Source organism: Clytia hemisphaerica, unplaced genomic scaffold (genome assembly GCF_902728285.1).
Source record: "Clytia hemisphaerica strain Z4C2 unplaced genomic scaffold, Clytia hemisphaerica genome assembly, whole genome shotgun sequence".
In the NCBI taxonomy this organism is placed as follows: Eukaryota; Metazoa; Cnidaria; class Hydrozoa; order Leptothecata; family Clytiidae; genus Clytia; species Clytia hemisphaerica.
Genome location: NW_027104384.1, coordinates 133181 through 248343, shown reverse-complemented (window position 1 = coordinate 248343; position 115163 = coordinate 133181). Strand labels below are relative to the sequence as shown.

Sequence of the window (115163 nt, the reverse complement as noted above, 5' to 3'; positions counted from 1 at the left end):
AGGAGAATTACAGACTTGAAGTCTCTTCCACGCCTTATTTTTCTTCAGCTAAAATCATAAGCTCAGACATACAGATTTCTGTATGTCAGGTGCGTACGTGTTTGCGTTTATTTTTCTTTCTTTTTATTGCGTTTTAACAATTGTTCTTTTATTTCTATGTTCCTAAGTTCAATGTTACTACGAAATAGCATTTAGTCAAAAAAGTTGGATGGTTTCTCAAAAATCTAAAAAAAGTTGAAAAATTAAACAACGTTTTTTGAGGGAAGAAGCTTCTAGTCGTTGAAATTAAAAAAAGACACGAAACATCACTTTTTCGATGCTTTTTCTTTTGAGAGGGCGGTCAATGAAAAATCTCGTATAGTAAAGATTACATCATTAATAGCATAATTAGTATAATTATGCTATTGTTTGGGTCTCCAACCCTAACCCTAACTGGAAAGATCGCTATTCTTATAAAAAGTGTTTCTTATAAAACATCAACATTTATAAGAAGTGTTTCTTATAAAACATCGATATTCCTATAAAAAAATGTTTCTTATAAGGAACCACCACTTCCCCGACCTTTAAGAGTGACCACCCCATAATCTTCATTTCGACCTATATAATCGCGTGTAATAATGGCTTGTGGTTGTAATTTACGCATGCGCATTATATGTGATGTAGAACAATTATATAACATTACGCAATGGTTTCTTCCAAATATGGTAATACGAGATTTTGCATTGAACTGACTGATAGTCAGAAAATTGATTTTAGTATTTGAACAAAAAAGTTATATTTCAGGTTCTTTAACACTTTTAACAAAGAATATAAATTGATTTTTAATCAAACCCCTTAAAAGAGTAATTAAGAATTTAATTGCAATTAAAAATTACGTCATGAACTTTAAAAAGACGTTAATAATATGCTGCATCGCCTTCTTTTATAAAAAGTGCTAAGTTTTAATGGTTAATTAACCTTTTTGTTTCGAAATTTTTTCAAACTGTCCGCAAAGAATTGAACTGTTTAAAAATATTCGGAAAAATTTTCTAAATTAAAGCATCAAAAGTTATGGCTGTTTTTTTATGAAAAACTGGGATGAAAAATTGGTCAAAAAGTATTATTTTCAAGATTTTGAAGCAAAAGCTTTTAGCAAAATTTTCCAAAACAATAATTTTAGTTCGGTAAAAGATACACCATCTAACGCAAAAAAATTTTCAAAATGTTTTTTCTTCAGCGAAAGTAAGCTCTTCAAGTTGAAATACTCTTCTTCGCAAAAGTCTTCATTTTCTTCTTCATCAAATTTTTTCATTGCGATTCTTAAATTTTCAGACTCACGGATAATTGGCCTAACAAAATATGCATAACATGCCACAGTTTTGTGGGCTACATCAAGTAGAACTTTATATTTTGTAAGTGGCAGATATTAAAAATTCACTATGGTCAGAGCCCTTAAACTCAATGCAAAAAACTTCACTTCTAGGATGTTAAAGCAAAAACTTCCGCCAACTGGGTTATCACGCCAACTGGGTAGAGCACTCTACCGGAAAAAAACCGTCAAAAAGCGAGAGAGGAGAGGATAGATAGCCTAAGATTTAATCACGGGTTTCCGGTATTAGCTCGCCCACTATACTTTAAATCAAATGTGAGATTGCCGTTCGTATTATGAAAGAAGGTTACTAAAATACGATCTCAACGATATCAACCCAGCTGGCATATAACGTCGTTTCAACGTTCATCTAACGTTATATGGACGTTGTGAACATTAGATTAACGTTGGAATAACGTTGTGTGTCAGCTGGGAAATGGCAAAATATCTGAAATTGAAATTTCATTTCGCTTATAATCTTCTTTGTTTTTCACTGTTTGATCGTCAGATAAGATATCCTTTGGCGCTTTTTGCGTAGTAATTTTGAGGGTTGAGACACAGAAAGGGGAATTCTAAAATATTAATGAGGTATTTCTCAAGTCTTGCTTTGGTTCCGTTTTGGTTGACTTTTTTAGAAGTTGTATAAAAGAGAAGGTTAAGTTTGTGGATACTTCATTCACGTCTTTTTCAATTTTATGGTTGGTTGTGCTTTGGGTTGTTTTGTTGACTGACTCTTATGGAGTAGGGTAGACTGGCCCGTCAGTCGGGCTGGAACGGTATCACGCGGTAAAAATGAATGTAGGAGTTAGGTAAGCGTAAGAAGAAACTTTGCCGGTGGCAAGGCCTGAAAGCTAATCTGTTAATCAACAGCCTCTCGCCAGCTTTTGCTCGTTCTCCTACGCAGTTACTATGGCGTAAATTCATTTCACCATGGATATTCTTAATTTTTAAAGGAAAATCATCCTAAAATATTCTTACAGCATTCTTAGGTTAGGATCCAAAGACGTTTCCTTCCTATATTTGGAGATGTGAGATATATGATATGAGAAATCAGAGGGATGTAAAGAGAAAACAGCTTTTCTGATTACTCAAAGTTCAATGATCACTTCTATTGAAAATTCTATTGTAAAAACGTTGATTAGGCCATTAAATGAAAGTCCTGAAAAGACGGCTTCACCATACAAATCGGACGGTTTCTACATGATTTGACGATAAAAATGAAAATTAGTTTTTCCTTTTTTGCCGATTACTAGTTCAATTTTTAAGAATAAGGAGCAATATTTTTACCAATGTATAGCAAAAGAAATTCTTAACGCAATGATATTAAATTGGTTCTTGTGAAACTGTCAGAAGTCGAGTAAAATCAAGATGAACTTATAATTTTCTCGAGCTTTAGCTTTCCATATTATGGTGCGGTCATGATGCAGTTATATCAGTCGAATCACAAGGAAATTCTGAGCAAGAAGATATAGGTACCTTTTCGTATAGGAGAGGTGTACCCAAAATATAAGCCCCAAAAGTTTGCGCATAATCAGGCTTAAAACAAAAGAATTTTGTCACAACACAATAATTAAGCAGATTTTTTATAGCGACAACAAAAGAAACCTATTTACTCGACATAAACTCCCTTAAGGGCAAGAGACCTGGTATATGATGAGCCGTTTTTCCATTGTTTTCAAGAAGCTGTTTTTCCATCTTTTTACATTCCTCCGGAGAAATCTATTTCGATTGTATCATCAGACATACTTTGGCAAATAAGCCGTGGTAAACTACCTTAAATGGTCATTATCACAAGATTGAATGACATCTTTCTTCTTTTTGTTGTACCATGACTCAAGCTAATGTATTCTCGCAAGTATTCTTGTACTATACTATACTGTGTCTTTAGATTTCTTTCGTAATATTTAACAGACACCCTTGTCTCAGTGACCCAGCGTTTTATATAAAGTAAAGACACCCTCTTCTAACGAAGTTACTAGGACCACTGGAAAAATTGGCCAAAATAGCGTCCCCAGTGGAAAAGTTTTGGAATCTAATTTTTGTCCCCACTAAAAATAATCAAATAAACCAATCCACATTGCAAAATATTCACTATTTTCCCCATCCCCACTGAGTTTTCTGACTTGAAAGCAAAATAATTGAAATCCACAGCCATAAAAGATATGGGAATATCAATCTCCATTGAGTTTCAGTCCGTTATTTTACCCCCACTGGCGGAAAAAATCCTACCGGGTCTGTGAGAAGGGGTGTAAAGAGGGACAGAATTAATAAGGTCCTAATATCCCGAGGATTACTTTCATCTAAAACTTACAATTTGGGATGTGAGACTAGTAGGAGACGAAATTTCTGTTATTTTTTCCACCGAGATGATTTTTTGCTCCTTCTCCCAGTTGGAAAATCCCAACCGTGTCTGTGACAGAGTGTTGCTAGTCTTAACTCCTATTTCAATGGCATCCTTTCTAATGGCTGTCAATTTACAAATCTTGCATCACATTCCTTGGTTTATACATTCCTTCCATCAGTCTATTATCAACTTTTTCTATTTACTTATGACGTTTGTAGATTTCGATACTATATCAAATAGTCACTAATCCGCTAATTGAACTAATGTACGTGGTGTAGATTAAGTCATTGATAAAAGATACACTCAACTTTTGAATATTTCAGTTTCAGTTGGGAGAATGTGTAGGTTGTACGTACAAAACAGCTGAGTATGCTTTAATAGTTACATTTTATTCGGATCGTCACGGAGCTTTAATTCACAGCTTCTTTAGAGGCTAAATGCAACATCAGTTTTTATATTTAGGAGCCTTCCAGAGTGACGTCGTCAACCCTAAAATCAATTGAGTTGATCTAAATGCAAATAGACATGTTTTACTAAATGTTCGTAAAAAATCGACAGAAGTTTATTTTTCAAGTCATTAACAGATTTGATAAAACAAATCTCATTTCTTATCTAAGCGCTCTAATTTCTTATATCGCGTTTTTTGGGACATTTTGATAAAACAGACTTTGTTGGTTGGCTTTGACGGCTTTGATTGTTAGTTGTTGTCTTGGAAGGTCTGGTAAAAGTGGCGAAATTATGAAGCACATCTTACACCCCCTTTCTCACAGACCTGGTAGGATTTTGTCAAACAAAGGGCTGCAGTAAAAATATCAGACTTAAACACGATGGGGATTGATATTCCCATGTTTTTAATGGTTTTATGGATTTGAATGACATGTTTTTCAAGTCAGAAGATTCAGTGGGGATGGAAAAAGTAGCATGTTGGAACATTTTGATAAAACACAAGTTTTGTTGGTTGACTGTTGGATGTTGTCTAGTTAGGTTACTCCTAGTAGGTTACAAATAAACGGAGGGGGATTTAAAAATTTTTTTCGAGATTAATAAAAAACGGGGGGAGGGCCTAATTACCGCGAGGGGCTGGAAATTGTACTTCTGAAAACCCAAAAAAAGGTGAATGTTCTTTAAAAAAACGTGTAATCGGGATAGCTGAAACTCTTTTTGTCTATTTGGGATTGATTGGGATGCCCAATTAGTTTTTCCTGTTTGCTACTCGAGTATTCATTGAGCTTATTGCCTTTCTTTCTCAGCAATTTTTCAATTTTCTAAATATCTTTCAGTTCGTCAATCTTCCAACGTCAGTTCCTTTAGGCGTGTCATCAAGAAATATGCTGTAACAACGGAAAAAAAGCTTTTTTCACTCATTCATTTCATCAAAACATCGTTTATAGTGTGAGTGCCCACGTTCGTTCTTTTGTTATGAAATATCTTTTATAAAACATTTTCACTATTCCTTCTTTTTCAAAATGATAAAAATTTCATTGAGACGGAACAGTTTGAAAATCCCCCTCGTAGAATGTGCAACAATGGAAAATATTCTCAATCTTATTTTTAATTCGCTTCTTTGCTCAGTAATGACGGCTGCCAAAACAGCACAAGGGTATGGTTTGACTAAAATATGAGAGGGCCCTGAGAGTCACTTTCAATGAAGAGCTAGAATAGTTTTGGGCATATTTCATATTCCGATGTCATCCTGTACATGGATATGCACCTTTATCTTTGATTGTAGAGATCTGGGATTGGATATCCAAACTTTTTTCGATATACTAAAGTGACGGTAACTGAAGTTTTAATATTTTTGAAATATTTTTTGAAATTTCAAGCAAATTAACATTCCTCAATTCCTACGCTTTGAGCGGGGAGTAAACATATTAGACTCAGAGTTCTGATTTTGATTTTTTTGTTTGTATTATAGTCACGTCATTGACTTCAATATGACTCAACTTTTGAATGATGTTGAATGACTATTCATTTCTTTGTTTAAAGTAGACAACTTCTGCGGCTGAACTTTGCTTTCTGATGACTTTGATGGAGCTGAGTCTACCTTAGGCCATCCAGTCTATCAGAAAGCTATTAGTGGCCCGGTAGGTACTCAGTACTGGCGATTTTATGTGTTTGAACTCTTGAGGACGATGAAGTTACTAAAGTGCTTTGTAATAACCTGCAGTTCTGACCTGCAAAATGGCAGTAAAACTTCTTTTTTCTTGTCGTCCCCCATTTCATCATGATCTAAACTAATCAGAACCTTACCGTCTCCGTCGCAGAAAAACACATATACGTAAACTTCCTAGTAACATAAAACACCCGTACTTTACCGTTTGTCATTTAATGTATGTTTCGATCAGTATTTCGTTACATGACGGAATCATATCAAAAGGCGAAGATAAAAAAAATTGACTTAAATTATAAAACATTTTCTTTTTAGATCAGTATATAAAGTATCAAGATAAACAATCAATAAACGATGGTAGCTATGGATAAACTAAGATCTCTTGGTGCTTTATCAATATTGCTGGTATCGTTGTTCATCACAAACACATATGAAGCCTCAATAAGAAATGATCTGCTCTTGGCAAGCATGCCAAACAAAAGAAGTGATGATTGCCGAAGCTCCTGCACTAATGATAAATATCTATGCCTCAATAATCCTGCTATTCAAAATTTCAGTGATAAGTTTATCTGCTTGGAACAACATCGTATATGCAGCAAGAAATGTAATCTGGGTAAACGAGACATGTTACCACTATCATCCATGCAAAACAAAATGGCTGCAGATTCTAAACAAATTTCTATGGATGAAGCATCATTGGATAAAATAATTATGAACAATGACGTAACAAGGCCAAATAACCGGAATACGTTTTTGAGACAGGCTTATGAGAGAATGCCTAAAGAACTACTGGTTGATTTGTTGATGAATAACGAACGCCAAAGACAGGCTTGATAATATGATGGTTTAGGAATCCATAGCTGTCAAAAACAGTGTAAACCCACGGATATAAAAAAGTAGCCCTGCTGACAGACAACGTTGTTTCAACGTTCATCTAACGTTATATGGACGTTGTGAAGGTTAAATAAACGTTGAAACAACGTTGTGTGCCAGCTGGGCTGGAATTCTTACCGAGGAAGACTGCTTTTTACACCTCGTTGTACTAGGGATTAATTTATTTCAAACTGGGTACACTTGAGCCAGTTTGAGTCAGCTCAAAACCTTAAAGTTGCATTTCGCTGAATTTTATGCCAATTTTATTTCCCCCTTAATTGTTGAAGTTAACATTACCAAAAGATATTTTGCATCAAATTTTAACATAAATTCTTTTTGATGAAAATTACTGTTTTTAAATCAATATAGTCTATGCAATATTAATATAATATTAAGTAAAATTTCGAGTTTGAATGTAAAAATTTATTGAATATCGTATCAACCATTTTAGCAGTACTTTTAGATATAACTACTATATTTCAAGGATCTATAAATTACTGAATTAGGAAATAAAAAGCATTCGTGTTTAAAAAAATTCAGGAATAAAGTATAGAATATTTTCCTATTCAGCGCTATCTATTTCTTTGCAAATTGTGGCAAAAAATATGAAAATATTTTACCCTTAAAACTCAGCGGCACACTCAGAAGTAACATATTTTATAACCTTTAACATTTGAGAAATCAAAAGATCTTTTCCAAGATAGGGGTTTCATAAAACTTTGTACACACTGTTAAAAAACGTGTGCTTTAACAAGTTAAAACCTATTCTTGTTTATATCTCAGTTACTGGTTTCTAAAATGGGTAAAACATGTTACAAAACGTCTCTATTTGATACAGTGCTAATAGCTTAGTGCTAATAACACCCCTGTGTCACAGACCCGGTGGACCCCCCACCCCGGTGGAAAAATAGGCCAAAAAATCGTCCCCGGTGAAAAAAATATCCTACAATTTCAACCCCACTGCGAAATTGCTCTATGATTTTATCCCCATTGAAAACTGAATGTAAAAAATTGCACTCCAAAACCATCCCCACTGGAATTTTCGAGCTGGAAACAATAGATTTTCTATCCCCATTGGCTTTTTTATAGAAATTTTCATCCCCACTATGGGAAAAAAGTTCTACCGGGGCACTGAGACAGGGGTGTCTAATATTTAGTCCTTACTTATTTTTTATGCTCAAAACGAAGGAAGATATGACGTAGCCTAAGAGAAACCTAGCGTTCCAAATTAATGAACCGATTTTGACTGCGTGTTGACCAGTTCATCAAATGCAGCTTAAGGGTGACTGAATTTTCTTTTTTCGTACACACTTGTCTTGCAGCCACAGTGGAACTTTCTCCGTCATCGGGGATGATTAATTCTATCGAAATCCCAATGGATATAGAAAATTTATTTTTTCTCATTCAATCTCTAATGGAGATAGAATCATTAGGTAATTTCTCAGTGGGTTGTGGTGTTTGGGTATTTTTTCCAATGGGGTCGATTTTTTTAGCCAATGGGCTCCCGCCCTTAATTCAATTGTTCCAAAGTAAAAGCATCAAATTTCTTACATTGGCTTTCAAATAGGGGACGAAAAAAAAATTATAAGAAATTATAGGGTATTCTTCCCACTAGAGACGAAATCTTGGCCAAATTCTTCATAGGGGCTGGAGGGCCTTCAAAGGTATAAGGGCAGTATTTTAAAAATATATCTTAATATCATTTAGTATTAGAAATGATCTCAAAATATATTTTCCCATCATTTTTTTCAAAAAATCGTTAAAGAATTCTAGGAAGGATGTAAAAGAGACAAGAAGGTTTTCTAGCGATTTGTTTTTCGAAACCATTGACGAAAGCTAGCATAAATCTTAATTCTATTTTACTGTAAAATACAATAAGAATTTTTACCATAGATGAAATAAATTCTTTTTATTTTTCATTCGTACTCCATATGGCGCATTCTCTTAGTCGATTTTCATTATCTTAAAAATCATTGTTGAAATTGAATTATCAGGATCTGTAAAGGAGAAGAATCTGGTTTTTATACCCCTCTACTTCCCTAAAAACCCTTTATTTTCATATTTTCTATGAAACCGTTCCTCCCGCCCTAACTTTAAAAGTTTTCCTCAAAAATTATTTATTACCGTATTTGGAATTCGGTATTTATGAAAAAAAATATTCATTCACTCAATAAGACCAATAAGGTCTAAATTGGATGCTATATATAAAGGAGATGACTTTTTCAGAGAAATAGCTCTCATTTTACATAAATTAAGAGTTAAATACTGTTTTCAACTTCTAAATCTACAAGAGTCTTGTACAGTCAAGAGGGACGAGATGATATCATTTGAGAAGGAAGTAACAAAAAATATAATTTTTCAACTCGGGGTTCTATTTACTATTCTCGCAGTTTATATTCATGCTCAACCTCATCGAAATACGCGCTTAAATGACGTCATTATGGTTGCCAAGCGACAAGCAGTATTATCATGCCAAGATTGTAAGATAAACAAGTTACAGTGTTTACAAAATGAAAACATGAAATCACCGAAAGATAAATTTCGTTGCCTTCAAATGTGTAATGGGAGATGCAAGCTGTTGGACCAAGCCACACGATCCTTGAAAAGACAAATTCGAAAAAACTTTCTCCCTAGAAGAAATTTTATGTAAACGATAAACTTTCTGGATATGTGACAAATGATAGTTGAATTTTAGATAAATCCAATTAAAATACCTTATCAGCCCTTTTTACGCCGGCCCTAATTTGCCTCCTTTTACGCCGGTCCTTATTACGACAAAGCTCAATTTTTTCCCAATTTTAAACCCAGCCATAGTTTAACTTACTTTGCCACGGAAAAGAATAACTCTGAGTATTGACTTAAGAATTTTGACCTTAGGATCTACTATAAAGGATCTAAACCTTTAAAATTGGTTCAACAAGGCTTAAGATAAGTAGTAGTAAAATAATCCTGACAAGAAAAATGCTTTTGATGCAAAATCTGTCGAAATTAGTCAAATATGGTCAAATGAGAAAGGGAGAAGGCAGTTGCTGGGAATGCTCGGATGCTTCATTATTTCTTGATTGTGATTTATCAAGCATACACCCCTTTCTCAGTGAGTAACATGGTAAAGTTTTAAAATCGGGCTGACTATATGAAAATTAATTTTCATCGGGTTTAAATTTGAGTTATCAAAAACTCACTTGGTTCAGAGCTTTTAACTCTTTCACTGATATAATAGGGTTAGCGAGTTTGATTTCGGCAGGTTTTCTTAGAGTTCATTAATTTGTTTTTTTTCGACTTTTACCGGATTGACCTAATTGATATGATTGTTGACTAGGGCAAGACCATAAATTACTCACTTCTGATAGGGATAAAGAATCTCAATTAAATTTTGACCGAGTTAAGTCATTATCCTATCGGACTATTTTTGGCATTAATTTTCACTTGGTTATCCAACGGGGTGGATTTGACTGGGTCACTGATACAGAAGTGTAACCAGATACTAGGATACTTGACTAATGGTTTTATCAATTTGAATAATTTTTTTATACGTTATACATTAGCTTCATTTTTAATTCAGCATATATTTTTCATTAAACTTAATACAATGAAATAACGATAAAAAAACAAACAAACGAGGTGTTTATTTAATATTGAATACATTTTTTAATTAAAACAGCCATTGCCAAAAGCCCAGTCGTTAGGCTCAATATAAACCAACATAACTTGTTTTATTGATTCTTGTATTGATTGCCTGTTTTCTTCATAATTTCGACACAGTCACATCGTCGAAAAGATAATTCAGAAACAGGATTTTGTCCGCTTTTCAGCAATGATTTACAACTAATTCGAACGCGAAACTGGTAATCATATTTTTTTCAAATTACAGAGAGATTCGAATCATAAAAAGTATATAGACGGTTTCTATTTGACAGGGACTGGAAATAAGTTCACATTATAGAAAGATCTGAATATAAGTACTGTACTTTCGAGAACTTAAAAATATCTTAAAAACCCATCAAAAAAGCATCGTGCGAAAGTTCTTCTGTTATTTAATTCAGTACTTTAGGTGCAGAACAAAACATCTTTTTCAAGATGAAGCCACTAATGACAACAATTGTTCCACCCATTCCAGCTACAACTGCAATACCTTTTGATGTTGTCAAAAAACCCCTTTGTTGTGAGTCTGGTTCTGGAAAAGAAATAAATGATTATTTTTTAAGTTGAAGTACACAGGAGAACTCAATAGTTTTAAGTTGAAGTAAGACTGACTGAAGAAAAAGAGAATCCTTACAGTGCAATAAATCAGAGACTTCGTTGGTAAAAACTCGACATTACTACCTAAACGTTTTTTTATGAGAATAGATTAAACAAGAACATATGGCCTCGATGGCCAAAATATTAAGAACAAGTTAAAAACTTTTAAACGCTTCGTTAAAGCACCCTTTTTTAGGAAATTGCACAAAACTGCTTACAAAAGGCTTAAAACTAAGTGATCTAAGAACATCTGAAAAATTCAAAGATTATGATTGTTCTTATAAAAAATAAAGTATACTTTCTTAAAAATGACACATCCAAAAATTGTTATGAAGGCAGAGTGATGCTTACCCGGCTGTTCTTGTCTCTTATTGATTATGAAGAACGGTTTTGAAATAACCTCTTTTTTCTCAATGACATCACCATCAATGTTTCTTCGTTTTCTTCTGTTGGACGTTTGACCACACCTTCTGCATTCATCACTTAATTCCAAGAAAGGTTCATTTTTGCAGACCAAAACTTCACACACAATGACTACAGCATTTGATTCTCCGAAATATCGGAAAGCTAGCAACTCCCATGAGAAGGAATGAAGTTCGTTACTTGGAGATGTGATGACAGCAGTGGCTTCATCTGCGCCTGCGCATCTAGGAGTAAAATAAGTATGAATTAGAATTCAAAATTCTGTAAGAGGACTGGATACTTTTAGCTAAGGCTGTCTGATTAGTTTTTTCAGGCTGCCAATTTCAAATAGCGAGGTTAAGCATGAAGTTATATGTATCTACGAGCACTGAATCTATGACGTGAGTTTTTGGCGAGCTATATGTGTTGTGGGTTAAAAGGCACGAAATCTATGACGAATTGCCGAAAATCACCCAGTAGGTATCGAAAAGCTGTCAGTAGAATTACGTATGTGCAATTGTAATTGACAGCTAATTTTGAGCAGAAAGTGTTTTCTCCAACAAAAATTTAGCTTATCAATCAGACCGTAAATCAAAACTTAAGTCCTAAATTTAAAATGTCGTTAATATCTTCATGTTTAACTTCCCTGATATTGGTAGTTTATAAAACTTCATCTAGGTCTTTTCATTACCTATCTGCAATCAAGTTATATCTGCCAGTTCCGTCAGTCTTTGTAGCATAACAGTTCTGTGGTGAAGTTTTGACTTGATTTGGAGCATTCTCAAGATTTAAGACGAATTTCAATGGTTCACCAATGTTAGCTAGTTGAACCTCATTTTCATCGTCAGAGGTGTCCATAATTTTCAAATCAAATTCGAAGTCAGATGTGCCATCTTAAAAAAATATAAATGAATGCTTTAGTTTACTCTTTTCATTTGGTTTCCTTCTATGAGACATAGAAAGGGCCCATGCCACCGGGGGTCATTGAGCAATACCTGACTTCTTTGTAGACTTTTACACTCTTATGGAAGGTTATTACACGGAAGAACGCCCATACTACTCTGTTTACATCTCTGTATCAAAGATCGAGTGCCTTCTCCTTCCTACTTAAAAATTAGTCCCTGTTAGAGAAAATATCCTTGAATTTCAACTGCAAAAAAAACCTACAAAAAACTGAAACTTGGGCAATCTTCTTCCAGCGCAGACAATAGAATCTAAAGAACAGACTTACCATAGCCTTACTTCGCGTTAATTTTCTTAACTTTGATTTACTTTGGATTACTAGGAAAGGGGTTCTATTTTGGTTTCCTGCTGGTCAAAGGTGCTCTAGAAAATGCACATTTCTTGATTTTTTGAGACAAGAAACAGGGCTAGAGATCAAGGAACTGGGAACTGGGTACCACAATGGCTGATCGCAAGGGGATCGCAAGTCGTATAAGACCTAGGTTCCATCGGAGGTGGATAATTATAAGAGTATACTTACTGACAGAAGGAGCTTCTTCTTGAACGTCCTGAACATTGATGTTCAATTTCTGAGTGATTTTTCGATCAAGGAAACACTTGACCACGTGTGAGGATGTCAGATATCGGTACACTACAGACGAAAGACTTTTAGACCCATATTCAATCACAATGGTTTGTTCAAATGCAATATTATCACCAATATAATAAGCTTTGATTCCACAATCAGTGAAATTCGATTCCATCCAAATTCTTCCATCGCTGATATGATCTTCTGATGTTTTGTTGATGGAACCACATGTGTTGTTACCGGAGAAACTGATGGAGTATGGTAGACTTTTAGATTCTAGTTTGGGTAAACTGAAGCCTGCTTTGAACCCAGAAGAATGACATTCAAGCTCCAACATTCGTTCTAAACAAAAAAGGATCACTTTATAAAACCAACATCATGGTATACAGAGGAGTTTCTAACCTCTACAACTCGAATATCTCCTAAACTCAAACAAGTTTTTTTGTCCCTTCAGTTAACCAGGGATTTATTATACACTGGATATACAAGTAACAGATTTTTGCCAATTTCTCATGTTCTAGCTATGTCCGCAGTAATGATATTATTGTTCACTCTCCTTCCCTCATTAAATGATTTTTCGAAGCATTTTTTTTGCATTTCTTATCGAAAATAACTCATCCAATTCCCATAAGAGAATTAAAACTTTCCTGTGAGAGTCAGATTCTTCTACATAATTGCTAATTATAAGTCGTTATGACGTTTCAAGCTGTGAAAAAGATGCAAAAGACGTGTTGTGTATAAGAAATTGAATGTTGACACCGGAAATTTTCAAACTTAAACCTAAAAAAAACCACCTTGCCACCACGTGCCTCCAAAAGATTTTCATACCACAGTGGAGCCAAGACACTTAAGTCTTATGTATGTTAATTCCAGCTCTTCTGGAAACAGTTTTGGAAAGATATTTTGTGTCACTATAAGCATTTTGTCTAAATTTCCTGTCTAATGATGATTTTCTCACACCAGATTTCACAAATGTATCCAGATTGATATGCTAGCCTTACTTTCAAACGTTTTTTCTGCAAATGTACAAAAAGAAAGAGCTAGAGAAGTTTTTTTAAATAAGACTAATAAATATTTTTTCAAATCAGACACCTTCGAGCCGCCATGACACTTGTCCTTTGCGGACAAAGCTAGAACATCTATTGTTTTCTGAAACAATGGAAATACAATGATCGCTCTCAACCGTTTTATGAGTCGTTTATCCAGTGTATAATAAATCTTTGAGTTAACAATGCCTCACAAACCATCTCTATATCACGAAATTTCTATTATTTGAACATTTGGGCTTATTTACTGTAAATTTACAATACATGGATACATGGAGATCTTAGAGGGTTTTAACTGATATGATCTAAAAAGATCGAAGTTTATTATGGATAGTGATTGTTAAAATCGGTACAAAAGTATAGAAAATCGGAAAAACCTTTTGAATGATGATACCAATAATTATAGAAACACATTAATAATAAAAGAAGGACTAAGTCAATTCTTTTTACCGTCACAAGTGCTCAAAATGATATTCTCGATGAGCTCATTCAAGCTGTCGGCATCGGAAACACTGAACACATTCATCGAGTTCCCTGCAATGATATTCAATTCATCTTCCCATACTTTATCTCCAACACCGACTGCTAAGATTTTAACACCTGATTCTCGAAGTGAACTTGCCACTGATATAAGTTCTTCCCTTTTTGCATTTCGCTCATCAGTAAGAAGAATAATCAGCACCTAAGTGTATAAATAATATTGTTAAAAAAATTGATTAAGTAAAGAATTCTTTCCAACAAATTTTCTGCAATTGCTGTGTCACACACCCCTGTCCCATTTACCTGAGGAAATTTTTTTGACCAGTGATGATTGCTCGAGTCATTGTATAAATTGACGGAGCTAATTAAAATCTAATATCTATCGTAAATGCTTATTTCTCGAAATAAACGCTGGTCACTGATTTTATGAGCTTTGTTGCTTTCTAGTTAATGCTCTCTAATTCGATATTCGAATAAGAGACTACCCTGAGTACCAGAGGTTAAGTTATCAAAGGATATATTAACCTCTGAAGACCAACAATAGAAATTTTATCGCGCATGTGTCAATCTAATCACTGTAGAAAGAATCAAAGATGAAGAGCAAATATTACCATATTAATATCTAGCAGATTGTATCAGTATACATGTTCACAATTGACAAATTCCACAGAAACTTCCAAGTGTAATTGAAATGAGTTTTTCTCAAAAGAAATCTTCTACATGATTCCCAAATGTATAACAGTAATTACTAGATTATTAATTATGGTAACATTACTTCAATGGAATCGCGAAATAATAGAGAAATCTTGTGATATGATTCTCTATCACTGACTCTTTTAAATAAGCGTTGGTGACATTCTGAGTTGTGTTTTCAACGACGGGAATAAAAATATCGACTATGAGCCTCATCCAAGATCTTGGATGGTTGTCTTGGTTACTTTTCTCTGCGTTGATTGCGCGCTGAATAGAATCTCGATTGGTCGGCACAGGTCAATATATGATTTTGGCCTGTGCTTTTCACGGTAATAAGAGAGCGTATTGAATAGTAGAGCGTCGTTTACGAGTGTTTCTAGTTGACGCTGGCTTTCAATATGATCTAATAATGGAGCTTGTTGAATAGTGAAAGTTGAATTAGAGAGCATCAATTATATCTTATTAGGATCTAAAGACATACATCCTTTTTGTCTGGCCGATCACCACTTTTGGAGTTGAACATTTCATTTCTTGCCATGTTCAGTGCAGCATATGTATTGTTCCCATAACCTTAAAATGAAATTGCAATGATATTGCTTTAGAAATGATAAGAAAAGAACTGCGAAGATTTTGGGATGAGCTGGAGTTTTTACAAGATACTTCACTAATTGGTCATTTAAAGTGATAGAGATGACGCGTTCTTTAGAAAAAGTAATGAGATTCTTTTATTACATCTTAACGACAAACCAAATCAAATAAGAGCTTGTAAAAACTCCAGATTTTCCATGGTGAATATAAAAGAACCTGTTCATTAATAATTTCTGCGATTCTGACTTAACGATTGCCAGTTATCAATTATATTGACAAGAAAAAAACTTTTTTTTACTTAATTAACACATTCACTGACAACTACGAGTAAACTCAAAGAGCCACCATAACTTTTAATACAGAAACTTATTCTTTTAATTTTAAGGCATATTTCAGAATCTACATCAATTGGTTATCAATTTGAAGGTATGCGAATCTAAAGTAAGGCCACTGGAGTCTCTGAAAGCCAAACTTTCGACGAAATTCCTAGAGATTTAAACTTCAATTCCTGAAAAGGGCACGGCTGTGAACATGCTAAATATGTTATACCTTTCCTCACTATTTCAGATAAGTAACCATTGAAAAACCGTTTGTCGTGGCCAGCTTGTTCGTTAAACTTGAATTGTAAAACAGCCTCGTTTGAGTAAGTAATCAATGACGTTCTTGTTCGGTCGAGTGACAGTGAAAAGTGTTGGGCAATATTTTTGACGAAATTCATAGATTTACTAAAGGTTCCCATGTTGACTGGTTCAGATTCGGCAACAACAAATCCAAGATCTATATCACATGTACTTTGTTTTGACGGTGTTGTTTTGGCCGGCCCAGGTGTGGTTTTGATTGATGATGTCATCTCTGGTAAAGTTGTCGATGGGGAAGGATTAATGTTTTCTGATTGGTCAATTGATGTTGAGCTGTAAAAACTAGTTGACAGGTTTTCTGAAATTTCCATTGTTGAAATTATAGATGATTCAAGATTAATTGGTTGTGATGAAGATGTTATTGATTCAGAAGGAGCAATGGTTATCAAGGTCGATGAGGTTGTATCTGTCGCATTCGTTGTATCTGTCACAACTGTTGTCTCCATTGTTGTGTCATCTGTTGTCCCAATTGTTGTGTCTGTTGCATCTGTTGATGAGGGTTCTGTCGTTTCGTTTTCTGTTGTCGTTGTTGTCGTTGTTGTTGTGTCTGTTGCATCTGTTGATGAGGGTTCTGTCGTTTCGTTTTCTGTTGTCGTTGTTGTCGTTGTTGTTGTGTCTGTTGCATCTGTTGATGAGGGTTCTGTCGTTTCGTTTTCTGTTGTCGTTGTTGTCGTTGTTGTTGTGTCTGTTGCGTCTGTTGATGAGGGTTCTGTCGTTTCGTTTTCTGTTGTTGTGGTTGTCGTGGTTGTCGTTGTTGTTTGAGTATCTACATTTTAAGGGTTGTCAGAGAAGAAATTAGCACCACTATTAATATTCAAACACCTGTCTCAGTTCCCCACCTAATAAACTTCTAGGAAAAAAGGGGTCGAAAAAGGAGCAAACTTTTCCATCAAAAAAATTTCTTTCTGTTGATACCATAAATTCCGGTAGAGGAAGCAACTTTATAACAGTTTTTTCTTAAATTACTGAGTTCGGATTAGAGTCTAGCTCCCTAAATTTTCAGACGGAACTAGAAGAGGGGAAAAGAAAGAAAAGTTCATCAAGTTATTGACATATGAATTTAGACACAAAATTTAACCAAAAACCTGTTCAGCCAATCTCATATGACGCTCGTTAACTCAATTTCAAGGGGAATGAATTTTCATTGAAAGGAAAATGTATCGAATGAAAGAGTGTTGTTTATGAGAGTTTCTTGTTGACTGTGCCTTTCAATACAATCGAATAATGGAGTGTATATCAAATAATGGAACGTCGAATCAGAGAGCTTCAACTACAATCCCCTTTTCACTTTAAAAATTGTTGAAAAGTATGTATATACCTTGACAACTCAAAAGGCCAATGTCATTAGCAATCGAACTCAATTGTGACGAATCAGAAACTTGGAAAACATTCTCAGGTTTGTTGCCAGCCATGACTTCTAATTCAGTTCGACTAGTACCACCATTTACACCAACTGCAATGACGTTAATATCTTCTTGGGAAGGACTGGAGAGAAAATCTGTTGCATATCTGACATAACTCATGTCGCGAATCGCTCGGTTCATAAGAATAATCAGCACCTGTATGAGAACAGGGTAAAAATACCTCAGTGGAGTCTTTTTCTGTCTTTAAGCACGGGGTATACTTGTTAGAATAGACCTTTTCATAAGTTACGTCATGAACATCACTTGCCTCGTATTCAAAGAATTACCATGGTGATTATGTCTCTTGAGACATGAAACGATTTTTTTATGAATAGGAAGTAGTTTTAATAAAATCTGCTGGAAGTTAATCACCATGGCAATAATTTCAAAGCAAGGCAAGTGATTCTCGTAACGTAATTTATGAAATGGTCTATTATGGAAGTTTCGAGTCATGAATATTGGTTCATGACACATTTTTAACTGAAGGGACGAGAAAACTTGTTATAATTAAGGAGACATTCGAGTTATAGAGGTTCGAGTTACTCTATTGTTCTTCAATCATTCTATAACATTGATTATGTTTTTATTCGTTCCATTTCATTTTGAAAAAAGGGACAAACTTTATAGGAAGAGACACCCTCGTAATCTTGGCCAATTTAATGCCCTAATTAACAACAATCCGTGCCATAATATATTGGCACTTTTTGGCTAATTTACAATTTTTCAAAAACTGAAGTTCGAGCGAGAATGTCAATTTCAGGCCCTCAACTTGATTTCATCGATTATTTCGATTTGGGAGGGATTCATGGGTTTCTAGGCTATAATTCAAGTTAAAACTCAGAGTTAAAACTCTACCCTTCCAACGTACTTTAGAGCACTTACAAATCGATTGTGGTTTCAAAACACCCCGGTGAGTTTCCCTTTTGTGCCAAGTATTTTTTCACTGATTGAAGTAAGGAACAACTTTAACATTTATAAAAAATTCTGTTCCGCCTTTTTCCGGACACACTGAAAGTCCGACTTTTTTAATCACTTTTCTCTCTAAACAAATTTGAATATCCTCGTGGTGGCATCAACTTACATTGCGCTTTTCTCTGCGGTCTCCATAACGCTGGTCAAATATTTTCCTCCTTGCATCCCTAAATGCTGGAGCTATTGCCAAACGAAAGTTTGACGAGTTTCCTAGAGAGAAGAATTGGTAAATGAATGTCTAAAATGTATGCCTTTCTTTGAATTCACAAACTCTTAAATTCATAATCTCAACATTTTAATTACTTTGGTTTGCACAAAATTTGATAACGAGGGCCTGGTACCGCTAGTTCATAATAATTCTCAATTCTCAATACTTTAACATTTATTCGGTGGGTTTCTACAAAATTTGATAGCTTTTATCTGACACCTGCTATACCATCGTTTCGTTAGTAAAAACGGTGACTAAAATCAGACATCGACCATCCTTCCATTAGAGTTCAATGAATCAGTCTTCTTCAATTTATTAGAACATTAGAAATTTATCATGATACTGGTGTTGAAAAAGCTCGGTTTTCTTATCTTTTCGTGATATTCAGTCTAAAATATTGATGGCTTCCTTTACTGTATTGGCTTCTTGGCCTTAAAGTGAACTCGAAATCAGCATTTTCCTGGAAGATGAAAAAAAAAGCATGTAGGCGTAGAAAAAATTTCACCTTTCTCCTGTAACATTCGTGTGAGTGTATTATCAAAAAGCACTTGATCTTTACTTGTGCCATCCCCCAAATCAAATTCAACTCGGTTTGTTGAATAACACGATGCTATCAAGGCAACTCGAGTACGATCAAAACCAATGGTGAAACTTTTCGTAACAGATCTCATGAATTCGATAGATTCGTTGAAATCAGTAGCTTCACTCGGCAAACCTTGACATGCATGGATGATAAAACCCAAATCCAAATCACAGCTTTGTCCATTTGTTTGAACTGCTGCTAAAGCTAGAGCTGAAAAAAAGTTACGGGAAAAAATCGAAGTGAGAAATTCGAAGAAGATGATGGCAAACTCTACCGACTGTGGACTCTTTTCGGCTCTTTTCGCCTTTTGCTATTTTTTTTCGGCTTTGAGCTTATTTCTTTTGTCTTAGACTATAGCCTCTCCAACCATTTAGTTTAGTAACATATCTTTTTGGAAGTTTTCTCACATCATCCATGTTATTTTGCTAATTAATGGGGCACCTAAGCATGTGAATGGTACGGGTGTGTGTCGCGCTTAAGGGTACCTTTATGGCACCTAAAAGTCGCTTTAAGAGTTTAAAGAAAATCAGAAAATTCAACCTGCGTCCTCCTGCTAATGGTCAGTAAATAGGGAAATTTCAATTTTAAGCACCAAAAAGATCAAAATTTCGCTAAAATAATCCAAATAAGGATCGCCTCCTTTTTAGTCCCATTAAGGGTCAGGGGTTGAAAATCGGCCGGAGTATGCCTGTTTACTCGAAACCCTTGTACCCCCGCTGGGAATCTCAGTAAGATGATTTTTCATCACCACTTTATCTCAATTGCGTTGAAAAGATATTTAAGGTAATTTAGAATATTTAAATGTTAAAGTTAGGAAAATAATATAATTTCAAGCTTTTATCTGAAACCTACAGAAAAAATAGTCTTGGACCAAGATTAAATACTATTTTTCTAAGAATGTAAGATTTTACTAACCTGTGATGAACACAAATGCTCTTAGATGAGCCGTCATTTTTACAGATTGGTTCTGTCTGAACAGCTTTCGATATTCTTTGTAATACCTCTACTCGACAATGGAGGTAGAATATCCACATAAATGATCTTAATATTTCAAACACAATAGATCGAGTAGCGAAAAGTTTTACAAAGGATATTGTCAGCAAAATTCGAAAGACGTTTAATTTCCTGAATTCAAAGTGAGCCAAAGCTAAGCTGCTAACTGTTCACTCTGTATGAAGCAGGAAATTGCCAAACTGATTTTAATTATTTGTCACCCAGCAGGAGGTTAAATTTATAAATATTTGTCTCTTTTTGCGAATTGTATCAAACCTTGATGAAATATCTGCAGTTTGAAAATGTTTTTGTTTTGCAATCAAATTTTGTTCTCATACGTCACGGGGAAGTCAAACTATTTGAAAGGCGTGCCAGAAACTGTAAAAAAAAGGTGCCTCAAACTTGGAGATAAAGCAGGTGATCAGATAATCAAAATGATGAAAGTTAATCAAATCAGCTAGTCTCTCACTGTCACTGGATATGGTCATCGGATTGATAATCTACCAATCACATTTAGTTTTCACAGTTGACAACGACGACGTTGTCTTGATGTTTATCTAACGTCCATAACTTCACGTTGATGGATGAATCCCAGCAATCCCAGCCAACGTTCGTTTAACGTTATATGGACATTGTGAACGTTAGATAAACGTTGAAACAACGTTGTTTGCCAGCTGGGAATGTTGAAACAGCCAATATCTAGCTAGCACCAGAGGGTTGAAGAAGTACAGTGAAAATCACAAACCGGAATAATGTTCGACCTGTAAATTTCTACACTTGGTCGTCAGAGGTTGATATTTTCTTTGAAAACTTGACCTCTGATACTCAAGGTATTCAAAAGCTCACAAAGTTAGACACCCCTGTCTCACAGCCTCGGTCGATACTTCTTTCCACAACGAAGACGGTTTTGGGGTGCAATTCTTTATACTGAATATCAATTGGGGATGAAATGATACTCAATTTCCCAGTTGGGCTGAAATTGTATGTAGGGTATATTCTTCCCAGCCGGGGAAGAAATGTCGGGGAAGAAATGTTGAACGAATTTTCCGATGGGTAGGGCAAGCAGGTCTCTGTGACACAGGGATGTAGAGTTAGGTTCCCAGAGGTTTTTGAGCTGGGAACAATAGAATTTCTTGGGATTTCTTTCGTAGGGATTTCAAAAGAAATTTTCATCCATATTGTGGAAAAAAGTTTTATATATGTATGGATTTATTTATCATTTTACTTTTCTTCAATGGAAAAATACAATTGACACCGAAATATATTGCCAATTTTGGGAACTTTAACGTTTTTCAGATCGGGTGAGAATTGCAGTTTCAGTACCTCCACCTAGTTTCATTGAATTTTTCGATTTGGGAGGGGTTTTAAGTTTTAATATTCTCAGCGGTCTTATTAGAACATTTTTGAGCTTTTAGATCCTGTGATCCTAAGGTCCTTAAGTGTTAAGTCTAATGTTAAAACTCAGAGCTAAAACTCTTCTTTTAAACCGTACTTCAAAGCACAGGGAATTCCCCTTTTGTGCCAAATATTTCGGCGCCGATTGTAGTAACAGACAAGACAAGGGTAGCTTTGGATTCACTTTCATATTCATTTTACTCATTAAGAAATAATAGATAGCATTATAGTAAAATTCACAAATTAAACATATATAAAATTGGTCGGATAAGATACATAAAGGAATATTCTCAGTCAGAGATTCAGAAGATTTAACACCGAGAAAGTCATGCGAAACTTGTAACGAAGATTCCCTATGTTAGTGTCGATAACTGTATTTCTTTACGGCTGTATTCTCAGAGAGGGAAAATTAAATACTAACCATACAGTAGTCATTATAAAAACACTGGTCTGGAAGGCTTTTGTCTCTTTTTATTGTTAAAAGATGGAGTTTACGTACCAGAATCGATTTATTTTGCAAACTTTTTGATCATGTGATTAGAAAATAGACCAATCTCAAGAGGAGATTTTGGTAAAGTGATTAAAAAGTATACAAATTGAAACTTGTGTTTTGTTTGTAACAAAAGAAAATTTAACAAAAAGCTAAAACAATGCATTGCCAGACCGGTTTTTTTTTCAAATGACTATGTACAAACTTAAAAGTAAGATAAATTCATTGCGACGAAAAAATCAAGAATCCGTAACGTAATTTTTAAATCACTTTTTACAAATTGCAAAAGATAATATTTTAAGAATATAATAGCTTTGACAGTATATTGTGCACTTTATAAATCAATAGTAGTCCTTTGTCGTTGACATGATTACATTGTTGGAATTAGTTGAGTTTCGATTTATCCAATCTATTTATGCCATTTTTGATGGTGCTACAGTAGAAAAGAAGACCTTTTTGACGAGAAGACCACCCATGAGGGTTATCACAGCACCCAAGGCAACGACAGTTGTTAATCCCTCTGGTTTGTCGAAGAAGCCATCTTGTTGGGCTTGGTTTTGGGCTGAAAAAGAAAAAAAAATATTAGTTCGGTTTATTAAAGGGACATAAAGTACTTTGAAATTTGCACAAATCGTATGCAGCATGTTACAAAATAAAAACAAATATCACATGTCAAAATAAAAAATAGAAAGAAATATGGCTGATTTTGATCGTTTCAATTGTTTTACAAGTTTGTTTTGGACACGTGATTTTACTTGTTCTTTTATATCCCTTTAAGAACAACAATTATATTATATCCATTGATATTCCTATCAAGGAATTGCCCTGAAATCAGATAGTTGTTTTTTGCCCACCACCCTCTAAAGTGATGATTGATAACAATTACCCTGAAGCTAAAGGGATGACTGAAAGCAAACGATCTGACGAAGAGTCAATCTAAATTAGGTCAGTTGTGTACCCAATTTGGCACCCAAATTTGGCTACCTATTTGTGTACTAAAAATGGAGATTCAGGTGCCAAATTTGGAACAAACTAGGAACATAATGCTTCGACGGACAAAATGTTAAAAACAAGTAAGAACATTTTAAGACTTTCTGGACTCAAAAACACTGGATTTCTTAGGAAATGGGTAAAAATGATCAAAAATTGGTTAAAATAAGAACATGTTAAGGAAAATTCTAGGCTCGAAACCCAAAAAGTTAAAAACATCTGAAGGCTTCAAAATTTTTCGAAGTTCCTTATGATAAAAAACGCTGTACATGATACTTACTTGGCTGTGCTTCTCGTTTATCAATGATGAAAAACGGTTTTGAAAGAACAGTCTTCTTCTCTATGACAACATCATCTTCCACATCACCAACATCTCTTCTTTTTCTTCTGTTGGACGTTTGACCACACCTTCTGCATTCATCACTTAATTCCAAGAAAGGTTCATTTTTGCAGACCAAAACTTCACACACAATGACTACAGCATTTGATTCTCCGAAATATCGGAAAGCTAGCAACTCCCATGAGAAGGAATGAAGTTCGTTACTTTGAGATGTGATAACAGCAGTGGCTTCATCTGCGCCTGCGCATCTAGGAGTGGAAATCAAAGAAGATGGATAGCTTAGTAAAGAACACAAGATCGTGGATTTTGCTTTGTTTTTGTTAGGCTAGTGAATGCAAGATTATCTCCGGCGAATTCTAGATTCTAGGCCGGCGAGTTCTTTAGCAAGTCAAGTGTATTGATTAGCATTTTTAGACCACCGGATTGTTATATTTCGGTACCTTGAATCAGTGGAACTTTCTTTCTGTACAAGGTCTGAATAACCCTGCAAGAATTTGTTATTAATTAAATTGACTGTCCAGGAGTTTCTTGAAAATTGAAAACCACTTAAGGTGAAGAAAACAAACAGCGCAACTGACACTAAAAAGATTTTATGAACTTACTTTATTTTAAACTGCATGTACCTTTGATTTAAAACTAAATTGGTTTAATTTGGGATTGACTTGTGAAAAGTCTTCAATAAATTTCAATCTTTACCTATCCGCAATCAAATTGTATCTGCCAGTTCCGTCAGTCTTTGTAGCATAACAGTTCTGTGGTGAAGTTTTGACTTGATCTGGAGCACTCTCAAGATTTAAGACGAATTTCAATGGTTCACCAATGTTAGCTAGTTGAACCTCATTTTTATCATCAGAGGTGTCCATAATTTTCAAATCAAATTCGAAGTCGGATGTGCCATCTAAAAGGAGAAACATACATTACGGTCAATCATATTTTATATGGACACCTTTTTTAAAGTTTTAAGTGGAAAATCCAGGAAAATGTTTTAAATGATTGACAAGTACAAGTACAAACTAGTTTCATCCCTGGGCCGTTCGAGGCACGAAACAAACGTTGGAATCAAATATTCTTGCAAAAAGTATTAAATGGGGGAGAGGCTTAAGGTCTAGGAACACCAAGATGTATAAATCCGTACATGAATCATGTATACTTAAAGTCAATCGAAGATCTGAATTTTTTTTTCAGTAGACAAAATTTCGCAAATCAGTCTACTTTTCACTTAGTTTTTTCATTTTCCTTGGGGTTTTTGCAAAAAAATTCTGATTTCAAGACTTTCGCTAGGACTAAATTTTGTTAAAAAAGGCAAAAATTTGCAAAAATTGCGAAAGTTAATGCACGCGAAATTTAATGCACTCAGGGTAACAACACTTACTGACAGATGGTGCAACCTCTTGAACATCCTGGACATTGATGTTCAATGTCTGTGTGATTCTACGATCAAAGAAGCATTTCACAGTATGTGACGAAGTCAGATATCGGTACACTACCGACGAGAGACTTTTGGACCCATAGTCAATAACGATTGTTTGTTCAAAGGCAATGCTATCACCAATATAATAAGCTTTGATTCCACAATCAGTGAAATTCGATTCCATCCAAATTCTTCCATCACTGATATGATCTTCTGATGTTTTGTTGATGGAACCACATGTGTTGTTACCGGAGAAACGGATTGAGTATGGCAAATTCCTATCTTCCAATCCTGTTAAGCTAAAGCCTGCTTTAAATCCTGATGGATAGCATTCGAGAAGGAGCATTTGTTCTGAAAATCAAAAATTAAAAAGGTTGTATAATCTGGTACCCAGAGCCATTTGTATCACTCTTTTTATTTTACTGATGGACGTGATACAATCGTAAACACTATTAGAATCACCAAAAAAGCCAACCCAGCTGACACACAACGTTGATTCGACGTTCATTTAACGTTATAACGTTATAAACACTAGGTAAATATCGATACAACGTTATGTGCCAGCTGGGAAGGGGCTTGGTATCGCGCTTTGATGGCTGTATTAAAAAGGTAGAAAGGTATGACGAAGTAAGAAATTTCTAATGAAATGATCTCAACGGAATGATGAGGATCCATAGAATAAATAAGTGATTTCGACGGTAGAGGATCCAGAAGGGCTTCTAAAGAAAGGATCTTGATGACAGAAGAGAATTGATAGTTTACATTCTTGCAACGATGGAAAGATATATTATATTGACAAAATGTATTCCATTAATTTAAACCCCTATACTTTCATACGTAATGAATGTGAAAAAGCAAGCCAGAAAGTCGATTGTTTAGAATTCCACGCTTTACACCAATTTACAAAATCAAACACTTCCATTGATCAAGAATTAGCCAGTAGAATGGAAAAACATTTACCATCACAACTTGTTTTGACCATGTTCTTCACATACTTGTTCAAGCTGTCTGCATCAGAAACACTGAACACATTCATCGAGTTTCCAGCAATGATGTTCAATTCGTCTTCCCCTACTTTGTCTCCAACACCGACTGCTAAGATTTTGACACCTGATTCTCGAAGTGAGCTGGCTTCTGAGATAAGTTTTTCCCTTCTTAAACTTTGCCCATCAGTAAGTACAATTAGCACCTAAATGAAAAGCGTTTTAGTATTTAAAAGCCCTCCGTAAGCTTGCAAAGAACATGGGAATAAACATCGTCCTTCCCCTCGTAATATCGGCTTTTTTTACGCTTACTAATTGCACCAGTGTATTTTCTTGCGTCTATCAGTAACATAAATAAAGCCTGGGATACACGGCAACGAGGTTTGGGAATCAAAATTCAAAAGTGAAGCGGCTGAAAAAGGTTGAAAGTGCAATAATAATGATTTGTCGTTACAATTTAAAGGTTTCTTTTGAAATGTAGAACCGGTGCTAGTAAATATTTACTTAAAATGTTCACTTTAGAAATGTTTTTGATGTCCTTTCTACTCATACTTCATTTTATAAGACTCAGCGTTGTTGGTTCAACCAATTATCCAATCAACGACCAGTTAAAGATACCTCGTTCCCTGCGTATTATCAGCTATTTGATGCTTACTGATTAGTGCCAGATACTACTCTTTCGTAAATAAAGCCTGGGATACACGTGGAACGAGGTTTAAAAAAAAACTTGACCACTTACATTCATGTTATCTACACGATCACCATTTTCTGGGTTAAACATTTCTGATCTGCTCATGTTCAAAGCTGCGTAGGTGTTTGTACCTCCACCTGTAGCAAGATAAAGAAAAACAATAGGATCCATTAGTTAGCTTACTAGTGTAGATCCCCAGGGGGGGGCACTGACCTTGACGGCTGACGGGGACGTGACACTGGACTTCCAAAAGTTGAACCTGTCAGATATGAATTTTTGGTAAAACGGTGACCCTGTCAGAACGAAAAATTGAAAATTTTTTAAATTTCCACCCTAACAAGTGGCAAAACTGACTAAAACTAGACGAAAAACTGAATGCTTTTCTGATTTCTACCCTGAAAAATTGTCCAAATAACCAAAAGTGGACCCTGTCAGATACACATCTTGAAAATTAGTAGATTTGGGGACCCTGTCAGATATCTTCAGAGCTTAAAAAAGGGACCCTGACCAGCGGCACGTCTCGTACCTAATTTTGCCTTAGTGCCTCCCCCCCCCCCCGGTTTTGGAGGCTCCATTTCTCTTTCCCCTTATTCCTCTACGCCTTTTCCTGGAAACCTCAACTTTCTTTGAACTTAAAGAAGACCCTTAAGAATTACGATATATTCTGCAATCTTGATGGTAAATTATAGTAAAATATTCTCGTTTGCTAGAAGATTTGTATTCTTAAGATTACCATATTGGCGCTGTGTAGGATGTGTTTACGCGAATTTGAAAGAAAACTGTTATCTGTTTTTGCCCTTTCAAACATTAATGAAATTGAATGAAGTTATACCTCTTCTCTCCAATTCAGACATATGATCTCTAAAAAAGGCTGGAACGTAGCCAGATCTGTCGTTGAATTTGAAGTGAAAAACAGCATCAGTCGAATAAGTGATTACTGAAACCCTCGTCTTATCAAACGACATATCATAGTTGCCAGCAATTTCTTTAACAAAATTGATGGAGGTTGCAAAATCTTCTCTGGTTACTGAACCTGACTCATCTATGATAAAGCCTAAATCCAAATCACATGCTCCTGGTTTGGATGGACCTCCTGGAGCTCCTGGGCCTCCTGGAGCACCTGGTTGCTCTGGTGTTGTTTCTGGTTGTGATGTAGTTTGAGCAATCGACGATGAAACATCTGGGAACCTAGTGAATATGGTTGGATTGATATTTTCTGATTGACTAACGGAAGACTCAAGACCAGTGGTTGATTGTGAGACACTTTGGGAAGGGTTGACTGAAGCTGACATCGATGACTCGGTTGACATCGACGAATATGTAGATGAAGGAACGTTACTTTGTGTTTGAGAAGCATCTAATGATTGGGAAGATTTGATGGCTGATGTTACTGTTAATGAATCTCCAGCTGAATTAACTGTTGATTTAACAGTGGAAGAGGATGAGTCAGATGGGTTTATTGAAGACGACGATGATGTTATCCCATTTATTGAAGACGTCATTGTTTCGTGAATGGCTGCAGTTGAGATTGTTTTGGTTACAGAACCACTAACTGTTGATTGAGAAGGATGAATTGCGGAGGATCCTGATTCATTTACTGAACTGGTTATTGGAAGAGCAGTTGATTTTGTTGGAGTTCCAGGACCAGTTGTTGATTGAGAGGAATCAATTGATTGAGTTGCTGATTCCTCTGATGAACTGGTTATTGGAATTGAAGATTCGAGACCAGCTGTTGACTGAGAAAGCTTGATTGATTGATTTGACGATTCCTCTGATGAGCTTGTTACTGGGATTGAAGATTCAGTGTCTTCTATTGACTGCGAAGGCTTGATCGAGGAAGTTGCTGATTCATCTACTGAGCTTGTTATTGGGAATGAAGATTCGAGACCAGCCGTTGACTGGGATGGCTTGATTGAGGATGTTAATGATTCATCTGCTGAGCTTGTTTTTTCCTCTGATGAACTTGATACTGGGATTGTAAATTCGGCACCAGTTGTTGATTGAGATGGGCTGATTGAGGATGGAGCTGATTCATCTACTGAGCTTGTTATTGGGATTGAAGATTCGAAACCAGCCGTTGACTGGGATGGCTTGATTGAGGATGTTAATGATTCATCTGCTGAACTTGTTTTTTCCTCTGATGAACTTGATACTGGGATTGAAAATTCGGCACCAGTTGTTGATTGAGATGGGCTGATTGAGGATGGAGCTGATTCATCTACTGAGCTTGTTATTGGGATTGAAGATTCGAGACCAGCCGTTGACTGGGATGGCTTGATTGAGGATGTTAATGATTCATCTGCTGAACTTGTTTTTTCCTCTGATGAACTTGATACTGGGATTGAAAATTCGGCACCAGTTGTTGATTGAGATGGGCTGATTGAGGATGGAGCTGATTTATATAGATCAACAGTATTTGCAGTTTCCACATGGTCCTTGAACGATAAAGCTACAGAGAAAAGAAAAAATAATTACCGATTGTTTTTGTCTCTAGATTGGCACGCCAGTCGGGCTGGAACTATAAACGTGGGGAAAAGTGAGCTTATGAGCTAGGTAAGCGTAAGAAGAAAAGTTGTTGACGGGAAGAGCAGAAAGCTGTTCATCAGCATCATCTCGCCAACTATTTTAACCTTTTATTTTAACCTTGGCAAGATCATTGTCAAATGTTCTTAAAGTATATCTCTAAAACGTTAGGCAAATCACTAACTTTCGGTAATTTTATATAAAATGAGATTTTATGTTTTAAGTACATTCAGATCTGGTACGGTCTAAACAAACAAACTGTACAAACTGTAAAATTTTCAAGATTTACGTTTAAAAGCCTACAAGAAGAAGAGTAATATTTATCTGACCGCTAACACTGCTAACTACTTATTCAATGATGATTTTGTTATCCGGGCTTTTTAAAAGTATTCAACCATTGAAAAACAAAACTATATCTTACCTGCGAGACACACACAAATGAAGACTTTTGATATGCCCATTGTCGTATTGAAAATGTTACAACCTTAACCGCTCTTCATGCAACCTTTGTGTCAACTAAACTTAAATTTCATCCAGTTTTAACTTCGAAAGGAAGGGAGTTAACCTTTTTCAAAAAGAAATACTCCGAATATTTGGTTTATAACTCATTCAAACATAAATATCAGACAATATGTTAAAAACATAAAATTTATACCCGCGAATATTAATTTCCGGAGTCGATGCAGAGTTGGAGCTACTTCACAAACGTTCACTGTAGGATATAAGGAAATGGTATCCAGTCGACATTTTTACCATTCAAGCAGCTCAAAATCAGCACCATCATAACATATTTTTTACTGATTTATTCACCTGTTTAAAAATAACAACGATAATGATAAGATATAAATAATTGCATTTTTAATCTACAGTAATCAAGCCATAAGAAGAAGCATAAACCAAAAATAAACATTTCCTTGGATTTTGAAATAAAAAACAACAAGAAAATAGAGTCGATGTTGTAGGAATATTTCGACGATCTTTATGTCATCATTTTCAACCACTTAAAATCCAAGGATTCTAGCAGTTTAAAATAATTATCAAAGAGTTTATTTTGAAATAAACAAGCAAACGTAACCTCCAGTGACAATGACCAGGAAATTTCTTGCTTTGAGTCTTAACGAATTATATTCTAATCTGAACGGAGATATATCACTGCAGAAAATGTTGATTATGGATGCATTCATGATAGCAAGAATATCATACCATCTCAAAATATTGCTTCATACTACTTTTACTTTCCAGAAACAACTTGAATCTGGCGAGTCTTGAGAATCCAAGCAAAAGCTTAAAATCAAGAGCTACCATATAATAGTGGGTCACTTAATTGCGTTAATCGCATAATCCAGTCTACAGTACTGGGGAGACTTCAGCCTCCCCACTTTTATTAGCAAATGGCGAATTTCATCTTATTATGAGCCTTCAGCATCCCCACTTTTACGGTTGTTCCGCTGGGCCTGGTCTATAGGACTATCAAAGGGCCACTATTTGGACACAAGGCTGAGCCCTAACCTAAATAAAATGAATTCAAAAGAAATAAGTTTATTTTCTTATCTCCGAAACGAAAATAACTTTATTTATTTACTATTTTTCCGAAAATGAGAACACGAATAAGTCAAAGGGAAAAGAAATTGAAACATATGTAGTTTAACTCGAGACAGCTTTCACACTTTATCTTATAGTAAATGTCGAAGGAGAAGCCCTCAAACGAAAAACAAAATACACCATACTTTCGATACTCCTATAATAAACTATAATAAAGTATAAATTATTTTCAAGTAACGTAACACTTTTCATAAAAGTCGGTCAGTGACAGATAAAGCATCTTCCACACTTCTCTTTAAATAAATATTGTTTTCATTCTTCTGACCATCAGTAATAGGTTTCAATTAATTAAAAACGAGTAAACCACTTTCTTTGAACCTCTTTCTTTATGATAAAACACTTCGAATTTCGTTCTCCCCCGGACAAAAACTTTCAAACCCCGGTGGTCAAAATTGGGTGCCCAGACTGCCTCTGAAAACTGAGCTGTTTGAAAGAAACCGTAAGGAGTGGAATTTCGAAAATCAGATTAATCACATCTTGTATGCGCCCTCGCAATCTTGGAAATCAAATAAATTGCAATTTGTAAATACTGTATCATGTTTGACGACTGTGCACCCTGGCACGTTCAACATCAGAATAAACTAAATTTGTGAATGAAGTGTTTTAAAGACTGTGCGCCCTCGCACGAACATGTGATTTCATCACTTTACTTGATACATAGAATAATCAACGTAACTATTATCGAATTATGACCTGTAACCTTTACGAGGAAAGTTGCTAGAAGTTACTTGTTTGAGGCTAAGTTCGACGTGTGATTAAAACTATTTTTGGCTACCCTTTTGATTAGCACGCGAAACTCTTGAGATCTGAATAGTTTACGGAACGCTCATTTGGGTCAAAGTCTACATTTCTCAAAACGCCTCAACTAATTTACGGAACGCCAACTCTTTCGGCAAAATAATTTTCTCTCAAACCGTAAATAAATTCATATCTAGGATGAAAAAAATTTGCTGTTTTTTTCATGCATAAACATGGGTGTTATTTGATAATTATGATAGTTTTACGGGATTATATCAGATCATCAGATGGTACAAACTACAATTAGTCGATACCATTATTATTTGCTTAGTTTCTACAATGCCTGAATTTGAAGCTTTGAGATTAAAGAAATGAATTACTTTGTATCGTTAAAAACTGAGTGACTGCGATCCAGGGAGCTTTTATATCATAACTGAAAATAAGATAAAAACTATAAACAGCATGAGCTAACCGCATTTATCAAAGAAGAAAAAATATTTATATCAAGCAATGCACTCTGAGGGAAACTCTAGTCTTCTATAAACACATATTTGCTTTTACTTTTTACTTTTAATCCATTGTCTGCCCATTTTAGACTAAAAAATGTCAGACAAATGCAGTGAGCGTGAACTTTAGCGTATTTTATAAAATCCTAAGCCAGGCTCGGCGGAAAAACCATAAAAGTGGGGAGGCTGGAGGCTCAAAATGAGATACATTCGCTAGAAATGTTTCCCCACTTCTGCCGGGCCCGTAAACGCCAAACGAACCCTTGTGAAGCTGAAAAAATACGACAATTTAAGAATTGGAAGTTTATCAATTTTTATCAAGGTTAAACTGAACCAGCAGACATAATAATCTGTACAAATCAGACTGAATACCCTGCAATTACGGAAAAAATAACATAATATACCGCAAAAGCAGGATGATTATTTTCTATTCTAAAGCTTTGTTATTTACAACATTTATAGCCCTAAAATTTGAGATTTAAAAAAAATGTTTAAACAAGTTTTAAGCATCCTTTACAATTAGCCTTTTGTTTGCATCGTAATAATTTCATATAATTGTCAATTTTAGCATGGTTATCACACATGTGTCGTGCGGCTTCACACGTAAGCGCACAACCACGTTTGCTTCGTGTTGATGAGAATTGTGTGTCTTCCATTTGTTGCGTGCTATCGAGAAGGTCTTCCAAAACATCATTTGAATCTTGTCCAGCATCGTTAGCTAAATGATTGCTCTCGGTCATCTGGTGCATATCAGCTGACTCAGCACTTTTGGTGTCTTGCTCAGAGATGAGATATGGTAACAAACATTGGTGACATTCAGTTTTCAGTTGTGAACACATCATTTCCGTACGTGCATTATTACGAAAAACACGTTGATATTGGCACACATTGATATGAGCTCTACAACTTCGACACATTTCAGCCAGAAGATCTTGACCATCATCTAAAACTTCAAACTTCTGCGCATGCGTACTTTGATTGAAGGTCAGTGCGAGTAGAACCACAAGCAAAGCGATGTCGTTAGCTCTATACATGTCGATGAGTTTAATGTGAAAATAGCGTTAGTAGATTTTGTGATATTCTGTATTTTCGTTCAGTCTTTTTCAGATTCTTGCAGTATTTTTCAAAAATTCCCCTCTTTATACTAGAGGGAAGAGTCAACATCTTAATTATTAAAAGAGTCCGTCTTAATTTATTTTAAAGTTAAAAACTAAACAATATAGATAAACATCGCAAAAATTCTAATACAATATTTAAATTTCCCATATTTTATTGTGTAGGAATTTAAAAAAAGAAAACTGAGATGGGGGATTTAATTCGGTGTCATATTTGTAAATCCTTGAATGATTTTGAAATTTTCGTAAATTATCTATAATAGTGACATACAAAAGTCTTGTAATTTGAAATAAATGTACATTTTTGGGAAAGAAGTGGGCTGACCAAGGCCTCATTTTTATTTCAAGCATTAGAGACATCCACCATCTAAATTATTTAACACGACGTCACTTTTTATGACGACAAGGGCGATAGAAAACGGGCGATAGAAAACTCTCAGCGTCATAAAATAAGAAAAGCTCAGCAAAATATACAAAAAATTGTACGCATGAGCGAGTAACAATTTACGTAGCTAGGTTAGTAGTTGTGCAAGGGGTTTTTATTTATGCCATCTCATCCTTTCTACAGACGAATGCTTTAAAATAAGTAAGAAATTGGTTTAAATAATTTATGTGAAAAGTCTCATGGACAAGTAAAGAGTCTCCGGATCACCATCAATATATGAAATATTAAAAAAAACACCCCCTTCTCACAGACCCACTGAGAACTCTTCCCACTCGAAAAATTGTCCAAAAGATCATCCCAGTGGAATATTATCCTTCATTTTTTTATCCCCATTGAAAGTAACAAAATTAAAAATAAATCAATCATCACTCCAAAATATTATGCTATTTTCCCATCCCCACTGAATTTTCTGACTTGAAAACAAAAGAATTGAAATCACCCAGATCACCCACCATAAGAAATAAAGGAATTTTAATCGAGTTTCAGTTCGTTATTTTTATCCCCACTGGCTGAAAGATTCTACTGGGTCTGTGAGAAGGGGGTGTAAAACGGAGAGCTAACAATTTTATTCATGCTCTGGTCTACATACTAGTACTTTGACCAAAAGGATTAACCCCAGGTTGAAAGCTGGCGAGCGGACCAGGGCCAGATGATCTATGTACTAGCTATTTATTTTAAAAGATTGATCCCATCCCAGTTTGAAAGCTGGTGAAAAGACCTATGAAAAGAAACCCAACAAGTTAATAGGAAGAAAACATCAGTTTTCCATAAGAAATTACTTAATGTTTGGGTTAAATGGGCTAATTAAGTTAATCCTAATCCCAATTAGTTTCGAGAAAATATTTTCTTTACTATCTATGAGAACATAGGCATACCTTATATTGGTTTTGAAAAGTTTTCATTTCCAATTCCAAAGACACATTTTAAACTAATTGTCAGATTTATTTCTATATCTGCAAGACAATAGTAAAAGTTTTGTTTGTAAAAATTTTGGAAATATTTTTGGAATTTGAAAGAATGCAGTTGCAGATGGCGAAGAGGGTTATCTCACCAATAACATTGTTTGCATAAGAAGATACTAACACCCCCAATCTTACAGACCCACAGGTAAACCCATCCAACTGGAAAAGATATCGTCCCCAGTGGAAAATTATACTCTCATTTTTGTCCCCGATGAAAATATTCAAATAAGATAATCCTCACTGCAAAATATTGTGCTATTTTTTCCATCTCCACTGAACTTTCTGGCTTGAAAACAGTGGAATTCGAATCCCCAGCCGTGAGAAGGGGTGTACTAAGGTAAGGTTTATAACGTATTCTTTACTGAAGAGAAAACTTGTTCGTATTAAGGAGACATTCGAGTTATAGAGGTTCGAATTAAAGAGACTCCATTGCTTACAAAGGTATACTGATCTGATGAGGTTTTTCAGTCAGTGGCTGTATGCCAAAGAAAAATATATACATACACCCCCTTCTTACAGACCCACTGGGACCCCTTCCCGTTGGGTTTTCAACGACGGGAATATAAATACCAATTTTGAGCTTCGTCTAAGATCTTGGATTGTTGTCATGGTTACTTTTCTCTGCGTTGATTGCACGCTGAATAGAATCTGGATTGGTCGGCACAGGTCGATATATGATTACGGCTTGTGCTTTTCACGGTAGATAGCAGGTTAGTTGAGAACAGTTTTTCATAGGGATATATAGTAGCTTAGCGGTAGTTCTTCTTGTCGGGATGAGGTTTCGATGTATTTCTTCAATTGAATAAAACAGGACGGTATAAAAGGCCCCCAGTGGTTTTCGTGATGGCCTGATTGGCGTTTTTGTAAATTCGTGATTTCGTGATTTAAGATTTTAAAGTGCGTGATCGCGTGATCGGAGGAACCAACGTGATTGCGTGATTTGAAAGGTGACTGGGTGGGGGGAGTTCATATAACAATGCAATCTGGTACCCTTTTGATTTTACTGATGTATACGATATGATCTTGAGTGCTATCCGAAAGTTAAGGGACTGGGTTCGAGTTTGTACAACCGGTCTATCTGTTTGTTACGTGATATTTTCCATGAACCGAAACCATACATCTTAAGAGATGCTTATTTCTTTAAGACCTTGTGGCATACCTCTTACCGGAAGTTAGCGGGAGGTCATTGATGCCTAAAGTATAAAAAACAACGCTTCGTTGTGAAAACAGCTACCATGGATGCCTAAAGTAAAGTAAGGAAGTTAGCGGGAGGTCATTGATGACGTCATAAAAAACAACGCTTCGTTGTGAAAACAGCTACCATTCTGTATCAAGTATGCTCTTTGAGGACTGAAGTGCTATAAATGCATACTGGTGGTCCCTATGATAAGAGTATACACGTTTTTTATAAGAACATCCAAAATTTTTGAAGCTTTCAGATGTTCTTAACTTTTCGGGTTTCAAGCCTAAAAATATTCTTAACATGTTCTTATTTTCAACATGTTCCTAAGAAAACGTGTTTTAGAGCCCACAAAACCTTAAAATGTTCTTAACTTGTTCTTGAGATTTTGGCTTCCAAAGCCTTATGTTCTTATATAGTTTGTTCTTATGAAAAAAAAAAGTGTAGGATATTCAGACTCCAACATTATCTTTAAAACTGATTATGAGGGTATATTAAGCATCAATCTTTAGAGACTCCTCGAGATGTATTTAGAGTCTATGATCAGTGATGGATAGACCCTTACTTAGAATGCTAGATTTGCTCTCACTAGAGTTTGTCATGCGACACCAAATTTTATGCTGAGGAATTAAGGATCTGTCAAACTAATTATTCGTGTAGATATTTATTTAGATGGTAGAGCGCCGAGCAGCATATATATTTCATTCATGCTAAAATTTCATCAAACAGTGCAGTTGCATACCTGCAACCTGATGGCTAGTCAAATGGAATTAACTAGGAAGATCACTAGAGTTGTAAGCATTGCAACGGCGGCTCCTGGAAGCCTGTGACCTATTTCTAAGGTTTTTATTGATTTAAAATTCATGTTGCTGATTTGAACCGTTTCGATCGGCCACGTATCGAAAAAAAGAACTTTTTTTTTCGATTCTTTTTTATCCAAACACGCGAGCAACCGAACTGTTGAGGTGATAGAGAAATGTCAATATTTGTAACCCCCCCCCCCCCCCCCCCGTTAATCACGAAAACAATAGAAACCACTCCTTTCCTTGCCGATCTGTTTCAAATTTTCCGGACTGATTACCCCCTTTTATAACGCAATTCCAAACAGGAAAACTTGCTGAAAAAGTAATGAAAAAGACAATGACACCAATCGAATGAAAATAATTGGTTAAGATGAAGAAGAACAAGAAGCCGGAGCGGCGTGAAGGTCCAGCTGACGTGGCAATAACCGAATGTCGTTCGTACCGGGTTCCTTAAGTGACGCAAAAAAAATTTCTTCCCATCCTCCACTCTGAGCTCCTATTCTTTGATTCTTTCTTTGTATTATATTACTAAGTTTTGAAAGCTTTTGATGCATTTCCCGAAATTTCGAAACTTTTGCCGCTGATGAGATTCGAACCCACTATATAGAACGCCAGCGCCTTAACCACTCGGCCATCGAGTCACAACTGCATTAAGGAGTTCAAAGTTTCTTATAAACATGGTATTTACTCCAAACTCTACCCGGGAGTTAAAACCTTAACCAGGGGTTAACTCCCATCCCCAACCCTAGCCCTAACCCTACCTGAAACAACCCTTTAATCTAACCCGGAAATTTGACTATACTACCAATTCAAACCAAAACATAGGTCAAACATCGCGCGGGTAGGCGGGGCAAAAATTCTAGATCGGCGGTTGGTTTAGCCTGGACTTGTTAATTTATTGCGCATACAGGCCCCGACAAAGACAAAATCTTTTCGATCAGTTGCTTTTTAAAGGTCCATTCTGCTGCGCGCTGGACCAACAAAGGACTATAAATAGCATTCCAATTAATAATATATATTGGTAGATTGGAATTCTCATATGAAACAAAGAAATCAATTCAACCCTTTTACAGGCGTCGGTGATCAGAAGTATCTATCAGGTGGGTGTCTGCCGTTATTTGAAATTTCGAAGATTTTCTGTTTTAAGCCGATCCACGTTTTTTTTTAAAGATCATCCAAAATTTTTGGAAGCCTTGGCATGTTCTTAACATTTTCAGTTTGAAACCTAAGAATGTTGGTAAACTATTTTCAATTTCACCATTTTGTGAGTATTTTTGTGCAATTTTCAAAGAAATTGCGTGTTTTAAGAGTCCATACAGCCTTTAAATGTTCTTACTTTAAATTTGGACATCGAAGCTCTGTGTTCTTATATAGTTTATTTTTATAATGAACGTATCAGTTAAATATCTTATATTTTTTTGCACATTTTAATTCATTTACACAAATTCTAAAATATTACATATATTATATACTTTGAATATATATGATCATAGTGATAATCGATATTGTTAAAAGCTGTTTTTCCTCCAATTTTATTGGCTGTCAAAGCTGGGGCGGATGTACAAGTTTTCGTATCAAATCGTCAAAATATTTGCTAAAAAAGATTTTTTGGACCTAAAATCTCAAGAAGAACTAATTGGCCTAGGGCCATGAGCCTGTATTAAGTGCGTCAAACTCATTCTAGCCAATAAATTGTCATTATTACATCGTTAATCACTGTACTTCAGCAAAGCTTTCTTACCTTAAATACATGCACTGTATAACTAGTCAAATACATTTCAAAATAATCTTCAGAACAATTGTTGAAATACATGCCATATCTACTGATCATTTTTTATATACCTTTAAAGAATACTTCTTCCTATTTTTGTACACCTTAAACCTTTGTGCCTTAAAGACTAATAGGTATTAATTTCTCGCTGGGGAGCCAATTTTGACAGAGAAGAGACTGCCCTCAGATGAAAATACAATTTGATTGGATTGATAATTTTTCGCGCTGAAAGGGGTGCTTGAAACGTGAATATATTTCATGGTGGCCATTAGTCCTCTATTGTAGATATCGAATGGTTATAAAACAAATTTTTTAAATAGTCGAAGTTTTAAATGTGACACACGTTAATAATTTTATTGAAATTATAAGCTAAGTATTTAAAATCTAACTAACTACAAGATAATAAGAACTAGATCAATATATGAGATATAAAATACAATTACCTAAATTTTCATAAGATTCATTTGAAATTTTCTATAAACTCAAACGCAAAAAGAATCGTCCTAGTGACAAGATGTATAATCTTACATGATTGAGACATGCGCGATAAAATTCTTACAATCCGTCGTCACAGGTTAAGTTTCAGAGATAGCTCAACTGTAGTGCTCACGGTAGTTAGTTTTACAAAATGGCAAAGTAGGCTACGTCATATCTTCCTTCGCTTCGAGCGTAAAAGCCTGGGGCTGTCTATTGTGTAGACTAGGCAAAAAAGGCTATAAACGTATTCTCTTCTTATAAAAAATTATCAAGCTGCTAAGAAAAGTCACGAAAAGTGTTTGAGTTACGGAGGTTCTAGTATTGAGTTTCCCTCGGGAGACCAGCGGCTGTCTACTGTGATGAACAAATCAGAATGCGTACACCCCTGTATATTTGTTTCATAAAAAATATCCAAGGTTGTATAGTAATACTTGTTCTTCAAATACATACAAATCTAACTACTCCACTGTTTTCTTTGGTCGAAGCAAAGGTGCCATATTCGAGAAAATCCAATCACCAACAACTGTCGGAAGATGCGTTATAATGGCAAAAACAATCGAATCTTTCCCTACAATGTAACGTCTTCTTGGAAAACGTGCCAACATTGCATGTCTGATTTTGCCAGAAACCTCTGATATGTCATCGCCATATTTTATGCTTTTCAAAACACCATCCACAACTAAAGTAAAAATTATGTAAAAAAGATTCGGCGAATATATGACAAACATTCATCAGCCTCTCTGGCAGAATAACCATTCCGATGAGGATAATAGCCTGAAATTAGAAATCCCTTTTGCAGTAAACTACACTGAACTGTTATCCCTTGTGGGAAAGCCAGAATTATAATTTTGAAAATCCCAACCAGATTTTTGAGCCGTAAACAATACAAGAAGGATCCACATTGACAACATTTATGCAGGTACGTTGTAAAATTCCATAAACCCTCTCCAAAACACACACACTCGAAGGATTGCTCCGATATATTTTAAGATATAAAGTGACCCCCGTTTTACCTTTTCGAAATTTCTTTGCATAAAAAACAAGGGGTGTTAGTTAAGAAAGATGAGACATTGATCACCAAAATACTCACAATTCTCGAAAGGTTCTTTTCCAAATTCATCATGTGTTTCTTGTGGTAGTTGATCCCAAATATTAAACCAAACTTTCTTTAGCTCTTTTGTACCAGCCAAATTAGTTTTGTAGTACGTGGGTTCGATTAAATGCACGGAAACACCCCATGGTTTGACTTCGAGACGTAAGCTATCAGAAAACGCCTCAGCTGCATACTTTGAACTGAAGTAGGGAGCTCCATAAGGCACAGATAATCTTCCTGAAAAAAGAAAAAAAGGTTAATAAACATTACTAATGAAACACAGTTAGCTCTTGCTAATTCAAAGTCGAGCTGGGGATAGTCTAATTTTTTCGAATTATAGAAACATTCGAATTATAACAAGTAGTTTACGAGGGTTTTTTCCTGATAAGAACTGAAATAGTTCGAATAATAGAAGTTCGAATTAGGGAGATTCCACTTTATACGAAAATTTATATACATTGTTTTTTAAGAGAGAAGAAACGACTCAAAGTAATGACTGTAATAATCCGTTGGAAAGAGAATTTTGAGTAGATTGATTTGATATTAACATTTATTAAGTTTAAAGAAATACTGGACATAAATTTTTTTTGGATACATCTACAGTATTTTTCATTTTACAAAGTTAACTAATTTGTACCTCCCATGCTTGTCACATTGACGATACGACCACATGACTTTTTCAATAATGGTAGCATGACTTTGGTAACACGAACAGTTCCCCAATAGTTCACTTCAAATGTTTTCTTCATCAAATCGATAGATTGCCATTCGATCAATCCTGGTATAGCAATGCCTGCGTTGTTTACTAGACCATGTAATCCTGCAAATAAATACCATGGAAAATTTATAAAATTTGGATATTTTATAACAATTTTCTTATAAGCAACTCTAATTTTCGGGCCAAGGCTAAGGTTGCTTAGCATTCTAGCTCATTTTCTAAAAAATAGCTTTCACCACCCCGGATATTATACCATATTTATGCTTATTGGGTCAAGGCCTATCGTCTACCATGATTTTACATCTAAAAAGCTTTTATTCTATGAGGTAGTGAAAAAACTTAGGCTAATTTGAGCCTTCTAGTCTTAGAAAACTGCTTATAAAAAGATGTGTAATTGGGAACAAAAAATAGTTCGGGAAGATACAGAAAATGGTTCGAGTTAAGAAAAGTTTATATACCTCCATTTCGTTCGATCATTTCCTTTGCTTTTTGAACATCCTCGTCTTTGGTCACGTCAAGAATAAAAGCTATCCCTTGAAACCTCAAATCACTCTCAAGTTGCTTGACACCATCATTGGTTAAACAACCAGCAAAAACTTTACAATTAGATTCACTTAATTCTAAAGCTGTTTGAAAACCAAAACCAGAATCACAGCCTGTCACCAAAACATTTTTCTTCTCTTCGGTTGAAATCCAATGATCCACAATGAAATTAACGAGGAAATAAAGCGTAGTCAAGCTTATACATAAACTGCTCCAAAAATATTCACAGCAAGTCTCCATATTTCCTTTCTTCCTTAAATTTTAAAAGAATATTAATGCGGGGGATTTCCGCCAATATTACATTCATTTGTCAAACAACGCTAGACGGCTTCCTGAGGTACCCATAGTTAACGGCCGATATCATAAATCATAAAATTTGATGAAAGCAGGATAGTTTAGAGCCGGTATAAACCCTTCTGTAATGGCTATTGCTAAAGAAAGACGACTCTTTAAAAAATCTTTTCAAAAAGTGCAAAGCTCATGGAACTGAAGGGTAAAAAAAAATCCTATAAGCAAAAAAAGTATTCCAATCTTCCATAGACCCAGAAAATCGGGTTTCATAACTTTTGAAGTCAAAATTCACTTACGGAACAGTTCAAGAACAAGTTGAATAGACGAATTGATAATGAATTCAAAAACGACGTCGTCCTTTTCCTCTTCTGGGTATATTTTAACAGTCAATTTGATCCCTGTTTATTTCAAAATCATTTATTTCTTGATAAGGTGTATTGTACCTAGTTTGAATTAGAAATTGTCACTTTTTGGTTTAACTCGTAGGAATTGGATGGCCAGTACAAAAAAAAATTCAAGAGTGAGACTTTCCAGCGAGATTTTAAGCCAAAAAGTCAAAAAATGCAAAAATTTGTCAAAAAATCCATTTTTTTGAGATTTTGACCGTTATTTGACCATTTTTGGTCAACGAATGATCCAAGAACCTCCAAATTTGGCCCTGTTTTTATTCTGTCCTGTGATTTTCTTCAAAAACTTAGATAGGACCGTGGCACAAAAATATTCACAACAACATAATCCATGGTAAATAAACAAAGCATCAAAGTAGTGGAGCAAATAGAATGAAAAAGAAAACGGAGGTAAATATCGGAAATTAATCAATTATTTGGACTATCCTACACTGCTATGCATCTTGCTTAAAAGCATAATCATTTTCGTGAACTACTTCCGATATGGTAATGGATCCATATTGCAATCATTAGCTGATAAAATTATAAGGCGCGCCACTCTCTTCCAAAACGATGTTTTATCTATTAGACTGAAATAAAAGAAACCGTTATGTATATATAATCCATCAGATTTGAAATGATTTAGCTGCAAAATAAACATTTTTGTCTCGTCTTACTCCCGTTAAGATGATATCAAATAACACAGAAACTAATTTTCAGACACCTTTAAGAGGCTTGAGAGGGGCAGTCAGTTTGGAAGTTGATGAGTGTCTCAGTCAAAAATAAATCAAATATCGACCTTTTTAGCGAGGGACCCTTGGAGTCTTTTTATCAAAAAATGGTTTATTTACGGCAAAATCTTGTTTGAAAGTATTATATTCTATGTAATAATTCTCATGTAATAATTGATTACTAATTCAAAATCGTTGTTCCATGAAAAGCAGCGAACTTTGAAAAATCATTGACTTTTCTTCGTTGTTGTCTTTGGATGAAGAATGCCGATCTTACAAGAGATAATCCAATCCACAAAAGCTGTCGGAAGGTGTGATCCAATGGCGTACAGTTTACTATCAAGTCCTGTGATGTATCTACGTCTCGGGAACTTTGCCAGCAATGCGTGACGGATTCTCTTGGTAACTTCGCCAATGTTTTGAGTGATTTTGATGGAATTGAAGAACGAGGACACAACTGCAAAAAAGAAAAAAGATAAGTTAAAACGAGAGAAAACTTCTTAAATACTTATATTTGTTCCGTATTGCTTCGAATAAACGCCGCGGGTGGATTTTAGGAGGGCATTTGTTCGAGGGGGCGTTTATTATAACCTTTAGCCATAAGGTCATTTCATCAAAGCGAATGGGAACCTTGTTTTGCGTTTTCGGTTTATTTTATGTAGAAGTGGGTCAAAATTAGTTTGAAAACTGATTGTCTAACTCTTTCTTCATACCTAACAGTTACTTGTTTCAAATAAACATCCTTTTTAGAGGGGATGCGTTTATTCGAAGGGCGCGTTTATTTGTTATTTGAGGTGGGCGTTTATCGAAAATCTTTCCTTTAGGAAGGGGCGTTTATTCGAGGGGGCGTTTATTTGAAGTAATACGGTAACCTGGAGACTTCTGAAGCCATTGCGTTGATAAGTATGAATGTATACTTGTACGTTGTATATTACACCCCTTTCTCGCAGAACCGGTGGGACCTCTCCCACTGGAAAAGTTGGCCAAAATATCGTCCCTAGTAGAACATTAAACTCAAATCCCCAGCCATAAAAAAACATGAGAGTATCAATCTTCATCGAGTTTCAATCCGCTATTTTTACTCCTACAGGCTTAAAAATCCTACCGGGTCTAGTAGAAAGAATGGAGTGTTATATCGAGGTCATTCAACGCTTGTAAAAACTGACTTTCTATCGATTTGTTGGTAAGGTAAGTATAATTGGTGAGACTTAGCCTTGTGATCTAGTCCAAAATGTTCCCACTCTAAATTGTGCACCAAGAAGAAATTAATAAAGAATATGGGGCGAAATTGATAAGATTAGCAGTAACTCTTACAGTTCTTGAATTGCTCTTCCCCAATCTCATCGTGTGTTGCCTGTGGTTGTTGATCCCAAACTTTGCGCCAATCACGATGCATATTTTCTTCATCCAAGATTCCAGTAGCATAGAAAGTAGGTTCGATAATATGTACTGAAACACCCCATGGTTTGACTTCGAGACGTAAGCTATCAGAAAACGCTTCAGCTGCATATTTTGAACCGTAATAAGGGGCAGTGTAGGGTGGCGAGAGTCGTCCTATCAAAATAGAATCACACATGTAAATGATTATTATCGAGAGGGTAACATGAAAGGCTTGTTAGCGAAGAAAAAGCAGATTACAGTTGACGCTATCTAATTCGATTTTCAGATAGATCGGCATTTATGAGAGTTTCTTGTTGACGGTGACTTTCAATATTAAAAGTGCGTCCACTGTAGTTTCAAATAAAAATCTTTATTGAGAATCTGAAGTCATGAAAAGCTATTCTTAATAGAGAAAGGCGAGAAAAGTATGTTATTCATTTTTGGTTGTAATACCATTACCGCAATCCCGCCATCCCGCCATCCCATTATCCAGCCATGAAATCTATTTTTAAAAAGACAAACGTTAGAAGAAAACTATTTGTCAGATCATGGGTTCATTTCTTTGAAAAAAAACCATCCATCTTCGCAATGGATCACAAAAAGATAGATGAAACAGTTTGCAGTTCTATATGTAAAAACAACACACCTCCCATGCTTGTCACATTGACGATACGACCCCGTGACTTTTTCAATAATGGTAGCATGACTTTGGTAACACGAACGGTTCCCCAATAATTCACTTCGAATGTTTTCTTCATCAATTCGATAGATTGCCATTCGATCAATCCATGAATAGCGATACCAGCATTGTTAACTATACCATCCAAAGCTGTAGAAAATATAGGAAAATTCACAGTATAACTAAATCTTGCAGCTTGAGTTACCATCTTTAATTTTCATTTTTGGTGGCTGAATATTAAGGAGATAACATTCTAATTGAAGTTCTATAATTAGAATCGTTTAAAGCTCAGCTGTTCTCATTTTTCAGCACACTAAGCCTCAAATGTTCTTTACCTTGTTCTTATTTATCTACAAGGTGGATTTTACAATTTATGGTACAATGACTATGGTACTTTAGGCGTGCAAACTTTCCCTAGCAGAAACCTTCGCGAGGTCGGAAAATCGCGAAATTTCCAACATTTACTTTCGCGAACTCGACGAAAATATCTTTCGCGAGCATGAATAAACTTTCACGAATCAAGACAAAAATGAAAATTTTCACATGAAAAAATTACTTACAAATTGGATTGAAACTTTTGTCTTTTTGACTTATGAAGCGTTAGCAGGCTAAACGAGTACTTTTCTAGTAACTTTCGCGGATAGCCCTTTCAAGAATTTTCGAAGACTTTTACTTTCGCGATAAAGGGCAAAATTCACGAAAACCGCGAAAGTTTCTGTTTGCGAAAGTTTGTACGCCTAAAGTATACCTTACGTAATTTGCTTAAAACTCGTTCATCCCAGGCTTAGAGCTTTGTTCTTTTATTCAATTTTTAGATATTTTGGAGCCTTATTGTACTAATATTTTTGACCGAAAACTGCAAATTGTAAGGTGTAAAAAAGCAAATGGGCGCCGATATTAGTAATCAGAGGTACCTTTTTGCACCCTTTGTATTTTGGCACCCCCCCCCCAAAAAAAAAAATCGGCCGCTGGGGAGGGACTGTCCCCTCCCACCATGCTACTGCCATTGATATACCCAAATCTTTGATAACCTAGTAAAATACGAGACATACAGTCAGACGGATAGCTATAAGCGGATGTTAAGTATCAATTGATGAAACACTGCCCCTTCCCCCTGCCACCACGCTACTGCCATTGACGAAACACTTAAATAAAAAAGGTCTAAGGGTTAAGTTTAATCATTATTCGCTGGATATCTTCAGGGGTAACCTCACTAAACGAAAATGATTTGTTCGTAGACTGAGATTCGAGGATGCGAAGGACGCTAGGATGATTTTCGAGCGGATTATTTTCAGTGTTCCCAGGAAGACTAGATTCTGAAGTTCTTATGCCAAGATAAGGAGCGATATTTACAAAATAATCATTAAAAGTAATTGACCCTTACTTTGCTTAAAACTCGTTCATCCCACGCTCAGAGCTTTTTTTATTCCATTTTTAGACGTTTTGGAGCCTTCTTGTTCTAATAAAAACTAGGCACAATTTCCTGACATACACTAAATTCTACTCTCTTCAACTCGTGCTCGAGCATGATACCTAAATCCGCTTCAAATTACAGAGAGATTCAAATCGAAATGAAGGAGATCAAGATTTTTTCGCCCCCTATGAAAAGAAAATATCTTTGCAAAATTACGCGAGCGAAGCGAGTACGAAAACTAATTTCTCTCTTTTTGGCCGAAAACTGCCAATTTTAAGGTGTAAAAAAAGAAATGGACGCCAAAATTATCAATCAGAGGTATCTTTTTTTCGCCCATTGTATTTTGGCACCCCCCCAAAAAAAAATCGGCTGTCCCCTGTCCCCTGCCACCATGCTACTGCCCTTGAGATACCCAAATCTTTGATAACATAATAAAACACGAGACATACAGTCAGACGGATAGCTATAAGTGTATGTTAAGTAGCCATCATGACGAAATACTTAAATAAAAAAAAGTCTTATACCTCCATTCTCTTCAATGACCTCCTTTGCTTTCTGAACATCCTCGTCTTTAGTCACGTCCATGATAAAAGCCATCCCTCGAAACCTGGCATTGCTCTCAAGTCGTTTGACACCATCTTGAGTTAAACAACCAGCAAAAACTTTACAATTAGATTCACTTAATTCTAAAGCTGTTTGGAAACCAAAACCTGAATCACAGCCTGTCACCAAAACATTTTTCTTCTCTTCGGTTGAAATCCAATGATCCACAATGAAATTAATCAGGTAATATATAAAAATTAGGATAACAGAAAAACTAATAAATTTGTTTTCACAAGAAAAGTCTAAAGCCTCCATAACGATACAGTTATTCGAGATAAACTCTCATGTCATAGCGTATATATAAGTTAAATACATACATAGACAAATTAAAGTAAATTTTAGTCTCGGATTGCAAAATCTTTCGAAACCTGTACAAACAGATTTGATTGACGTTTGTCAATCTCAAATGTCAAGTATCGCGTGCATTCCTTTCTTTCAAATCTATTCTAAAGATCGTGCATGATACTGCATGAGTGTAGTCTCGCTAAGAAAGTGAATTCTACAGAAATCCAAAACATTCTTTCAAATTTTCAAAAGCAGGCTCAAACAAAAGGCTTTGAAAGGTGTTATTCTTCGATCCCAAAGATTTTTTTCAAAATAGAATAAATGTGGGGACCTAATTGCCGGGCGTGTTGGAAATTCGGAAATTGTACCTCCAAAACCCCTAAAAAAAAGGCTATTTAGAGCGATTTTCGAAAATCTATAACCGGCTGGGGTCGTTTATTCAGTCCTTAACCCTATTCGTAAATTCCCAACCTTTATTTAGCTTCTAAATAAAACTTAATTTTTGACACCTAACAATTTTCAAACCGCAGAATACGAGCGCGAAAAAAAAAGCGCGTGAACTAGGCCTATTTTCGCGCACTTGGCCGCGCGAAAATTAAAGAGTGCGCGAATTAGTAATTGTTCTGAACGTGTAGATATCTCATCTTAGGGCTCTTTTAATAAAATGGGACCTCCAGGCACGACGCAACGGGTACGGCAGGTACGGCGGCCGCCGTACCAGATTTTCACAAAAATACCCGAAGTTTTCCTCTTCGTCGGTAAAATCGCTTAAATTTCCTCATTCGCCGTACCAGATATAAAAAGCTTCCGTCGTGCCTGACTCGGTTCATGTCAAATATACCTCTGGGATGTAAAACTTAGCTGAACTGCACACTTAAAATGACTAAAACTTCCGATTTCATGGGTTTCTTTGCCCTCTTTACCAATAGTCATTACAAAATGTGCAAAAATTGAAGGGTGCGCGAATATCCTTTTTTACAAGTTGCGCGAAAATAAAAGGCGTGCGAAAATTAATGGAATTAAGGTAAGCTTTTTGCACTCAGGAAACTTTTTTTCTAAAGCCTTTGTTAGAATGCAATAGCCATTTAGAAGAACAAAGGGAATATCCGGCCACCTCTAAAAGCCTAATATGAATAGGGTTAAAGTAGGTTAAAGTGAGTCAAAATTGCATGGCTTACAGAGTTTAAATAGCTTGATTACTAGGTATTTGGGTGGAAAGTTTTGCTGACACCGCTACTGTAAAACGTTCTGAATCAAGTAAGGTCATTGATAAATGAACTCGAATATTCTGAGATCTATAAACTCCTCAGAGAATGTATTCCATCTTAAAATAAAAGTAACTCGTAATACCAGAGAACCAACCTTATATGTTAAAAGCCTAATCATGACCATATGTCTGTTTTTGACACTAACTGTTTTGTTTGTTGAAAATATTTACAGAAAACTCTGAGTGATAAAAAATGTACGTTACAAATAAAACTTTTTGGTAAAAAGAAAATGTAAGTCAAGTTTAAATTCCCATTCAGCAATATTTGAGATATTGGATAACCAGAATCGCATTGATAGCCATGGCTTACCAATTATAAAAATCTAAAATAAAATCATTTGTTGCCTTGTAAAAACACTAATCTTTCGAATCTCGCACCAGTGCAAGGTTTAATTTGATAATTTCTCAAATTTGAATCCTTGATTTGAGTGAGGTTAACTTTGATGGTCAGTTTATTATTCGATATAAAACTGCTCAAGGCATTGTGTTGAAGAAAATATGGAATTTCAACAGCTACCGACGACGACATTGATTGTGGATTCACATTTGGTCTTTTGAAGATACCTGAATCAAGTTTACTATCCGTTGTAATGAAAGTCATTTTGTTTTTATCAGTTTCTCCTTTGACGAGTGAAATTGTGATCTTCGCTTTCAAAGGCCATTGTAAAGAAGCATCGTTCCATCCTTCAATGATTCGAAATAAAATGGAAACGTGAGAATCCATTTCTTTGATAAAAACAATCATGAAATGATAACCGGTAGACGAAGAATAAAACATTGCTTTTGATAACATTCGAGGAGGATAGCCAACCTTTGGAATCTCCAACTTCCACAAGAATTCTCCACATCCCAAAGCTTTTGAAGGTGCTTGTTCGGCAGTCTTTGACTTAGTAGTAGATGTTTCTTTAGGTTTAGTAGATTGTTGTGTTTGTTTGGTTAGATTCATGAGAATTTTGTTTGAGGAGAATATTCATTTGTGAGTTTAGGTGACAAATTTGTTGCTCGTGACTTTCAAGCTTTGATTGTTGGCTTTCTATAGTTTTGTTTTGTTCTTCAATTTTTTCCAAAGCCAATTTCAAATGACATAAATCCTTGGTGTGGTCTACCAGTGTATCACGCGTGAACTGTAAGAAAGATGGGGAGATGTTTTTCATCAAAAGTTTGAAAAAACTCTCAAAGCCTGTAAAGGTCCAATTTTCAGACTCTAAATATTGAAATTTTGTCCACCTTTTCGGCCGTTTTCAGATCGAGTGTGGATACAATGAGCATACAATGAATACACATCTAGTAGCTGCAGTTGACGATTCAGCTGATTCAACCTTCTACTTTTCGCTACGCTTATTCTTTAATAAAATTAAAAGTCACCGTCAATAAGAATCTCATAAACAAACGACAAACGATGTTCTACTATTAAATAAAAACCCAATTCCCCTTGAAAATCGAATTAGAGGAACATCAACTGTATCGATGTAGTTCGTTTGGATAGAAAGTGCAACTTTGGCGTTTTAGAAAACGAAACACAATAGGACAAGATAACGAAAAAGATTTATTTTACCTTTTGCTTACAACCAAACTTCTCGTATAGACAAGGGTGTAGAAATTTTGGTGCATTCCTCTGATACATGCTTCTCAAACTAGGCAAAGATTGGAAGACATTAAAGAACCACTTAGCAGTCAGGAAAGTTCTGCGTTAGACTTAGAAAGGAAAGCAAGAGTTCTGATTTTAATTTTCAGATATTATTTAGATTCTCAAATGGAGTTTGTAGACAAAGATCCTCATAAAAATTAATTGACTTTTAACCGTTCAGGCTGAAAGTCCTTCGATCATCCATATTATATTATAAGGAATTGCTATTTAACACTCCTGTCTCACTGCCCAATGGAACTTTTATCGAAATTGCAACGAGGAAAGAAATTCTATTGTTCCCATTTTTCAAAGTCAGCCAGGATGGATTTGAAGTGCAATTTTTTCCTTGAATTCAAATATCAATCTCTTAGTGGGCCTCAAATTTTAAAATTTTCCTACAAGGCTCAAAATTTCCCAGTGGGGCGGGTGGGGTTTGAGCAACATCTAGAACTTAAGTTGTGAGATGACGAATAAAATACAGACCATTTCTCTTGGATTTTCTTCAGAGCAATGTTGACAGGTCACTGGATATCTCAAGCATTCTTGGAAATGGTCCTAAAAATAAGAAGACATGGCGATACTCCCATGGAACCACGTGGCATTATGAACAGTATATTTGAATAACGACTTAATTAAATCAGTTTGCGATTTCCAAAATACCGAATAATTTTGCTAAAATTTCCGACATTCCGTAAAAAATACTTGCAATTCCAATACCGATTTTTTTGGGTATTATTTTTATTTTTGGGTATATATTTTTTCTCGTTTTGACTAATTTTTCATCAAATTTGATTTTTCATGTATGAATTCCGAAAAAGGGGGATAGAAACTTTATAATATCGAAATTCCGAAGCTAAAATTCATGGATTTCCGATACCAAAAAAACTATTTCAGCATTCCGAAATACCGAAGGAATTTTGCCCGATTTCCGAAATTCCGAAGAAAAAAGGGTCGATTTCCGCAATTCCGAAATACCGTACGCCCCCACTTATAACCATTTGTAAAATACAAATCTCCAATAAAAATGTCTGCCAACCAAAATTTCATTATTTATTTTTTAGAATTAAGAATGTCTGTGTTCAAAGAATTAACATTGAAGGAGGTCAGTAAGAAGATGGCAACTAACAAACGAACTATCTAATAAAGAAAACAAGGTTTGGATTTGGGGTTCATTGAAAAAGAACGCGGTTTGTAACGACTGGTCCAACTAAAACAAAAGCTGAATATTTCTAAATTTCATGACTTGGAAATTTGACAACAATTGATTGAGAAGACTTAAGAAGAATGATTGTATTAAATAAATTCAAAAATGGAGATAAATGTAGAAATTGACTCTTTGAAAATTGATTAATTTGACAAGTCAAACTTGGAAAAAATTGGAAATACACCTTTCCCGTAATTCAAATGGCCCGGGAAAATGTGCTCTCCACCGTTGTGTATAAAATTGTTTGGGAGGTAAAAAACGCGTTTTTGCCTGCGAGGGGTTAGGGAAAGTGGGATTTGAGCCTCTAACTTTTGACAGCGACCTTCTTTTAGCAAAATATTTTCAGGGTGGTATAATATCATGAATAGATTGAACATACTAAAATTTGAGCGGATTTTATTCGACAGAACTTAAGAAAAGCTCAAAAAACCAACTTTCCCTAAGGGAACGCAGGCAAAAACGGGTTTGTTTACCTCCAGAGACCAAACAGTGGAGAGCATCAAAATAATGCGCGCGCATTAGTTTTACGAATTACGGGAAAGGTGTATTGTTTAGAAAATGTTGGAACTTGTGGAAAAGATATATCATATCAAAACAAATTAAATCAACAAAGTTTAAACCCCAAGGGGGAGGGGGCACTTAGGCAAAATTGGGTAGGGGGACGCATCGCTGATCAGGGTCTCTTTTTTAGGCTCTGAAGATAGTTGACAGGGTCTTAAGTTTACTAATTTTCAAGATGTGTATCTGACAGGGTTGATTTTTGGTAAATTTTGACAATTTTCAGAGTAGAAATTAGAAAGTGTTTTTCTTCGATTTTACTTTCTGACAGGGTCCAAAATTTACGAAATACTCTGACAGGGTCCATTTTTCAAACTCCAACAGCACGCCCTCTTCGGCCGTCAAGGTCAGGAGATAAAAAAGATAAAAAGATAAAAAAACCAGAAATAAAAAATTAATTTCTTCAAAGTTTGTTTCAGCTAAATGCACGTGTGCTCGAAATTTATGTGTACATGGAGAGAAAATAGGCCATAGAAAATCCTGGTAGATCGAAAAAAGACACTTTCAACATAAACCTACAGTAAAAGATTAATGTCCTGGTATATAATACTTTTGATAAAACGAAAAAACATTTAACAATTACAGTACACCATGTATAAAGCCATATAGTTCATGATATAAATAGCTCGTAGACTTCATTTTGGTTTGCAATTCTTGCCTTTTGGTAGTTGAATTAATCATCTCTCGATACCAACATATCGGAACAAACATTTTGGTAAGCTTTTACTCATGTACTGAACACTTAACCATTTCATACACGCCACACGAGCCAAATGCTTTAATTTCATTCCATTGTATGTTTTAATTGTTTCAATCTTTAGGGTCTGTTCGTCTTCCCCTAAATATTCCATAGTTGCAACTTCGCCCATGTGCCAGTTATAATCAGAAACCGATGCGCTTCCTGTTGAAAAGATTTCTTGCGGCTGTTCGTTTTGATCGAATATTTTATCGCCGGAATAAATATCATAAAGTTTTATACCATGGTCAGAATGATAAAGATCTACGGAGCTGCCCCGGTACTCTCTTTCAAAAAACGCACTTCTTAACCGCCATATCACATTATATAAAAACATCAATTTCAAGATTCAAGTCAGTAATCTGGAAATTCCACAGTGTTGTAGTGGCTTTCTCATTTATACTGAACACTGTCGAACGTGCTAACCGCACTGGCTCAACTTCAGTATCTTTGAAATCATTCGTATGCCCAATTGTAAACTTAATGGCTTAAGAAAAATTATAGCATTTTGGGCTTTAGCCTCGTTTTGGCGAAAAACTCGTCCCCAGGCCCCAAAAATTAAAATTTTGAAAAAATGAAAAAAATACTCCCAGGGATTTGCCCAAGGATCAAGTGCGCAAAATTTCAGCCAAATCGGACCATTTTTGAAGTCTCCAGCCTGCCCCAAAGTTTTAGCCTCGTTTTGGCGAAAAACTCGTCCCCAGGCCCCAAAAATTAAAATTTTGAAAAAATGAAAAAAACACCCCCAGGGATTTGCCCAAGGATCAAGTGCGCAAAATTTCAGCCAAATCGGACCATTTTTGAAGTCTCCAGCCTGCCCCAAAGTTTTAGCCTCGTTTTGGCGAAAAACTCGTCCCAGGCCCCAAAAATTAAAATTTTGAAAAAATGAAAAAAAAAACCCCCAGGGATTTGCCCAAGGATCAAGTGCGCAAAATTTCAGCCAAATCGGACCATTTTTGAAGTCTCCAGCCTGCCCCAAAGTTTTAGCCTCGTTTTGGCGAAAAACTCGTCCCCAGGCCCCAAAAATTAAAATTTTGAAAAAATGAAAAAAAACACCCCCAGGGATTTGCCCAAGGATCAAGTGCGCAAAATTTCAGCCAAATCGGACCATTTTTGAAGTCTCCAGCCTGCCCCAAAGTTTTAGCCTCGTTTTGGCGAAAAACTCGTCCCCAGGCCCCGAAAATTAAAATTTTGAAAAAATGAAAAAAACACCCCCAGGGATTTGCCCAAGGATCAAGTGTGCAAAATTTCAACCCAATCGGACCATTTTTGAAGTCTCCAGCCTGCCCCAAAGTTTTGGTGACAGACACACAGACACACACACAGACACACACACAGACATTCTCAGATTCTAGCTCAACTGAAGTTGAGAACTTGTACTAATTCCCTTCTATTCCAACTCAAAAACAAATTATTCTCGATATGATCAGCAATGCCAGTGTCGTCTAAATCGTACTGAAACAAATGATTTCCTTCGAAGTCGTACGCGATGATCTGCCACTCCTTGTGACGTTGGTAGCTATCTAAAAGGTACAGTATGTCTGCTGAACGGTTGAAATAGACATCTTGGCAATAATTGGATGACGTAGACCAGTCTTTTCAAATGTAAAATTTCTTCTTGGTTATACTTTAACAACTCTATAACGCTATCTCCATCTCGAGCTAATGAAACAATCACTAAAAGAGGCCCATACGTCTTACTGTTCCAATGTATTGTTCTTCTATTGGTGGTCCTAACTTCAAGATTTGAATAAGTGAGCTTGAGAGTATTAACAGTAGATTGACTGTCAACTGTCGATATATACCGATTTTCCCAGGTACTGTTTTAAACAGCCATGATAGATTGTGAGTTCCTTGGTTATACTGAAGGGGACCACCTCATCCTCATTATGAACTAAATCGTTGAAGACAAACCAATTAAGTTGAGAGGGCGTCGTGAGAAATCATATCATGAAGCCAATCTTTCCGAGGTCGAGGAGGAGAATAATTGATTCGAATCTTAATCACTGATGAATTAAGGTGATGATTTTCTTGAGCATTTGTAAGAACAATGGCTCTAAGAAACCTTTCAGTATCAAAATTTAAACGATCTTCTTCGTCTAAATCACGCCTTTCATAAAAAGGAATGACCAAATATTTGCCTGAGTAATCAAATCCACCATTATCTTCTTCAAATGGCACCATTTTTTCATCGTACATTCCTCTGAGATCAAAGGAACAGAGGTCTACGCCAGTTGGTAGGAAAGATTGTCGGAGTGGAACTACAGCCATATTTTAGAAAAAAAGGTTATTCGTTGTGTTTGTGATATTTCTCTCTTCTCTACTTCCAGTACTAACCCAACAAGCACACGATGCTGTTTTAACGTTCAAATAACGTTATATGGACGTTATGAATGTCACATGGACGTTGATATGACGTCGAGTGCCGGCTGGGAAACTTTTTTCTTTTTAAATGGCGATTAAATCATGTTATTTTACATCACATCAAGTTGGTAATCAAACCAAGGTTGTGTTCTTACAACACTCGTTTCTTTTTACCGGCAATTATATCATGTGATTTTACATCACTCGTATTTGTTGACATAATGTACCTCAAAAGAAAGAAAGATTCAGATTTCATGAAAATGTATGTACTCATCCTTGTCGTTATGTTTTCTAACAATCTTGATTAACCGTTTTTTTTTTACAACAACAGTCTTTGAAGTCTTTTTTTGTTTGAAACCTAAAAATGTTCTTCTTTTCACCATTATGTGAGTATTTCTGGCCATTTTCTTAAGAAATCGGGTGTTTTAGAGTCCGGAAAGCCTTAAATTGTTCTTGACTTGTTCTTAACATTTTGGCCATGAAAGCCTTATGTCCTTATATAGCTTGTTCTCTTAAAAAAAGACGTTCTTATAAAAAAAACTTGTAAAAAAGTTAGATTAAAGTTACGGCGCCGACTTGCACAATATACTTTCGAAACTCTGACTGAACTTTGCTTCTTGATGATTTTCAGTTCAGTGAAGTAGACTAGAGGATTTCGCCATCTTGAATTTTTCACTTTCTTTTCAAAAATGATAAGGAAACAACAAAACAATGAATTATATAAATATATATTTATACATAAAAATACCTCCCAAATTTGAAAAGAAATTTGTCTATTGGTCATGGTTTTCTTTTTGTTTTTCTCCAAAAGTGGACTGGATCTAGTGGTCTGGATTTGCTATCACCTCAAGCAAAGCCCAAAAATCGAGTCGGCCGAATTACACCGGGCCACTTATCAGCGCCATCCAGTCTATTGAAAAACTATAAAAACTCCTCTCAGCCTTTCCGTAACTTTTGCTTTTTTTCATAAGAATATACTTTATGAGAATATTCATGATGAGATTGGTCAAAAAATTAAGAATATGCTAAGAATACATTATGGAGTTTGGCAACAAAGCCTAAGAATGCCATTTACAGAGCATTTTTAACTGTAAACTGCCAATGAGTTAAGAATATCCATAATGAAATGAAAAAACACCATTCTTATAAAAAAAGCATGTATTACAGTGTCAACTTTTAGACGGAGAAACACGCTTCTGAAGTCAAAATTAAAAAAAAAACAAACTGAAAGAAGACTCTAAAAATAGGGGTTGTGATCTAGATCTAGCTTTTCGTTGATTTTTTCTCCTTATCATAGCTAAAACATCCAGAATTGTTCCCATTTCTCATCTAAAATATGACTCTAATAAAGTACTAGAATCATAACTGAATTCATTCGTTCTGTTTCATGCCAGAAAAAAAGGAGCTAAAAGGTAATTCCAATTTAGATTTAATACATTATGTGGCCAAAACTCAAGGAAAAATTGGATCCCCTTAAGGATCTGTAACTAAACTGGTCACGAAATGAATACTATGACCACATTTATCTCATTATTTATAAGTTACGATTCCTTACACTTTCTTGAGCAAGTAGATACTGAGTTGTACAGAATGGACAAAGAACAGGACGATACAGACATTCTTCATTTATGTGGGTGTCCATTGTACATCTCAAAATACTTTGTTGACATCCTTCCATCAGTCTGGGGCACGGAATTGACAAGAGTTGACAAGCTTCTAAATGCTCCTGTAAAAATGAAATACGAAATACTTTGTTATTTCTTAGCCCTTATAATTTTGTAGTATTTATTGCGTGGCGTTTTAATTTGTAGTACAAACTTTAGTACTTTTGATAAAACACCCAAAGAATAATTTTCAGTTCACTTTGAAAAACTCCAAGCTGACCCAAATCCTTTTGACCAAAGACAGGCAAACAGACAGGTGAATAAGATATTGTCAGACGTTTTAACTGAAGACATTTTCTCTACAAAAATACTTATCCGATGAGGCTGTTGGGAGTTAAACTGACTTTGACTGTCCACAGAAATAAGCCGTTGAAACACAAAAAAGTACTTCTCAGTTGTAAATGATTATTGAAATTTTGACTGTGATAGACGAAATTCGGCACGAAACACGACACTAAAGACCCTTCTAGATACATATTTTAGAAGTTTATAACAACGGTCAGATAAATGAACATAAACTGAAAAGAAACTTTAAACATCGGCATACCAGGGGGCAATGGACTAATTATTCTGGTTTGCGGTTAATATTTGATTACCTGAAGTTCTCTGAGAGGAGCAGTCCAATTGCATCCTTTCTCTTGATTGGTGCAACATATTACATAGTTCAAGATCTCACGTTCTTTACCTCGATCACGGAAAACCTAAGAGAGAAGAACAGAACTTTATAAATTTTCAATTTCACTATTTCACTGATTTGAAGCTTAATATACTGTGTCTTTTAAAAGGTTAGTACGATTCTTTGTTTTTTTCTGAATGTCTACAGATAAAGATTTTGTCGAAACAAATTGAATTCAATTTTTTATTGTGGGAGTCTTGCGAGTCTGCTGTGGGCAGTTCTTGAAGAGGGGAATTTTCTTTTCTTGAAAACGTCCTTTGAAGCGATCGTTTAGACTACATACATTCTTTTTCTTTTATAAGAACAATTTTATAAGAACAATGAGGCTCGAAATATCAGAACAATTTAAAAACAGTTTCAAGCAATTTAGGGGTCAAAGTAGTAAAAATTGAGTATAAATCTTTAAATACTTCAATTTCACTCTATAAATAAGTACAGGATAAGAACAATTTGAGTCTCAAAAAGCAAAAAAATAACAACAACCGAGCCTTTTTGAAAAATTCACTGGTTCTTGTAAACAAAAAAGAGTGTACGTCACATGGTTTAGAACGGCTAAGTAAAAAAATCATTTTAAAAGCTCACATTGATAATCTTGCGATCTTCTGGACAAACTAAGATACCATTATTGCTAAAAGGGAAAATTTTTTTTACAAAACACTACGAAAATTATGGTTTCCCTTATCCTTAACCCAAATCGCATGTTTATAAATATGGAAAAAGATTTGTAACACACAATATCATATGGAGACGCGAGATAAAGAAAACTAAGTCGGATCTCATAAAAATCTCATCAATGCTTTTTACTGTTTAATGATAAAGTAGAACTAGCAACCCACAAAGAGCAAAATAAAGCAAATACCTTTTCCGTAGTTCTTCCAGACACGTTCTACAAAAACGATGTCCACACTCTTCAGCCTGCATTGGTTCACAAAGTACCATCAAACAAATGGAACATGTGACGTCATCAGGCTCATTCTCAAAGAATTCTACATCGTATCCACCTCTGTCCCTACTTGATGACGTGCTAATGGTGGTAGTATCTTCGTTAGGTGAGGATGCCATTTCTTAATCCATTTCTATTTTTCAGGTATTCAATGTTTTCTATTTGTTTATCTTTGATTTGAATCTGTAAATAAAAAAAAACTAGGGGTATAAGAGAGATAAACACTAATAATCTTTTAAAGAAATGGGATAGAATCGTCGAAACCCGGGGGGGGGGGGGGTACTAGGGCAAAATGGGTTACGGGGATGCTCCGCTGGTCAGGGTACCTTTTTAAACCTCCACGAGTCCCAGGTAGGGTCGCAAAAACACCAAAATAGAAAAATCAGTCCCTCGTAGGGTGCCTTTTTTTGGAAAATTTGGGGAAAAAGTAGAAAATTTGAGAAAATTTTGGAATTTCAGTCCCATTCAGGGTCACTTTTTTCGCAAATTTCGAGTCCCACGTAGGGTCCATTTTACGAACCTCAGCGGAGCACCCCCGTCGGTCGACAAGGGTAGTACCCCCCCCGGGCGTCGAAATTGTTAAAATTTTCAATCAAAAATACCCTGAAAAGGAATAATACGTTGAAGATACGAAGTTAAAGGAATTCCAAAACCTTCTCAACTTTTTCGTTTACCTCAGGCTTACTTTCTTTACATGATAAAGAAATATCAATAAGTTTTGAAAATTCATAGAAAAAGAATTGAAATTTTTTTATTTTCCAAGTGTATTTTCTTTCAGCTTCACCCAAAAAAGGTTTATAACAACAAATTATAATCGAGAAAAAAACAACGAATGTTTGTACAACTCTATAAACACAAGAAAATATATATCTACAAAACACACAACTACGTTGATACATAAAAGTGAAGGATATGAAAAATGATCCACTTTATTAAACCAAGGTTTCTGTTCACTACGATGGCCCGGAGATGTCACTGTTTTGTCACAAAACTTTTTGGTTTCATCACAAAAATTCTTGGTTTCATCACAAAAATTTTAGTTTCATCACAATGTTTTTAGTTTCGTCACATCAAGGATTTATTATACACTGGATATACAAGTACCTGATTTTTGCTGATTTCTCATGTTCTAGCTATGTCCGCAGTAATGATATTATTGTTCACTCTCCTTCCCTCATTAAATGATTTTTCGACACATTTTAATTGCGTTTTATATCAAAAATCACTCATCCAATTCCCAAAAGAGACTTAAAACTTTCCTATGAGATTCAGATTCTTCCACTTAATTGCTAATCATAAGTCGTTATGACGTTTCAAGCTGTGAGAAAGATGCAAAAGACGTGTTGTGTATAAGAAATTGAATGTTGACACCGGAAATTTTCAAACTTTAACCTCAAAAAAACCACCTTGCCACCACGTGCCTCCAAAGAATTTTCATACCACAGTGGAACCAAGACACTCAAGTTTTATGTATGTTAATTTCAGCTGTTTTGGGGACAGTCTTAGAATGATATTTCCAATTGAAAATTTTGTGTCATTATAAGCATTTTGTCTGAATTTCTTGTCTAATGATGTTTTTCTCACATTAGATTTCACAAATGTATCCAGCTCGAAATGCTAGCCTTACTTTCAAATTTTTTTTTCTGTAAATGTACAAAAAGAAAGAGCTAGAGAACTTTTAAAAAATAAGACTGATAAACATTTTCAAAAATCAGACATCTTCGAGCCGCCATGACAGTTGTCCTTTGCGGACAAAGCTAGAACATCCATTGTTTTCTGAAACAATGAAAATACAATGATCGCTCTCCATCGTTTTTTGAGTCGTTTATCCAGTGTATAATAAATCTTTGGTCACATAAAATTTTTAGTTTCATCACAGAATTTCTTAGTTTCGTCACAAAGTTTTTAGTTTTGTCACATGAAACACTTTTCAGTGTTTCATCACGAAACTTTCAGTGTTTCATTATTAATATATTTCTTTAGAAACTAAAAATAAAATTTTCTTTCTTGCTTTTAAATGCAGGCATGAAGGATCCATATTTCAAAAGACGATATTTTTGCCACCAGTGATTAAGGGTGTTGATGAAAACGTGATTAGTATTTTCCCACTGCGATACTCTTCGATACTCATTTCTTAAGATATTGAAAAATATTTCAGGCCTCCTTTTCAAAACGCAGTTACCAAGATAAGTCAAAATCCCATGGTACATGCTTTTGAGCTTTTCGACTCGGTTTACAAATTTATAATTCTCTTAATCTGATGCAAACGAATTTATTCGTTCTCTTAGGTGTAGTAGTGTCCACCACTCTTTTCTTGTTTGAATTGTTTTTTATAGAGTGTTCACAATAAAAAAATTCTCAGAAAGAAAAAAGAGAAAGATTTCATGCAGCTAATTTAGAAAGCCTCCTTGCTATGGACTAATATTCCCTACTTCAATGTCAGAAAATTTTGCGTCTAGAAAATTTTGCGAATGACCCCTTAATTCGCGAAATTAAATAGCGAGAAAAAATCTTTTGGCTGACCAGAGAGATGTGCTGATTCCTGAAAACAGATTCCTATGAGAAACGAGCTTCTCAGTTTTCTTTGTATTTCTTTTTCGCAAAATAATATGAAAACAGGATCTTGCGCCTTATCCAGTTTTCGCCTGATTCTACCGCCACAAGAAAAAAAGTTTTTTTTAGTTTCATAAAAAAATATATTAATAATGAAACACTGAAAAGTCCTGTAAATTTGTGACGAAACACTGAAAATCTGTGATGAAACTAAAAGTTTTTGTGATGAAACTAAAAATTTTTGTGATGAAACTAAAAATTTTTGTGATGAAACTAAAAAATTTTGTGATGAAACTAAGAATTTTTGTGATGAAACCAAGAATTTTTGTGATGAAACCAAAAAGTTTTGTGATGAAACCAAGAATTTTTGTGACAAAACAGTGACATCTCCGGGCCATCGTAGTTCACCAAATACACTTTTTTCTTACAAGATTCAGTAAAAATTTTTCTGAGGCTCGGCTTTTCTTTTTTTTTTTCTACTTTGAGCCCCAAATATTTTTCTCATCCTGTGCTTATTTATAGAGTGTAATTTAGTTATTTTACAGGCGTTATACCCAAACTTTTACAACTTTAACCCCTAAATTACTTGAAATTGAGTAATTTCAGGCCGGCATTGTTCTTATAAAAGAAAAAAGTGTAGGAGCCTTGTCTATCATCGGATTTCAAGAAAGTCTTTTAGAAGTAATAAACACACAACAACAAACAGAAAACACGACCAGGAGAAAAAATATACAGTATCAAAAAATAGGAAATATTTCATATTCTAAAAAAAAGTATGAAAAAACGGTCATAATGGTCAAAATTCAACTTCAAACTTCAAGGTTAAAGTATTCCTGAATAGCACGTCATGAAGTTTGTTCAACGGGATAAAGTTTGTCAGAGCTACATTTGACTCTGACTCGTCTGGTTTCTGAAAGTAACGAGCATTACCAGATGTATCAGTTTTTAATTGCTGCTCATACATCTTATTACCATTCAACAGGACGTACACATTAATTACACCTCTCATGGGTCACGTGACTGAATCGTCAAAGGCTCCTTTTAAAGTTTTGAAGCCTATCGATAGTGATTTACCAACACTTTCCAAAACGCCATTAAAATACAGTGTCACTTCTAACTTTTGTCCTTGTGTGGTATAGAAATATTTTTCTATAAAATTACTGCTATAATAATTGCTTAAAGCTTGATTTCTTTTCTTCATAAATTGATTGATCTTCCATACATGGATATCACTGAGCAAAACGTTGGGATTCGGTTTTTTAACCGTGGTGTTTTGTTTTAGAGTTTGAATCTCCACTTGTAAGCATTTGATCAACCTTTCTTGCTCTTCAACTTTTTTGTTCAACGCAGTGATTTCATTTTCAGAATCTGTGAGCTTTTCGTCTTTCGTTTCGAGCTGTTTGATTCTTTGCATCCAAAAACTCATCTGTTCTCGAGTCACATAGCATTCGTCTGCTTTGTCCTGGAAAATAATTAAGTAGGTTTGGTTCTACTACTGATGTGAATTCTAAAATTCATAGCTAGAGCAAAATTACCTTCGATAACATAACAATAAAGTGCTTAATATGTTTTGGAACCATTCAATAGATTTTGTACCAGGCCACAAAATGAGACGCATGAACAAAACAGAATTTCACACTTACAGAGACCCCATTGAGACCTTTACAGTCAGGGCAATGTTTCTAAAAAAAGAAAGGAAAAAACATTGAAGACTAAGATTAATAAGTGTAGCTTTTGTAGTATTGCCAATGAATAAATCGGAGAAAGTTTAAAAATCATGTCGGAATTTTGGGAGTTTCTAAACATCGACCAGAAATGGCGACCACGACCAGCGACCACGACCGGCGACCAGATAAATTTGGGTTATCGAGTTTTTCCTCTTTCTCCACCGTAGAGTCTTTCTCTTATGATGATTTATTTATCGAATTGAAGAGTAAAGCTCACCCCTGTCTCACCTACAGTGATTATAAAGCCACGTGCAAAACGTGTAGAGCAGCCATTTCAACGCTCTTGGTGGACGCTAATTAGTGGCAAAATTTGTGCTGGTATTTATTTAGGAAGCTTTATATTTGATCATCAGATCATTATTTTGTCAATGTAAGGACAATAGAATAATTGATAAGATTGATATCTCTAAAACTGGCCTTCCCAGCTTTTTCCTACTGACAATTTCTATCTATTCATACTAAAGGCATCTCATTCGGTACAATTAAAATATTTGGTGCAATAAAGTTTACAGGCCTCACAATTAATTGCCCTGTCAATATTTTTGTCAAAAAGTGTCACTTTGTCTAGAAAAGGACTGGTAACGTCAAATGTCACTTTTAGTATTCTCTAGCTAGAGTAATTCTCAGCCACGTGCTCAGTGGTTCATTTGAAAGCCACATCAGGACTCGATTTGGATGTTCTCTACGGCGGAGAGAGCAGGTAAACTCGATAACCCAAATTTATCTGGTCGCCGGTCGTGGTCGCTGGTCGTGGTCGCTGGTCGTGGTCGCCATTTCTGGTCGATGTTTAGAAACTCCCCGGAATTTTCCTTGTTGCCCATTATATGGTCTTGTGTACAGATCAATTGTGAAGTACATGTTTTTTTTAATAAGAACATCCAAAAAGTCTTTGGATGTTCTCAACTTTTTTGGATTTTAAGCCTAAAAATGTTCTCAATATGTTCTTCATTTTCACCATTTTTTGAGCATTTTTGCCGAATTTTCTAAGAAATAGGGTGTTTTAGAGTCCGCAAAGCCTTAAAATGTTCTTAACTTGTTATTAATATTTTAGCCATCGAAGCCTTATGTTCTTCTTGAGTTTGTTCCTTATAAAAAACGTGTAAAATGAGCTTGTGGCAAAACAAAACTTTTAGAAATGAAAACTCATTCCTTCTCATGAATATAAGCCTAAATCAAATTGTCAATATTTTCACGCAAATTGTTTAAGGGTTTAAGATGCAGACGAAAAAACAAAAAACATTGATGACAATTTACCAAAAGTGGATCGGCTCGATAAAGTAGTGAGCACGATTGACATCGAATGCTTCGATAATCACATTGGTAAAGTGCATGTTTTGACACATTCTTCCGAATAATCAGTTTCGTACAGTTTGCATTAGTGCATTTCTTCATCTCAAAATCACATTTCTTCAAGTGAGTCTACAAAAGTAAATGTTATTGCAAGTGAAGTGAGCTCGAAAAAATCTGTAGGTAAAACACAGTCACAAATCTGTGAAAACCTACGTCTATGCAAGACAAACACATCATGTTAGGAAGATCTTTCTTTTCAAGGTCCTCAAGATTGGAAGTAATGGTTCATTTTTAAGTTTGAATAGACACCCAGTGTCCCTAGATTAAAAATCTTTCAGGGAAAACCAATTCATTAAAGGGATAAAAACTATTTTCAAAATAGTAAGCGAGTGCTCTTCTCAGAATTACCTATAACATATATCTGAATATTGAAACGCTTCGCAAACCACAAGTCTTCATTCGCAAATGAGAAGTACGAAAAGGAGACAGAACTTTCTAAGGAAATTTGGAGGTTGAAACGTAAAAACCGACACCCAAAGATTACTTGGAAAACAATCCGTCGTTCTCCGCCCTTCAACCGTGCCTCGGTATATCTGAATATTAAAAATTAATAAGTATCCCTTCAGTGATACCTTAACGGAACTTTTTTTTGGCGGGAACTAATTTTGGCGGGCAGCAAATATCCTAAATTTTTTTAATTTTGGCGGGAACTTTTTTTTGGCGAATAGTGAATTTTTTCAATTTTGGCGGGAACTAATTTTGGCGAATAAAAGTGTAAATCTGTTCTATTTTATATATTTATTTATTGGCCCAGCGCTAGCGATAGGGCCTTTCATTTGCAACTTTCCGTCCTTCCGCTGTCTGTCCGTCCGTTTTGGTAGAAACGGCGCTTAAAACCAGTAACACACTTTTTAATTTTGCCGTTTGGAGAGGGAAAAGGTTGCTAAAGTCGGATACTGGCTATAAAAGATATATTTTCTGATTTCGCGCTCCTTCAAAAACAAATTTCAAAACAAAACAAGATGGCGGTCGAAGCGAGGAGGTCGATTCGTACTTTCTTGAACATTTTCTTTGCTTTAGTGGTCAAGAGACTTTCAAACCAAAGATATTTTGTAATGATTTTTCTTTTTCAACATTCTGCCATATCTTATAGTCTTTGCTCAAGTTTTCATAAAGTTTTATGAGTGAAATTCTACCTTAAATCACTTTTATTTTTAGTTTATTGCTTTCGAAAAGACTTTATTTTTAGGTAATAATGGCTTCTGATATAGAAATAAATAAACTGAAATGCAGCTCATGTGTAAATTTGAATAAGATTGGAACTTTTTCCTTGATGCTACACAAGAAAACAGTCACTTCTGGATCTGTCGCTAACAACGGTCAGTGGCTGGTGGGACGTGGTATGATTTTCAAACTCAACACATGATTATTAAAAGTAAACTGGTTCTGGAATTTGGTAATGGACACTAAAATGGAGCTCATATGTAAATTGTAACAAGATTGGTACTTTTTCCATGAGGCTACGCGTGAAAATGGTTATTTCTGGATCTGTCTCGTTTGACGATTGGTGCGGTGGCTTGATTTTTCAAACTCGACACAGAATTATTTCAAATCTGATTATTGGAATATGTTAGTGGAGACTAAAATGCAGCTCATGTGTAAACTTTAACAAGATTGGGACTTTTGATTCTACACATTAAATAAAATGGTCAATTCTGGATCTGTCGCATTAAACAGTAGTCGATGGCTTGATTTTTCAAACTCGACTCACATACCGTCAACCATCTCTAACTTGGGACGATTGGTCGAAACATGGGACTGTTGCATATCTGGTCTGTATTTTCACTTACTGTAAAATCGAAAGAGAAATCGTGTATTTTTAAATACGCCTTTCCTTAACTCAAATCAAGTTCGGTGAAATGGTGGCCGAATTGCCGTCCCATGTTTTTTCAGATAGTCCCAAGTTGGAGCAGTTGGATGGTAATTATTCAAAGTATATAAACTGATTCTGGAATCTGTTAATCATGGTTGCAAGGCATGAACAGTGAAAATGGTCATTTCTGGATCTTCGCATTAACTGTTAACTCACATTAACCCTTTCAGTCCCAGAGTTTTCACAGCTACTTTCCCAGAGCCGTAAAATGAGTTTTTGAGTGCATTTACTTAATCTTGAATATCTCTGGAATCACTAAACCTAGTTCTCTCAAGTTTTCACCCTTTTTCACTTATAGTATGAGGATCATTTTGATAGAAAAAAATTTGCAAAATGAAGTCATCAGCGTGTCACATGACCAGACAAAAGACAAAAAAAAATTTGAAAACAGCAATTTTTTGCCATTCAATGGTAATTTTTTTTTATGAAAAAATGATTTAAACCCATTCATTCTTCTGATAATTGTTTAGCACAACAGTATCTACTAACTGAAAAAAGAATTGTTTGATTAGCCCTCATAGAAAAATCATAATGATTGATAGAAGTTGTAAAAAATCCCATTTTCGGCCTTACAGATTTTGCTTGCAAAAATTTTTGTAAATACTTTTGTAAACAAAACTTCTTACTCGAACAAGCTTTTTTGACGCGGTCTTTTGCACACGACGCGCTATCTTACCTTCTTTGAAAGCTGTTTAAAAACATCTCTTTATTTCCCGCCAAAACATCACAATTTGAAAAATAAATCAGGGACCGCTATGCAGTCCTCTGGGAAAAAACGACGGGTCCAAAGGGACCGCAGTGCGGTCGCGTGGGACTGAAAGGGTTAACCACATGAATTTTATTAGCTTGGATATGCAGACTGTAAAAACTATTTTACCGTCTAGTTCTTTAAAGATCATTTTTCTTGTTTACGGTCTGGTCCAACTAACATGCCTGCAGGGATATTTCTCCCTGCATATGTGAGTGCACCTAATTCGTTAAAAAGCGCCCACTCACTAAGCAGAATATTCGGTGGATTTTTTTATATTTTTCTATGGGCGCGCATAATTTATGGAAAAAGCCGACCTTGTGAAAAAAGATGAACAAATGAAAATGAAAACACAGGTTCATTTCTAAACAAAATGGAAAGGAGCCTTTTTAAAATGTGGCCTGATGTGGCTGATGTTTTGATGTAGTTTAAGGTAGTTTGAAAGTTTTTTGAGTTTGTAAAAGAGGTTATATGGTGTCTGCCTGGGTTTTGATAGTCTGTCAACAAGGGTTCACTCACAGGCAGTATCAAACAAACTGTACCCGACATTTTTAGTTACACCAGATAAGATTTTTTTTCTGAAATTTTGAGTCTGGATACACAGGCTAGAAATTTTTTTTCCTGTCTTCACTTTGATCCATGTCAACGGGGTCATGCATTTGCTGTTTTGCACGCTCGTTTTCAACACGTTACTTTTCCCTGGGCCTTCACGCCCAACGGGCTTCTTGTTAAAGGATTGAGATTCAAAGCGCGCCGTGGGCCTCTAAGAACCTATCTTTTTACAAACGCTTGTTGTTACAGTTTTCTTTAGGTATAATTTTGTTCTGGGGCTTCCCCTGACTTTAAATTGAATAGTTTTGTCTTTGATTGTCAATCGTTCAATAATTGTGAGGTCTTCTGTTGCTCGATAGGATGAAGGAGGGCCTTTGTATGTCGTGATGGTTTTCAAGACTTTGTTTTTGTCTTCTTCATTTTCGAAAACTACCTTGATTGCTCGATACCTCCCTTCCTCCTCTCTCTCTTCCGTGAATACTCCAATCCTCTGTGTGTTTACAATTTTTATGTCCTTGATACCCAGTTGTAATCCAAGGATTCTGTACTTGATAAATTTCTCGTCGTAGATTTTCATACATGTCCAGTATAAGGGAATATGTCAAACTGAAATTAAATGAAAGTTCAAATTTTCCTTTTGACAATGAGGGTGTACAAGTGAGCTATCTACCCTTCCCCACTGTCTTGGTATTGTGGAGATAATTTGAAATCAATTTAACTAGCCCAAATTTATTTAAGAAAAAACAAAAAATGTGATCATCTAAAGACTTGGTTCTTATAAAAAAAGTGAAGGAAACCTTTGATCTTTGTTTGTCTCCACATGGACCCATGAGGCCATCGGTAAAAAAAGTGAAGGAAACCTTTGATCTTTGTTTGTCTCCACATGGACCCATGAGGCCATCGGGCCAAGGGATACGAGGGTCCCTGTGCCCATTTGTTAAATTTCAAAATTTGCTTCTATAAATTGGAAAGAAACCCCAGTTCTTTTTTTTTTCTTTTTGTCATTTTGGCTCAATGAGGCCGGGGGTCATAGGGCATAAGGCGTCCCTATACCCCAGTGGACATACCCCAAACCCGTGTCATTTGTTTCATTTGTTTCATTTTGAACTTTTATTCTTTTTGTCATTTTGGCTCAATAAGGCCGGGGGTCATAGGGCATAAGGCGTCCCTATAACCCAGTGGACATACCCAAAACCCGTGTCATTTGTTTCATTTGTTTCATTTTGACTTTGAGTCTCAAAAGAAGAGAGACCCCTTGTTCTTTTTATTCTTTTTGTCATTTTGGCTCAATGAGGCCGGGGTCATAGGCAATAAGGCGTCCCTATACCCCAGTGGACATAACCCAAACCCGTGTCATTTGTTTCATTTGTTTCATTTTGACTTTAAGTCTCGAAAAAAAAGGAGAGACCCCCGTTCTTTTTATTCTTTTTGTCATTTTGGCTCAATGAGGCCGGGGGTCATAGGGCATAAGGCGTCCCTATACCCCAGTGGACATACCCCAAACCCGTGTCATTTGTTTCATTTGTTTCATTTTGACTTTGAGTCTCAAAAAAGAGAGACCCCTTGTTCTTTTTATTCTTTTTGTCATTTTGGCTCATTTAGGCCGGGGGTCATAGGCAATAAGGTTTCCCTATACCCCAGTGGACATACCCCAAACCCGTGTCATTTGTTTCATTTGTTTCATTTTGACTTTAAGTCTCGAAAAAAAAGGAGAGACCCCCGTTCTTTTTATTCTTTTTGTCATTTTGGCTCAATAAGGCCGGGGGTCATAGGACATATAAGGGGTCCCTATACCCCAGTGGACATAACCCAAACCCGTGTCATTTGTTTCATTTGTTTCATTTGTTTCATTTTGACTTTGAGTCTCAAAAAAGGAGAGACCCCCCGTTCTTTTTATTCTTTTTGTCATTTTGGCTCAATGAGGCCGGGGGTCATAGGGCATAAGGGGTCCCTATACCCCAATTGACATATCCCCAAACCCATGTCATTTGTTTCATTTGTTTCATTTTGAACTTTTATTCTTTTTGTCATTTTGGCTCAATAAGGCTCAATAAACTTTCATGTCTCGAGAAATTGAGGGAGTATGTTTTATTCATATTTCATTTTAATTATTCAAAATTCTTTTTTTAAGTAAGGCATATAACTTTGTTTATTTTAGTTTTAATTAATTTTTGCAAAGTAAACAAATTGTAACATACTTTTGAGGACATTTTATTTCATTTATAAGGACCAACTTTATAAGAATCCAATCCATAACTATTTAACCATTTAAATTTATAATGTCTTGTAGCTGACTTTAAACGTATACGTCACAGTTAATCACGTATTTCGACGGCTTGTCACTGTGTCGGATGTATACTCGGCGCCTTAGGCCCTACAGGGTTGTTAGTAACGGCTCAAATTTCTATCATGTTATACCCGTCGAAGATAAAGATATATGAACTAATCATGTTTTAATAAAGCTTTGTTTTTATCGATGTTTAATAGCTAAATAATGAAAGGCATGGGACGTAAAACAACGATTAATTACGTATTTCAAGGGCTTGTCACGGTTCCGGGTGTATACGTCAGTTGACGGCTTGTCACTGTGCCGGGTGTATACTCGGCGCCCTAGGCCCCGCAGGGTTGTTAGTAACGGCTCGAATTTCTATCAGGTTATACCCGTCGTATAGAAAAATATATGAACGAATCAGGTCTTAATAAAGCTTTGTTTTTTAATGTTTCATAGCTTAATAATGAAAGGCATGGAAGGTTATAGGACGATTAATTACGTATTTTGAGGGCTTGTCACTGTGCCGGGTGCATACGTCAGTTGAAGGCTTGTCACTGTGCCGGGTGTATACTCGGTGCCTTAGGCCCCGCAGGGTTGTTAGTAACGGCTCGAATTTCTATCAGGTTATACCCGTCGTATAGAAAAATATATGAACGAGTCAGGTCTAAATAAAGTTTTGTTTTTTAATGTTTAATAGCTTAATAATGAAAGGCATGGAAGGTTATACCACGATTAATTACGTATTTTGAGGGCTTTTCACTGTGCCGGGTGTATACGTCAGTTGACGGCTTGTCACTGTGCCGGGTGTATACTCGGCGCCTTAGGCCCCGCAGGGTTGTTAGTAACGGCTCGAATTTCTATCAGGTTATACCCGTCGTATAGAAAAATACATGAACGAATCAGGTCTAAAAAAAGCTCTGTTTTTTCATGTTTCAAAGCTTAATAATGAAATGTTTGGAACGTAATAAGACGATTAACTACGTATTTTGAGGGATGTATATGTCGGTTGACGGCTTGTCACTGTGCCGGGTGTATACTCGGCTCCTTAGGCCTACAGGGTTGTTAGTAGCGGCTCGAATTTCTATCAGGTTATACCCGCCGTATAGAAAAATATATGAACGAATCAGGTCTTAATAAAGTTTTTCTTTTTTTTAATGTTTCATAGCTTGATAATGAAAGGCATGGAACGTAATACGACAATTAATTACGTATTTTAAGGGCTTGTCACTGTGCCGGGTGTATACTCGGCGCCTTAGGCCCCGCAGGGTTGTTAGTAACGGCTCGAATTTCTATCAGGCTATACCCGTCGTATAGAAAGATATATGAACGAATCAGGTCTTAATAAAGCTTTGTTTTTCATGTTTCAAAGCTTAATAATGAAATGCGTGGAACGTAATAAGACGATTAACTACGTATTTTGAGGGGTGTCGACCCATCTAAATCAAGAATCGACCGTCATCTTTTTGTCAATAATTTCGCTTTTTGCTTCATGTATGGAGCACTCATTTGTGCACGTCAAGCGTGGCTTTGACGAAGAAGTCGTGCTTTGGATATTAATTAGCCAGGGAACAGGTATCTTATCTTATTATACTAAATGAATTCCATATTTTTTTCTGTCACGCTAAAATGGTAGTCCTGCTCCGTTTTAGAATGGTTTGTCACGGGGTTGATTTGAGTTTGAAAGCATGCGACTATGCACACTCTTGGGGTTAAAATCTATATAGGAAATATTTGTTAAAACGGTAAAATTTCTTCTCCTTCTTCTTCTCCTTCTCCAAGTCTAACGCTCGGTTTTGGTCAATTTCGTGAGTTTGTACATGAGTCTCTTTTTAAATCAAGCTCCGGCGGTAAAAACAGTATGATGTTCTTTTTTCGAGGCGGAAGACGTCATTCTTCGAGAAACGTCTGTGGTAAATATCGGTACGGCCCTCTATTCTCCTTGTCGATCGGGCAACGTCGGCCGTTTCAGAAGCGTATTGCCGATCGTACCATACTGCTCTGTTTCTAACTGTCAAAAAAAAGATGGCAGAAAATAGACAACAAATTTTGCTCTTTCGCTACACGTTTTTTTTTTTTTAAGAAACTAGTTTTACCAAGCAGCCTCAATGTTTCTTAAGAAATCGGCCTTTTGAGCCTTAAATGTTTCTTACATGTTTCTAAACTTTTTGACATAATCAGCCTCATGGAAGGCTGGATTGGAAGGTTCTTAAGAAAAACCGAATTAAAAAATGTTATTTTCTCATTCTCAGCCTCAGCATGTTTCTTAGATGTTTCTTAGTTTTTAGGCATTCTGAGCCTCATGTTTCTTAAAAGTGTGTTTCTTAAAAAAAAAAAAACGTGTACTTTTCTTTGCTTGAATTGGATCATGATTTTTGTACGATTGTCACAAGGAATGGTCGATAGTGAACTTTTCTTAATATTCCTTTCTGGATTTGATGTTTCGTTTACATTCTGTTGGTTTTTGGCTGGAATGAGCTGGAATGAGAGATGATACAATCTCTTTGGTCTTGGCTGGAAAAACAGGACATTTTATCAACTTTCACAACAAACTAACTTCAATTTTGTTTGTATATTTACATAAATCGTACGAAGGCAAGTGACTTTGAATAAATCTGACCATGTTATGCCTGAAAAATTACTACTTGCAATAAAAAGTTTGCACCCAACGAATGCAATGCCAACAATGCAACAATAATGGGAATGGTTGATGAACTGATTTTAGCTAAAAATTTAAACATGGAGCAAAATTGACTGGTTAATGATTGAATTTCCCTTGGTTTTTTTATCTACAACAATGAATTAACTGCTGCGGTTAGTGACAGTTAGTCCTTTTTTTCGAGACTTAAAGTCAAAATGAAACAAATGAAAAAAATGACACGGGTTTGGGGTATGTCCACTGGGGTATAGGGACCCTCTCCTTTTTTTCGAGACTTAAAGTCAAAATTACAAAAAGAATAAAAAGAACGGGGGTCTCTCCTTTTTTTCGAGACTTAAAGTCAAAATGAAACAAATGAAACAAATGACACGGGTTTGGGGTATGTCCACTGGGGTATAGGGACCCTTTATGCCCTATGACCCCCGGCTTTATTGAGCCAAAATGACAAAAAGAATAAAAAGAACGGGGGTCTCTCCTTTTTTTCGAGACTTAAAGTCAAAATGAAACAAATGAAACAAATGACACGGGTTTGGGGTATGTCCCCTGGGGTATAGGGACCCTTTATGCCCTATGACCCCCAGCCTTATTGAGCCAAAATGACAAAAAGAATAAAAAGAACGGGGGTCTCTCCTTTTTTTCGAGACTTAAAGTCGAAATGAAACAAATGAAACAAATGACACGGGTTTGGGTTATGTCCACTGGGGTATAGGGACCCTTTATGCCCTATGACCCCCGGCCTTATTGAGCCAAAACGACAAAAAGAATAAAAAGAACGGGGGTCACTCCTTTTTTTCGAGACTTAAAGTCAAAATGAAACAAATGAAACAAATGACACGGGTTTGGGGATATCCACTGGGGTATAGGGACCCTTTATGCCCTATGACCCCCGGCCTTATTGAGCCAAAATGACAAAAATAATAAAAAGAACGGGGGTCTCTCCTTTTTTTCGAGACTTAAAGTCAAAATGAAACAAATGAAACAAATGACACTTGTTTGGGGTATGTCCACTGGGGTATAGGGACCCTTTATGCCCTATGACCCCCGGCTTTATTGGGCCAAAATGACAAAAAGAATAAAAAGAACGGGGATCTCTCCTTTTTTTCGAGACTTAAAGTCAAAATGAAACAAATGAAACAAATGACACGGGTTTGGGGTATGTCCACTGGGGTATAGGGACCCTTTATGCCCTATGACCCCCGGCCTTATTGAGCGGGGGTCTCTCCTTTTTTTCGAGACTTAAAGTCAAAATGACTTAAAGTCAAAATGAAACAAATGAAACAAATGACACGGGTTTGGAGTATGTCCACTGGGGTATAGGGACCCCTTATGCCCTATGACCCCCGGCTTTATTGGGCCAAAATGACAAAAAGAATAAAAAGAACGGGGGTCTCTCCTTTTTTTCGAGACTTAAAGTCAAAATGAAACAAATGAAACAAATAACACGGGTTTGGGTTATGTCCACTGGGGTATAGGGACCCCTTATGGCCTATGACTCCAGGCGGCCTTATTGAGCCAAAATGACAAAAAGAATAAAAAGAACGGGGGTCTCTCCTTTTTTTCGAGACTTAAAGTCAAAATGAAACAAATGAAACAAATGACACGGGTTTGGGGTATGTCCACTGGGGTATAGGGACCCTTCATGCCCTATGACCCCCGCCTTTATTGAGCCAAAATGACAAAAAGAATAAAAAGAACGGGGGTCTCTCCTTTTTTTCGAGACTTAAAGTCAAAATGACTTAAAGTCAAAATGAAACAAATGAAACAAATGACACGGGTTTGGGGTATGTCCCCTGGGGTATAGGGACCCTTTATGCCCTATGACCCCGGCCTTATTGAGCCAAAATTACAAAAAGAATAAAAAGAACGGGGGTCTCTCCTTTTTTTCGAGACTTAAAGTCAAAATGACTTAAAGTCAAAATGAAACAAATGAAACAAATGACACGGGTTTGGGGTATGTCCCCTGGGGTATAGGGACCCTTTATGCCCTATGACCCCCGGCCTTATTGAGCCAAAATTACAAAAAGAATAAAAAGAACGGGGGTCTCTCCTTTTTTTCGAGACTTAAAGTCAAAATGAAACAAATGAAACAAATGACACGGGTTTGGGGTATGTCCACTGGGGTATAGGGACCCTTTATGCCCTATGACCCCCGGCTTTATTGAGCCAAAATGACAAAAAGAATAAAAAGAACGGGGGTCTCTCCTTTTTTTCGAGACTTAAAGTCAAAATGAAACAAATGAAACAAATGACACGGGTTTGGGGTATGTCCCCTGGGGTATAGGGACCCTTTATGCCTTATGACCCCCGGCCTTATTGAGCCAAAATTACAAAAAGAATAAAAAGAACGGGGGTCTCTCCTTTTTTTCGAGACTTAAAGTCAAAATGACTTAAAGTCAAAATGAAACAAATGAAACAAATGACACGGGTTTGGAGTATGTCCACTGGGGTATAAGGACCCTTTATGCCCTATGACCCCCGGCTTATTGGGCCAAAATGACAAAAAGAATAAAAAGAACGGGGGTCTCTCCTTTTTTTCGAGACTTAAAGTCAAAATGAAACAAATGAAACAAATAACACGGGTTTGGGTTATGTCCACTGGGGTATAGGGACCCCTTATGGCCTATGACTCCAGGCGGCCTTATTGAGCCAAAATGACAAAAAGAATAAAAAGAACGGGGGTCTCTCCTTTTTTTCGAGACTTAAAGTCAAAATGACTTAAAGTCAAAATGAAACAAATGAAACAAATGACACGGGTTTGGGGTATGTCCACTGGGGTATAGGGACCCTTCATGCCCTATGACCCCCGCCTTTATTGAGCCAAAATGACAAAAAGAATAAAAAGAACGGGGGTCTCTCCTTTTTTTTCGAGACTTAAAGTCAAAATGACTTAAAGTCAAAATGAAACAAATGAAACAAATGACACGGGTTTGGGGTATGTCCCCTGGGGTATAGGGACCCTTTATGCCTTATGACCCCCGGCCTTATTGAGCCAAAATTACAAAAAGAATAAAAAGAACGGGGGTCTCTCCTTTTTTTCGAGACTTAAAGTCAAAATGACTTAAAGTCAAAATGAAACAAATGAAACAAATGACACGGGTTTGGGGTATGTCCCCTGGGGTATAGGGACCCTTTATGCCCTATGACCCCCGGCCTTATTGAGCCAAAATGACAAAAAGAATAAAAAGAACGGGGGTCTCTCCTTTTTTTCGAGACTTAAAGTCAAAATGAAACAAATGAAACAAATGACACGGGTTTGGGGTATGTCCACTGGGGTATAGGGACCCCTTATGCCCTATGACCCCGGCCTTATTGAGCCAAAATGACAAAAAGAATAAAAAGAACGGGGGTCTCTCCTTTTTTTCGAGACTTAAAGTCAAAATGAAACAAATGAAACAAATGACACGGGTTTGGGGTATGTCCCCTGGGGTATAGGGACCCTTTATGCCTTATGACCCCCGGCCTTATTGAGCCAAAATTACAAAAAGAATAAAAAGAACGGGGGTCTCTCCTTTTTTTCGAGACTTAAAGTCAAAATGACTTAAAGTCAAAATGAAACAAATGAAACAAATGACACGGGTTTGGAGTATGTCCACTGGGGTATAAGGACCCTTTATGCCCTATGACCCCCGGCTTTATTGGGCCAAAATGACAAAAAGAATAAAAAGAACGGGGGTCTCTCCTTTTTTTCGAGACTTAAAGTCAAAATGAAACAAATGAAACAAATAACACGGGTTTGGGTTATGTCCACTGGGGTATAGGGACCCCTTATGGCCTATGACTCCAGGCGGCCTTATTGAGCCAAAATGACAAAAAGAATAAAAAGAACGGGGGTCTCTCCTTTTTTTCGAGACTTAAAGTCAAAATGACTTAAAGTCAAAATGAAACAAATGAAACAAATGACACGGGTTTGGGGTATGTCCACTGGGGTATAGGGACCCTTCATGCCCTATGACCCCCGCCTTTATTGAGCCAAAATGACAAAAAGAATAAAAAGAACGGGGGTCTCTCCTTTTTTTCGAGACTTAAAGTCAAAATGAAACAAATGAAACAAATGAAACAAATGACACGGGTTTGGGGTATGTCCCCTGGGGTATAGGGACCCTTTATGCCTTATGACCCCCGGCCTTATTGAGCCAAAGTTACAAAAAGAATAAAAAGAACGGGGGTCTCTCCTTTTTTTCGAGACTTAAAGTCAAAATGACTTAAAGTCAAAATGAAACAAATGAAACAAATGACACGGGTTTGGGGTATGTCCCCTGAGGTATAGGGACCCTTTATGCCCTATGACCCCCGGCCTTATTGAGCCAAAATTACAAAAAGAATAAAAAGAACGGGGGTCTCTCCTTTTTTTCGAGACTTAAAGTCAAAATGAAACAAATGAAACAAATGACACGGGTTTGGGGTATGTCCACTGGGGTATAGGGACCCTTTATGCCCTATGACCCCCGGCTTTATTGAGCCAAAATGACAAAAAGAATAAAAAGAACGGGGGTCTCTCCTTTTTTTCGAGACTTAAAGTCAAAATGAAACAAATGAAACAAATGACACGGGTTTGGGGTATGTCCACTGGGGTATAGGGACCCTTTATGCCCTATGACCCCCGGCTTTATTGAGCCAAAATGACAAAAAGAATAAAAAGAACGGGGGTCTCTCCTTTTTTTCGAGACTTAAAGTCAAAATGAAACAAATGAAACAAATGACACGGGTTTGGGGTATGTCCCCTGGGGTATAGGGACCCTTTATGCCCTATGACCCCCAGCCTTATTGAGCCAAAATGACAAAAAGAATAAAAAGAACGGGGGTCTCTCCTTTTTTTCGAGACTTAAAGTCGAAATGAAACAAATGAAACAAATGACACGGGTTTGGGTTATGTCCACTGGGGTATAGGGACCCTTTATGCCCTATGACCCCCGGCCTTATTGAGCCAAAATGACAAAAAGAATAAAAAGAACGGGGGTCACTCCTTTTTTTCGAGACTTAAAGTCAAAATGAAACAAATGAAACAAATGACACGGGTTTGGGGATATCCACTGGGGTATAGGGACCCTTTATGCCCTATGACCCCCGGCCTTATTGAGCCAAAATGACAAAAATAATAAAAAGAACGGGGGTCTCTCCTTTTTTTCGAGACTTAAAGTCAAAATGAAACAAATGAAACAAATGACACTTGTTTGGGGTATGTCCACTGGGGTATAGGGACCCTTTATGCCCTATGACCCCCGGCTTTATTGGGCCAAAATGACAAAAAGAATAAAAAGAACGGGGATCTCTCCTTTTTTTCGAGACTTAAAGTCAAAATGAAACAAATGAAACAAATGACACGGGTTTGGGGTATGTCCACTGGGGTATAGGGACCCTTTATGCCCTATGACCCCCGGCCTTATTGAGCGGGGGTCTCTCCTTTTTTTCGAGACTTAAAGTCAAAATGACTTAAAGTCAAAATGAAACAAATGAAACAAATGACACGGGTTTGGAGTATGTCCACTGGGGTATAAGGACCCTTTATGCCCTATGACCCCCGGCTTTATTGGGCCAAAATGACAAAAAGAATAAAAAGAACGGGGGTCTCTCCTTTTTTTCGAGACTTAAAGTCAAAATGAAACAAATGAAACAAATAACACGGGTTTGGGTTATGTCCACTGGGGTATAGGGACCCCTTATGGCCTATGACTCCAGGCGGCCTTATTGAGCCAAAATGACAAAAAGAATAAAAAGAACGGGGGTCTCTCCTTTTTTTCGAGACTTAAAGTCAAAATGAAACAAATGAAACAAATGACACGGGTTTGGGGTATGTCCACTGGGGTATAGGGACCCTTCATGCCCTATGACCCCCGCCTTTATTGAGCCAAAATGACAAAAAGAATAAAAAGAACGGGGGTCTCTCCTTTTTTTCGAGACTTAAAGTCAAAATGACTTAAAGTCAAAATGAAACAAATGAAACAAATGACACGGGTTTGGGGTATGTCCCCTGGGGTATAGGGACCCTTTATGCCTTATGACCCCCGGCCTTATTGAGCCAAAATTACAAAAAGAATAAAAAGAACGGGGGTCTCTCCTTTTTTTCGAGACTTAAAGTCAAAATGACTTAAAGTCAAAATGAAACAAATGAAACAAATGACACGGGTTTGGGGTATGTCCCCTGGGGTATAGGGACCCTTTATGCCCTATGACCCCCGGCCTTATTGAGCCAAATTACAAAAAGAATAAAAAGAACGGGGTCTCTCCTTTTTTTCGAGACTTAAAGTCAAAATGAAACAAATGAAACAAATGACACGGGTTTGGGGTATGTCAACTGGGGTATAGGGACCCTTTATGCCCTATGACCCGCGGCTTTATTGAGCCAAAATGACAAAAAGAATAAAAAGAACGGGGGTCTCTCCTTTTTTTCGAGACTTAAAGTCAAAATGAAACAAATGAAACAAATGACACTTGTTTGGGGTATGTCCCCTGGGGTATAGGGACCCTTTATGCCCTATGACCTCCGGCCTTATTGAGCCAAAATTACAAAAAGAATAAAAAGAACGGGGGTCTCTCCTTTTTTTCGAGACTTAAAGTCAAAATGAAACAAATGAAACAAATGACACGGGTTTGGGGTATGTCCACTGGGGTATAGGGACCCTTTATGCCCTATGACCCCCGGCTTTATTGAGCCAAAATGACAAAAAGAATAAAAAGAACGGGGGTCTCTCCTTTTTTTCGAGACTTAAAGTCAAAATGAAACAAATGAAACAAATGACACGGGTTTGGGGTATGTCCCCTGGGGTATAGGGACCCTTTATGCCCTATGACCTCCGGCCTTATTGAGCCAAAATTACAAAAAGAATAAAAAGAACGGGGTCTCTCCTTTTTTTCGAGACTTAAAGTCAAAATGAAACAAATGAAACAAATGACACGGGTTTGGGTTATGTCCACTGGGGTATAGGGACCCTTTATGCCCTATGACCCCCGGCCTTATTGAGCCAAAATGACAAAAAGAATAAAAAGAACGGGGGTCACTCTTTTTTTTCGAGACTTAAAGTCAAAATGAAACAAATGAAACAAATGACACGGGTTTGGGGATATCCACTGGGGTATAGGGACCCTTTATGCCCTATGACCCCCGGCCTTATTGAGCCAAAATGACAAAAATAATAAAAAGAACGGGGGTGTCTCCTTTTTTTCGAGACTTAAAGTCAAAATGAAACAAATGAAACAAATGACACTTGTTTGGGGTATGTCCACTGGGGTATAGGGACCCTTTATGCCCTATGACCCCCGGCTTTATTGGGCCAAAATGACAAAAAAGAATAAAAGAACGGGGGTCTCTCCTTTTTTTCGAGACTTAAAGTCAAAATGAAACAAATGAAACAAATGACACGGGTTTGGGGTATGTCCACTGGGGTATAGGGACCCTTTATGCCCTATGACCCCCGCCTTATTGAGCCAAAATGACAAAAAGAATAAAAAGAACGGGGGTCTCTCCTTTTTTTCGAGACTTAAAGTCAAAATGACTTAAAGTCAAAATGAAACAAATGAAACAAATGACACGGGTTTGGGGTATGTCCAATGGGGTATAGGGACCCTTTATGCCCTATGACCCCCGGCTTTATTGGGCCAAAATGACAAAAAGAATAAAAAGAACGGGGGGTCTCTCCTTTTTTTCGAGACTTAAAGTCAAAATGAAACAAATGAAACAAATGACACGGGTTTGGGGTATGTCCACTGGGGTATAGGGACCCTTTATGCACTATGACCCCCGGCCTTATTGAGCGGGGGTCTCTCCTTTTTTTCGAGACTTAAAGTCAAAATGAAACAAATGAAACAAATGACATGGGTTTGGGGTATGTCCACGGGGGTATAGGGACCCCATGTCCTATGTCGTTATTATCTCCCTTATATTAAATCATTTGATATATAGATACGTAGGCTATATGTGCGCAACGATAGTATGTTTCATTTAGGGGTTCTATTTGATGTCAATTTGACATTTGCCTTCTAGCTGGACATTTTTCGATTATGATGTTCTCGATCTTTGTTTCTATCTTCTTCTCGAGTATGCTCATCTTTGTTTCCAGCCTTTCTTTGATTTCTTTTGTAATAACGTTGAGGTCATTTGATTTCAGCTTGGAGATTTCTTCCTTTTGAAATTTCATGATGTTTTCACATGCTTTAATTTCCTTTTGAAGTCCTTCGATTTTGGTGTTTCTGCATGTTTCAACTCGTTCCATCAGCTCTGGTGAGATCTTAACGCAACTTTGACATTGGAAACTTCTAGATTTAAACGTTAAGCAAATCTGTATTTGGTAGATTGGTAGCTGGGAACAGTTATAATGAACATCTCGATGGCACTTCCTGCAGGTCAGAGTGTTTTTTGGTATTGTTTCTTCTCTAATAATAATGCATTTTGTTGGGGCACAAACCTCATTTTCAAGCGGCAATTATTGGTCATTTTCATCGATTTTTTCCTCCATTTTCCTTGCGAGATTTGCCAGCTTAAAAAAAAGACGTCTTGATGCGAAAAAGTATTTGACGTAATCGTATTTTTTGCCTTATTTTGAGCAATTTTGATGAATATCAGGGGTTATTTAAGAACAACCATCAGCAGCCTTGAATGGCTGAATCCTGGGCAAGTTAAGTACAGTTATGGGTTATAAAAGGTCGAAATAGGGTATTAACCAGGAATAACCTGAATTTTCCCTAAATATTAGAACAGGATAAGAACAATTCGAGGCTAAAGGTGTCAAAAAAAGAACAGCCGAGCTTCAACAAAAATTAGCTGGTTCTTATAAAAAAACTTTACACTTTTCTGCAAAATTTGCAATCAACTCCCAGTATGTCATAATAAACTGATAAAATGCCTCATAATGCAATGGCACTATAATGTCAATGAAAAGCGAAATGTTTTTTAGCAAAATAGACAAGGCTGTTTTTCACAAATAATATGTTATATAATCTCACGTTTTGGTCAACTGAGTAACACATGATTTACAGAATCGATGTCCACATTCACGACCTTGCATCGGATTTCTCAGAATGGATAAACAAATACAACATGTCGAATGCCTCGGTTCACCGCCAACAAATTCTACATCGTATCCACCACGTTCATCTGTGGAAGGTTCATCTGGTGGAGATGGAAAACGTGTAATTGTATTGAAACCAACGAAAACTGTTGGCATTTTGAATTGTTTTATAGTTGATCTATTGAAAAGGTAGCAAAGAAAACATTAAATAAAGCATAAGGAAGAAAATTGGCCTTCTGGAATCGTCGAATAACTATGAGATCAAGCACGTTTTTTTCGCTTTTAACACAATGTTACAGTATTTACAAGATAAACAAGCTACATGCTGAATGGACCTACCTAAAGATTGATGTAATAAGACAATTGTAAAATGACAACAATAGTATGAAAATGCAGAATAATACAAGAAAAGCTCGAGAAATTCAAGAAATCCGGCGATTCTCGGCTGTTCTGACCAAAATCAGTTTCAATGAAAATTGAACCATGGTTAATCGTGGACATTCTTATAAACAATGTTTTTGTTTGAAAAAAACAAAGACTTAAAACGAAAAAATCCAATGAAAATCTGCAAAAACGTAAATTTCCGGCACGTTTAGGGCGGAAAATTTTTTTTCTCAAAAATCGAACTCGGTCATGTTTTGAACATTGCGAATACACATCTTTCTGCAAAAAATCAGAAAAAACTAAGGATGAGAATTCGAGAAAATGTCAAAAAACCGGTTTTTCCGGCATATTTCTGGCATTTTCGGCCGGAAAAAAATGTTTTTTGAAAATGGAGCTCCGTCACATTTTAGGTATTATCATTTTGCATCAGTGTGCAAAATTTAATAAAAAAATATAAAGTACAGCTTGAGAAAATGAAGGATATCTGTTTTACGCCGGTTTTCGGCTGTTCCGGCGATTTTTAAGGAGTTTCGGATTGAACAAATGATTTTATTGAAAATTAAATGATGCAAAGTTTTGGGTATCACCATAGAGAACCTTTTTCTGTAAAAAAACGATCAAATAAGTTGAAAAAGTGTCATGGAAATACGAAAAAACGGCGATTTCCGGCACATTTCCGGTTCTACAGGCCGGAAAATTTTTTTTTTCGGTAAACGGTTTTCAACATCTTTTTGGCAGTACTAACGCGCCTCTATGTACAAAAAATTAGAAAAAACTAATGATAAAATCTCGAGAAAATCCCAAAAAACCGCTTTTTCCGGGACATTTCCGGCCCTGGCGAACGCAAATTTTTTTTCTTCGAAAATCAGGCTCTGTCACATTTTGGGCATAGCCATTTTGCATCATTGTGCAAAAAATTAGAAAAAACTAATCAGCCGATCCCGAGAAAAGCTGGCAACAGACGAACGAACGGACGAACGAACGAACGGACAAGGGTTAATTTAAAGGACTACCCTAAGGTAGGTCTAAAAAATATAAAAAATATGAAATTTTATTTGATAAAAAAGGTGGAAACTAGAAATTTAATTTTATTCATAATTACTAAAAGTTGTTAAATTTCACAAAGGAACGCATACATCTTAAAATAGCTGTAGCTCATTCAAGTCCGGTTTGAGCTCCCTTATGATCAGCGTTTCTTTTATATAAAGCTCTTCATTGATCCGATAATTACTATTATGTAAAACTTTCATACTTTCTATGTAAAAAACATGATTTTCAGTCATTATGTGAGTTGTAACCGCGGAGGGTTTCTCGGGGTTGCTTTATATCTGGTGGCGACATGTCTTTGGTCTCACCCACGTAAAAGGAATTGCAATTTGTACAATGTATTCCATACACAATCCAAGCACGAAACCTTAAAGGTATTTTATCTTTGAAATTAAACAAATGTGCAATCCGAAGAGTGGTGCAAGAATTCTATTGCTGTAAAATATAATATACAAGATTTTAAAATAATACGCAATTTTATGAAAGGTTTGGTGGGGAAGTTTAATCTAACTTTTAACACATGATAGACTCGTGTTTGTAGTCACAACTCTGTTTAGGGTAGATTGTTGAGGTACCTTTGGCCTTGTAGCAGTAGTTGTCTTCTTCTTAGTCACCTGGTACCGTTAAACAGAATCCCTCCATGAGCTGCGCTGGACGGGGGTCTGCTTAGTGCAGAAAAGACCCCCCCCTTTCTTATATATTCCCTTTCAATCGGCACCGAAATATTTGGCACAAAAGGTACTCCCTCAAAACTTTGAAACCGCAAGCGACTTTAAAGTGCATTCAACTATTCAACCTAGGTTTTAGGGGCGGTTCAGAACTAGGGGGAGGCTTTCTTGTACCACCCCTTAACTTTTGATCTAGGGGGTCTTTTTGGATGAAATTTGGCACACAAGATCTTTGTCACATAAGGCAACTTTTGACAAAAAATCTTTTTGATGACGTCACTCATTATGCACAAAGTGAGCAAAAACCGAAAATCTCGTTTGTTCTTTTAAATAGCTATTGTATTCTAACAAAGGCTTTAGAAAAAAAGTTGTCTAAAATGTTTATTTCATCCTAAATATTCAATAAATTACGATTTAAACGATATATTTGACATAAAAAATAAATTTGTATTGGAAAAGTGTAAATTTTTAGGTGTCAATTTTTTTTTTTGAGGCTAAATAAAAGTTAGGAAGTTACAGAAAATTTCATTGCAAAAGCTTTTATATTTCAGGAGCTATTCCCAATAATTTGACCTCCGAACAGAAACAGCCCCACCCCCTAGGCCGAATAGGGTTAAAGTAAGGTTGGAAGGTAGAGTTTTAACATTAGACTTAAGAATTACGACTTACAACCTTAGGATCTCAGACTCTAAATATGGCTGAGAATATATCCACTTAACCCCTCCCAAATAGAAAAATCCAATGAAATAAAGTGGAAGTATTGAAATTGCAATTCTCGCCCGAGCTTTAAATTCTGAAAACGTAAAAAGACCCAAAATTGCCAATATATTTCGGCACTAATTGTAGACTCAATAAAAAGATATATTTTAAGACATTTGAGCGGAACGGATAGCGAATACGAATACGGCTCATCAAAAGATTAACAAAGTATGACATTCTCAAAGAGGATATTTAAAAAAAGTTAATACCTATACATATATTTTTTAAGTGATTTGTGAATTCATGGTTCAAAAGGTTTAAAATTACAAAACATCATCATTCAAATTATGTAGTATTTTTTAACAGTGTATAACGAACCATTTCAAGGGGGCTAATCAGAAAGAAACAACCCTAATTATTATCTAAATAAGTTTAAGTTTATCGACCCAGTGATATTCATATAAGTTTATCGTGGCTTGGATCACGCCAAACGTAAATCTCGTGATCCAACCCTAATTAGCATCCTTCCTATCAGCAAAAGATAAGAAACCTCAACTTTCTTTTGGTCTTCAAAACATTGTACGTTTCCATCATTCCAATGAACAAGAGATTTGAAGGCTTCTTTCTACTCTGGATTTGAAGATACTATAAGAGGAATTAGCCCAGATCTTCATTTGAAGTGAGTCCCTTTTGCTCGATTTTGGACATTTTTAGCCTAATTTGGCCATAATTGCGTTTAATCTTCAATTTATCAAACTTTTAAAAATGAAACTCATTACCTAGCTATTAATTGATCAAAGACTATCATTCCTACAACTATGTGGTGGCCATGATATTTAAAAAACATCCAAACTCAGGCATCTGCGAACTAGAAATTGGCATATTTACCCCCTGATTTGACACCTGTATCTCTGATGCCAGATAATGAAAACCACAGATTGCTTTCCTCTATTATCTATCAGAAAGTATCAATGTCTCAAGTATTTAAAAATCAAATTAATTAATACTTTTTATGGGTCAAATGGGCCCAAAAATCAATAAAAATTGATAAAAATTCACTATTAAAACGGACAATTTTACCCCCTGGTTTGTCCAGTTACCCTTTGAATGTGATACTTTCAATTCAGAATTGTAATTTTCCAGAGTATATATTACACAAAGATCAAGTTAAAACTATTTTCGAAGATATTTTAGGCGAGATAAGCTGTGAAAATTGCTCAAATTATGTAAAAATTCAATAAAATGGGCATTTTTACCACCTGAAGCGTCAAAAATGAAACTAAATACAGTTGACAAGAAATTTTTCTGGTGTATCGCATCAAATTTAATCATAACACAAAGTTTGTGCCTCGTTAAAAGTTGTTTTGGTAGGTCCCAGTCTTATAAAGTGTCAAAATTCAGTGATAATACCCAAATTTTCCCTATTTTGCCAAAGTAAACCCCCCAAAAAATTTTTTCACATAAATCTTGATGATCACCTTTGTATCTTGAAACTTTTGGCAAAGTTTAAAAGCAATTGGTGGTCAATTTATTCATGAGATAGCAAATTAAATCATACATGGAAAGATATTTTCCTTGACAAATCCTTACAAAAAGGGTAAAAAGTGCCCCCTAAACTTGGGTCCAATTTGAAAAATTGACCAGGAGTTAGCTTTGGGGACCGACCATTTCTTAAACTAGGATAGTTGAAGATTCCAAAAATGTATAGTTTATACTGTAGAATCTTGGGTTAAGCAAAAGTGCTTATTTATGGAGATATAGGATTGGGCTCCCGGACTATACTTAGGAATAAATATTGATGTGTTTTGAAGAGGATGGGGTTTCTCTCGTTCTTTACAGCTCCCTGCTGATAAACATTTTCGAAACCTTTCATCCTGGGCATTCTTATCTAGAAATCCCAGGAAATCCTGCCATTTACTCTTAGGTAAGATTAACTTTCTAATGAGATTTTCGTGGTTGGCTAAAGGTAATAATAACAAAGGTAAGATTTTTAACCTTCTAATGAGATTTTTGTGAATAATAAAAAAGGTAAGATTAACCTACTAATGAGATTTTCGTGGTGGGCTAAAGGTAATAATAACGAAGGTAAGATTAACCTTCTAATGAGATATTCGTGGTGGGCTAAAGGTAATAATAACAAAGGTAAGATTAACCTTCTAATGAGATTTTCGTGGTGGGCTGAAGGTAATAATAACAAGAAGATAAAGAGCTTTCTCTTGTAATTACTTGCTTCCTGCTTTTTTCTAGTAAATCAATGAAGAAGATCAAGATTCAGGGTTTTTCAATTTAGGGTTCGTTATAGATGCTTTATTTTATCGATTTTCTGAATTCTTAGAACGCCACCACAAATCAGAACAACAAGGCTTAGCCCAAGGAACGATTTAAGATCTAAATCTCTTTCAGTAATTACATATAAAAGTTATGAATATTTTAACATTCTCAACTTCAGAGCTCGACACTATGTTTTCGACAGGTCTTACACTAATACTTTTGGGTTTACACATTGATTTTGTTTCTGGTACAAATCATGTGTTCCCTCTAGAAGAGTTCGTCAAAACATTATGGAAAAAAACCCTTAACATAAATATTGAACCTTTCTTAGGAAACCTTTGTGACGTGTCATCAAAACAATGTAGCTGTGATATCAAGCAATGTCCAGTAGATGGTAATTGTTGTATTGACTATCTATGGGATTATGAAAATCCAATACCTTTGGAAAGATATACAGACAAACTGTTAGAAAATGTCAAAATGCAACTATCATGCTACACGCTTATACACCATGTTGATTTAATTCTAGTTGATAGATGCCCAAAGGAAAGTAAAGACATTTGGCTAATCTCTAAATGCCAGGGAAACGAGTTCACCATTAATGATGGTGATCTTACCATGCCGGTCATTGGGGCAGATGGTTATGCGTACAGAAATAAGTTTTGTGCCAAATGTTACAATATTTCCACTTTTAAAGACGTTGCATTTAACTACACGTGCGATGCATTTAATGTTCCTGAAAGTATTGATATTAGCAACGTTTCAATAGACTATGTTGAGCACATCATCAAAAATGGTCAAAGGTGTAACATTAATTTATCGTTAGGTCGACAATACAACATGAATTGTAACACTGAAAAATGTGATAGAACCCTGGCAATGTTCTGTCATCACTTTTTTGCCAATTTAACGACAGCGTATGGTTACTACTTCAAAAATCTGTTTTGTCGTGTTTGTAGTGAAAACATGTACCGAGGAGCATCGAGATCCTGGTCGAAGACATTGACCTTTAATTATCTTCAAAATCTTATAGCTGGGTGTCCTACAGATAAAGTATTTGATACGTTAGAGGGTTCCTGTGTTTTAGTGAAATGCGCTGATGGATATGACTTGATTGATGGAAGGTGTGTCCCAAAAAGAGTACCAACAGTTCAATACAGCAGAAGTTGTGGTGGTACTTGTAATTCTATGGCCTATGTAATCGAGCAGAAGAACAATTATCCTATCAATAATTATTTGAGTGTTTTCCAAAATAAAACACCAATCTATAATAATGATTCTTCCCTTGTTTACAAAGTATCATTAAACGAATCAGAAATTAAAATGTTCTTGTCAACACCATCCAAAGTAAAACTAGTTGTTACAACTGGGAGATTTCATTATTCGGATCTGTATGGGTTGACATCCACTAGAATAACTGATTCTGGACTTTGCAGCAATTCAATTGTCCAGTCAATGAAAGAGATAAAATATTATTCAAATTGTATGTGTGACATTCTGAACGACAATAAACTAGACCAACTCCATCCTGAGCATACTATCTCAGAGTTTGTGTACACAGATTACAAAATGAAATTTGTTATTCACAAATGCACAGAATACCATCTAAGCAGTGACTGTTTCCACAAGAAATTGAACAATTTATCTTTCCAAATTCTCAAAAGCAACATGGTTAGAGTAATTAAATCAAATAAAGTACTACATCCTCAAAACTTTATCCCAACAAAATCAGGTATTGAGATTTGTATCACTGAAACTAAGCCTCCCCATTGGCACCAAAATCTAACAAAGGCCCAGTTTCTCATGTCTGTTTTTGGAACATCGATCAGTCTGCTTTCCTATGTCATAAGCCTAGCAGCTTATGTAAAACAAAATCAGAAAAGATCAACCTCAGGTCTTGTAAACACCAATACCTTGATTTGGTTGCTACTAGCTTCAGATATGATTTTCTTGGCATCAGTTCTGGTGGATTTGCAAACTTCAGCGTGCAAATGGCTTGGTTTAGGACTGCATTGGAGTTTGCTCAATGTTTGCTTGTGGACCATGTATATGGGATTCAGTATTACAAAGTCTCTGTCTTCATTTAAAATTGAGGTATCGTCAGAAAAAGAAATAAAAAGCAAAGCAAGAAATCGATTACTATTTTGTTTGTGTTTAACAACAAGTCTCATAGCAAGTATCATTATTTTTGACGAATACAATATTATCGATTTTCAATATGGCATTGAAACATGCTGGATAGGGAAAGAAGAATCACAAGTTTATCTTTATTTCATACCTGCACTTTTATGTTACTTTTCCAGTATTATGACACTAATTATCAGTTTTAAAGTCATTTGCAAACACCGTTATTCTGTGGGTAACATTATACGAAACCAAAACATCAACATTCGATCTGTATGTGTGAAATTATCACTTGTATTAGGAATGGTTGAAGGTTTCGGATTGATACAAATTCCAATTATAAAGAATACTGAAACTGGCTTAATAATGTATGGAATATTCAGCATGACATATGATACATTTCGATCATTTAGAGGTTTCTTTGTGTCATTGATTCAGTTTAAATGTTTACAAAGTCAGAAGCAACAAACAACAAGGCAAACAACACGGAAAACAACTTATCCGTTAAAATGAAAATACATTTCTCTGATCAGACATGGTATTCAGCATTCGTATTAAAAGTGAGCTCTTCAAAGAGATTTGAATTTAATGTCTGCTTCAGAAGACAGACTTTCTTATCAAAATTTAATTTCATTGTTAGTAATTCTTTACAAAATAATACTTTTCAATTAACTGTGCATATAATCTATTGGAAGATGGTATAAGTAATAGGCTTAAATATATATATACTATATAATTAGGTTGAAAACTATAACTACTGTATACTTGTTAATCAATTTAAAATCGAGTTTTTGTCCAACAAACATCCCGGCTGGTGGCCTTAAATTTACCCTTTAATTAGTTCGACTGATGCCCTTAAATTTAACCTTTAGTTAGTTCGACTGATGCCCTTAAATTTAACCTTTAGTTAATTTGCTGATTGAATGATTGAGAACGAAACAATTCTGTAAAAAACTATCTTAATTTTACCAAAATTGATTATTAAATTTCTGTAATTATATCAATCACTCGAAAGTTGGGCTGAAAGGAATGCTATCACTTCTCTATTGTTTTTTGTCCATGTTTTATTTTGCTGGACACTATTCAGGGTGTCTTGATCAAGAAATGAGAATAGTTAAAGACTGAGAAAGGTATGAAAAAGGTAAAAAAAAGACCAGAAAAATATATATGACAAGCTAAAATCACCAAGGAAAATCACAACGATACAGAGAAAAACTTGTACGGCTATTATTATAACCTAATATGAGGCTACTCCCTCAAACATGGACATGAGTTGGTATAGTTGTACCTTTACAGGTACAAGCTGGTATAAAATCGTTCTGACCATTTATCCAATCTTAACCCTTTGTACATTTTTTTTTGGAGGGGGGCTTAATATGCTTTAGATGGAATACGGTAATCCAAAATAATTTGAGTTTTGATATTCAAAAACTGGATATCACGCATCCACCATTATTGGAGACCTATAATTTAAATGTTTCAATTTTCAATCTGTAATTTAAATTTCAAATTTCGATAGAAACAATATATATATTGAAAAACGATAGAAACAATGAAACAGTGTTGGATCTTTTTTACAGGTCATCTTGTCAAGGAGTGAGAATAAGGCTGTTAGAATTGGGAGAGGTGTTCTGCAATACAATAGAAGGAAAATATACTGACTAAAGTATATTCACAATAAGTGTGCACTCTTTTTTCTTTTACCTATAACTTTTGAAGGAATACTTTAATCTTTATAGATTTGGTATCATTGGAAAGATATTAGTGAGTGGAACAATTTAAAATAAAAAAAATCTTTAAAAAAATTTTAAAAATGAAGATGAAAATGAAGAAGAAAAAAATGAAGATCTTGTAGAAAATTGTTATAACTATCATTTTCACTCAGCCACTTTTTAGAGAACCTTTTATCTGCAGCTTTTGGCCTGATAGTAGAGGCCTGTGTCTTCCCGTATGCAGCAGCTTGAGCATAGGGATTTTATGATTGAATATTGTTATATACTTGAATGTAAAATATCAAAATTTGAAAGGTGAGGCAGTGAGGCACCCGTTGCCATGGAAACTGACGTAACCAAAGTAAAAAGTTGTCAAAATTGAAAAATTTGTTCTATTCGAAAGAACATGAAAAACTGATAAAGAAAAAGGTCACAACTTATATCTGAAAATAAATATATCAGGTTTTTGGAAAGAAGACCCTCCAGTGAACATAAAATATCATTACGAAAACGTTTGAAAATTCGTTAAAAAAAGTCTATTAGCCAAAATTTTTATTTTTCAATTTTTGGCTGTCATGGTTGGAGTTTGGGGTATGCCCAGCCAGCACATTACAGGCAAAATTTAAAAATATCAATTTTGGCTAGCAGACTTCTTAAAAAGGATTTTCAGACTTTTTTAGCAAATTTTTGGAGGGCAAGTGGTTCTGCACAGACATTGTCAAATATAAGAAGAATTAACCAAAATTACCAAAAATAATTGAAATCTAATTGAAATCTTAGCAAATACATTATTTTTTTCCACAAGAAAAACATTTCAAATCACACATCTTTGTTTGACATGTCAGAGGAAGCCCTAGAATACCTAGAATAAACCTTTTCCCAGTGCTGAAAAACCAGGGCAAAGACCATCAAAAAACGTCTGGGCCATTTTTTTTTACTATTTTGGCAAAAACGTAACAATTTGACCATAACCATTTGAAATAAACATTCATAAATCCAAAAGACTCATTCTTAATCATGCCATCAAGAGGGGAGGCAGGTTAAAGAGCACTTCTAAAAATCCAGATGTAATTAATTGAACAGTTTGATTACTGAACGAATCGAACTTTGTCAAACTTAATCGAACGACAACAGTCTGATTAAATTATTTAATCAAATTTTTCACTGAAATTGGGAGTATTGGATTAAGTTCAACAAAACATATTAACTTTGACAAAGTTCCAACAAGTGCGACAACAAGAAATGTTTGACAAATTCAGCAAAAAACTCCGTTAGACAAAGTTTGTAGTTAAAGTTTGACGACAAAAAAATGTTAGATAGTACAACAAATTCGACGAATAAGTTCCCTTCCACAAAGTTCGACAACATTTTTTTGAATGAAAACATTGATTATTAATTCTGAAATATTTCATGAAAAAAAAACATCATCATTTTTTGACGTATATATATTTCAATTATTACCGACAATAAAATGACGTCATCCAAAAATTTAGAAATTCTTCAACAAATACTTCAGAATTGTTATTCGACGTCTGCAGTCAAAATTTGGTGTTGATTGCATTAATAGATTTGAAGTTAGTTATTGCCGTTTTTCAATAATGACGTCCCCTCCTTTCCTTTGAATCTTTCCTATGATGTGTTTAGGCAGTTTTTGGTTGATATCTTGAAATCGGCCAAATTTAAATTTTCAACCCAGCACTTTCTGTAACCATCTCATTTATATGCTTCTTTTGAGCTATATGCAGATATGTGAGAGTAAAGTAGGGGAAGTGGTGGGAAAATCGGGAAATAGGGTTGCATGGTTCCTTAACTCACCTGGTCATAGTTCGGAAGGGGGTCACTACCCCCCTTACCCTAGAGCTACCCCCTACCCTAGGTTCTTCCCCCTTTTAAAATTTGATGCTACCCCCCTCAAAATTCTAAACAAAAGAAAATAGAACACACTGCATTGCGAAAAAAATAGAATCATTTTGAATCGAATGTTTCAAACATACTAAACAATTAATAAAGAAGACGTTGCATTGTAAATTAAAAATAAAACTTCTAATTTGGGAAAACACAAAAAAAACATACCACTGACATCTTACCCCCCCTTTCTAGATGAACCCCCCCTTTCTAGAAAAAATTCTCTTACCCCCCCCTTTCTGAGATTTTCTGAACATCGCTACCCCCCCTTTATAAAGGGGGGGGGTGCGAACTATGTGAGTTAATGTAATAAAACTAATAGAGTTATTAAGGTCTATTTTTTTAATCGAACTTCATATTCTAAAGAATTTGCGAGTATTTGATTTAAGTTGGACGACTCAACTTAGTCGAGTACTAATCGGACAATAAGGTTCGATTAAGTTTGACAAAGTTCGATTAAAAATACTGAAATCTATCTATCTATATATTTCATACTAAAAGGTCCTAGGACCCATTATCCGTACATATACGATTTGTACAGTTATACGATTGGTTCGATTAATTACATCTGAAAAAATAGGTCTCCATAAGAGCTCATAAGAAAAGACGTCTTATAAAGACATTTCAAAGATGCTCGAGTTCCTCTTTTGCTCTCACCTCTTTTTTTGAAAACTTCCCATTCTTTAAAACCTTTACCTTTCATCTCTGTTGAGTCTCTATTCTTTTGCTGTTGTCCAAAAGCTAAACAACGCGTGCGTACTTTCCCGCCACTGTCTCGATGATTCGAGTCAAACCAAAACATAAAACGTGCGGCACGGAAGCGAGTAAGCGAGCACAAATAGAAAAAATGGGAAATTTAAAGATACACTACAAGAATCAAAAAGGGGGTTGTTGTTTAACATAAAATAGCTGAAACCATGTTTAAAGTTTCTTAAACTTTAACTTAAAACTTATTTTACAAAAATGAAGATAAAAAAAGATAAAATTAGCTTTATATCTTGTTTTTTTTTGGAACCCGAACTCTGACTGCTCAATGACTTTGGACAAAACCCCCGTCTTAGATCGGAACAATTTTCAAAATTTTTTTGATTCTCCCGCCAATGTTTTTTCCGCACGTGCACTTACATTTCATTTTGAAAATAGAAACTGAAGACCAGACGTATTAAAAAGTAAGGAAAAACCCTTTTTTATCGTTTAGCAGCTTAGTGACCACCATCAGACCCCCATCAGACCATCAGTGAACTTTTTCAAAACATCCTCTTTTGTATAAGTCACTTCTAAAAAGTTTTTAACCACTAGGTATGTTGTCTTTTTTTATAAGGAACACGTTTTTAAAATGTTTATAAGAGTTATAGTCTAATGGACATCCCTCTTCTATGGTAATTCTGACATCCAGTTTTAGTTTAGAGATATAGGAATAATAGTAAGCAGTGGCGTGGTGGCAGGGGGGGGGGGCCAGGGGGCCAGGCCCCCCCCAGCGGAGCCCTTTTGAGAAGGGGCGCCCAAAAATAAGGGACGCCAAAAAGGATTTTTCAGGCGCCCATATCGAAATATTGACAAATGAAAAAACAAAAATGGCGCCCCCCATCACCTCAAAAACTCAAAATTTTCTTGCTCGCTTCGCTCGCACACTCCCTTTTTTGTGTTCATAATGAGCGTATAGAGAGGGGCGCCAAAAACAAGAAATGTTTAAAAAGGGCGCCATATTTGCCTTGGCCACCCAAGAGGAATTTTCCCACCACGCCACTGATAGTAAGGTCAGAATCACTAATAGACAAAAGATTTTCTCCTCTCTAGTAGTTTCCCTAAGTGATTCTGACCTTTCTACTATTCATATCTCTAAAAGAGCCAGATGTAATTATTCAAACCAATCAAACTGTATTTTTAATCGAACTTTGTCGAACTTAATCAAACTTTATTGTCTGATTAATGTTTGACTACGTTCAGTCGTCAATACTCAGAAATTCTTTGAAATATAAAGTTCGATTAAGTTTGATTAAAAATACAGTTTGATTGGTTTGAATAATTACATCTGGCTCTTTTAGAGATATAAATTTTCATATACTTAATCAAACTTTTAGTTATTTTTACTAATATCACATCTTAGAAACATTAATTGTACATATATTTATAGAACCCGACAAAGATGCTTTTGAGTATAAAAAAGACAAAGCACAGTTTTCCTTCTTATTTGCCATTTCTTGATTTTGCACTTTAGTGAAACTTCCGTCAAAGCTGTCAAACATATTATTTCTTGTTGTCAAACTTTGTGGAACGGAACTTTGTCAAACTATTTTTGTTGTCGAACTTTGTCGAACAAAGTCTCTTGTCAAATTCGTCAAACATTTCTTGTTGTCAAACTTTGTAGAACTTAATACGTTTTGTCGAACTTGATTGAATAGTCACAATTTTTGGGACTTCTGAATAGTTTGATTTAATAATTTAGTTGGACTTTTGTCGTTCGATTAAGTTCTACAAAGTTCGATTAGTTTGGTAATAGAACGGTTTGATTATTACGTCTGGGAAGAGGGATGTCGACATTAGACCAAGTTAGGGTAAGGAAATTGAGGCTAAAAATGGTCGGAAAAATAAGGAATTGTTAAGGAACTGCTCAGGCTGAGAAAAAGAAAACAAGTTAAGGGAAGGAGCGTCAAACTTTTTAAGTTGCATACATTTAAAAAAGCCTAAGCAAAAAGATAACAAAATATTGACGAAACAACATTCAGCAAATAAATTTTTCTGTACTGTAGTTCATTGTTATACTTGTACATAATTAAGTGACATGCTTATTAAATCCAATCTTAGCAGCTAAATGAATAAGGAACTCAATATGGAAATTTGAGGCTGAATGACCATCAGAAAAATATGGGTCTTTCTGTTGGTCAGTCAGTAAAATAAAATAAATATCTCTCAAAATCTAGGGTTGGAAGGTCAAGATCTGATAAATTTGCAATCTTTGGAAACAGTAGACTTTTTCCTCTTTATCAATGAGCAACTTTTGTACTATATCTGTTATGATATTTTAAATTCATCTGAGTTCTGAGATGGATTTACACTTTTTCAACTTGCTCGGTTAAAAACTTGTAAAGTATACTCCATCCTCCAGCTTTGTAGAGTAAATGTTACCATCTTTTTGATTTTGGAGGAAAACAGGGCCAACATAGTCCCTAGAACAATTTTCAAATTAATTTGGTCTTGCCTTGTTCAGACAACTTATCAACTTTATGAAAGTTAATTAACTCAGAACTTTTTTTCTACAAAGAAATCTGAGATAACTAAAAAAATTATATCCGAAAAAAAAGATAATTAAAAGTAACTTAAAATTGCTAACTTAATGTTTTCAAACTCAACAATTCAGGGCCTCAATTGTGTACAGTTTGGTTCAATTATTTCTATTGTTGATTTCCTTAAAAATAATCAATCAATAAAATCTATTGATTGGTCTCAAAATAAAAAGAATGAGCAGCTTTGAAATATACAGAAATAGATTGCTGTATCATCTCTTTCAGAACAGTACTATTTTAAAACCTTCTGCAGGGTGTCCGGAAAAATAGTAATGTGTCAAAACATGGCTAGAAGTGAAAAAGATTTGTATACCTCAAAAATTACGTCAATTAATTACGTGTTCTAATAAATATGATTGTTAAGGTCTTTTTATTACTCTTATCACAAGACGTTTATAAAAGTTTTTTCGAATCATTTTCTTGCTGACAAATGAAAAATCTATTAAAAGCCATTTTGGTACATAACAATAATTTAAAATTTCTACTTTCTCAAGGGAATAAAAAAGGAATCGAATTTTTTCAAAAATACTTTTATTGCACAACTGATATTTTAATTATACTTATACATAAGTTTATTGTGTTTCTTTTTCATTATAACCATCTGAGTGTCAATTACTGTGTCATGTAAAAGAGAAATTGGCATACACACAATATATTTTCTACTTATTGTTGTGTTTTAACACAGGACTTTTTTTGGGGACACCCTGTACATATAGATACCTGACAAAGAATTTTCATAAAGCTGATAACTGATAATAAAGAGAGGAGAAAAGCAGTGTCCTAATACGAATTCCAAAAGCTAACAAATTATTTTGATTAACAAAGAATATTTTATAAAATGGTATATACAGCATTTTTTGTTTTCTGATTGATTGGGCATTGGTTTTGATATTGAGATACATAGTTTGTGCTTTTCAAAAATCTTTCCCATATGAATGCCTCATTATTTCAATCTTTTTTATTTAGAATGGCTTACAATCTAAGAAAAAGGAAAACTCTAGATAATCCACAGGTTTTGACAAGTAAGTACAGTAACTAATCATACAGTCAAATTTTTATTGTTATGTGTAAAAACCCTCAATGCTGATTTAGCCAAAACTTTGGCTAAATAAAATTTTCAGGCAAATTTCTACCAAAAATAGTTTTAAGAAGGGTTATTATACTTATTGCAAAATTTGATTATTGATTTTTTTCTGATTTTTTGTATAAAAGTAGTTTACAAATGTAGCTGAATGGCAGCTGAGACGGATTCTACTAAACAATCTATTGAGCTCATCAAAAGATGAATTTTCAGTTATAGGAATTACTATTTGAACCATGTTCGGAAAACAGCTTAAGTCTTTCATGGTTTTAGGGATTTCATTTGTTTTTAATTTAAGACCTTTGTAGATCAAGATTTTGATAAATTATGCTTATTCTGCATATTCTTCCTGAAACTAGATGTGAATGTTAGAATTGCCTCATACTGCCTTTTTTAGAACCAGAAATCTAATATCTTGCATTTATAAATGGAGATAAAATGCTATAATCTTACTCAATGCTTTTATTTAGAGAGGAGATTAGTGGAGAAAGAACCTGTGAATCATAAAGGTAAATTTCATATATCCAAAAGAATACTACATCAATTCTTAGAGCGTGAGGTCCAATAAAGCTCCCAAAAGTTTATTATATCTTATTTTACTCAATGCTTTTATTTAGAGAGGAGATTAGTGGAGAAAGAACCTGTGAATCATAAAGGTAAATTTCATATATCCAAATGAATACTACATCGATTCTTAGAGCATGAGGTCCAATAAAGCCCCCAAAAGTTTATTATATCTTATTTTATGATGGTCCACTTTCATTTAATTTCATAGAAAAACAAAATGATGAAAATGTTGAGCAAAATGTTGAACAAAAAGGTAATTTAGATTTTTTCCTACTTCTACGTCTCATTCTGAGTGAGTTACTGCAGTCCAGAATAAAAGTATGAAGCATTTAAACTCATTTTTGATTAGTCAAACATAGCTTGAAAGAAACTCAGCATAGTGTAGAAAAATTTATTTTCAAGCTATCCAAATTTATAAACCAATGAAGCTCTTTTAATTTAAAAACAAATTTATTTATTTATTATGCTGCTACATTATTAATCCTTTTAAGGAATCAAGAGAAAAGTATCCCTGTGCCCTGAAGTGAAACCACGCAAACGTCGTAAGTTTTGTATTTCTCAGAATTCTCACAACTTACTACCAACTTAGGCGCTGTGGTATAGTGGTCATTGACCTTAGTTGCTGCACAGGCAACTGAGGTTCAATTCCCACTCGCAGCGGTTCACTTGGCAAGTGAATGAACCTTCGTCTGGTCAACCATGTGAGGGGAATTGGGTAGTCAGTTCAAGGTGCTGACGGGGCGCTAATTGAAAGTGTCTATAGTTGCGAAAATGGGCCTCTAAGCCTCCTGCGACTCAACCAAATAGAAATAAAAAAATAGAACTTACTGCGAAGGAAATGAATGTTTTTCTAATCTTAGCATCCACAAATATATAGTGCTGTGAAGTTGAATTTTCAAGTGAGACCATAATCTGTGAAAAATTACTATAAGTCACCATAACGATCTTTATTTTTTTTACTAGGAAGCAAAACCCATTTCACGAGGCGGAAAAAATCAAAACTCAGTAAAGAGATTTGCTCTGGTAAGTAAATAAGTGTAAATAATTTTGGGAATCAGTGCTTAGCAGCTTATTTGTAACAAGTCAGGGGAATTTTCCAAACTATGTTTGATGTTTAATTTGAGCAGTTAAAAAAGTGTGGTTGTTGGCCAAGTAAACCTTAACATTCATTTAATTCCTTATTTCAGATAAACCTACAATGAACACCATAGCATCGCAAGCTAAGTGTGAGTTATAACTTGTGTTCTGTCCATTGAGGTCTTTCAGATAAATATTAAAGTGGTTTTAAATAAAAGTGACCAAAACCAAAATTATTTTCAACCTGATTTTAGATCAACCTTCAGTGAGGATGGATCGTGTCAATGTTGACAACATGTTAAGGACGCTTGGTAAGTCAAAGATCTTTACTTTGTCCTATGGAATCAATTAATTCAAGTATTTTCTTATATATTTTCTTCTTATAATATTAGCTCAATCTTTTGGGGGCCAATTCTTACCAATCAGTATGCTCTCCATACACCAACATTACCAACTGAAAATAATATTATTTCATTTAACTATTTCGTTTATATGTTAACCTGTTTATTCCTTTGAAATAGCTAGGATCCTTTTACAAAGTCACATTATAATTTCTTGCCTTTTTTTTCTGAAGAATCTTCAACGTCTGAAAAAGGCCTATCAGAAGCTGACAACGGCTGCCTTATGGATATGGAAGTAAGACTTTTCTCTATTTGCTTTGATGATTAGAATAGGCTTTTATTTAAAAACTAGCTTTTGAGATTTCTGAAGATTCAATCTTTAGCTTTTTCTGATCCGTAAACACAGGAAAAAATTTTCGATTTCCAAGGTTGGAAATTTCAAGTTTTCTTAGTTGGAAAAAAGATAAAATCCAATGGAAAATCCAACCTGAAAATGTGGGACATTCTCCAAGGTTGAAAATTTTGCATTTTCCATGGCTCGGAATTTTCGTAAATCCAGGTTGGAAAAAGCCAAAATCCAAATTTAACAAGGTTGGAATTTTTTTAAATTCAGGTTGAAAAAAGCCAAAATCCAAATTTAACAAGGTTGGAATTTTCGTAAATCCAGGTTGAAAAAAGTCAAAATCCAAATTTAATAAGGTTGGAATTTTTTAAAATTCAGTTGGAAAAAAGCCAAAATCCAAGCTTAAACAAGGTTGGAATTTTCGAAAATCGAGGTTGAAAAAGCCAAAATCCAAATTTAACAAGGTTGGAATTTTTTAAAATTCACGTTGAAAAAAGCCAAAATCCAAATTTAACAAGGTTGGAATTTTCGTAAATCCAGGTTGAAAAAAGCCAAAATCCAAATTTAACAAGGTTGGAATTTTTTAAAATTCACGTTGAAAAAAGCCAAAATCCAAATTTAACAAGGTTGGAATTTTCGTAAATCCAGGTTGAAAAAAGCCAAAATCCAAATTTAACAAGGTTGGAATTTTTTAAAATTCACGTTGAAAAAAGCCAAAATCCAAAAAGTGATGGCAGAGATGTGGAAAAGAGATCTTAAACAAGGTTTTTGTTTTTGTGAACAGTCACTCGCTAGCCTAGGCTCGATGGCTCCCGGTCAATCTCTCGTTATTGTTCGCACAGATACGTGATTGATCTTAGTTCACTCACACAGCTCAGCAGGGCGCTATTTGAAACTATGACACAAGTACCCTATGTGCTTCACTGTGCGAACTCACTGCGATTGACCGAGGCCGCTCCGAAGAGACGCCTCACCTGACGGAAACTTACAGCTTGACTGCTCACATTATAACCTAATATCTAGGTTGGCTATATATCAAAACAGTTTTGAGCGAAAAATCGCTTGTGGTTTTCCCAAGGACATGCGCAGAAAATGGTTAGAAAAACGTAATTTCCACATGGATTTTTAACGTTTTCCAAACTGTTTGGAAAAACACAAATTTCCAACCCAAAAAGTCTAGTTTTCCAATCGAAAGAGTTTCAATTTCACAAAAATGTATTTTCCACATGGATTTTTAACGTTTTCCAAACTGTTTGGAGAAACACAAATTTCCAACCCAAAAAGTCTAGTTTTCCAATCGAAAGAGTTTCAATTTCACAAAAAATGTAATTTCCACATGGATTTTTAACGTTTTCCAAACTGTTTGGAGAAACACAAATTTCCAACCCAAAAAGTCTAGTTTTCCAAGAAAGGGTCTCAATCTTAGAAAAATGTAATTTCCACATGGATTTTTAACGTTTTCCAAACTGTTTGGGAGAAACACAAATTTCCGACCCAAAAAGTCTAGTTTTTCAACTTGAGGTATCAAATTTACAAATATGTATTTTCACATCGATTTTTGACCTTTTTTTTCAATTCCCAAACTGTTTGGAAAATAAAAATTTCCCACCCAAAAAGTCATGTTTTCCAACCAGCCTTGGAAAATTGTCATTTCTACATGGGTTTTTTTCACTTGATTTTTCAAGGGCATTGATTTATTCTACAAAACCTATGGGTAATTTACGTTTTCCAAATCAGCTTAAGGTAATCGCTCAAATTTTCAACCTTCAATTATAAAACCAAAATTTCCAACCCAAAAATATTGAATTTCCAACCTTGGAAATCGAAAATCTTTTCCTGTGAAAGACACATTATAGCATTGCCGAATATGAGATGGAGTCTGACTTTCTTGTACACTTCCAACATTTTTTCATTTTCAAAAAGTTGCATTTTTATAGGAATGGTTTTTAAATCAAGTTGATATCGTTTTCTTGTTCATCAATTTTAAATTACTAGCTTTTTCACCGTATGTTGAGTAATATTGGATCGAAAGTAGAAAGAAAACAAACTTTTGTTTGCTCAGCACAACAATAGGAGACACGTGTCTGATATATAAAACACGTGTCTAGTCAAGGGGCAGCCTAGTATGAAACGGGAACACCATGTAAAATTGAAACCTTTAATCTACCCAAAATATAATAGAGCGTAATTCATTTCATTCTAGGTAGAAATGTTGAAAATGACTGTTTCTTTTATCCGATTTTCGAAGTTTCGTGCCGTTTCAGTCTCGACTGAAGACTGTCTGAAGCAGCACAAATCTGGCAGTATCTGATAAATAAAAATTTATCTCTATTCTTGACTGATATACCGCTACACAAAATGTGGTATAAAGCACTTTTTTATATCGCAAGTCAGATTCACAACTAACAATTTTTATTACGTTCTTAATGATGCACAAATTGATTGTAATATTTTTTTCAGAGATTAAGACGACCTCAGGTAGCAGTCCGATTGCGATGTTGTGGAGTAGAAGAAACTAGAGGTATTCCTTTTTATGCAAAGTGTATTTTTTTTTAATCTTTGCTTAAAATCTTTGCTGTTTTCCTATTAAAACATTAGTACCACTTTTTTTTATTCTTGCATGACATACACTGGTATGACGGCCCACCTTTTGCCCTGCTTAATCGGACAAAAAACGAAACATGTGGAAAATCCTGTTAGCCTTTTAAAATAACTAGTGATGTGCTCGGAAAGGGTTTTCATCACTGATGAACATTATTTTAATCTCAACTTCAATTCAACTTTTTCATTTTTTAAAAATTTAAAAATTTAGATTTTTGGCGCCTTGGCACTAGTTTTTCGCTAAAACGAAGCTTAACTTTAGGGTATCCTGTTTGACTTGCTTCAATCTGGCCTATGAATAATTTGAAGAGTATTACAATGATCATGGAGGGTTTACTAGGGTTGGCGAATGAGGGGTATGTGCGGACGGGACCTCCGAAAACCGACCCTTAGAGAGACTGATTTTTGCTGAAAAGGTGACCCTTAGAGAGACTTTTTGAAATTTTTTTTTCGACTTTTGAAAAAAGTCATACCCTTTTAGAGAGACTTTATTACAATTTTCTTTTTGATTTTTGAACAAAGTCATACCCTTAGAGAGACTTTATTACAATTTTTTCCCTGGAAATCAAAAGATTTCCTAAAAATTCTGAATTTTCCGACCCTTAGAGAGACTAATTTAAAACTTTCTGATTTTTCCGACCCTTAGAGAGACTTTGAAAAGTGAAAAAACCGACCTTTACCGTCCATACATACCCATCATCCATGTTTGCCTAAGTACCCCCCTCCGGGGTTAAGAAAAGCATTTACTGTCATCTAAGGGAATGTTGGGGAGGGGGATGTGGCTCTTTGAGTGTCAAATATGTTGTCTACAGGTTTACAGAAGTGGCAGTTAAGTTTTAAGTTTTGAAGGCGCTAAGGCCACAAAAAAGGGGTTTCAGTTTGAGCACCAGTTTATTCGATGTTCTGTTCGGTTTGAAGATTGTAGAGCCGACTTACTGTGGAAAGACAGTCCGGAAATATCCACTGTAATTAGTGGTTGTATTTGAAATTTTCTTTCTTTCTATATTATTTTTAGATGATGTTCACACCAATGGGTGCGACCAGATTTGGAGGACCTATCCTGGCTTCGAAATTTCCAGAATCAAGGGGACAAGCGGAATGTCTGGTCAAATCCGTATTAAGCAAAACTCGCTGAAGCCTGGTCAGAAACCCAAAGAAGAAATTGTAAGATAATGATTTTTTTTTTCATTTTGAGCACGCAGCTAAAATATAAAGAGGACAACAAAAATGCCTTTTCAATTAAATTTTTCCAGCTTCGCAAACTTTTCCATTTTGTTGATTCGTGAAAGTAAATCCAGAAAATCTTGCCATTTTTTTGCTTCACAAAATTAAAACGAGAAATTAAATAGATTAAAATAGTCTTTAGTTTGTTACACCTTGAAAAGCTTTTCAATACAACATAAATGAGAAAACGCTAGAAAGCCTGGGCACTATTTTTCGCCAAAACGAGGCCAAAACTTTGGGGCAGCCTGAAGAGTTTATAAATGGTTGGATTTAGCGCAAATTTGGCACAATTGTTTCTTAGGTCAAATTCTTGGAGTATATCCTCATTATTTTATCAACATTTTTGTTTTCTGGGCCTAGGCACTAATCTTTTGGTTTGTTTTTGTTACAATTGTGCTAATGAATAATTTGAAGCTACTTGATTTGAGTCCAATGCGTTGCCCACGTTGAACCATTTCAATGAGATTGTCATTTTCATTTTCAGTTCTTCTTTATTGCACTTGGACCAGTGCGTTTCAGCCTCGACACTGGGTCAAGCTGGGAGGCTTTTACCGGTGACCATATTGTTATTCCCGGAGGTATATGATTATCATTATAATAACAAAAGCGATCAGTTTGAAGTAGTTGCTTCTTTCCCTTACCTGCACCAAACTTATCTTTAAGGGAAAACAGTACAATGTAAAGCTTTTTTTAAACATTCAAACTAGCTCAGCCAAAGTGACTTTACTATATCACGTTGATTCAATTTATCACGTCAAAGCACTCCTTCGCACCTGTTTCTCAATTTTCTTTTTTAAAATTCGTTAATGAAGATGAAGAAGTAAAACTGAAGATTTCTTCTACTGAACCAAAAATCTTGAATTTATATTTTTCTGAAACGTTGAACTTCGCTGATTTCCAATTATGTATTCAGAATTTGTGTCTTTTTGACTCAAAAGTTACTGCCCTCTAAAGTATGCTAAAATTTGGCCAAAAAATGGGCAAAATTGACCAGCTTTGGAGGATTGTAACTTTTGGTCAAAAAGAGATCCTGAATATATATTTCAATCTTCATGTTATCAAAATCGAACGCTAACTGAGAAGTACAAAATGGAAATTTTACATTTTTTAACAGGGCAGATATACAGCATTGAAAACAACAGTTCGCACGAAACGCGGGTGGTTTATTTCACGTCACCGACAGGTTAGTAATTTTCAATGAATCTTGACAGAAATCTCGCAGAAATTTTCAAATTCATCTTTTCGATAAGTGTTCATTCAGCAGTGGAGTGTTTTGGGATATTGTGTCTTTAATCGTGTATCAAATCTAATAAATTTTCTACTGCCAAGCTAGACCAAAGTGATAATCGCCTCGATCTAGATCGGTCAACGTTCCTTTTGAAATTATTACAAATAAAAAGATATGTGAAACGGTGAAACGAGCTGCTAGCACCATATTAGAATGAACTGTCAGGACCAGTTGAAAGAGGCTAGAACCGGACGAGGTCAGCATTTTTAATAGTTTGAAGACCGATTTGCAACAAAACCGGGACTGAGAATAACAAATTTGAGATTTTCAGGTGCAACACTCGATTTTTGGACCTACCCCGGTGGAGGTCCTATAAATGAACCCACGTTCGTCCGTTCGTTCGTTCGTTCGTTCGTTCGTTCGTTCGTTCGTTCGTTCGTTCGTTCGTTCGTTCGTTCGTTCGTTCGTTCGTTCGTTCGTTCGTTCGTTCGTTCGTTCGTTCGTTCGTTCGTTCTTTTTTGACACAAAAATATTATTGACAATAATGCTCACCACCACGCATGATTCAATTGTCAAAACTGATTTTTGCAACCAGAACTTTCTTTTTCTTTTTTCCCTACTCCCCTTCTCTTACCCCAATCAACAATCAATGATGAAATTTAAAGGTCGCACTCAGCATTTTATTGTTGTCGAACAAGGTGCGTGACTTAATTATTGCATAAACTACTCTCGGGTACTATACCTAATAGCCGTCCCCCCGCTAATTATTTTTTTCGAAAATTTTCCACCCAAGATATTCTTATTCCAACCCCCCGGATATTAATTTTTGGGAAAATGTTTTTGTCCTAATTCAGATGTATTAGCCTACTCTTGAAAAATTTTCCACCCGGGACATTTTTATTCCAACACTCCCCCGGCTTATTCCCATCCCCTCGGCTATTGTATTAGGTACCCAAGAGTATGTAGAGCGACTCTATCTTTTGCAGCTTCTTATAGGTCGACTACCCGTTGAGGATATCGGATATCCAGGGGTTTAATGATTTTTGTTCAAAAGTGGATATCCAGGGGATTAAATATCTATCTATAAGGGAGTGGACATCGAGGGGGTAAAGTGTCTTTTCAAGTAAAAAATACGATATCCAGGGGTAAGCATCTTTTTAAGAGAGGATTTCCAGGGGATAGAGCATATTTTTAAGAGTGGATATCCTCAACAGTTGGGGTAAGTTCTTTTTCTGGAAAAGCCCAATCTGAAACGAGACGTTGCTATTTCAAAAGCATTTTCGACAACTCTTCTTGCTCTTGATATCCGATCATTTGCGACTACTTTCTTTTCTTGTGGATCGCTTCGAGGATGAGGTTTCATTAGATTTTGGCGACGGAGGAAAGCTTCGTCTCCTAAAAACACGTAAGGAAAGAGCTTGTTTGAGCCATTTAATCTTCTTGGAGCAGGCAAATTTAAATCATTATTTGTAATTTAATTTCCAAAATCTGAGCTGGCAAAAACTACCTCCATCACTATTCTATCGTAGTCGCCAATGTCAACAAGAATAAACTCATACTTGGCATTCACAACAGCCATCAAAACTATGCTAAAGTACTTTTTGAAATTTAAAGAAAAGGGAGCCAGTTCCCTTAGGACACTGGATGCGAACGTGTTTTCCATCGATTGCTCCCACACAGTTTGGAAAATTCCACATAGTTTCAAAATCATGCGCTATTTGACGCCATTTCCTTGTATTTAGGTGAACCAATGAAACCCTTCCATAACAATGCATTCCAAATGACTTCACATGTTTCTTTAATATACGAAAAACACTCGTATCACCAACTCTATAGCTTGCTGCGATAGTAGTAAATGCATCTCCTGTAACAAGATATCGCAAAGTGATGCAGAGTGATTCAGCAGGCTCGATTGTTTCTCGACGAAGGTTACACTGTCTTATTAAAGGACCGACCCAACTTAATAGTAACTCGAATCTTCTTGGGGTCATTCTAAAAAGTCTGAAAAAGTATTCATGGCCAAATAAAGCTGCTTCTTTCACAAGACCATGGAATTCTTCTTTTGATTTTTCGTAACTTGTATATGTCTCTTATCAAAAAACGAGCTGTTCTTTTTTCCCTCTCATCTTGCAATCTTCCTCTTAAAATCAGCAGAATTGAAACTCTCTTGTTGATAGCCGCCATATTTATAAATGTTTTCATTTCAAATTTACGCGCCGCTTTATTGATTGAGCTGAGTGGAATATGATAAGCGTTCAGCGACCAAAGCACCCGAGTCGTGCGTCTTGTTCGCCGACCATAAAATGCTGAGTGGGTAGCGGCCTTTAAGGCGTTATGCATATGATCATTTTCTTTTTTCTCCTCATTGCTATCTAACTTTCATCATCAGGTAGGTTCATTCAGCATCCAGCTTGTTAACTTATTCATCCTATTTTTTTTTAGACACCACGAATACAACAGCGACAATCAAGACAGACGATGAGTCGAAAAACGGGAATAAAGATGTAAACAAGGAAGGAAAAGACGAGCCCAAAGAAGGAGAGACCAGGAAAGAAGGAGGAAAGACAAAGAAAGAAGAAGGAAAGACCAAGGAAGGAGAAGAACAGACCAAGGAAGGAGAAGAACAGACCAAGGAAGGAGAAGAACAGACCAAGGAAGGAGAAGAACAGACCAAGGAAGGAGAAGAACAGACCAAGGAAGGAGAAGAACAGACCAAGGAAGAAGAAGAACAGACCAAGGAAGGAGAAGAACAGACCAAGGAAGGAGAAGAACAGACAAGGAAAGAAGGAGGGGAGCAAACAAGGAAGGAGAAGAACAGACAAAGAAATAAAGAGGGGAGCAAACAAAGAAAGAAGGAGGGGAGCAAACAAAGAAAAAAGGAAGGGAACAAACAAGGAAAAAAGGAGGAGAACAGACAAGGGAGGAAGAGGTTGATAGAGACACTGGTCAACAAAGAGAAGACAATGGAGAAGAACAAGTTGAGAAGATGGAGATTGATTAGGAGTTGAGCTACAAGCTTGGTATGTCTTCTTCTTTCTTTGCTTATTCTGCGGTGGTAGTAGCAGTAGCAGTAAGGCTGAAAACTTTAATTGTGAAGCAACTAGAATTTCTTAATAATGAATGTGTTGAGCATTTAAATGACTGCTTGAATAGTACGAATTCAATGCTTAATATTTCTCCAAACTGTTGAACATCTTTACAAGCAAAGTTTTTTATCAAGCCACCAAACGAAAAACCAACAATACACAGCCGAAAACATTTTTTGATTTCGTCTATTTTGACTTTTTTATGCCATTCTCGAAAATTGATTGCTTAACTTACTGAATTCCGTTTTCTGGACTAAAAGACCCAAATTTTCGATCTCAGACATGGGGCATAAATCACATTCCGTACAATTCTTTTTGCGCCTTTCCAATGTTGAAGGTACAGTGATTAGGAACGTTTTTCGCCAAAAGTAATACACCTAAAGTAAAATATTCTATTTTACACATTGCGCCCTTGGCAGTTAAACTCGTAAACTTCAATTAAAACCTTACACTTTGTCCTGACCATATACCAGAAATCTATTGTTCAGTTGAATAACATATTCTTAAAAATCTATAAATTTAGATTACAAAAAATGTTTATTGAAGTTTTGTGCTCGTTAGAAAGATCAAATTTTTCTTCTGTGAAATGTCTTGAAGCCGACAAGATTGGTCACAGAACCATAGATCGTCATCAGCTTGTATGTGAATATTATGCTCATAACTGGCCTATTATTGTTTGTTTGGTGAACAAATCAACACAAAAATTGCTCGATACCACCCATTAAAATCGTATATTATAATAACAAATTGAAAATTTACACTACTCAGACTTGCATGCTTACAGCATAATATAGCCTATCTTAATAGAAAAGTGAATGGAGTAGTGTTGTTTGAAACTATTTTTTTAATTTCTTTACAGGAATGGAGTAAGCTTTAAGCGGGAGGGACCTCCTTAACCAGGATGCCCCAGGTAGACGAATGAAGAAGCCAGTCTTTTCATACATCGTCAGATGGAACTGACTTGTTTTGACTCTCAGCGAATCGAGCTATGTTCTAAATTGCACGATCATTCTTCTCTCCTCCACTTTGCCATTTCCAATTCATCTTCAAGTGCTTCCCCGTTTCTGCTCTCTTGAGCTGTATGTTGGTTTCTTCGCACCTCCAAACTCTACATTGTTTATTTCCTTACAGGTGTACTCTTACTGTTAAACTCTGGCTGCTAGTGTGAAGTATGTGTTTGTGTTAGTATAAATGTTTTTGTTTTGTGATTGTTTGTGGTGTAGTTGTCGATGTTTCGTGTTTGCAATGTATTTGTGTATTATATGTACAAACGATAGTAAGTCATAGCTTGGCTAGCTTTGTTAGATCAGTAGAGTAGGATATGTGTTTGGAATGTGAATGACAGGCTCATTTTTTAGGTTCTGACTTAGACTGCGTGTTAGGTTATTGTTAGCTTACAGTTAGTTTTTTGTTGTTGTGAGTTGTTTATGTTGTTAAGCGTTCAGCTGGGTATGCAAGTTGAAAATTTCTAGTAGTCTTGTTTCGTTAAAAGTTATGTACTAAGACCAAGTTGGTTGTTTGTTTGTTGGAGTGGTTAGATTTACTTTGACTGGAGGGGTTAAGCTACTACATCATTAGTTGGCTATATTGAGTAGTTGATAGTTCGTTTGTTAGTACATTTTAGGCTAACAATAGTTACATATCAGTAAGTATTAATTTATATTAACAGTTTGCTATCAGTAGCCTATAGACTATGTTGATTTGTCAGATAACTTCTTGGTTTGCTTGAGGTTTTTTAGTTTCGGTTGTCCTTAGTGTTTTGAATTCATGTGGTATATGGAGTCCGTGTATGTATTGTGATTTGTAATGTTACGTTCTCTGTTTTACTGGTTCTGTGTTATGTTCCATGGTGTGTACTTCAGCTTGTTTGAATGTTTGTATTTTGCATTTTTAATTTATGTCGTAAACTTGTGTTTTTTTTCTGTATTGTACCGTGCTTTATTTTATGTTTATGTTGTGATGTACCGAGTCCTGTTGTACTATTATTTGTTTTGTTTCATGTATTGTCTAGTGTTATTTATATTTATTTATTATTTCACTGTTTTGTGTTGTTATCTTTTATATGTGGTATTTATTTATTATGTTTTATACATTGTGTCGTTATGTTTAGTGTTTTGTGTTGTACAGTTTTTATGTATTGTTCTGTGTTTCTTTCTGTGCTGAGTGAGTGAGATAGAGTTGATGAGTGAGTGTGCATTTATAGGAAGATAGACGATGTCGAGTTTCGAGGTGAGAAGAAACCAACATACAGCTCAAAAGAGCAGAAACGGGGAAGCACTTGAAGATGAATTGGAAATGGCTGAGTGGAGGATCGGAGGAAGGGCGCACACTTTGGAAGATAACTCGAATCACTGGAGGGTCATAGCAGGTTTGGACCATGGACGATGCATGGAAAGACTCACTCGTTTATTCACCTTCCTGTGGTATTCTTGGTAAGGAGGTGTCATCCAAAAAGCGAACTCCAAATACTGCAAAGGAAGTGGGATAATAGTTACAAAGACACTCCTCGTTCACTCTTCTGTTTTTATCGGTCATACTCCAATTTATAGTAAGAAAACAGGCTTGCTCAATCTTTTCACTTTCTTTCAATCTTTTCCCCTCCTAATACGAACAAACAAACTCATTTACACCAAGGTCAAAAGCACTAAAAAGAATTGTGAAAGGGACACGAAATCATAAGAATATCTATGAAAATCTAAAATAAAATACAGTATTACGTAATGCAATACTAGCTTTCATTGATTGATCTAAGAGGAGATCAGTATAAAGAACTATCCCAGAACTATGAACCAAAGAATCATCCTGAAATTCACCTGATCTAAAAGTTTCATTATGTCACCTTACAGGAAGGATCTCAACTTGCAGGAAGTATCTCATTTTAAAGGAACCCTCTCAACTTAAACTTTTCATCCCAAGCGTTAGCCAAAACTTAATGGTTGAAAGTACTTTTTACGATTTCTTCTCAAGTAGTTTTATGGATGTAGGACTAACTTGATCCAAGTTTTATTATCTGCTAGGCACCACTATTGGGTCTGCTATCAATCTCATTTATTTATCTTGTTTAATTGGCTCACTTTTGTCATTGTCAAATCGACATCTCTGATTGAGCTGTCTTGAACACAAATTTGGGAACTCGGGGAGTCGAATGTTTTTTTCGGTGCATTGGTTTTCTTAAAACTTTGCATTCTTTTATCGCAATTTTTTTATAACTGAATCCATCTTTTTAATAGTTTTACCGCATGGTTAATGCTGCAAATATTTTTTTACAACTTTGTCGTTTCGTAGACGAGGATGACAAAGTTCAGGGGCATTTTTATATTTAGTATAATAATGAAAAGCGAAAATCAACATTGTAAATAGCAAGATAAAGTGTAAAAGCTAAAAAGTGAAGCAAACATGACAAAAAAGAAACACAAAGGCAAGTCATGATTAAAAAAAAAAAAAGGAAAAACAAGAAACAGAAAATAAATGACACAAATTAAAAAATATATATATTGCAATTTTTGTAAACAGGGCACTGTTGTGTATAGTTATATATGAAAATTTAACCCGAAATGGTTCTTATAAGCATGGAAGTGCTCCAGGTCCAGTGGCTAAGAACTCATCAATAATACTATAGCTGAGGTTATTTGATTATTGGCGTCTTATTTATCGACCTATGGATGTGTTTGAAGATGGCTTCCAATGGCAAGTTTCTCGAATTGAAATTTTACGAATCAGCGTTTGATTAAGTATCACTTACTACTTTCAACGACATGTGGACAATTGTAACAAAATATTGTTTCAACCGACCAACATATCATCAATATTTGATTGAAAATCCTTAATATCAACAGCGACAACCCAAAACATTTCATATTACATGGTGCTACCAAACGACACGTGCAAACAACATCAACTAAATTTAAACTTGACCATAATTTCCAGTTGCCAGTACCTTAATACGATTGAAATCTCTTGAAATCACGTATTGCTGTACAACTAAAAACTCGCATCACCATAGTTTCCCAGGATGTATAATATCTTGAATTGGGAACTGTTTTGGCGAATATTGTTTACTCAGTATCCAGACCCTCAACGACGGTTGCTGCTGGTTGAACCATGGCGATTGTTGTGAATTACTGTGTTGGCTATCTGCTGCAACTTGCTAATGAAGAGACTCATCATAATAGTCACTTAATAACAGATGTTCGATTGGGACTTGTTTGAATGGTTATCGAAAAATTAAACTGTTAGATAAACAATATATTTCATAAATATATTCAACATTTCTTACTTTAAAAGCCGAAAACCAAAAATCTTTGAAGCCGGAATAGATCCAACAATTGACCTGAAAATATATGCGAAAGAATGCAAAGTTTGAGGTGAAAACCCACAATTTCACTATTATTAATTAACCTATTGTCAGATATAAAAGGAGTGCTAACACGGCCTTTGTCAAACAAGCTCAGTGGGCATAATACTTATCTTTTCTAGAGGAACTTCTGTCTGGGCTCCCTGTCTAGAGGTGGAAACAGCGGATGATAATGTATTTGGTCGGGCCTGGAAGTTTTTTTAACTAGATAGAAATTTCCTCTATGCTCTCTAGGGATGGAAAAGTGGATGACAAAAATAATTTGAGCGCGTGGTGATTATTCTGCTATCGAGAAAACTTTCTCGAAATCCCCCTCCCGTCTAGAGGTTGAGACAATGGAGGACAAAAACATTTTTAGAGCGTGATATTAATTTTGCCTATAAAGAATATTGTCTCTACGCTCCCTGTCTAAAGACTGAGACAATGAAAGACAAAAACAATTTGAGAGCGTGGTGATTATTCTGACTATAGAGAAACTCTTGAAACCCCCTGTCTAGAGGTTGAGACAGTGGAGGACAAAATAACTTTTAGAGCTTGATATTAATTTTGAATAAAAAAAACTCTCTTGCTCCCCCTGCTGTCTAGATAATAATTTTGACTATAGGGAAACTCTCATGAAACCCCCTGTCTAGAGGTTGAGACTGCGGAGGACAAAAATGCTATAAGGGTGTGATAATCATTTTGACTATAGAGAAACTCTCTTGCTCCCCCTGTCTAAAGGTTGAGACAGTGGAGGACAAAAAAATTATAAGGGCGTGATAGTCATTTTGACTATAGGAAAACTCTCGTGAAACCCCCTGTCTAGAGGTTGAGACAGTGGAGAACAAAAACGCTATAAGGGTGTGATAATCATTTTGACTTTGACTGAAGAGAAACTCCCTTGCTCCCCCTGTCTAGAGGTTGAGACAGCGGAGGACAAAAACATAAGGGCGTGGTAATCATTTTGACTGAAGAGAATCTTGTCTTTAGGCTCCCTGTCTAGAGATTGAGATAGCGGATGAGAAAAGCATTGTTAAGGTTTGATAATGATTTTGACTAAATAGAGACTTTCTTCTAGGCTCCCTGTCTAGAGCTTGAATTGGCTGATCACCAGATTGAATATTCCCCATTAAGGATCTGAGACGATGGTTGATAAAAAAAAAGTTAAGGGAGTCATGACTTTCTTTGACTGAAATTTTTTCTAAAAAAGTTGATATCTGGATGTACTGCCGAAAGCCAAATTTAGAAGTTGATAGAATTCTTTTAATCAGAACAGAAGTAATTTTCAGGTTCGGATGTTTGACAATAAAATACATTTTTTTCTTAAAGGTGCATTTCTAGTTTGAGGTTGATATAGCGAATGGCAAAAACGATTGATTGATTTATTCGATAGAATGGTTTTCTGGCGACCCTTATTTGGTTGTATTTACACCAGTGATTCTTATGTCAAAGTACTTTCAACTGTTTTGTCCAAGCTCCTTTCTTTAAATCAGGAAATTTATTTTTGACAGAGAAAACAGAAAACATGATTCTTTTTCACGTGTTCTTTTTTTCATGGGCTTTTTTTGTAGATTTACCTGATCTTAGATTGAAAGTTTCGATCGGAAATTTAGAAAAGTGTTTCCTTTCAATCCTCAATCCTTTATGCAAGGCTCTGAATCCAAAAACATTTTAGCCTACCAACAATATGGTGTGTCTACTACACACGTTAATTTTTATCGTTATTCCAGTTTCACTTTACGTTTCAATATTCCACTAAATGCTATGAAAAATCTAATTACAGTTGAGTTACACTTCATCATCCCAAGTTATAAATTGATTGCCTGTAGTTGAGACTTCTATTACTAAATTGCCTAACTGTAATATCAATATCAAACAGTTATATGACAAAAAGTCAAATCGAATAAGCAAAAATATTTAGCAAACCTATAAAGAATACCCATCAAAGTCCTCACATTTTCGCACGTTAGACAATAATGCAAAATAATTTAACCATTTAAAAAAAATGACTTTGAAATGAAAAATGCGCGAATTTTTTCAAGTCCTGTCGTTTCAATTTTTTCTAATCGTACTTTGTGAGAATAACGTTTTTATTCCTAAGCTGAAAAATAAATGCCAGAATGAACTTAATGTGGAATAAATTAACGGACTTTAAAGCCTCTAAAGGTTTTACTGTTTCAGAATTAATGATTGCGAATTAGGGCCCAATTCGCATTGATTACTTCTGCCTTAATTTATTCATCATTAGTTTTTTTTCGACATTTATTTGACCCCTCAATGAAAATTTCAACGTCAAGAAAGCCGTGTAAACAAAATTTCAATTGTAAGAAAGAAAATTCCAGAACAGTCATTTACTCCTCCACAGATGTGATTTATTAAACGCAAGAAAATCTGTTAAAGGTGGGGGGGTCCTGGACACCTAATACCGACAGTTTTTAACAAAATCGCCTCAATACCGACACATTTTTTACGAAATACCAACACCGACATTTTTTCATGTTTTTTTCAAAATTCTAATGTGAGATAAAAGGATTAAGAGGGATTTCTGAGAAATAGCCCTTGATTTAGCACCGTTTCTCCGACGTTTTAAGAAAAATTACCGTATCACCGACTGAAAATTTAATATTTTCCGTCACCGAAAAGCATCGCAAACACCGAAATACTGACATATTTTTTGTGTCCTCTGGCCTAATTATTCAAACTGCCACTGTATGGAAACACAATTTTTGTTCTATTTTATGCCTTGATCTGACTTGCATTTTTCAGTCTTCATATGTTAAACTTTAAAGGATGAGGCCTAACCACTACTGCTACTACCACCGCCATGGCTGTCTCTAAAATGATTTTAATCCTTACAATATTTAAATGATTTCTATTGTCTAGCGTTTCGAAACAAAATCCTGCTCATGTGCGGTCGTCTTGCACTGTAACCACTATACGGACGTCTTTTATAGTTTTTATGACTAAATTAGGCCAAGTTTTCTTGATACCCCGGATGATTGTTTCATTATGTCAGGCACACAATCATCAAACTCCTTAACGGTTTGTTCTTCACATTCATATGTAATTTTAAAACGGACTGAAGGGTAGCTCATTGAAGAATTTTATGAAGAATGTTTGTCTTCAAACTTGAAATTCGATTTTTACGGTCGATTTCCGGACTTGTACGAAGGTCATCTTTATAGTATTGCTAGTACTGTTTTCCCTCTTATGTTGCTTGATATTGATGAACAATTTGTCTTATAACTATATATTATATATATATTAAGAGGATGGGAGGTTAGAATTCGTGTTTGTTATTTTCGGTGGATATGAGGTCAGACTTTGTGTTTCTTATATTGAGTGGATGAAGGGGGGTCGGGTTGTGTGTTCCTTATATTTAGAGGATTGGGAGGTCGGAATTCGTGTTTGTTATATTAAATGGATGAGTGAGTTCGAAATTCGTGTTTATATTAAGTGGATGGGAGGTGGGAATTTGTGTTTCTTATATTAAGTGGATGGGGAGGTCGGAATTCGTGTTTCTTGTATTAAGTGGATGGGGAGTTCGGATTTTGTATTTTATACATTAAGAAGATGGGGCGGTTGTAATTCGTGGTTTTTGTATTAAGAGGATGGGGAGGTCGGAATTCGTGTTTCTTATATTAAGTGAATGGGAGGTCGGAATTTGAGTTTCTTATATTAAGTGGATGGGAAGTCGGAATTCGTGTTTTTCATATTAAGAGGATGGGGAGGTCGGAATTTATATTTCTTATATTAAGTGGATGGGAGGTCGAAATTTATGTTTAAGGGGGGTCGGGTTGTGTGTTCCTTATATTTAGAGGATTGGGAGGTCGGAATTCGTGTTTGTTATCGACCGCCGAAGGCGGTTAATTTTCCGAGCTGTATACGGGTAAAAAAGTTGGATTCAAAATTTGTCACAACTGTGCTATCCTTTTGAATATTTTAAAATTTGACTCTCCCATTCTCCGCGTTTTGCAGAATTTTGTCGGTTAAAGGTTTGAGCAGCTGAGACAAATTTGAGATATTTGTAGAATCGCTGGTTTTCTGAAATGTGTGGCGTTTTACTACGGAGATAAAAAAAGCATTTTTTAGGAGATAACGATGTTAATCATGAATAGATGAAAAACATGCTGTGGCGCCCCGCTAGGGAGATAAATGTTAAGTAAATAAAAAAACTTAAAGTATTTATCAGCTTCTGATTCAAACCACAAGTGATTAAACAACTCAAAATATTACTATACTAGCTCATCGAGAACATAGACCTTGAATGGCATCTTACATATGTGTTTTTATAAGCATACAAAAATCAGAAAACAGGCTCAGAGATGCTTAGGTACAAAGCTTAATAAGGCTGAAAAATGCTTGAGTGGATGCCTAAATCTAAAACACAAATTTAGGGAAATACTGAAAATCCGCAAAA

At 35.6% G+C, this 115163-nt stretch overlaps 6 protein-coding genes across 6 annotated transcripts; all 6 read right to left on the bottom strand.

Annotated features, from left to right (window-relative positions):
- Positions 1–10641: 10641 nt before the first annotated feature.
- On the bottom strand, positions 10642–20476 carry LOC136819317 (serine-rich adhesin for platelets-like). The gene is made up of 11 exons (XM_067075564.1): positions 20374–20476; positions 19381–19668; positions 18777–18877; positions 17611–17851; positions 16204–17058; positions 15548–15636; positions 14344–14575; positions 12800–13189; positions 12008–12209; positions 11266–11561; positions 10642–10849 (listed from the first exon to the last, which is right to left on the bottom strand). Exons 1-11 carry the CDS (start codon positions 20408–20410, stop codon positions 10710–10712), a joined length of 2871 nt encoding a protein of 956 aa, XP_066931665.1. The 5' UTR covers positions 20411–20476; the 3' UTR covers positions 10642–10709.
- Positions 20477–22024: 1548 nt separating this feature from the next.
- LOC136819377 (serine-rich adhesin for platelets-like) lies at positions 22025–29821 on the bottom strand. Its single transcript, XM_067075612.1, has 8 exons — positions 29696–29821; positions 27584–29200; positions 26800–26888; positions 26038–26266; positions 25039–25428; positions 24363–24564; positions 23607–23914; positions 22025–22898 (listed from the first exon to the last, which is right to left on the bottom strand). Exons 1-8 carry the CDS (start codon positions 29733–29735, stop codon positions 22750–22752), a joined length of 3024 nt encoding a protein of 1007 aa, XP_066931713.1. The 5' UTR covers positions 29736–29821; the 3' UTR covers positions 22025–22749.
- A 9181-nt stretch (positions 29822–39002) lies between these two features.
- Positions 39003–41976, bottom strand: LOC136819327 (short-chain dehydrogenase/reductase family 9C member 7-like). Its single transcript, XM_067075573.1, has 5 exons — positions 41815–41976; positions 41143–41480; positions 40604–40786; positions 39964–40203; positions 39003–39552 (listed from the first exon to the last, which is right to left on the bottom strand). The coding sequence occupies exons 2-5, from the start codon at positions 41465–41467 to the stop codon at positions 39332–39334; spliced, it is 969 nt and encodes a 322-aa protein (XP_066931674.1). The 5' UTR covers positions 41468–41480; positions 41815–41976; the 3' UTR covers positions 39003–39331.
- A 788-nt stretch (positions 41977–42764) lies between these two features.
- LOC136819326 (short-chain dehydrogenase/reductase family 9C member 7-like) lies at positions 42765–47016 on the bottom strand. The gene is made up of 4 exons (XM_067075572.1): positions 46633–47016; positions 44662–44844; positions 43950–44189; positions 42765–43092 (listed from the first exon to the last, which is right to left on the bottom strand). The coding sequence occupies exons 1-4, from the start codon at positions 46964–46966 to the stop codon at positions 42863–42865; spliced, it is 987 nt and encodes a 328-aa protein (XP_066931673.1). The 5' UTR covers positions 46967–47016; the 3' UTR covers positions 42765–42862.
- A 1375-nt stretch (positions 47017–48391) lies between these two features.
- On the bottom strand, positions 48392–58237 carry LOC136819316 (TNF receptor-associated factor 6-like). Its single transcript, XM_067075563.1, has 7 exons — positions 57952–58237; positions 57675–57720; positions 57013–57117; positions 56308–56478; positions 50374–50445; positions 49819–49897; positions 48392–49387 (listed from the first exon to the last, which is right to left on the bottom strand). Exons 1-6 carry the CDS (start codon positions 58152–58154, stop codon positions 49826–49828), a joined length of 669 nt encoding a protein of 222 aa, XP_066931664.1. The 5' UTR covers positions 58155–58237; the 3' UTR covers positions 48392–49387; positions 49819–49825.
- A 3228-nt stretch (positions 58238–61465) lies between these two features.
- Positions 61466–64187, bottom strand: LOC136819329 (TNF receptor-associated factor 2-like). Its single transcript, XM_067075576.1, has 3 exons — positions 63570–64187; positions 62232–62270; positions 61466–62050 (listed from the first exon to the last, which is right to left on the bottom strand). Exons 1-3 carry the CDS (start codon positions 63705–63707, stop codon positions 61601–61603), a joined length of 627 nt encoding a protein of 208 aa, XP_066931677.1. The 5' UTR covers positions 63708–64187; the 3' UTR covers positions 61466–61600.
- Positions 64188–115163: the final 50976 nt, after the last annotated feature.

What these genes read in the sequence shown, in the direction of transcription:
- LOC136819326 (XM_067075572.1), bottom strand. Translation starts at nt 46,966, where the DNA reads ATGGAGGCTTTAGACTTTTCTTGTGAAAACAAATTTATTAGTTTTTCT. An exon ending in GGTCATTGAAGAGAATGGAG is followed by an intron (nt 44,845 to 46,632) that starts GTATAAGACTTT and finishes TATTTTCTACAG; the next exon opens with CTTTGGATGGTATAGTTAAC. An exon ending in CAATGTGACAAGCATGGGAG is followed by an intron (nt 44,190 to 44,661) that starts GTGTGTTGTTTT and finishes CTATTTTGATAG; the next exon opens with GACGACTCTCGCCACCCTAC.
- LOC136819377 (XM_067075612.1), bottom strand. Translation starts at nt 29,735, where the DNA reads ATGGGCATATCAAAAGTCTTCATTTGTGTGTGTCTCGCAG. An exon ending in GGTCAAAACAAGTTGTGATG is followed by an intron (nt 25,429 to 26,037) that starts GTAAATGTTTTT and finishes TTTGATTTTCAG; the next exon opens with AACAAATGCTCCTTCTCGAA. An exon ending in TAAACGAGAAGCACAGCCAA is followed by an intron (nt 22,899 to 23,606) that starts GTAAGTATCATG and finishes TTTCTTTTTCAG; the next exon opens with CCCAAAACCAAGCCCAACAA.
- LOC136819327 (XM_067075573.1), bottom strand. Translation starts at nt 41,467, where the DNA reads ATGGAGACTTGCTGTGAATATTTTTGGAGCAGTTTATGTATAAGCTTG. An exon ending in AATGATCGAACGAAATGGAG is followed by an intron (nt 40,787 to 41,142) that starts GTATATAAACTT and finishes ATTTATTTGCAG; the next exon opens with GATTACATGGTCTAGTAAAC. An exon ending in AAAAGAACCTTTCGAGAATT is followed by an intron (nt 39,553 to 39,963) that starts GTGAGTATTTTG and finishes TTTTTACTTTAG; the next exon opens with TTGTGGATGGTGTTTTGAAA.
- LOC136819329 (XM_067075576.1), bottom strand. Translation starts at nt 63,707, where the DNA reads ATGAAGAAATGCACTAATGCAAACTGTACGAAACTGATTATTCGGAAG. An exon ending in ATCGAGCCGATCCACTTTTG is followed by an intron (nt 62,271 to 63,569) that starts GTAAATTGTCAT and finishes TTCTTTTTTTAG; the next exon opens with AAACATTGCCCTGACTGTAA. An exon ending in AAGGTCTCAATGGGGTCTCT is followed by an intron (nt 62,051 to 62,231) that starts GTAAGTGTGAAA and finishes ATTATTTTCCAG; the next exon opens with GACAAAGCAGACGAATGCTA.
- LOC136819316 (XM_067075563.1), bottom strand. Translation starts at nt 58,154, where the DNA reads ATGGCATCCTCACCTAACGAAGATACTACCACCATTAGCACGTCATCA. An exon ending in ATCTACTTGCTCAAGAAAGT is followed by an intron (nt 50,446 to 56,307) that starts GTAAGGAATCGT and finishes TCTTATTTTTAG; the next exon opens with GACCATTTCCAAGAATGCTT. An exon ending in AAGAAAATCCAAGAGAAATG is followed by an intron (nt 49,898 to 50,373) that starts GTCTGTATTTTA and finishes ATCTTTGCCTAG; the next exon opens with TTTGAGAAGCATGTATCAGA.
- LOC136819317 (XM_067075564.1), bottom strand. Translation starts at nt 20,410, where the DNA reads ATGACGGCTCATCTAAGAGCATTTGTGTTCATCACAG. An exon ending in ATCGGCCAGACAAAAAGGAT is followed by an intron (nt 14,576 to 15,547) that starts GTATGTCTTTAG and finishes TTATACACTTAG; the next exon opens with GTGCTGATTATTCTTCTTAC. An exon ending in TAAGAGACAAGAACAGCCGG is followed by an intron (nt 10,850 to 11,265) that starts GTAAGCATCACT and finishes TTTCTTTTCCAG; the next exon opens with AACCAGACTCACAACAAAGG.